We start from the raw sequence: 144,179 nt of genomic DNA on the forward strand, positions 1-144,179 counted from the left end.
CTGTGGCTCTAGCTCTGGAGGATGCTGCAGCTCTGGGGGATGCTGTGGGTCCAGCTCTGGGGGATGCTGCAGCTCAGGGGGTGGCTGCCACCTCTTTTCCCATCACAGGAGATCCCACAGAAGCAGGCGCCAGAGGTCTGACTGCTGTGACAGTGGCAGTGGGCGCAGCCAGCAGTCTGGGGGTTGCTGTGGGAGCTCTGGGGGCTGCTGCTGATCACCTGGTTCTCTCTACACCAAGAGTCAGCCATGTGGAAGCCAAGGCCAACAATGACCCTGCTTCAGTCTGCAGTTTCACCTACTTCTCCCTGCAATACCTTGTGTCAGCCCTGCTCTCCCCACCCTCATTGACTCCGTGCCTTGAATCTCCCTGGCCTTAGTGACACTCCTCACCCTTGACCACTGACCATTTACAACAATAAATCTACATTCACAGTGATCTTTGTCTGGGCATCATTTTCTTTCTGTGTTTTAAGTGTTTTGTTGTGTTGGGGAAGCAGTAACTCTGGCACTGCATGGAGGGGGAGTGGCTACAGATATGGTTCTCTACCAAGAAGCAGTGATAGGGGGCAGCTAGGTGGCACAGTGGATAAAGCACTGGCCCTGGATTCAGGAGGACCTGAGTTCAAATCTGGCCTCAGACACTTGACACTTACTGATTGTGTGAACCTGGGCAAGTCACTTAACCCCCATTGCTCCGCCAAAAAAACAAACAAACAAAAACAAACCAAGCAGCAATGATGCAGATGTAAAGGGCAGTGCCCCTGCCCCTGAGTTCAAATCTGGCCTCAGACACTTACTAGCTATATGATCCTGGTCAGTCACTTAACCCTATTTACCTCAGTTTCCTCATCTGTAAAATGAGCTGGAGAGGGAAATGGTGAACCACTCCAGGGAAACCAAATGATTTTCCTAAGATCCACTAATCAAATTAATGGCCAAGTTGGTCCTATGACTAAGTCTTCCTCATTCATAATCCAGTCCTATTTTCTCAATATTTGGAGAAATTTATAAAGCCAATCAATCATTCATTGAAATTGTCATTTTAAAATGCTGGCTTTGGAGGCTTTTAGTAGTCATCCTCAGTGTGGCAAAGTCACCATACCACCATGAATGACTGTGTGGAGGGCTCTTTTCAAAGCACAGCAGGCCGTTTGGCAGAATGTTATGTCTGGGGGACCCCCCAGCTGACCCACATCTTCACAGTGTACTCGACCTCTGCCCCTTTCTTCAACATCAGTGCTCAGTGCCACATACTGTACACATGTGGATGGGCCTCGCTTTATGAAACACAGCCTCGTCGTCAGGGAAGCCAATTTCTATACAGTTAGTCATACCTCCCCACCCACTGCAGGCATTGTGATATTGGGACATCAGTACTTTCTTACCAAGTCATGGTATATGTGGCAAGGTCAGAATAAGGACCCAGCTTCAGTTCTACCAGGAATGGTACCATAAGGTGGTACCAACTAACTGAGGTCAACCCATGGAGACTTTCCCCAAATGCAAGGATATAAATCAGCTTCTTTAAGACTTAATTTAATTCCACAAACACTTATTAAGTACCTACTATATTTAAGACAGAGGCAACCTAAAGAAGAGACAGGCTCCGAGTTTCTGGCTCAATTTCTGCCTTTGATATTTAACAAGCTGGGAATGTTTTTTTATCCAAGTTACTAACTTTTCTGTACCTCAAGCAACCCCCTAGCACTTAACTCCTGAGTTACAATTTGAATCTGTGATAGTGGAGTGAATTCCCATATCAGGAATTCTCAGACAGCTAGGTGGCACAGTGATGTCATCCTTGTGGGGAATTCCTGTGTGTTTGTTTTGTTTTGTTTTGTTTTTTTAAGTGAGGCAATGAGGGTTAAGTGACTTGCCCGGGGTCAGGCAGCTAGTAAGTGTCAAGTGTCTGAGGCCAGATTTGAACTCAGGTCCTCCTGACTCCAGGGCCGGTGCTTTATCCACTGTGCCACCTAGTTGCCCCTACATTTTTTATTAAAAGTTCCTAGATCTAGGGCAGCTAGGTGGTGCAGTGGATAAAGCACCGGCCCTGGAGTCAGGAGGACCTGAGTTCAAATCTGGCCTCAGACACTTGACACTTACTAGCTGCCTGACCCCGGGCAAGTCACTTAACCCTCATTGCCTCACTTAAAAAAACAAAACAAAATTTATATCTCTGTTCCATTAGGATTGGTTTCTTTGTAATCCTACATATTTTCCTTTATGCATTTTTAAACATTATTCTGAGGAGTCTGTAGTGGTCATTCACCAGCCTGCCAGAGAGGTCCAGGTGACACAAGAAAGGTTCAGAATCCCATTTGTGGTTCTTCCCTCTCTTAACCACCCCCTATCCTTCCTCCATTCAAACAACAAAGGGGACAGCTCATTTCCCAGAGCTTCACACAGAATCAGTCAGTCAGTCCCTCTCTTTCCCCTTTTAGAAGCTGCCAGGGAACATGTCCTCGCATTCATTTGGTGTTTCCACTTTCTAAGGCATTTGCCTGAGAAAGAGCATGACACCCGGCCCGAAGGAGCATCCCACGGACTTCTTGAGTCCGAGGGTGGGATCAAAGCTCTCACTCAGCTGGAAACTACTTTAACCAAGTAAAACCCAGGTGAAAGAGAGAAGCAAAACCTTCGTTTCCCGCCCCCCCCCCAGCTCCTTCTCACAAGGCCTTCCTTGGGACACTGTCCATCCCAACGCCACTGCCCCCAAACCCACCAGGAGGGGCAGGAGTCAAGGGGTCAAGAAGTTGTGACCAGGTTAGCAACATGGGGAACAGAAGGAAGGAACAAAAGAACAGAAAGTAGAAACAACAAGATGAATAAGGAAGCATGTTTCTTTGCTGAAAGAGAATGGTCAAGACATCGATTCATACTGAGAAAGAGGAGGCTGGAGGTGGAGAGAGAAAAGTTAATGGATGGGGTGGCCCAGCAGGGGTCAGAGGTCAGGAGGGCACTCAGGTGGACTAATTGGCCACTGATGCATATTCATTTTCTGACTTCAGGGGGCTGCTTGCTGGCCCAAAGGGGAAGGGAAATGGAAGGGGGAGGGAGGGAATCAGCCACAGGCTTTGACTTGTTCTCTGTCCAGCTTCTGACATGGGTTGTGACTGTGTTTCTCACTATCTCAAAGGAGGGGGAAAAAGTTAAAAAAAGAAAAGCAAAAATGACAACGAAAAATACAATCTTATCCTGAATATTCCAATAACTTTTTGGTGTATCTGTACTTAGCTGTGCAATAAATAATTGGCTTGTATGGATGATTAAAAGGCCAAAGAGACATTTCCTTTCCCCCCCCCTCTCTTTTCTGTCTATAGAGGTGGTGTTTTATAGTTTTGTTTTTGCTTTCTGTTTTGTTTTATTTAAAGAAAACTGTGGCAGCTAGGTGGTACAGTGGATAGACCACCAGCCCTGGAGTCAGGAGTACCTGAGTTCAAATCCGGCCTCAGACACTTACTAGCTGTGTGACCCTGGGCAAGTCACTTAACCCCAATTGCCTCACTAATAATAATAATAATAATAATAATAATAATAATAATAATAATATTTAAAGAAAACTTTTTGGCCTGTTTGATGTATGTGTGAAGCATGTTGTCCAACAACAAACCAGAATTTTATTTTGCTGGATTGTTCTAAAAAGAAAAAGGAGAGTAAGGAAATCTCAGCCTTTCCTGGGGATCTGTAGTCAGGGCTCCTCAAGGAAAGGAAAATACAAAATATTTAGGGAAATACATGATCATTTTCTTCCGATCCATCACCATCCCCATCCACAATGTTAATTGTTCCTAAGGAGTGTGGTGCTATTCTGGGCATTATTGGGAGTAACCTCAAGATGCTTACAATCATAATTGGTTCCAAGTAAAAATGTGAAGTAAGGGAAACAGTATCATTAGTGGACAGTTTTCAGAGTTAGAGGACCTGGGTTCAGGGCTTGGATTTTTTTTTTTTTTTTTTTTTTTGCTATTTATTGCCCATATCACCTTGGGCAAGTCAACTTTCCATCTTTAGGACTTAGTTTCATCATCTGTAAAATGGGCTTGGACAGTGGTTCTTAACCTTGGGTATGTGAAGGATTTGCTTTTAAAAATATTTTGATAACCAGGTGTGGTGGTAATGGATTCCTGTAATGCTTGCTGCAGGGAGGCTGAGGTTGATGGATTACTTGAGCTCATAAATTCTGAGTTGCTGTGAGCTAACCAGTATCCAAACTAAATCTAGCACCAATATAGTAAGCTCCTGAGAGTGGGAGGCCACTAGGCTGCCCGAGAAGAGGCAATCTGGCACATGTTGGAAATGGAGCAAGTCAAGACACTCCCCCAAAGACACACACACACACACACACACACACACACACACACACACACACACACACACACTGTGATCAGCAGGGGATCACATCTGTGAGAAATCTGTGCCCTTCTATATGGGGAAGATCTAGTTAATTATATTTCTTTTAAAAATTGTATCTTTATCTTTACTGTGATTTTTTTAAAGTTGTAACATCAAAATTATATGTAGCAAAACAATGACAATAATAATAGCTTGCATTGTTATATTGCTTTAAGGTTTTGCAAAGCAATTTACAAATATGATTTATTTTATCCTCACAACAATACTGGGAGGTAGATGCTCCCATACCCATTTTGCAGATGGGGAATCTGAGGCAGACCAAAGTTAAGTGGCTTACCCACTTACAGAGCTGGGAGTTGCCCGAATCTGGATTAATAATGATCAACCAATCATTTAACATGCAGAATATATTAACATTCAGAATAATTAAGCAATTGTAATCTGTAATTACAAGTTTCAAAGAAAACAGCAAAATGGAGGAAATTAATTTAACGAATCATCACCAACCCTTACAGAAATTCGGAATTTATGCTTCTAGGAGGATTACTGCATTTCAGTAGAATTGGTTTCCTTTGTAATTCCAACTATTTTATTTTACACATTTAAAAACATGGTTCAGAGAAGGGATCCATAGACTTCCTCAGAATGTGCCAAAGGAGTCTAGGACACACACACACACACACACACACACACACACACACACACACACAAGTTAAGGACACCTGGACCAGAGGATTTCCACTATTTCTTCCATTCTGAAATCCTATGAAGTGTATCTTTAGTGGTTCCCACTTTCTCTTGGTCCTCCCTAGCTATGTATGATATCCCTAACTTTTTCCTCGATTCCACATATCCAGTGACCTCAAACAATCATCTCTTTCCTAACTGCTCTACTTGCACCTGCCTCACCCTTCCCATCTCCTAGAAGGACCTCAAGCTCCTAACCTCTACTTCCTCTTCCTCCTGACCCCACTAAAACTTACCTGGAATATATGGTTACAAAGACAATGTACTCTTTTTTTTGTTGTTTTTTTTTTTTTTAGTAAGGCAATTGGGGTTAAGTGACTTGCCCAGGGTCACACAGCTAGTAAGTGTTAAGTGTCTGAGGCTGGATTTGAACTCAGGTACTCCTGAATCCAGGGCCAGTGCTCTATCCACTGCGCCATCTAGCTGCCCCTGACAATGTACTCTTTACAGAAATAAAAACAGACAAGTAACTGTAGAGAGCTAAACTATACATGATTCAGACTGTTGCCACTGTAATAAAAATTACAACATTACCTTAATTAATTTCCTTATTCGGCACCTTACCAATCAAAGTGCCAAAGATATAGATTTAGATCTATAGATCTAGAAAAAAATAATAGCACAACTCATCTTGGAAAAACAAAAGGTCAAAGAATTTCAAAGGAAATAAAGGGAACAGTGAGAAGGAAAGGGCCCTAGCAGTCAGTACCAGACCTCAAATTATACAAAGCAATAATAATGAAAACTATTTGGGGGCAGCTAGGTGGCACAGTGGATAAAGCACTGGACCTTAAATTCAGGAGTACCTGAGTTCAAATCCAGCCTCAGACACTGGACACTTACTAGCTGTGTGACCCTGGGCAAGTCACTTAACCCCTCATTGCCTTGCAAAAAAAAAAAAATTAACTCTTTGGTACTGGCTAAAAAACCAGAAAAGTTGATTAGTGGAGCAGATTAGCAACACAAGATATAGAAACAAATGAACACAGTAGCATTGTTTGAGAACTGGTGATGAGTCCTGTTTCCTACCTTTTGACAAAGAGATGATAGACCTAAATAATGACATATATGTTTCCAGACATGCCCAATGGTTGATTGGGACATTGGGAGTCGGGGGTGGAGCATTGGGAGTAGGAACTGGTGAACTAGAGATATAGACTCCGCCCCCCCCCATAAAAAGAAAAAGATAAAGTGTCAATGAAACTTTTTTCTCTTAATGCACTAAAGAGAATAGAAAGAAATCCACTAGGTCTGACAATCAAGATAGCTTTGTAACTAACATGTTTAATTTGTTATAACTATATGTGTTATATATATGTTTAATATTACATATGATATACACATATCATATGTAATACATTTATATACGTTTTCTGTTGTATGCTATATGTGAAGTATATTTACATATGTACATATGTATATTGCACATAAACATGTGTCCCCATACCTATATACATAATGATTCCTATGTAAACATGCATACATATGCACACACATATCACCAAACTCTTTGGAATAGAGATTTATGGCTGCGCTTCTTGTCTGTGTTTCCTTCTTCCCTGCCTTCTGTTATCTTTTGTGCATGTGTAAAACAATTGCTTCTATCATCCCTTTTTTGAAGGGGGGCAACCCATATTTAGTCCTCTCTTTTTTATCTCTTCTCCCTCCCATTAAAAAAAAGGGGAGAAGAGAAAAAAAACAAAGCTTTTGTCACAAATATGCTTGGTCGAGCAAAACAAATTCCATATTGACCAAATTTGAAAGTGTGTATAATTCACACCTTGAGTCTTTCAGCCCTCTCTCATGAGGTTGGTAGTGTACTTTATCATTGGTCCTCTGGAGTCCTGGTTAGTAATTGCACTGATCAGAATTCTTCAGTTTTTCAGAATTGCTTTTACTTAGAATGTTGTAGTCACTGTCTAAATCCTTCTCCTGGTTCTGTTCATTCTATTCATTCTCAGCTCATACAAATCTTTTCTTTGAATACATCCCTTTCATAATTTCTTATGGTGCAATAGTATTTTATTAACCCACGTGCCATACTTTGTTAAGTCATTTCCCAAATGATGAGGATGCCCTGAGTTTTTGGTTCTTTGCTATTGTAGCTGATGGGACCTCTTCTGGTTTTGATGGATCTCCCAAATTCACACGGTTTCCTCTGTGAAAAAAAGAGAGAGAAAGAAATTCTCTTTCTCCCTACTCCACATGATTTCCTTTCAGTGGTTTGGCTGGAGGTGTTCCATCACTAGACTTCCCCGCTGCTAGAATTCACTATTTCAAACTCCCTTGCTATGTTTTACACAGGTCGAAAGGCATTTAGCCAATCACAAGATATTTCCTGCATGACCAGCATCTGTCTTTATCCAGTTATTAAAACACTGTACCCCACAAAAATTTGATTATGGATTAGTTTATATAGTAGATTGATTGATTGATTTAATCTAGAAGCCTGAGCCTTTTGTGTTTACCTTCATTGTGGTTGGAGTAGAAAGCCTTACCTTTATGCTATAATGAAAAGCACTGCTATAAATATTTTCTTATATGATTCCTTTTCCCCATGTTTCAATCTCTTTAGGATAAAGGCCTGGCTGGTAGCATATCACTTTGTCAAAGGGTATGTATTATTTTATCATTTGTGGCTTTTGGATGTATTGCCAAATGGCTTAAGAAAAGTATTTTTAAACTGTGCAGCTAAATAAGCTCTAGAAAATTCTAATTATACTAATAACAGAACCATAAAGTTTTGTATTTGATTTCCCTTTTTTGTCAGTCTTCTTTCTCCACATAAATTGTAAACTACTTGAAACCAGGGACTTATGTAACCCATGGCCTAGAACTCTAATCTTTAATTTTATATGGACCAAGTTCCATATTGGGGGTTGTCCCCTCAGGTGATATCTTTAACTTCTTTTTCTCCAATCCAATGTTTCCTCTGGAACTTCATAATATAGCTCAGGTCTAGGTCTCCACTTATATGAATAAACAGGTTTCCAGTTCCTCTGCAAGCATTCAAGATAACAATACATACCATGTTTAATATATCTTTTATCTTTTTTTTTCTTTTTTTAGTGAGGCAATTGGGGTTAAGTGACTTGCCCAAGGTCACACAGCTAGTAAGTGTTAAGTGTCTGAGGCTGGATTTGAACTCAGGTCCTCCTGACTCCAGGGCTGGTGCTCTATCCAATGCGCCACCTAGCTGCCCCCTTTTATCTTACTATACAGAAAATGAAAAGCAATATAAAGGACTCAGAGATATAATTTTCTTCCCATTCTTATGAGTCGTACTTTCTACTCCAGGGGACTCTAGTATCTTATGATACTAATCTAAAGGTTTGAATGACTCTGTCCAAAGAGGCTATCTCCTTTCCCACTGGACCTCCATTGTCCAAAGAAGTAGTGGAGGACAAAGTCTAGAGTTTTTGTTCTTTTGCTCCTTGTCTGAGGCACTGGCTGCCCTTCTAGCCCTTCAAGGGGCTGGTACTTCCCAGGAAGCTCCCCATCTCTCTTTGGAAGGCTGGGTCTTGGAATCCTCTTTTTTCTAAGAACTCAACAATTTCAGGAAATCCCTAGTGAACCCCTTACCACTAGAAGAAAATCATTCTATTTTTGGATGGTTCCTTTATATCATGCCAAAATCTTCCTCTTTTCCTCTTCTAACCCTTGCTTCTAGCTTTGCCCTTGGAGCCAAGAAGAACAATTCTAATCCTTTGAATTACCCTCCCAGATTCCCTCAAGTGCTAAATCTGGCAGAGGTACATGGGGAGGAAGGCAGGATAACTAAGCATTGTTTTAAAGATAAACAGGGAAGCTCTTTGAGTTGGGAGCAAAGGCTAACAAAACACCACCTGATAAGTCCTGGGGTGGGTGATGGATTCGGGGACATTGAGATAGATGGAGCTTTATTGCTAAACTTTGGGACAATTAGACATGGGAGGTGTTTCCCCCAAAGTTAAAAATAGATTTCATCAATGTAGGAACTCCCAAGTTCCAAGAAACTCTCAGGGTTTAGGTGACTTGTCTACACCCCCACAGCTGGTTAAGAATCAGAGCCATTATTTGAACCCAAACCAACCAGACACCAAGTCTAGTACTCCATACTTTATACCAGTGATCTCCAAAGTGGTGTCTGTGATCCCCTGGGGGAACCAAAAGTAGGTCAAGAACTAACTGGAAGGTAGGAAGATGTCACATATATGAGTGTTCTGGTAAATGTTTAACAGTAGGCTCAATGAAGAATCTATATACAGCACACATTTCTAAGTTTAGTCTGTATTATTAATATTTTCATAAGTTTAGAATTCAACTAAACAATAAATCAAGCCCTGATTTGATAGCATTTGTCAGTTTCCAAGGCATAAATGCTCACACTGAAAATTTAGCCATTGGTTTTCTTGATCTGGCTCCATTACCACCATCACCACCACCACCACCCACCCACCCACACATATACACACACTACCACCACCACCATCCTCAGGATAGTCAATCATGGGGTTTGTTTCCAACCCAACTACATTTTCCCTTATTCCCATTCTACCCCTATTTGCTATACAATCTGCCATCTTCTGCAGTTCTGAGCCCTAAAGACAGTCTTAAACTATGTGGATACTTACAGCAGAAAGTCTTCAAGTACCATTCCCCACCTTCCCAGTATACTGACTCCCTGTCCCTTAGAGCACCTCACAGTTTCAACAGTTTCAGTAGCACCCTTCATAGGGTAGTCTCTGTACTCAGGAGCAATGAACAATGAGTAAGATTCTCTTCCCAGCTGCCCCCTTTTTTGTTCTGGATGGAACAGTGTGAGTAAGCAGGAATGGATGGGTTGTAATTTCCATCTCATGGTCTTTTCCCCAAAACCCACTCTTCTTCCAAATTCTCCCATTTCTGTTAAGAACACTGCCCCCCAGGCTCACAGCTTCAATATCATCTTCAACCCTTCACTTTCTCACCCCACATAATCCATGTCATTTGATTGTTTCTACTTGCATGTCTCTTAGATCTGACCCATTCTCTCTATTCACATAGTCATCATCCTAGTTTAGACTCTCTTCACTTATTAGACTATAGTAATAACTTCCCCATCTGTTTCCCCCATTAAGTCCTTCCCTTCTCTAATCCATCTTCCATACCACTGCCATATCAATTTTCCTATGTCTACCCAATAAACTCCAGTGGCTCCCAATTGACTATAGGATAAAATATCATTTCATTTTTACCTCATCCTTCAAAAATCCCTACTTTGTGTAAGTTTTATATTATACATAATTATTAGTGTTGTATTATTCATATATAATTTATAAATAATTAAATATAAACATATTGGGGGTAGACATTCCCATTATTTTTACTCGATCAAAAAAACTTGGGAAACAAAGCTCCAGACTAATTTTTCTCTCTAAAATTGGGTGGGGGTGGGGTGGGGGGATAGGTGACATCCTATTAAGGAATGGCTAAGCAAACTTTGAATGGAATGGAATATTATTGAACCCTAAGAAATAATGAAAGGCACTATTTCTGATGAAATTGGGAGATCTTAATGAACTGATGCAGAGTAACGTGAGAAGAACTAGAAGAATAATTTACATATAACAACAACATTATAAAGAAAAATCATTTTAAAAGACTTGAGAACTCATCAATACAATGACAACATATTGCATATGAAAGAAGCTACTCACCTTTTGTCCAAATGGTGATAACCTTAAAATGCAGAGTGGGAAATACATTTTGTAAAGTGGCCAAACATGGAAATTTTTGTTGAACTATGCGCATTTTATTAGAATGTATTTATCATTTTTCTATTATTCAATGGGGGTACAGTGGAAGGGAGAGATAAATGATGCTTGTAAAAGTAAATAAATTTTAAAAAACCTTAGACAAAAACAAATATTTAAGGGGGCAGCTAGGGTGCAGTGGGTAAAGCATCAGCCCTGGATTCAGGAGGACCTGAGTTCAAATCTGGCCTCAGACACTTGACACTTACTAGCTGTGTGACCCTGGGCAAGTCACTTAACCCTCATTGCCCCAACCCAAAACAAAAACAAACAAAAAACAACAAGTATTTATTATTTATTATGCACCTGCCAAGTGTCAGAATGAAGCAATCCCTAATCACAAGGACCTTTCATTCTAATGAGGGAATATGATTATATAGACACATATATAGATATAGATACAGCATAAATGTAACAGGAATAAAACAAAGTAGTAATATACATACAATTAGGTGAATAATGTCTACCTCTTAGGGTCCTTGTGAGGATTAAAGGTGATAATATTTGTAAAGTTCTTAGGGCAGTGCCTGGTATATAGTAGGTGCTTAATAAATGTTAGTGGTGATTATGATGTTGATAAAAAATCTTGGATGCTAACCTCATTCAGTCATCTGTGATATTAGAAGTTTTTAGGAGCTGTTAGCCTCAAACAGAGAAGTTCAAGTCTTACCCCTGGCATGAACTGGCTGCGTGAGGCTGGATAAATATCCCAGAATGCTCTTCCTCCTCACATCTATTTCCTCAGTTTCCTTCATGACCCAGCTCAAATCTCAGCAAAGGAACCATATATTTGCCTATTTTGGTATCCCCAGTGCTTAGCAAAGTGACTGGCATATAATAGGCACTTAATAAATTCTTGTAGGTTGACTGAATGACACCCTCCCATTGCCCCTAGTAACTCTCTAAAATTGTGTTTCAGAGTAGATTAGATGCTACCCTGCATTGGTAGAAGTTCCTTTATTCTAACAAAATCACAAGTTTCATCTAAAAGCAGAAACAAAAGACCTCTTTCATTATCTCTCCCCTCAAAGGGAAATGGAGCATGTGGCCCAGGAATATAGCAAACAGGACTCTAAATAGGAGTCAGGGGACTTGTAGGTCAATCCCATTTCTGCTATTTGCTACTTATGTGACTTGGGCACTCAATGCCTTAGTTTCCTCGTCTGTAAAATAAAGGCATTAGACTAGACATACCACTGCCAAATCAATTTTCCTAAAGCAGACTGTCTACCCAATAAACTCCAGTGGCCATATGGGCTCTCGTCTAACGCCTTCATTTTACAGACAAGGAAACTGAGGCATAGAGTGCCCAAGTCACATAAGTAGCAAATATCAGAAATGGGATTCACCTACAAGTCCCCCAACTCCCATTTAGTGTCGGTTTTTAGCTCTAGAATCTCTGATTTTTTTCTGTCTGCAGTTTCCCGGGAGGAGCAAGAAGCAATCATCTAGATCCTAAGATCCTTGGATGCTGCCTTCGCAGTGGCCCAACATCCCAGGGACTCTGTATCCACTCAACTTTGGGGAGACCCTTGAGACCTGTCCCCTATTCCTTAAAATCCTCCTTAATTGTATTCCTGAGCCAGGAGGACTGGCTGGGAGAAACAAAAACCTCCCTGTCAGCAGGAATCTGTTCTCAGCAGATCCACTGGGCAAACAGACCTCTTGCCACAGTATCAGAGACACTTTCTTAGATGGGTCAAAAGGGAAAGCGTTGTGATGTACTGTGAGCAAGCAAACAGACCCCAGCCTTTGAAGTCTCGGTGATGTTTTGTTCAGACTTCAGTTGGAGTTTGACTAAGAAAACTTGCCAGCCTCCCACAAGCCCACTTCTGTTTGTTAATGCCGCCTGCTGCCGTGGGTGTGTTTGATGTCTGAAAGAGGAGAGGAGGGTCACCTGGGGAGCGCTCTTATGGGGTGTCTTTCACTTCTAGATGAGCTCTAGCTACTGCTGAGAGCAGAGCAGAGAGATTCAGGCCGGGAGACTAAAGAGAGGTTCTCTTTTCTCCAGGACCCAGCGTAAATCCATCTTCCTGAGTTTCAGTATCCTAAAATGCAAAATGGGGATAATACTAGTACCAGCTTCAAAGGGTGATCAGGAGCATCAAGCATTTGAATGTAAAACCCTCTGCCAAGCTTAAAGCACTTCGAAATATGATTTATTGTAGGGGCAGCTAGGTGGCTCGGTGAATAAAGCACCAGCCCTGGATTCAGGAGGACCTGAATTCAAATCCAGCTTCAGACACCTGACACTTACCAGCTGTGTGACCCTGGACAAGTCACTTAACCCTCATTGCCCTGCAATAAATAAATAAATAGATAGATAGATAAATAAATAAATAAAAGGAAATATGATCTATTGATAGAATGATTACCCTACACTCAAAAGCAGGCTAAAATGAGCATGCAGGGCAACCTTAAAAATGGAAAAGAAGTCACAAACTCTGGAGTGGGGGAGTGACCTTTAAGGACACCTAGTCTGACTTTATTTTACATTTGAGGAAACTGAGGTCCAGGAAGTTAAAATGACTTGTGCCCAATCTCACACAGGAAATAAATGTTTATGGGGGGGGGGGGCACAGAGACATTTGAACCAAGGTCTTCTTATGCCAGAGCCACAAACCACACTGCCTCCCACATACCTTGTTCCCATAAAGGTTGGGGTTGGGGTTCTGGCACAGGGAGTTTTCAGAGGCCATATTGTTCAACTCTTACCTAAATGTGAATCCATGTTATGGCATCATGAGGATGACAACAGGATGATGATGATGGATAGCATTTATATAGCACCTACTACATGACAGCCTTAAGCACTTTACAAATATTCTCTGATTTGGGCATTCCTGATGAATGCTCGCTCACCCTTTTCTTGAAGATGTCCAATGAGGGGAAACCCACTACCATCAGAGATAGTCCCTTCTGCTTTTGAACAGCTCTTGACAAGTTTTTCTTATTATTATTATTTTGTGGGGCGATGAGGGTTAAGTGACTTGCCCAGAGTCTACTAAGTGTCAAGTGTCTGAGGTCAGATTTGAACTCAGGTCCTCCTGGATCCAGGGCCAGTGCTTTATCCACTGTACCACCTAGCTGCCCCTGACAAGTTTTTCTTGACACCAAGCCTAAATCTGCCTTTCTCCAATTTACCCCCACTGTTCTTAGTTCTTTGCCTCTGGGGCTAAGGAGAACAAGTGTAATCCTTCTTTTACATGACAATACTTCCAATAGTTTGACGCGTCTGTCCCCTCCACACTCCCTGCCCCAACTCTTCTCTAAGCTCAGTATCTGTAGTTCCTTCAATTGGTCCTCAGAGAAAGTCAAATCAAGTCAGCAAGTATTCATTAAATACCTACTATGTGCCAGGCACTTTGACTGGGGATATAAAGAAAGATCAAAGACATTCCTACCCTGGAGGAGCTCACAGCCTCACAGGAGGACAACACGCAAACAACTCTATACAAACTATGGATAAATTGGGGATAATCTCAGAGGGAAGGCACCAGCATTAAGGGATCCTGGGAAAGCATCTTTCAGAAGGTGGGATTCTAGGAAGCAGTCCCCATCCCAGGTTCCCTTCTATGGATGAGCTCCACTTTATCAACATCCATCCTAAAATAAGGTACCCAGAGCTAAAAAACCAGTTCTCTAGATGTGGTCTGTTCTGCACAGAGTACAAAGGGACCATTACCTTCCTTTACCTCACTTACTACCTTACAGACCTCTCTTAATATAACCTGCTTCCATTGTTATCTTCATGTGCATGGGGAAACAGGCCCCGGGAGGTTGTGACTTGCCCAAAGACCCATAAGAGAGGAGGAGGGATGACAGCTCGGGCTTCCTGACTCCCAGTTCTCTGCTCTTTCTGTTCCACCACCCTGTTACTCATCACTGCCCATGGTGAATTCCTAGAACCCAGTGGACTGAGATACTAGAAGACCCTTAGCAGCATTTCAGGTGAGAGATGCTATTTATGCTACCAAGCTCTTAGCAGCAACCACACCTTGAAAATTCAACCAAGAGCCTGGATCTCTCTTTCTCTCTGTCTCTCTATCTGACCATCTCTATCTCTCTCTGTCTCTCTATCTCTCTGTGTCTTTCTCTGTCTCTCTCCTCTCCTCTCTCTCCTCTCTCTCTCTCTCTCTCTCTCTCTCTCTCTCTCTCTCTCTCTCTCTCTCTCTCTCTCTCTCTCCTCTCTTCTCTCTCTCCTTCTCTGTCTCTCTTCTCTTTCTCCTCTGTCTTTCTCCTCTCTTCTCTCTTACCTTTTCTCTCTCTTCTCTCTCTCTCTCTCTCTCTCTCTCTCTCTCTCTCTCTCTCTCCCTCTCCCTCTCTTCTCTCTCTCCTTCTCTGTTTCTCTCTCCTTCTCTGTTTCTCTCTCTGTCTCTCTCCCCCTCTCTTCTCTCTCTCTTTCTCTGTCTCTCTCTCACTTTCTCCTTCTCTGTCTCTTTCTCCTCTCTTCTCTCTCTCTCTCTCTCTCTCCCTCACCCTCACCCCTTGAAGTTAGTTTGAGGAATATGTATAGATGTTGAGAAGGGTAGTGCCATTCAATTTTGCCTTGATATTATCTACTGGGGTCAACTCTCCTGCTCCGCCCATATCATTGTCTAGTCACCAGTGGGGTAGGATCCCTGCAATACACAGGGCCCTGGACAACTGCCACATCCTAGAGATGCCTATTCCTCCCATCATAAGATCATAGATCTAGAACTGGAAAGGTTCAAACTGAATCCAAAGCTGTCATCTTACAGATGAAGAAACTGAGGCCCAGGAGTGGGACTTGCCCAAGGAAATACTTTCCACATGACAAAGAGCCTTCTAAACCCTTGAAGACCAGTCACCGCATTCCCCCATATCACCCTTCTAGACCTTAGTTTTCTCATCTGCAACATGAAGGAACTCTGGACTCAGTGGTCTCTAAAGGTCTAAAGGTCCCTTTCATGTCCAAGTCTGTGAACCTGTAAATCCTACCTGAAGATAACTGGTCACTTGTTAGTTCTCTCTAGACCCAAATCTAAGCCTCCTTTCTACTATATCACACTATCCCCCAGAGAGATTCTCCCAACCCTCAGAGTGCTTTGCCTGACGCCATCCAGGTGCCAGTGAGAGGGCCAGGATTGGAAGTTGGGTCCTTTGCCTACAAAATCAACACTCCTTCTTTTTACTGTTTTCCTTCCCCTAAATAGGGATTCTTAACCTGCAGTCCACAGGCCCCCAGTGGGTCTATGAGTAGATTTCAGAGGGTCCACCCACTTGGATGGGGAAAAACTCCCATCTTCATTTTGACAGGCCATAATCATCCTTTGAATTTGATTTTGTATTTTACTTGATTTGGATCTTATTTTGGATTTAAAACCATGATTCTGAGGCAGAGTCCTTAGGCTTTGCCAGACTGATGCCAAAGTGTCTGTAGAAGGCCCGGTCTAATGATAGCTGTCATCAATAGTCAAGAACCATGGTTCCCTCCATAATCCAGCCCCACCCCAACATACATTTTGCAGGATCCAGGCTGTCAGGGCTGTCTCTTGAGCAGGCTTGGGATAACCCCAACACAGAGGATGAAGGATCCTTCTAATACAACCCAACCCTGAATGGAAATCTCCTTTATGAAATACTCAACAAGTGGCCAACCAACGTCCAGCTGAAGACCTACAGGAAGGGAGAACCCCAGTACCTCCTGAGGCTGCCCGCTCCACTCTTGGACAACTCTAGTGACGAGTAATTCCAGCATCCTCTGAGTGGATCTCATCAATGGATTAAGTAATATTTCAATATTAATCAATGATGCTTAGACAGTTTCACGCATGCTCCATCTCCACCGGGTTCAAATAATACATCACACTCCTCCTCCCCCAGCCCTAATCTTCCCCCCCCCCACCTCCAGCCCCTGCCCCCCTAGAGCCTTAGCATATTGCAATTCAGAAAAGAGCTTGTTTAAGATAAGTCCTTGAAATCCAGAGTTATAAATTCTCCCCAGGACTGGCTGCCCCTATCTCTGTGCTAATGCCCTGGTGCCGAGAGAAGGCTCACCTAGTTGTGACCCAGCCCCATACACTTTCTGGAGTTCTCAGATCTTCTTCTGCAAACACTAGACAATGGCTCAATGGGAGGTACCTGTCTCAGCAGGTGTCAGCTAGGCTGCACTTTCCTGAAGGGTGAGGGGGAGGTCAGTCTTCTGGCCCACCCACTTTGGGCATTCCTGTGGTTTCATAATCCCATTTCCAAAGGGTCTCCTCCTCCTCCCCCCCTCCCCAACACACACGCCCCTCTACTCCTGTCTCCCCTTTGTTGGCTCCAGCCAGGAGAGGCCTCCCTCTATCTACCTCGGTGGCTACAGGTAGTGCCATCCATCTTGATTTGACTTTGAAGTCAGCCAGCTGAAAACCAGACCACATTTGTACCACCTGGAAATGACATGGATTTTTTTTTCTTCTTCTCCTTCTCTTTCTGTTTCTCTTTCTTGTTCTCCTCTCCCTCCTTCACTTCCTTCTCTTCAGTCTCCTCTTCCTCTCCTTCTCCCCCTCCTCTGACACCTTATTCTCTTCCCAATTCTCTTCCTTCTCCTCCTCTTTCTCCTTTTGCTACCAGGTTTTCTTCGCACACACACGCACACATTAGAATGTAAACTTCTTGAGGGCAGGAACTGGTTTTGCCTCTCTTTGTATACTCGGGGCTTACACAATACTTGAGATATAATAATACTTTAATGAATACTTTTTTGGCGGGGAAGTGGGGGGGGAGGCAATTGGGGTTAAGTGACTTGCCCAGGGTCACACAGCTAGTAAGTGTTACATATCTGAGGTCGGATTTGAACTCAGGTCCATCCTGACTCCAGGGCCGGTGCTCAATAAATGCTTTTTGACTTGATTTCTCTTCTTTCTCATTCTCCTCTTATTCCTGATATTATTATTCCTGCTCCTCTTTATCCTCTCCCTCCCTAAAAACATGGATCTCAGTCTTTCCAATCATTAAATGGGAATACCAATATTTCCTAATCCCTCCCTTGGGAAGAAGGATCTCCTTAAACCACTAATCCTGGAAAAGATGAAAGCAAAATACCTACCGACATACCTACATGCCTACATACATACATATTTGTTTTCTCATCTAACTTGACTTTTTTGTGTTTTGGGGGGGCAGGGCAATGAGGGAATAAATTTGTTTGTTTTTGCAGAGTCACACAGTAAGTGTCAAGTGTCTGAGGTCGGATTTGAACTCAGGTCCTCCTGAATCTAGGGCCAGTGCTTTGTCCACTGTGCCACCTAGCTGCCCCCTAACTTGACTTTCAACAAAAAACTTCTCAGATTATTATAAATACCAAAAGTTCACATTTATATGATTCTTTAAAGCTTGTGAAGTTCTTTCCTTACAGTAATACTGTGAAGTATAGATAATACAACTATCATTATCCCCATTTTATAAATGAGAAAACTGGCTCAGAGAGATTAAATGATTTGGTCAATATCACAAAGCTAATAAGTTTTAAAGGCAGGCCACAAAATCTGGTTCAAAAACCTTCCTTTGGGACAGCTAGGTGGCACAGTGAATAAAGCACCAGCCTTGGATTCAGGAGGACCTGAGTTCAAATCCAGCCTCAGACACTTGACACTTATTAGCTGTGTGACCCTGGGCCAGTCACTTAACCCTTATTGCTTCCCAATAAAAAAATAAATACATACATACATACATAAATAGATAACTAACTAACTAAATAAAAGCCTTCCTTTGTGGCATCCAGCATAGTCAAGCCTGACAAATCCACACAACAACCCAGTCTGAAAACATATGTGTTATTCTGCACCCCTAGCTCACTTTTCTTTGTTAGGATGTGGGGAGAATGCTTTGTCATCAATCCTTTGGAGTCCTGACTGGGCATTGCATTAACTAAAATTCTTTAGTCTCAAAGTTGTTCTTCTTTCTAATTCCATAGTCATGATATAAATCGTTCTTCTGACTCTGCTCATTTAACTCTGCATCTCCAACCCCTCAATCTTTACACCAGATGTGCCTATCCCATGCTTGCCACAATTTCCTTCCTCATCCACACCTCTTAGAATCCTTAGCTGCCTTCAAGTCTCAGCTCCTGACAACTCCTAGGAGAGGCCTTGCCTGATTCCTCAATTGTTAGTGCCCCCTAAACAACTTTGTATATGGTTGTTATTTGCTTATCTAGTATAAGCTCATCGAGGGCAGGGACTATGTCATTTTCATCTTTCTCACTCAGCACAGAGCCTATCATTTAGTAAGTAGGTCCTTAGTAAGTTAAATTGAATTCTCTTCTTTTACTTTCTACTAGATAACTTGATAATAATATCGATATTCTGCCTTTCTTTGCTTTGAGATCTCCAGTGAGGGGAAATGTGCCCCCCAACACACACCATCTAGCCAGAGAATGCATTCCCTTAAGTCTTCCATTTATGAGATTCCCAACTTTAACATGGTGAGTTGAGGAGAAACATGTGATTTTCTGCACAGTCGTGAGGTTGTGGGCACAAGTTGGAAGGGTAGTTCTTCTACAGGCTTTGTTCCTGATAGAACTATTGCTGTTATTGTTGCTGATGCTGATGCTGCTCCATCCTTTTTTCTGGAAAAGGACCAATCATCCTGAGGGTGATATCTTGACTTGCAGGTGAATTGAATTTAAGTGAGGCAGTGCTCCACTCCCTTCACTCCCACACTGGCTCCTTTTGCATTGATGTCTGTAGCCTGTGATAACTGTGTATTTCAAACTCCAACCCCTTACATGGATCTTCCTTCTCAGTCACATGGTATTGCCTCCACTGGTTCACATTGTCCAGGGAGTCATAGTGGAGCCCAATCGGCATCTGACTGGCAAATTTTCATTGCAAGCATTTACATCTCAGAAATTGGCAAATGCTTCAAATTAGGGTTGGTTGATACTGTTTTGTTGCTTGTCTAGACTTAAGAAAGGAATGGTGAAAAAAAGAATGAAAGACTAAACTTAAGAGTGTGCTATGATGGAGGGGCAGCTAGGTGGTGCAGTGGATAAAGCACCGGCCCTCGATTCAGGACTCCCTGAGTTCAAATCCGGCCTCAGACACTTGACACTTAACTAGCTGTGTGACCCTGGGCAAGTCACTTAACCCTCATTGCCCTACAAAAAATAAATAAATAAATAAAAAAGAGTGTGCTATGATGATTGAATATGTATAAGCTATATCAAATTGCTTACTGTCTCTGGGAGGGGGAGGGGAAGGAAGTAAAGAAAAAATTTGGAACTCAAAAAAAAATTTTAATTAACAGTTAAGTTCTCAAACACATAGAAAACTGACTCAAATTTGATAAAAAGAGAGTCATTCCCCAATTGATAGATGATAAAAAACACGAAGTTTTCAGATGAAATAATCAAAGCCACCTATAGCCATATGAAAAAATGCTCTAACTCACTATTGACTGGAGAGATCCAGGTCAAAACAATTCTGGGTACTATCTCACACCTATTGGATTGGATAATAGGACAGCAGAGGAAAATGACAAATGTTGTGGGGGATATGGGGAAAAAGAGACATTAATACACTCTTTTTTTTTTTTTAAGTGAGGCAATTGGGGTTAAGTGACTTGCCCAGGGTCACACAGCTAGTAAGTGTTAAGTGTCTGAGGTCATATTTGAACTCAGGTCCTCCTGACTCCAGGGCCGGTGCTCTATCCATTGTACCACCTAGCTGCCCCATTAATACACTCTTGGTAAAGTTATAAACTGAGTCAAACATTCTGTACAGCAATTTGGAACTATGGCCAAAGGACTATAAAATCATGCAGACTCTTTGACCTAGCAATGCCACATTATGTTGGTACCCTAAAAGAGATTTTAAAGAAAATTAATGTTAAAGGGGAGCTTTAGCCCTGGAATCAGGAACCTGAGTTTAAATCTGGCCTCAGACACTTACTAGCTGTGTGACCCTCAGCAAGTCACTAAAATTATCCTTACATGGAACTGGGGAAAACATAAAATATTATTTTTAAAGAATAAATCAATCAATAAATAATAGGCATGTACTGTGGGTATATTTTTTCCCTAAAGAGCCTGTTGTTAAACATTTACCAAAATGCCACTGAGATAATTTAAATTTTCCAATTGTTTTCCACACTTTGGTGTTTTCTGTTTTTTTTTTTAATTATCCCAGGGAGTGTCAGCAGTCTCCATCTGGACCAATTTAAATTTTGAAAAATCTGTTATTTGAATAAGGTTTTACATCTCGAGTATTAAACTGTTTGTTCTCCTAATCCTTTCCTCTGGAGTTCTAATTTCATTTATGTTGTGATTTTTGAACTCTTACTTCTTTTCTTCCAGGAATTCCAATAGAGATTGTGACAAATTGGTGAGGTTTTTTTTTAAGGCTTTGCTTGTAGTTTATGTGTATTTATCCTCATCTTCTGGAGCCTCTCTGACTCCATAATATTTCTTTATTCTTTTTTGGTGGGGCAATGAGGGTTAAATGACTTGCTCAGGGTCACACAGCTAGTAATTGTCAAGTGTCTGATGCTGGATTTGAACTCAGGTCCTCCTGAAGCCAGGGCTGGTGCTTTATCCACTGCACCACCTAGCTGCCCCACTACATACTTTTAAGTTTAATTTGCATTTTATCTTTTATCTGTCACTTTCTTTTTTGTTTGTTTGTTTGTTGTGGGGCAATGAGGGTTAAGTGACTTGCCCAGGTCACACAGCTACCTAGCTGCCCCTATCTGTCACTTTCTTAAGTCTAAGCAATCAACAAATAAATGTAGCATGTGCCAATTTCTGAGGCATAAATGTTCACATTGAAAATTTAACAATCAGCTCTTGAGAGCTAGTTTGCTCTGGCTCCAATATACCCCTGGTTTGGTGCTGTGGTGCTTATAGGTGGACAGTTTATCTTACTTATTGTCCTATTCATGCAGCATTAAGACCATGGTGTCTCCTCCAAGCCAGAGATGTCTGCTAATCCTAATGCAAGTGAGGCAGGAATGTGTTTATTCTTTGAGAGGCAAAGATCTCCCATGGAAAGTGACCTTGCTATATTCTGTAACCAGGAACAGGGGTTGCTACTGACGTAAATAAGCACCAGGAAAATGGACCTTCCTTCCAGGAGCCTTATTTTCCTTTCTTTTTTCCCCCCCATTCCCAGGGGTGTTTCTGGTGAATGGTCCATGCTCCGTAAAGTAATTTCCTGCCTTCTAAACCAATGCCCAGCAAACCACATCTCCTATCTGTGGCAGTTTGGCTCTGACTCATAAAACAATTCCTGCAAGCCAATCAGAGCCAGATTAAGAGTCCTTGAGTAACAGGAAAATTACCTTCTACTCACAAACATAATGACACTTGGGAAGAGAAGGAGTTCGGCAGTTTCAGAATACAAATATCACATGCTCTACCCTGTCCCACCCCTATCTCATCTGGAACTTGGGGCCCTGCACATCTGAATTTTATGCTCAGTTCCAGTGACATCTTGATTGGGAAGTGACCTGTCCATCACCTAGACCTGAGGGTCCTGAGACCTAGACATCAAATGTTAGCATGTCCGGACATGATTTATGGAATGGTTTTAGAAGGACAGTCAGTGAGCCAGAGTATGTGGTGGGAAATAGACTAGAAAGTGTTAGTATTAAATACATCTAGAAACATTCATTCATTCATTCATTCAAGAATACTGAAACTGGAGGTGGGAAGACCTGAGTTCAAATCCAGCCTCAGACACTAACTAGCAGAGTGACCTTGGGAAAGTCATTTACCATTTGTTTGCCTCAGTTTCTTCATCTTTAAAATGGTGGTGATAATAATAGCACCTACCTCCCAGGGCTGTTGTGAGGATCAAATGAGATGATATTTACATAGTGCTTAGCACAGTGTCTGGCACATTGTTAAGTGCTATATAAATTCTATCAATTATTATTATTATTCATTCAATATACATTGACTGAACACCTAGTATGTGCAAGAAATAATGTGGGTTGGGGCAGCTAGGTGTCACGGTAGATAAAGCACCGGCACTGAATTCAGGAAGGTCTGGCCTCAGACACTTGACACTTACTAGCTGTGTGACCCTGGCAAGTCACTTAACTTTCATTGTCCTGCACAGAAATAAATAAATAAACAAACAAACAAAAAAACAAGAAATAATGTGGGTACTATTGTAAATATGAATATGTTTGTGAGATGGCCCCTGCCACCCAGCAACTTGCAATCTGGTCATCTTTGTGGTGTGGACTCCAGAAATGTCTGTGGTTAGGTGTGGGGGGCCAAGTGTGTGCATGACAAAGGTGGAGAGAGTCAGTCTCTCCTTAATGAAGAAGGATTGCCAGGCTTACCCAGTTCATGGACCTTAATTGCTTGAGTTTCAGGGGATGGCCAATCATTTCTGAAGCTCGATCTATTCTTTGGATTCTTTCAGGATAATGCTCAGTCAGCAACCACCCCAGGATCCCAATCCCTATCCCTCCATTTCTCCTTTCTACTGCAGCTAAATCTTCCACATATCAACCTTTTGATCTTTCTTAGCTACAAAGAATAGTGCAGCCAAGCACTTGTCCCTTCTATCTTTCACCTTTCCTGTAACCACAAATACAGCTAGGTGGCAGGCACCATAGTGCATAGAGCGCCAGGCTTGGAGTCAGGAAGACCTGAGTTCAAATCTGCCCTCAGACCCTTTCCAGCCACATGACCCTGGACAAGACACTTGACTTTGGTTTGCCTGTTTCATCATCTATAAAATGGGGATAAATATAGCACTAGAACTGTTGCAAAGATCAAATAAATAATTGTAAAGTGCTTAGCCCAGTGCCTGGCACATAGCAAGTGATATCTATCACTTTTATTACCCAACCACTTCTTTTTTTTTTTTTTTAGTGAGGCAATTGGGGTTAAGTGACTTGCCTAGGGTCACACAGCTAGTAAGTGTTAAGTGTCTGAGGCTAGATTTGAACTCAGGTACTCCTGACTCCAGGGCCAGTGCTCTATCCACTGTACCACCTAGCTGCCCCCCAACCACTTCTTAAATGACTTCTGAGAATTGAAAAGAGTCCTCCTCATTTATGCCATTTTCTGCCCCTAGAAGATGTTTGGGACTCTTGCCTTGGTTAGAGTGAACCCTGGGAGGGGCAGCTAGATGGCGCAGTGGATATAGAGCACTGGCCCTGGAGTCAGGAGGACCTGAGTTCAAATCCGGCCTCAGACACTTAACACTTACTAGCTGTGTGACCCTGGGCAAGTCACTTAACCCCAATTGCCTTACCAAAAAAAAAAAAAAAACTCCACAGGAGTGGGGACAAAGCTCCTCTTAACTCCCATAATGCCCCTTGCTTTGTATACAAATAAACTTGGGAAAAATAATAAAAAAGCTAGGTGAAGTCAGTCCTTTTTTAATACCTAGTCACTAAATCAGTAGTTATCCTGCATTCTAGTGCTGGTTTCCATATACCATGAGTGACTTGAACACAAATACATTATTCCTGTACCGTAGCTTCTCTGACATGTTGCTCCTAATGAGAGTAGGCCACACAATGAACAAAAGGATTTCACAGCCCTCTTTTTTGCCATTTAAGTTTGCTGGTGGTGCCCATCTCAGAACAAATAAAACAGTGAGAATGTTTTTGAGAAAGCAAATTCAGGCTTTGAGACTGGATAGTATAGGCTGCTGGCAGACACACATACACAAAGAGAAAGGGCTTTGATTTCTCTCTCATTTAATGCTCTTCTCCCTACTTTAATTTTACTCTCCGCTTTAGAAAACTTTATGTAATATAGACCCACATTTTACACATACCCAGGGAACACAAAGACTTGTTTGTATGTTTGCAAAAAGGTCTCCACCTAAAACACAGGAACCTGTGATTAATGACCACAGTTAATTTGGTTTCCACCTCCCCCCCTCAGGAAAGACAATTTCTGCCTTTGCTTATGTTGTACGATGGGCCCCCATAGGTCAAGAATGTTGAGGATTCCTATAGTTTGACACGGTTGAGAATTAAGCACCAATTATGGAAGAGACATAGACTCTAAAAGGCAAAATGTGTTTTGATGAACAAGGAATATAAGAACCAGGGTCAAGGATTTTTTTTTTTAATTCCCTAGAGCAAATCAGGATGTGTCTTTTTGGAATAATTTCTGGTCTACAGAGGCAGCAATGGCCCCTGATTATTTCTTTCAATAGACATTGGGCCCCAGCCTTCACTGGCTTTTTCCTTTTGCCCCTTGTTCCCTTTTAAGAAGGAAAATAATGCTACTCTGGGTCTTCTTAAGAGCTTCTATCTGTGGGTTTACATAGTCACATATCATCATTTCATCTTGTTTTTTATCTCAGTTTAAGGTACTTGCCCATCAATCAGTTCTTTCCCTTTCTTGCTTAATCTCTGTCCCCCACTCCCGATTTTCCTTCTCACTGGGATGAAATGAAACCACATGATCTGCTGCAAATCACAGCAATAAATGGGACCCTCTTTAGAAAGCACTAAAATTAGAGGCGAGGTGGTACGGGGGAGAGCATTTGATTTAGAATCCAAGATTATGAGTTTGATTCTTGCCTCTGATCCTAGACAAATGGTTTCCCCACTCTGGGCCTCCATTTCCTTATCTGTAAAACAAAGACTGACTATATGACTCTCTACCCACTCACCCCCACTCCCCAAGGCCCCTTCCAACTCTAAATCTCTGTGTTAAATGCTACAAAAATACCAATCAAAAAACACAAAGGAAAACTATTTGTATGAGACAATATACATCTTGGGTACACAGTTGCCACAGGCCTGCACACCAACAGGGGGACTTTAGAATCACAGAATGGTTCAAACTGCTTCTCTACATTCTGGTGTCTGAAACAAAGGGAATTGACTCCCAATTATCTATGCTAATGGAAGGGAAAATCCAAAAAAGCCTCTCTGTTTGGCTTTGGATTGCATTATATGATTTTTTTAAAGCTGATTTGCTTTCCTGATTCTGGTTGGCGCCCTCTGATATTCAAATGAGTCAGCAGCATTCTCTGAGATTCCAGACAATGGCAGGGGGTGGTGGCCCATAAAGGTTGCAGCAGGGAGGGATTGAGAGGCCAGGGGAAAATCAACCAGGGCTTTAAAATTGTTCCAGAAAATCCAAGAAGTAGATCTTCCACACAGAGATAAGTGAGGGCTGACTGTGCAGTAGGCATGAGCACAAACAGAAGAGCTCTGCTCTCCCTACTCATGGGTTTGGATCCACCCCTCCTCCTACCCCGTGACTTGAAGTGAGAAAACTTTTGTGGAGTCTTGTCAGTTTCCTTCTCTCCATTTCCCAATCAGTTTCCTTCTTTTCATTTCCCTGTCAGTTTCCTTCTATTTCCCTGTCAGTTTCCTCTTCTCCATTTCCTAGTCAGTTTCTATCTCTCCATTTCTCTGTTAGTTTCCTCCTCTCCATTTCCCTATTAGCTTTCTTCGCTCCCATTTTCTCATCAGTTTCCTCCTCTCCATTTTCTCACCAGTTTTCTCCTCTCAGTTTCCTGGTTTAAGCTGGGACTTGGCCAATGAGTCACAGGACCTAGGTTCAAATATCAGACACTCTACCACTTACTACCTGTGTGACCTTGGGCAAATCACTCAGCCTCTCTGGGCCTTGGTTACCTTATCTGTAAAATCAGAGTGTTTGGGCTAGATGACCTTGAAGGTCCCTTCCAGCTTGATGATTGTCTGATTGATAATCTTATGAAATGATGGAATTCCTTCCCTGCTTCTTCCAACAAGATGCATGGCTGAACTTGTTCAGAAGCCAGGAGTCCCAGGAAAGGGAAATGAAAGAAAGGTAGGCAGGTTATAATAAAAAGAGCACTCCAGCCCCAGTAAAAGGAGACTGTTCTCTTGAAGCTTAGGTGATGCCTAGGACAGCTATACCCAAGTGACATTCCCATCAGGAGGTGACAAGCCCTTCAAGCTTCCTTCCCATGGAGGCACATACAACTCTAAACAGCTAAAAATCAACTAAAAGTTGATAGTTACTGTTCTAAAAATATAGGTCATACCTAAGGATTACCCCACCCCCAAAGGCTGGGAAGCTCCTCATTTTAAACACAAAGAAACTGAGGCCCAGAGGTTACACAAGTTACACAACTTATAAGTGTCAGAGATGGATCTTAGGGTTAAAAATTTAGAGCCAAAAAGATCCTCAGAAACCACCTTCTAGTCCAACCCTCCCATTTAGCAGATAAGAAAACTGAGCCTTTCAGGTTAAATGACTTGCCCAAGATTACACAGCTTGTAAGTATCAGAGGTCTATTTGAACCCAGGTCTACTGACTCCAGTGCCAATGGTCTTTCTACTATACAATGGTTCTTTTCAGAGCCTACCACATTTATTAAGTACTTCTCATGTACCAGGTCACTGGGAGTCACAATGTGTCATCATGAGTCACATGTGTGAGACTGGGTCACAGTGGATAGACAGCCAGGAAAACAGGATTCAAATCCTACTTTTAACATATACTGCCTATCTGAAAGCAGAAAAGTCCCTTAACCTCTGTCTCTCTCCAGGCAATTCCCTAAAGCATTCCCCTATGTGGTGACAGGGAAAAGAGGCCAACAGACTTTTTGTTCCCTAGGTATTGGGCTGTATGTATACTTGGAGGCATTGGTAAATATTTCACTTTGCCTATATTGTCCATAAGAAAAGCTGCTGCTTACCAAGCAGAAGTTATCAATGCAAGTTATCATGTGGACTGCGCATTACGGATAGAGAAAAAAAAAAGAGCTCAGTAAGAGAGGCCTGTTTCATCATCTTTCTCTACCTTCATTGATCCCTGATTATCTGTGGAGCTAAGTCTCCTGGTGGTGGAATATCAAGGCCTTGCCCTTTTCTTTCTCTGATTGTCTCTTGGTCTGTTTACTGTGTGTTAGCATTCCCACCAGGGCGGGCCCAAAGGAAGGACAAGAAACACAAATAAACTCATTTTCCTCCTCATTAGTAACTCTGGGTAAAGCTCGATGGGCCAGTCAGACAAGACATTGGAACAAATGGTTCAGGTGAAGTTTTTCAGACAATTATGGAATCATAAATCTAGACCCAGAAAGGACCTCTGAGGCTAACTAGTCACAATTCCTCATCTTACAAATGATGAATCTTGGGCCCAGGGAAATTTTAGCAACCTGTAAAAAGTTGCCCAATTAGTGCAAGAGGCAAGATTTGAATCCGGGTCTCAAGAACCACTGGTTTTCTATCATCCCAAACTGGCTTACTCGGTTTTGATTTTTGTTTTGTTTTCCCGTGTTCCTGTGAACTCAAGTCACAAAAATTGGTTCTGTTTGCTTTGGAAGCCACCTGGCTTATTTCCTGCCTTTCACTTGTGTGAAAAGATACTGTGGAAAAAGAAGAGGAGTTAGCTTAGGCACCCCTGCTAGGGACTCTTGGCAATGCCTCATTGCCCTGGTCATACCCCCCTCAGAGCCGTAGCCTGAGCTCTACTGTGGGAACAAAATCTTCATTTGCTGTAAGGCCAGTGGCTAACACAATGTAAACATGAGTTGGAGCGCCAGTCCCTAGAGAATGAACAACATGGAGAACCCAACCCCGCTCCCAATCCCACCCCCTACAGCTCCATGGGGCACACCAAGGAGCTCACATCCACGATTCTAAAATTCCCAGGGGAGATCAGGGCAGGGAAACAGAAAGAGGAAGCTAGGTACCAAGTGGCACCAGGACCAGGGTGTGTCAAGGCCAGAATCAGAGGCTATTTGGGCAAGGAATCATTAAGATAAAATGTTTTAATGGGAGGCTTTGAAAGGTCAGCTTTTGCTTCTGAGATCCAACATCCAGTTTCTCCACCCTTCTGTTTCTTGGGGTTCAATGGCTCAAATCCCCAATCCCTGCAAGGAGCTGTATTTTGTACTCTGACCCTAGGCCCAGCCCTTCCTGGGACCTGGGTATGTGACTTCCAATCAGGTGACTTGTCACCTGCAGTTACACAAAGAATAACTCAATCACCAGTAGGTTTCTTGGCTCTGGGGGGGATCAAAGGGAGGAAAGAGGGAGAATCCTCTGGAATGTCATAGCACCCCTAAGTCCAGATTTGGGCTATTTTCTGAGGAGAGTGACTTTTTTTAAAAACCTTGGTTCTGACCTTAACAAAGAAAATTAAAATGGTATCCAGTATTATGTACAAGGGAAGGAGTGTGGGGAGGGGGAGCCCTAAGGGAATTGCACTTGATTACAGTGGTTTATAGTTTACAACCATTGGACACATTTACTTCTTTAAAAGAAATCTCGGAATCATTTGGGGGTGCGATAGGGAGAGAGTCTGCTGATATTTACACTGTGTTTGGCTCAGTTCAACAGCACATGCTTCTTCCTCTTGAAACCTCAGTAACAGATTCAAGTTTTTGTTTTTGTTTTTTTCCATCAGTTTGTTCGATGAAGGACCATAACTTAAAAGACAGCGGGGAAAATTCATCTTCCTCTTCTGTGGCTCTGAGCAAGCAGCTCTTCCTGCCTTGTTCCTCTTTCCATGAATTCGAATACTTAACATCTTTGCGATGCATGGACACAATACTGCCGGGAACCAAAGCAAAATCCCAGCTGCTGGCGGGGGACAGTCTCTGGTCAGAGTCCCCACCCCCGTGCTCTCCCCAAAGACCCCCACACCAAGGGATCAGGTGGACTGGGCCACGGGCCAAGCCCCGGAAAGAGAAAAAGAGAGAGAAATTGGTCCGAGAGACATGGAATGTCCTTTTGGTGCCACCCATCGCCTCACTGTGCTTCTCCATAACAACTGCCCTGATGTCGTGGTTAGCTGGGTGATTGATGGTGTGGGAATAGGGTCCTTGTTGCTGTGCACAGAGCGTGTGAAATGTGGGCATCACCAGGCTTGCAGAGGACACTGGAGAGAGAAGAAAGAGGAAATAAAATCAACAAGGGACATGGGTCGCATTAGACCAAAGTTTTCCAATGCACTCTTGGAAAACTAACCTTGTATTCCTAGAATCAAGGGACCTCAGGGGGCCAGTTGGTCCATCATTATACAGATGAAGAAATTGAAGCTCAGGGAAGAGTTTAAGTAATTTGTTCAAGTTCACACAGGGAATGAGCATCAGAGAAGGAATCTGAACCCAAATACTCTATCAGCAAACATTTATTAAGTGCCTGCTATATGCCAGGTTTCTTTAAAACAGTTAAATAGGGGGCAGCTCGGTGGCACAGCGGATAAAGCACTGGCCCTGGATTCAGGAAGACCTGAGTTCAAATCAGGCCTCAGACACTTGACACTTACTAGCTGTGTGACCCTGGACAAGTCACTTAACCCTCATTGCCCCCCCAAAAAAACCCAGCTATATAATTGCTGACAGGGATGTCAGGAAAAGCTGTGAGAAAATAAATCTTGGAATATCAATGCAAGAGGCATCAAGTCATGGTGGAAAGAGAACCATCCTCAAAAACAGGAAGCTCTGGGATCAAATCCATAAGATCTGGGCACTTTGTTTGACTTCGGTGCTTGAGGTAATTCTCTAAGGCCTTGGGTTACAGAGAAGGTGCTGACCTCCAGTGATAGGACCCACCTCCATATCAAGGAAATTACCAACCCAGTTCCTCTGCCTTTGTGTTAGGCACAGATAAAAAGACAAAAATAAATAAATAAAAACCCCAGTTCTTGTCCTCAGGGAGCATACATTCTACTTGGATCAATCAACCATCAAGGATTTATGGAAGGCCTTCCATCCATGCCAACCGGTCTTCTGGGAAGCAAGGGGACAAGATGGAAAGTCAGCAGCCAGCCAGCTCTCCTGGCCATTTTCAGGCAGGACACTTTAAGACACCCATCAGCCAGCTGCCATGAGGTTCAGCTTCTCTTCCATGTATAGTACGTCCTCAGAACATCAAGGGGTTCAAGGTGAGGGCTGAGTGTGGGTTGGCCCACAGTAGGGCTCTTGTTGCCCCCCTTCCTATTTGAGTTTTGTCTCAGGGGCAGCTAGGTGGCACAGTAGAGCACCAGCCCTGGATTCAGGAGGACCTGAGTTCAAATTCGGCCTCAGACACTTGATACTTACTAGCTCTGTGACCCTGGGCAAGTCACTTAACCCTCATTGCCCCACAAAAAAAAAAAAAAAAGAAGAAGAAGAGAAAAAGAGTTTTGTCCCAGTCCTTTCAGGAAGCCTCAGCATGGGTACAGGGGAGGCCCCTTAAGCCAGAATCTCTCTTGAAGAAAAATTTTTGGAGTCAACCAGGAAGGGCCAAGAAGGAATGGAAGACGTGGCTTCTGCAACTCTGGTTGTCCAGTTAGCAATCAAAGGCTGAGGAAGCCCTCTGGGTAGATCAGAATCATGGGTGATAACCACCATCAAGGCCACCATCTCTGGCATCATCCTAGGAAGCAGCAGTCTCCACTGCCCAGGGAGGCCCGCGTTAGAAGATTTTGAACCTGGGCATCCCCTCTTCTTCCTTTCTTTGCCTATTGCTATTTCATCATTCAAAAAAGCAGCAGAGCACAGCACATATTTAGCTAACTGCAGAGTCAGGAAGACCCAGGGGTCGACCCACTTGACTTCTCAGTGTCCTAGACAACTCTGTAAGTTACAGAACAAATGCTATCTGCATTAGTGGAGAGAGTTTCATCAGTGGAGTCTCCCTACATTTATAAAATCCTAGGTATGGATTTAAAAAAAAAAACTGATTGCTGGTCTGTCTCCATCTTCCTCTTCCTCACTTGGGCTCCTCCCAAAGGTACTGTTAGGTTTGAGGCCTAATGGCCTTTTTTTCTCAAGAGTTCATGGAGGCCTCCTGACAGGGATTAATAATCTTCACAGGGCAAATTCCATCTCCCCTCAGTTCCAAACACTGTTGAGGAGGAAGCAAGTCTCTTGTCTCATTTTTCTCTCTTAAAAAAAAAATCTTATTTTTATAGATATCTTTTTTTGGGGGGGGGGCGGGGTAGTGAGGGAACAAGCCTTTATTAGGTTCCAGGCACCACACTAAGCATTTTGCAAATATTATCTGATTTGATCTTCACAGCTGCTCTGCATTATTATCCTCATTTACAGTTGAGGAAACAGAGACAGAAAGAGGTTAGGTGATTTGCCCAGGATTGCACAGCTGGTAAGTGTTGGAGCCTGGATTTTAACTCACATTCCTGACCCCAGGCCCAATGCCATCTAGCTGCTAATCATTTTACTTCTCAAATATATCCTTCCTACCCTTGAGGGTCACCCCTTATATCTGATAAAGATAAAAATAATTCAGAAAAATCAACCGACACACCAAACCTGTCTGCAATAATCTACACCCTTAGTAACCTACTTCTGCTAAGAAGGAAGGGATGACTTCACTTCTTATGGAAAGTGAGATAGGATGCACAACTATGGAAAAAGTTGGGTTCCAGAGTCCTTTCAAATTCCTTAGACCTTAGCCCTGGTCCTCTGGAATGCCCCTTGTGTCTTCTTTTTCCCTTTCTGTCTTCCCTCCTCCATACTCCATTCTCCCCTAGGAATTTATCAGGATTTTTTTTTCTTCTCCAATTTTCAGATTTTAGGTGTAGGGGAGGAAAATGGCTTGTGACCTTGCAGGTTTCAATAGGAGAGCAAACACCAGGGGTAGATAAGGAGACGCCAGCAAGATTCTATGACCTGTCATTAAGGATGGGCCTCCCAGCTATCAAATGTTTGCTGACATAATAAAATGGCGGCAGGGCCCTAAATGTTGTCAAAGGAACTGAAGTTATTTGCCTCCCCTCCAAGTCTAAACAAAAACATCTGATAAGGGACACACTGTATTCCCAGGAAAATTGAAGGTCCGACCCCAAAAGATCCTTGGTGGGTTCTAGAAGGAAAATTTCAGGCCTGGCTAGAGAGGGAATCCATTTTCTCCCTGCATAAGGACCAACATGGAGAAGGAGTAGCTAAGGAAATTCTAATCCTAGAGCTCTGTCATATGTCCTTTGGAGGACAAAGAAGAGGAATTTAAGAACCTTATGGCTAAATATGCCTCCTTCTGCCTTTTCAGAACAACATATGAAAACCAGCTGGAAGCTAGCAGGGCTGAGAGTACAGCAGAAATAGCCTGGGCTCTTGAATCAAAGAGGACAGATTCAAATTCCTTCTCTGAGATTTATTTTTGTGACCTTGGACAAATCACTTAACCTTTCTGGGGCTCAGAGTGTGTGTGTGTGTGTGTGTGACTGTAAAATGCCAGAGATTTATGAGGTAGACTTTCCTGGTCTGTTTTAAGCATCCTTGATGAGTGACTTGTTCCTATAGACACTCTCTTGACCTCCCCATAAACTGGGAAGTTAAGTGGATTCAGGCAACAGCAGCAGCAGCAGCAACTGGATAAAAATCCAAAGACAAACCAAGAAGCCAACTTGTGGCCTGCCCATACTTGTTGGCTCAGGTCACCACTTGCTGAATGAGGTCTATTTGCAGTCTGACAGGAGGCTGTTTCCCAGGAACCTGAGTGGGAAACTGTTCTGAGCGTAACTCATGGACAACCGTGTGTGTGTGTGTGTGTGTGTGTGTGTGTGTGTGTGTGTGTGTGTGTGTGTATCCGTCTGTCCTGAGCTGCCTTCTGAAGGCTAAGAATAATGAAGGCTAATATAAAAGGAAGATTCCCTTTGACCATCCATGTGACTTCAGGTAAGTCACTTTTTCTTCTGACCCTCAGTTTCCTCATCTGTAAAATGAGGGGTTTGGGCTAGATGCCCCCAAGCTCCCTTCTAGATCTGTATCTATGAGTCTATTATCAGAACAATACAATTCACATTCAAGGTCCCTAACCACTGGCCCTCTAGGCCTGGGGGAAAATGTCTTTTTTCCATGCAGGAGCTAGGTTTGAGCCAGTGGGGTGGTGGTGCTGGCAATCACAGATTTATAGTTTTAGAGTGGGAAGGAACCTTCGAGGTTACCTGGGCTAATGATCCATCGCAAAGATGAGGAGACAGAGGCCTGAGAGGTGAGATAACTTGGCCAAGGTCACCCAGATTGTAAAGTATCAAGGTGGGGCTCAGACTCAGTTTCTCCTTGAACACAAGTTCTCTTTCTACTGCACCATGTTGCCTATTGACTAATGGAGTACATAATTATTCTTAGCCTTCAGAAGGCCCACTGAACGTCCCTCATATGTGCCCCCTCTACCATTCTGGGTCCCCACCTCAAGTTGGGGGGATGGATCTGGATTAGGTTGGAAGAGGTAGGAGTGGGGGGAGGGGACCAGTGGATGAGGCTGTCCTAGCTACAAATGCCAAGAACTGAGAGGTTCCATGGAATCTAGAAATGGGTGGTGGCAATTTGCAGGTCCCTCTCCCCAGGCACTCTATCTTCTGGCCTCCCTCAAAGGACAATGGGGTCTGGGCCTAGGCCTTTGAAGAGTGACCTAAATTCTTTGTTCTCTCTAGAGAGCCTGGGAGGAGAAGGAGGAGGAGGAGGAGAAGAGAGGTGTTCTGGACCATTGTAAATTGTGAAATGGCCTGGCACCCTGGGAATATGCCAGGCTGGTTTTAGAGAGGGCCGTGCTAGCCCAAACCCAAATTGACCACATTCTGCTCCATATTATATATGTTAAATGGACTAGGGGTGTCAAGCACGTGGCCCACCATCTGTACCCACAACACTTCTGACCTGAATCGGATTAAAATGTGATTAGGAAATATCTCACAAAATAAATAAAAATACAATAAAACATAGATAACATTACATTTTCAAACTAAATCAATATGAATCAGATTAAAACATAATTAAGAGGGGCAGCTAGGTGGCACAATGGATAGAGTACTGGCCCTGGATTCAGGAGGACCTGAGTTCAAATCTGGCCTCAGACACTTAACACTTACTAGCTGTGTGACCCTGAGCAAGTCACTTAACCCCAATTGCCTCACTAAAAAAAAATAAACTAAAGTAGTTAGATTTTTTAAAAAACATAATTAAGAAATCCTTTTTAAAAATAAAAATATAATAAGACATAGATAACATTACATTTTAAACTAAGGCAATATGCTGCCCACAGAGACTCTTATGTATAGATATGTTGCCCCAGTTTTTACTTGAGCTTGACACCATTGTCCTAGTCTATACATAAAGGGAAACTGAGGCCCAGAGAGGATCGACATCTAATCCAGGATTATAGAGAATGGAACCAAGTTCTCTTAGCTTTTTTCATGCTATTTCCCTACTAGACTATAAGCTACCTGAAGGGAGGGCCTGTGTCCTATTTACTTATGGGTCTCCCTTAGTGACCAACAAAAGACCTTGCACACCATAAGCATTCCACAAATGCTAAATGAGCGAATGGCTTCGTGAGCATGCAAGTTGATATTCTGAGAAGTTTTAAGAGAAAAATGTTATTTGGACCAACCGTAGCCCAAATATCTCTTCCAGAGTCAGCAGTCTGCTGTCTAATTAGATCTCAGGTGTTATATTTAGAAAGAGATCTTGGGTCATCTATTTAGAATTGGAAGAGTTCTCAAAGGATCATCTGGATGTTGAACCATCTAGACTAACTCCCCCATTTTACAGATGAGGAAACTGGAACCCAGAGAAATTAAGAGATCTGTCCAAAGTTCCATAGACGATATGGCTCAGATGCCATATAGTCCAACCCCCTCCCCGACCAGTTTATAATTGAGGCCAAGAAAGGTTAAGTAGCCTGCCCAGCATCACATGAAGAGTAAGTATCCAAGGCAGGATATGAAGCCAGTTCTCTCAGACTCTAAACCACTCTACCACAATGCCTTCTAGTCAGTCTGTAGAGAAATCTCTCTCTAAAATAGAGAGGATGGGTGGCGCAGTGGATAAAGCACTGGCCTTGGATTCAGGAGTTCAAATACGGCCTCAGACACTTGGCACTTACTAGCTTAGCTGTGTGACCCTGGGCAAGTCACTTAATCCCCACTGCCCCACAAAAAAAATAAAAATAAAATAGAGAGGATGTCAGAGTGACTAGACCATCGACTTACCCCAGGAGACCTGGGTTTCATTACCACACTGAATGGCTATATGACCCTGGGCAAGTCACTTGAGCCTCAATTTTCCCATCTGTTAAATCACAATAATTTTAACTTACAGGATGACTGAGAAGGAAAATCATTTTCAGAATCCTTATGTACTATTTAAACATGAATTATTATTCAAAAGGAGTATAGTCACTAGGAATAGCAGTAAAAATAAAAAAGCAGAATTGATATACAGGCTTTTTATGAAATTAAAGAACATTGCATTTGGAGTCAGAGAATATGAATTTGGTTTTAAAGACTCTTCACAACCAGGCATCCATCCATTTTCCTATCATCTATCTACCTGTCTGCCTTCTTTCTATCTCCTCTCTCTTCACTTTCCTTCTTCTTTTCCTCCATCCCCTCCTTTTTTCCTTCCTCCCTCATTTCTTTCCTTCCTTCCCTTCCTCTCTTCCTTCCTTCCCTTCTTTCCTCCCTCCCTCCATTTCTATATTCTCCCTCCTTCCTTCCCTTCCCTTTTTTCCTCCCTCCCTCCATTTCTATCTTCCTTCTCCTTCCTTTCCTTCCTTCTTTTTTTCCTCCCTCCCTCCCTCCCTTCCTTCTATCCACTGGGTCTCCCTCCCTTACCCATGCTACACACCCTGCAGCCACTTGCCAGCCCAACTCCAAGACAGGCCAGCACAGGAGTTTGGACGTGCTCCATTTCCTAAGCCAGTCTGCCCCCATGGCAACCTTATGGCCCCCTGCTCCCAGGGCTTTCCCAAAATGGTGCCAGACGTTGCAGTTACCCAGTCAGCTTTAGCCCTACATGCAGTCTACCAGCCTTCCCCTCCCCAGTACCAGGGATTATAGGAATGACCAACCACGCCCAGGTCCCAAGGAGGGCAGAGGGATTTAGCTATTCTATGACAGTTTCTTCACTCTATCTCTTCCCAATGGCTCAGGAAGACTTCCTTAGAGAAGGGACCACTGAAGAAAGACTAGATCATAACTTCTTCCATCATCTTGGGGGGAAAAAGGAAAGTGAGTTGAGGAGCTGCCATCAATAACTATCATGATTTGGCTCATTTAGAAATTCAGATGAAAGCATTCATTCCAGGGGGAAAAAAAAACTCCTGAGAACAATGACAACCCAACAGTTCCGGGGACTTCTTGGCTTACACAGTGACCAGACTGGATAAAACCAATGTCCTAGAGTTTCTTTAAGAATCATCTTATCTGTATAATTATAATAGCCGGAATTTCCATAGTGCTTTAAGATTTACCTAGTGCTTTAGAAATATTTCATTTTACTGTTTATTATTATTATTGATATGATTATTAGATATTAAACATTGCACCTATGCCCAGTAGAAAGTAAACTTCTTGCTCACTTTGTTTTTGTCTCCCCAGCATTCTCCCCAGCTTGCCTTGCATGACTGGACTTCTAATTTCATTCACTGACATAGGGAATACTAGTATTACCTTTACTTGTATCAGTTACCTCTTCCTTGGCAACTTATAGTCGAAGAGAATTTCTTGGGGCAGTGAAAAGTGACTTACCCAGGGTCACACAGGGGAATAAAGGGAAAGGGAGGAGAGAGGAGAGGAGAGGAAGGGAATGGAGGGGAAGGGAGGGAAGGGGACGGGAGAGGAGAAGAGACAAATGCTAGTGTTCACAATCCAATGAGATACTGAGTTGGAACAAAATAGGTAGATTATTTATCTTGAGGATTTTTCTCACTGATTACGTTTACTCTGACTCTAGGTGGTCAGAACTCAGGATTCTGCTGTCCCCTCCTCCATCACCCATTGGTCTGTCCAAATCCTTGCTCCTATCCATAAAGGAAGATGGCAGCAGAACAGAGGACAATGCTAAGGAGAAGGCTATTCCTTTTCTGTTTTCCAAAGAGATAATGTATATAAAGTGCTTTGTACTCCTTTCAATATTATGCAAGTTTCAACCATTATTATTATTACTACTATAACTGTTATCTCCTCACTTTTTTCTGGGAAACAGATAGAAAGTCTGAGGACAAGCTACTACCCAGCTATTATTCTTTTATAGGTAGGGGGAAATTGACTTCTTTTTGTAACTAAGTAAGAATACTGGGATGTAAACTCATATTCTGTAGACTCACTGAAAGCATCTTTGGAAAAGTAGGAAGGACACCTCATCCAGTTCCCACACAGTTTAATTTCTTCCAAACTTGTTCAATAAATCTCTGGTAATAAATATTAGGTAAGGTATAAAACAGGGAGATGCATTCTTCCAAAAGTCTTCTCTGTTGTGACATGGGAGGTATGTTGAGGTCCTCTACATGTTCCAGTTTGTGTTTGACATTGTGTTGACTATATCAAGCCCCAACATACTGCAGAGTTTCCTCTAAGAGACCCATAATCTCTCAAGAGTTTGACCTGACCATCCACATAAGAAAAACCAAATGGATGAAAAATGTCTAGATTTCAATACATGCATCTGAATAAACAGTCAGTAGAGCATAACCAACAGACAGTACAGATGAACAATGAGTTCAGGCCAGAGTTGAAAAGGAGGAGAAAAGTGGGCTAAATAGCTTTTGGAAAATTTTTACTGACCCCAAGTTTCCCATACCAACCAAGATTCATCTTTTTAATACAAACATCTTATCATCATTGCTATTTAGCAACAAGACTTGGAATACCAATACCACCTAAGAACTAAAACTGAGCAACACACAGAGGGCAATGGAAGGGCTCATGCATCCCTTAAGGAATTCCAAAGAAGAGGAGTAATGGAATGTCATCGAAGATTTGTAAGATGAGAAGTGAAGATGGCTTTGTCATGCAGTGAGAGAGCCAGAGTATTTCACTCATGGTGTAGGCAGAAAAGGAGGACCTACTTCAGCATGTTGGATGTACTTCATACAGTGACATTTTCAGAGGACATGGACAAAAGGATGCACCCAAGAGGAGACAGCTGTGCATTGGTTTCAGTATGCATCACTGGAGGGAAGTCCTGACTCTATGAGATCACTAATCCATTGGAATATTTCAGCGAATGTTCTGCATATTATTAGAGGTAGATAAAATGGTGGCTTTTGTGATGGAATAAGTGGATTGGCATATTGGCTCATCTTCTGTAGACTCTAAAAGGATCTTCTAGATGACTCCAATAACAGACAGGATGACATTGATGCAGTGGACCTCATTCTGTTCCCATATGTTGGGTTTTTTGTTTGTTTTTGTGGGACAATAAGGGTTAAGTGACTTGTCCAAGGTCACACAGCTAGTAAGTGTCAAATGTCTGAGGCAGGATTTGAACTCAGGTCCTCCTGAATCCAGGGCCTGTGCTTTATCCACTGCGCCACCTAGCTGCCCCTCCCACATGGTTTTAATTTCTTCTCTATTTCAACAGCTCTTTATCCCAAGTCTGGTATGGCAATATCTATTAAAAACATTTTTAATTTTTTACAATCCAGGGTGGTTGTGGACAACTCTTCTGTCTACAATGACACTCTGACTCCAATAAGTTTTATTTGCTGGATTCTCAAGAATATTCAGGGGTTTGTATCTGTAGTAAGGGACAATGTCATCTGTTATTCTATAAAGGAAAGGGAACTTTTGGTGTATGATTTCAACCAATTGAGTATCTGATAGATGCTGAATTTTTACTACCTACAGAGATGTGTTACTGTTTCCATCATGGCATCATCTGCATTACTCAATAAGTGTGGACAACTTAAGAAAAGTTATTGGGGCAGCTAGGTGGTACAGCGGATAAAGCACCGGCCCTGGATTCAGGAGGATCTGAGTTCAAATCTGGCCTCAGACACTTGACACTTACTAGCTGTGTGACCCTGGGCAAGTCACTTCATCTCCCCAGGCCTCAGTTTCCTCATCTGAAAATGAGAGACTAGGACCAGTTGGTCCCTAAGCTCCCCATCCAGCTCTAGGCGTAGGATCCTGTTATCATGACACAAAGTCACTTCAAGATGGAGATGACACTCACTGGGGCAAAGGAGAGTCAGGAAAGGCCCCGTGTAGGAGGCAGAACCTAAGCTAGGTTTTGGAGGGAGCTAGAGATTCTCTAAGGAGGTGAGAAAGAAATGTATTCTAGACTCAGAAGTCACAGGCAGCAAACAGCTGCAGGACTAGAGTGCAGTAGAGAGTGGGTGAAAGGGTATGTGTGCAGTAGGCCTGGAAAGGAAGGTGGCAACCAGATTGTGGAAGGATCTAAATGCTAACCCAAGGTTATTGCGTTTTACTTCAGAGGCACAAGGGAGCCTCTGAAGATCCTTGAAGGAGGCTTCCCAAAGACAATATGCTCTATGGATTCTATGTGCATCACTGATCTTGACTCTAAAACCTACCATGGTAATGATGATGACATTAATAATCATATTGGGAGGTGGTTTTAAAATGGTCAGTGAAGACAGCTAGGTGGTGTGCTGGAAAGAATGCCGGCCCACAGTCAGGAAGTCCTGACTTGAAATCCAGTCTCAAACACCTACTAGATATGTGTCCCTGGGCAAGTCACTTTAACCCCAGTTGCCTTCAAACAAATAAATAAATAAACAGCCAAATAAATGAATGGATGGATGGAGGGATGGAGGGATGGATAGACAGATAGACAGACAGACAGATAGATAGAGGGTTTTCCTATTCTTTCAGAGACACTTGTTCTCTCTTTGTTAACCTCTAATATATTTTAATAAATGTTTAATATACAAACTGTTAAACTGTTGTCCTAATCAGCTTTGCCCACACAGGGGACAGGTAGGGTGACCACACACATCTAGTTTTACCTGTCACAGATAGATAGATAGATAGATAGATAGATAGATAGATAGATAGATCGATAGATGGACAAACAGGATAATAAATAAATGGGTGGCTGGCTGGCTGGCTGGCTGAATCAATAAATAAATGGGTGAGAGGATGAATAAATAAGTAAATAGATAGATAAATGGATAAATAAATGAGCGAACTACTAAATAAATAAATAGGGAGGGAGATAAATAAATAGAGAGCTAAATGAATCAATCAATCAAATGGGCAATGGAAGGCAATCGTGAAGAGAAAGCATTTGGGATGACTGGGGCAGGAGGCAGTCTACAGAATCCCAACAGGGAAAATTAGTGCATTGCTGTTGGACCAGCTCAGCCCTTCAAGGTCGGCTGATCACCTTGTCCAGAAGAGGGGAGAAGCCATTGTGGGGACTGATGACCATCTCTCCCAGGGAACATCTCCGTGTATTTTGATTAAGAGAACATTTCCTGGATTTGGAGGGCATGTTTCAACAAGCAAGCATCAAAGTCAACTGGGGAAGACAGAATAATTAATCACAGGCCAGGACAGGGCTGACCAACTGGCAGATGGACTGATAAGGCCTTTCAAAGGAAGTGGTATACGGGGGATCATGGCTGCGCCTGGCTGCTCCTTGGATTGAGATTTGTGAGCAGAGATAAATGTTTTCCCTACACACTACAAAGGGTAGGGGATCGTCTAGGAGTTAGAGGGCAGGGGAATTGAGAGGGGGTGCTTTCAATTTCTGTAAGGTGAGAGCAGAGTGGTAACTCAGTGCTCTGTCTCTGTGTATGTGTGTCTCTCTGTCTCTGTCACACACACACACACACACACACACACACACACACACACACACACACACCCCTCCTATTTTGGCACATGTGATTTACAATATACTTTCTGTGCCCATAAGGGGTGTGGCTTCTTCATCTTCCCCAAGCCATGCCAGCATTCAGCAAGGTAGGGAATGGGAATGTGTAGGAAGTGAGGTATAGGATATGTGATTGTGGGTCCCAGGGGTGGGGCAGAATGATAGCTCTGGCCACAGCAGCAGCTCCACTCTGAGACTTTACTTTAAAAAGTGGACATCTGTCCTACCATCTTAGAGACTTTGAGTTGGGGGGAAGGGAGACTTTCAAGACAAACTAGCCCAACCCCATCAATTGACAGATGAAAATACTGAGATGCAGAGAGGTTAGGTAAGGCTGCTTGGTATAGCGGGAAGAGCCCTGCACGTGTAGCCAGCAGACATCTCGTTCAAAATTTTTGCCTCTGATACTTCCTAGCTATGTAACCATAGATAAAATGTCTCGGGCAGTTCAGTGGTGCAGTAGATAAAGCACCGGCCCTGGATTCAGGAGGACCTGAGTTCAAATCTGGCCTCAGACACTTGACACTTACTAGCTGTGTGACCCTGGGCAAGTCACCTAACCCTCATTGCTCTGCAAAAAAAAAAAAAAAGTCTCAACCTGTTCTTATCTGTAAAATGGAGATAACTTGGAAGGCACACTCTTTGAAGCCATGCACTGTTTTGCCTTTGTCTTTGTATCATTCCTGATGCTTCCTTGGCACAGAACAAGAGCTTAAAAAATGTTTGGTGAATTGTTGCTTAATTGAGCATTTATTAAATGCCTACTGCATACCAAGAACTATACTATGTATAGGCAATTACAAAGGTAGAAATGAAACAGTCATAGCCTTTATCCTATTTATAGGAACTATCTCACGAACTTCTGGTTATTATAAAATAAGTGAAAGGAGCTTTGTAAACCTTAATGAACTGTGTAGAAGTTGTTATTGTTTTAAGTGACTTATCCAAGGTCACACAGCTAACAAAGAGCAGGCACAGGGGCTCATAGCCAGGTCCTCTGCTTCCACAGGATCATGGATCTGGAACCATCCATCTAGTCCAAGCTACTCCTTTTACAAATGAGAAAACTGAGTCCCAGTGAGGTTAAGCAACTTGCTCAAGATCCTTCTGAGGCTGGATTTGAACCCAGGTCCTCAGATTCCAAAGCCAGTGTTCTCTCCCCGTGCTGCCTCCTGTGTTCTATTACATCATATGATATGCTTTCTGGAGTTCAAATGGAGGGAAAAAACAAACAAGTTAGCTAAGTGTTACCATAACCTGACAGAAAGTTCAAGGTCGCCTTCTTTTTAACTCATAATCAATAAGGGTCAAACAGTTCCCACACTGCATGGACCCAGCTCCTCAAAAGGGCCCATTGACTGTTTTGGAACCACAGTCCCTGTCCAGATAGGTCTATGTCTCTTTTGTCTGACATTTAGTTTCCTAAATAAATGTCCCTTCTACAGTTACAGTCCCACATGTCTTTGCTCCCCTGTCTTTGCCCTCTGTTCCTCTCCTCTCCTCTCTGCCATGGAGGCAGGAAATCAGTCATAAGCCTAGACTGTGCAGCCTTCCCTCTCTCTTCCCACTCAAGGATGTTGCTAGAGTTCTTTCTCATGAAAGCACTCTTAGAAATGTTTCTATGTAACCCCCTGAAAAGGTCAGGCAGGCAGACAGAAAAGCAATCCCCCACCGTAAGTGGCATCTGGGGCCCTCCCCTCAAACTGGGGCATCCCGCTCAAGCACTCAGGATAGCTCAGACCCACCTGGACCCAGGTGAGCTCGGCCCATTCTTGGACCTCTTGGCTGTGGGGAAGGGACTGCATTGAGCCCTCTCTACGTTGCGCCCTTGAATGACTGAGATTGACTTGAGGGAAATCCTAAGGAATTCTTCCACAAAGGAAGGAAAGTGAACAATCTTCAATCATTGATTGTAGATATAGAGCAGGAAGGGACCTTCAAGATAATTAAGCCCAGGGGCAGCTAGGTGGCACAGTGGATAGAGCACTGGCCCTGGAGTCAGGAGGACCTGAGTTCAAATCCGACCTCAGACACTTGACATTTACTAGCTGTATGACCCTGGGCAAGTCACTTAACCCCAACTGCCTCACCAAAAAAAAGATAATTAAGCCCATCCCCCTCATTTGACAAAGAGGAGACTAACAGCCAAAGTTATATGACTTGCCCAAGGTCACTCAGGTAGTAACAGAACTGGGCTATGAACACACAGAAATATAGAGAGATGGGACTAGTTAGCCTTACATAAAAACCTTACATAATCAACTGTCCAGTCCTCTAAGAAAATTTCATTATCCACCACCTGGGAGGCAGGGAGACCTGTGCAGATCTAAGCCCTTTCAACTTGTTCTTCACTCTGTTGTTCTGTTTATGGAGACAGCTTGGCATCTTGGATCGGTCACTGACCTTGGGGTTTAAAAGACCTGGATTCAAATCCTGCCTTAGATATTTACTACTTGTGTGGCCCTGGACAAATCACCTAACCTGTATGCCTCTGTTTCCTCATCTGAAAAATGAAAGAGCTGGACTCGATGACCTCTAAAGTCCCTTCTAATTCTGAATCTATCATTCTATGATATGGCTCGGATTTCTGTAACAGTATCTGAAATACAGCAAGTGCTTAATAAGTGCTTTTTCATTCATTCTTTCTCCTGAGACCCCAGGGAGACCCTGATATTAGGTCTTATTTACATCAAGCTTTACAGAGCCAGTGAGGCAGGCAATAAAAATATCACTATCCCCATTTTTACAAATGAAGCAAAAAAAAAAAAAAAGCTCAAAGAAACTTGGTCATAGATCTAGTTAGAGACAGACCTGGAACTTAAATCCAATTCGTCAGATTCCAAACCTAGTGTTCTTTCTTCTAGCAACTTGGGATCAGGGCAGTAAGCTTATGGTGAAGTCTACATCTGACAATAAAACAATAATAATAGCTAGCATTTACATAACTCCTCCAGGTTTGGGTTTGCAAAGCACTTTATATCCATTTTACATCTGGCAGTCCCTCTCCATGCAAGGCCTTGCTCCATCCTAACCCTCTTCCCAAATCCCAACCAGCCCCTGACATACCAGAATTACCTGTTTACTGGAAGACATGTTGGTGAGTGTACTAATACTACTGGTGTCTGTGACCACCATGGCAGATGGAAACCGGGAGGTGTGGGAATACTGGGGGGGTTCCTGCTTGTGCGAGTACACTAGAGAGAAAGAGGGTGAAGAAAGTCAGCAAGCAGACAGTGATATGTCAACAGTAGCCACCCTGCAGAAAGAAGACCCAGTCAGTCAGTGCTACCTGGATAAGTTATCCCCAGGTGGGGCATGGAGGTGGTACCTATGAAATAACTTACTAAAACCACTTCTCTTTCCTTATTACGATTGGAAAGCCAGGGTCATGGAGAGTGCTTCCATTGTTCTAGTTTTCTACCTAAATTACCAAGGAAAAGACAAGGTATCAAATGGGCTTAGAATATAGAACCCCAAGTAAAAAATAGGGCTTATGAAACCTCAGCTAATGCCAGTTGAATCCAACAAACATCTATTAAATACCTACTGTGTATAAGGTAGTGTGCTATGGTACTTTTGTATGGACTATGGAAAAAACCAAAACCAAAACCACAATACCCTGCTTTCTGGGACATTCCATTCTACTAAACTGACTTGGGGGGGGGGGCAATGAGGGTTAAGTGACTTGCCCAGGGTCACACAACTAGTGTCAAGTATCTGAGTCTAGATTTGAACTTGGGTCCTCCTGAATCCAGGGATGGTGCTTTATCTACTGTGCCACCTAGCTGCCCCCTAAACTGACTTATTTTTTATTAGACTTTTGACTTCATTGGTATAGAAAATTAAGAAAATCCCTCTTCTTTTTTTTGTTTGTTTTTGTTTTTGAATTTTGTTTTTGTTTTTTGGGGGTTTTTGGAAATCTCTCTTCTTAAAACAAGTCAGAACCTGTTCTGCACTTTAGGGTTAGAGATGCCTTGAGGCCCTAAGAGGTTAAGTGGCTTGTTCCGGGTCATATGGTAGGCTATTACAGAGGTTGGGAACTCTAGGGATGGTACATTAAAAAACACAGTCAACTTGGCTACAATGGATGTTACTTTTACTTTCTCTCTCTCCCTTTCTCCCTCTCTCCCTCTCTCTCTCTCTCTCTCTCTCTCTCTCTCTCTCTCTCTCTCTCTCTCTCTCTCTCTCTCTCCTATGTGGGTAGATGAGTAATACATTCAGATGGGAAGGTGGTATAAAAATAAAAGATTATCAATAAAAATTAAATTTTTTAAATATATGAGCTGGGGCAGCTAGGTGGCGCTGCAGTGGATAAAGCACCGGCCCTGGATTCAGGAGGACCTGAGTTCAAATCTGGCCTCAGACATTTAACACTTACTGGCTGTGTGACCCTGGGCAAGTCACTTAACCCCAATCGCCTCACCCCCCCCCAAAAAAAGTATGAGCTAAACACTGAGAAACTTGGGAAACAATAGAGAATCCTACCTCCCTCTTATGGCAAAGGGGTAGGGCACTACTGGGGCAGAGTGTGTCATACTTTATTGGATGTGGTCACTGTATTGGGTATGGATGCTTAATTGTTTTTCTGTTACAAGGGAGGGTCTAATCTGGATGAGAGAAGAGGGTTGGGTTTTTTTTTTTTTTTTTGGTTGTTGTTTTTCTTTCCCTTCAGAAGTAACCATAGTTATGAAAGGCATTCGTGGGACATTTTTTTTTAATGTGTATGCTAGTTTGTACTTGAAAAGGGCCTCATGGGATGACTCTTTGTGTCCAGTAAGGACATTCTAGAGATAGCTGATGGTTATATCCCCGTTCCTTGGACCCGGTCACCTGGGAGTTCAGCCTCAGGCTCAGACCAGAGGGGGGAGAGAATAAGGGAAGAGCCACGTGAGTAGGGGGCAGAAGGAAGGAAGAGTCCTGAGGATTGAGGCTTAGGGCTCAGATTCAGGCTGTGGCAGACTCTGAGAAGTCATAAAAATGCGATTGGAATGTGAGATGGGGATCACAAACCTGCTCCACAGATCTCAACAGAGACCAGGAGCCACGGGGACAGAGGCAGCTGAACTTGGCTTTGTTCCCTCAGACCCCCATGGCCCTGCCCCCAAACTGCCCAGAGAAGTCAGAGAAAATCCCTGGTTCTAATTCCTGCACTTAACTTACACTTGCTAGTTGGGTGACCCTGGGCAAGTCACTTAACCTTCTTCGCCTCAGTTTACTTATTTATAAAATAAGCTGGAGAAGGAAATGACAAACCACTCCAGCATCTTTGCCAAGTAAAATCCCATATGGGGTCATGAAGAGTCAGACGAGACTGAGAAATGACTGAACAAAAATGAATTCCTGCAAAGTGGCCGGTTCCCAATTTCTCCGAGGTGGGCTGTTTATGCCCCCTTTTTGGAGATGCTTTATCTAAACCAGGGAAATCAGCCTTCCCCTGGGACCTAAGTCTGGAACCTGAGTCTGGAATTGAACCTGGAGCTGCTGGAGAATCATTCCAGGGATGCTGCCTGAAGCCGGAGTTAGCCGCCTGATGAGATGCGTAATGGTAGTTACAGGAGGGAGAGGAAGAATGGAAACTCCTCCTTGAAGCAGGAGGGCGACTTGCTCCTGCTAGTCCTCTCCCTCCAAGACTCATCCTGTTACCAGGAGAAATAGGAAGGTGGGGAAGAGAGGGTTCTGGAGGCCTCATGAAATAAATCTTCCCAGGCCCCTGTAACCACTCGTGACGGCCCTCCCAAATTACCTTGGCTCTACTCACATCCATCCACTATATATTCTACATGTGCTCATGGATGGACTTACAGGCCACCCCACTGGAATAAAAGTTCCTTGTGGGTGGGGATTGTTTCGTTCTTTCTACTTGTACCCTCAGTGGCTAACACATTTGGTACCTGCTATAAAAATGCTTATTGATTGCCGGCCTGCCCAGAAGCAGAAAACTTAGAGCTGGACAGAACTTTAGAGACTGTTGGGGTGTTAATATGCTGATAATTGTATTGCAATAAAATGGGTTTCCTTAACAATCCTACGTATTTTAATTTTTGCATTTAAAAATATTATTCTGAGGATTCTATAGGCTTCACTGGTCACTAAAGGGGTCATGACACAAAAAAGGTTAAGAAACTCTGGTCTGGTCTACCCCCTCCATATTTTCATTCTCCCAGTCCTTAGGGTTTTCAACACCTTCCTGGGATTACCTTATGTGTGTACATACATACATACATACATACACACACAGACAAACACATGTATATGTGTGCATATGAATGCATTGCACACCCACATGTATGTAGTTGTTTGTATATACAAGTGTGTATATCATCATAATATACATGTATATGTATACAATATACATGTGCATATATTCATGGAGACAGACTTTTCTCTCCACCCTTTCAGTAGAATGTAAGTTTGATGAAGGCAGGGATTGTTTTGTTTTTGCCTATTTTGCTCCCAGTGACCAATGCCCAAGTATACAGTAGTAGGCTTCTGCCAGTCGCAGATGACCTAGTACACAGTAGGTGCTTATTAAATGCTTATTGAATGGAATTCAACTAGATGGAGAAATGAAGTAGAACAGGCTCAGAGATTTAGGGTTGGAAGCCTTAGAGACTGAGTCTAACCCCTTTGTTTTACAGATAAAGGAAACTGAAGCACAGAGAGGCTGAATGCCTTGTATCCAGTTTGAGGTGGGATTTGAATCCATGTCTTCCTAACTTGGAACTTAGTGTCCTCCCCATTAAACCTCAAGACTCACTCTGCTCTGCCCAGTGGCTCAGAACTGTATTCAATAAATCCTCTTTGGTCATAATCTCCTTTGGTAACATCAGGAACGGGCTAGGGACCAGAAGCTGGGGTAGAAGAGACTAGGGAACCTCACCAGAGTCCGCCCCCCCCCCCCCGCCCCGCCCTCGCCTCACCAGGCTCCTTACTGTGGGAGTTCTGGAGCTGAGTTACGGCCGCCATGAAAGGCTGTTGGACCATGGGGTTTCCGGGGGGCTGCTGCAGGAGCGGCTGCTGATGAGGACTGTGCAGCTGTGTGGGGAACTGGGCTGGCTGCAGGGCGGCCAAGCTGCCCGCCACACTGTTGATGACAGGGACGCTCTGGCCTTGGGATGTGTTGAGGCCTGTGGGAGCAAGAGAAGACAGTGGAGAAGCCTTCGGACACAGGGACCCCAGGCTCAGCAGCAGCTCCCTCCCACTCACCAGGGCCTGGCAGGCACCACTGGGAAAACTGTGCTTGGAGAAAAGGGGCTGGGGGCTGGGGAGAGACACAGAAATGGAGAAAAAGAAGAGGGGGGACACAGAGAGAGAGAAGGGAAGAGAGAGACAGAGATAGAAACAGGACAGAGAGAAACAGAGAGACAGAGTGAGAGACAGAGGAGAGACAGAAAGACAGAGAGATGGACAGAGAAGGGAAGAGCTAGACAGAGCTAGAAATAGAGATAGAGAAAAAGAGACAAATACAGGAAGAAGAAACAGAGTGAGACGGAGAGAGAGAAGGGCAGAAAGAGAGAAAAAGAGAAAGATGGAAAAGAGATACAGAGACACAGACAGACAGACAGGAGACAGAGAGAGACAGAGAGAGACAGAGGAGAGACAGACAGAGAGAGACAGAAGGGAAGAGCTAGAGAAATAGAAATAGAAACAGAGAGAAAAAGACAGAGACAGAGAGAAAGAAGGGAAGAAAGAGATAGATAGAAACAGAGAGACAGAAACAAAGAGAAAGATGGAAAAGAGAAACAGCGAGACAGAGAGGTAGTATTGCTGGGTTAAAAAAAATCTGCTCAGTTTAGTAATCTTTAGAGAATAACATATTACAAAGGTTTTATTTTTGTTTTGTTTTGTTTTTTTCTGGATGGGAAGGAGAGAAATAAATGCTTGTTAATTGAGTAAAATTTTAATTTAAAAAAGAGAGAAAGAAAGCCAATGCTCCCCATCAGTCCAGAGTGAGTAGATCAACCTGGGAATCCAAGCAATGTGATGTCTCTGCTAGTCTGCATCCAACCAGCAGAGGGCAGGAATGTGAAGGAGCCCAAGCCTGGCTAAAAGCCGTTCTTATATGGGGAGAATATTCCTATCTGGTGTGATGTGTTAACTGGGTAGGTCTACCTTCCATATACAGAAGGAGCTAGTATTAAATTAGAGTCGGTCCTTGAAAGTGGTTATACTGGGCATTCCCATGTTCCCATCCTCTGGGTGTTCCCTTGACACTAAGATGGTGGCACCAGGTTCTGGCTCTAGTAGCTGGATCCTATTACATCAAGGTCCTTTTGTGCTTTGGAATCTGGGCTCAGGCCTCTGCACAGACATTCCCAGAATTCTCCCCCAAGGATGTGCACTAACCTTCAAAAGCAATAACTCAAGAGCTCTGATTACTGTGTATGACTTGGCGGGGGCGGGGGGAGAGGGGGGGTTGCAGGGGTTTAGAATGGAGACAGGTGAGAAATTAGGAAGACGGGAAGGAGGGCTATGGATACCAGAGCAATGTCTGCACATTGTCAGGTATGGTCACAATACCAAGTGTATTTGCTTAATTGTTTTCTTTGTTACAAGAGAGGAGTCATTCTCAAGGGGGACAAGGTTTGTCTCCCCCATAAATAACTGTGATGTGATGAAACCTCATCTTCACTCCCCCACACACACCAGTCATGTCATAAAGTCATAGAATCACAGATTTACAGCTTGAAGGGAAAGGAGAGATGGTCATGTCCAACCCCCTAGTTTTCTAAGTGAGGAAACAGTCCCAGAGAAGCTACATCACTTGACCACATTGGCAGGAAGTGGGATCTGAACCCCAATCTGATTCCAAATCTATTGTCCTTTCCACTGAGCCACATAGACAATGATTCTGCTTCCTTAAGGCAGAAAGGGAGTAAAAAGAGGGAGAACCAGAAAATAAAAGGTCTCTTCTCAGGGATCCCAAGGGAAGCAAGACAGGCAAAGTACATTAGATATGCCCAAGGGGCCTGGAGCTTCCAAGTGGGTGAAGACGTTGTTCCCCCTGCCCATCCCCACCCCCCTCCATCCAACCCAAGATAATGCAAAGCCCTGGACAATTGCACATAGGGAGCTTTAGCTGATATTGTTATCAGCGGCCCAGAAGGCTGGAGCCTTTGGCAGAATTACAAGTGCTAAAAAGCTCTTCTTGGTTGGCTGAGGGTGGGGGACTCAAGAGAGTCTTGGCCTTCTGATCTTCCTCAAAGCTACTCAGTGCTCTCCTCCCCCAATAGCCCAGCCTCTCCGCAGCTCTTTACTGTTCCATCTGATACCTTTTTCTTTGTTCCCTCTTTCCACTTATTCCCCAAAGATTTTAGCTCCAGTGAAGCCCCACCGATCTAGTGTTTGTATTAGAGTTGACAAGTAGTCTCCTCAGTCTGTGCCCTCTGGTCCAACCCCTTCATTCTGCAGATGAGGGAAACTGATGCCCAGAAAAACAATGTGGAATTTGAACCTAGATTGTCATTCCATTGTACCATACTGACAGCTCAATCATGTGAAATAGGACTGGACTTATAATGTTATTAACAAAAGAACTCCCAGATGAAGAGAGTCTATCAATGTAGATTGACCTGAAAATTACCTGAAATTGATAGTCTTAAAGAGTTCCCTAGCCCAGGGCTTCTTAAGCTTTTTCCATTCTCAATCCCGTTTGACCAGATAAATTTTTATGTGACCTGGGCATATAGGTATATAAAATAGGTATACATAACCTTTTACTGTTTCCAAATTTTTCATGGCCCCTACATTCAGTTATGTGACCCCATATGGGGTCTTGACCCAGAGTTTAAGAAGCTAAGCCCTAGAGCAGTGGGAGATTATGACTTGTTCAAGGGTCACACAACACAGTGGCATGGCAAAGACAGGATCCTAACCCAGGACTTCCTGGCTGTGGGACAAGTTATTTCTCTACTTCAAGACTGTCTGAGAACAGACTGAAGTTAGTGTTGGGCAGTGCTTAAATCAAGAGAAGAAAACAATGAATTGGGAGAGTTTATCTATAAGCAGAAATCCTCTAGGGAAGTCTAAAAAACTACAGAATGGCTTCAGGCCCTGGCGCCTGCCCCTGACCCCCCAAACACCCAGTGTTGACATATGCAAACACTTTCATGCCTCCAATTGCTTCATAATTCAGGAGATGGCCCATGGGAAAACCCTGCACGATTACAGCCTTTTACCTGGTGAGTTCCTTAAAGGTTCCTGTAATTCTCACTTCTAGTTTAAAAAAAAAGGCATTCATTTCCAGGCAGCTGAGGAAAAGGGGTATGGTAACATCCTTTGAATCAACCATTTCAGGACCATTTGAGTTCTTATCTTAGATACTGCTGGGCCTGGAGTGAAGAATATCTAAATCCAAATCTAACCTCAGACATTTATAAATTGTGTGACCCTGGGCAAGTCATTTAACTTATTTGCCTCTGTTGACTCAAATGCAAAACCAGGAAAATAACAGCACCTACCCAGGGTTGTTGTGAGGATCAAGTGAGCTAATATTTGGAAAATGCTTAGCATAATGCCTGTCACATAATAGGTGCTATATAAATGCATATTCCTACTTCTCCCTCTTCCCCCAACTTATCTGAGCTCTATAAGGTACATGTGAAGACAGTGGAGGGAATAGACAAGTGAGATATGCTTGGAGAGAAAAGACAGACAAAGCTACCTGGAGAGAAGGGAGAGAAAAGATAGGGCAGGGAAAAACATTACGAAATTGAGCATAACCTCTGACCTAGTGATAGATACCACTACTTAGGACTATAGCCCAAAGAGACCAAATAAAAACCTTAAATGATTTGGCCACTGTCACACAGGTAGCAAGCAATAGAGCCAGTATCTGAATGTAGATACCTTCATTCCAAATCCAAGGTGCTTATGCAAATGCTTTTAAAAATATGCATTAAAATCTACAAAAATGTACAAAGATATTTGTAGCAGCCCTTTTTGTGGTGGCAAAAAAACTCAAAATTAACTGGGTGTCCATGAACTGAGAAATGACTGAGCAAATTATGGTCTGTGAGTGTAATAGATATGGTCCATGATGTAATGAATTACATATCATTGCCCTGTAAGAAATGAAGAAAGAGATGGATTCAGAGAAACCTGGGAAGACTTTTATGAACAGATGCTAAATAAAGTGAGCAGAACAAGGAGAATATGTTAATAACATTTTCAAGACAAACAACTTTTATAAACTTAAGAACTCTGATTAGTAGAACAACTAACCATGAGTTCAGGGGACCAATGTTGAACCATGCAAACCTCCCCCCAACCCCAACAGAAAGGTGACAGACTCAAGATGTAGAATCATTTTTGGACAGAATCAATGCAGGAATTTGCTCTGCTTGACTACGCATATTTGCTACAAGGACTTTGTTTTATTTTCTTTTTTGCAATGGTGAAGAGGGGTGGGAGGGAGAAAAATTAAATGCTTGTTAACTGGGGTCAAAAACCAACTAAGGATAAAATATAAATAAACAAAAGGAAAGTTAAAATGAAATCCAGAACAGAGGGGGCAAAGGCAGTAACTACTGTTGCTGGTAAGTCATTTCAGTCATGTTGGACTCTGTTACTCCATTTGGAGTTTTCTTGGCAAAGATATTGGAGTGGTTGGCCATTTCCTTCTCCAGCTCATTTTACAGATGAGAAAACTGAGGCAAGTGGGGTTAAGTGATTTGCCCAGAATCATAACACTAATGAGTGTCTGAGGCCATATCTGAACTCAGGTCTCCTGACTGGCCACTCCAGTGCTTACCACTTTATTCACTGTACCACCTAGCAAGAACAAAATTATGCTGGGGACAAGGTGGGGCAGAATGTTCAGGTAGACCCCAACTAATATCACTAATTGGTTCTCCAAAGCATGGTGTTGACCAAAGCAGTATTAGAGAAGGATTTCTTTCAGTTTCCAAGAAACAATATTATAAATGGATGATCAGCTGAGAGTTCTTAGAGAGGGATTTTGCAACTTTTCAGTAGAATTTGGACACTTGGCTTAAGGATGTCATTGTGAAATGAGGTGCTTTCATGCCTGAACAGGGTATGGTGATGGAGGAGATGCAAGGAGAGTTGGATTGTGGTAACAAAATGGATGGAATGGGGTTATCACAGATCACTAGAGGTAAAAGGTCCTTAGAGATCATTTATTTCAAGTTCTTCATTCTTCAGAGGAGAAAACTGATCCCTCCCGCCAAAAAAGGGAAGTAACTTGACTAAGATCCCATAGCTTGTTGGTGACAAACCTGGGACTAGAACCCAGATCCAGGGCCCCAGATGGTGTCTGGCACATATAGCACCGAGACCTGGATCTCTGATGTCATTGGTATAGGAAACACAAGTGGGGAAGCTGCCAATGCCAACGTAGCTGGCAGAATCCCGGGTCTCCAGTGTACAAGCGCACACTCAGATCTTCTGAACTTGGAGGCCAAATTGCTGGTCATGAAGACACCACCCATATCAGGTACTGAGTCAATGCTTAGAGACCGGCTGATTAATGAATCTCCTGACCCCCTAACCCAGAGCCTTTTCCACCGCATCACACCACAAGTAGCTCTGATCTTTCCTGCATCTCCTTTAAAAGGCTCCATTTCCAGGCTGGGGAGCACGGTCAACCTAATCTGTCCTTAAGAAGCTTGAGATGTGGGCACATACAAACGTTTAGAAGGAGGCATAAAGCATGAGCGTGAAAAGCCACATGCATCATATTTGCCTGAGGGATACATATGTACACCCAGCCTGCTTCAACATTTCATTGGCTCCCTCTCAGGTAGCAGAAAAGGCAAGTTCTAAACCAGGGATTCTTAATCTGGAGTCCACAGGCTTTTAAAAAATGTTTTGTTGACTATATCTAGTTTCCTTTGTCATCCTGCATACTAGCTATGTGACCCTGGGCAAGTCTTTGCCCCTCTATTTGCTTCAGTTTCTTCATCTATAAAATGGGAATCGTACTAGTACCTACCTCACAGGGTTGTTGTGAGGATTCAGTGAGATGATATTTATAAGGTGCTTTGCAAAGTTTAAAGTGCTCGATAAATAAATGCTGGTTATTATTAATTTTATGCATCTAAACACATGATTCTGAGAAGAGGTTCATAGACTTCGATGGATTGAACTGCTGAAGTATCCAGGACACCCACAAAGGTTAAGAAACTTCTGCTCTTGAGTCTCAGAATCACAGAACCTGAAAATACCCCAGTCATCAGTTCTCTTCTTTCAAGGATGGATGGATGTACACAGACATTTGTTTTCTCCTTAAAGTTCTCCAGATGGGAAAATGTTACAGTCTCCCCTTTTGTCCCCTGCAGTAGTCTATCACTGACAATCAGACCCTTAGGTCTGAGCAATATATTTTCTGTTTCAATCTGGGCCTCATGTCACCTTGCGTTATGTATAAATAAGAAGGACAACATGTACAAAAATACGTATAGTAGCTCTCTTTGTGGTGGCAAAGAATTGGAAATTGAGGGAATGCCCATCAACTGGGGAATGGCTGAACAAGTTGTGGTATATGAATGTCATGGAATACTATTGTGCCGTAAGAAATGATGAGCAGGCAGACTCCTAATGCCCTCGAAAGACTTAAGTGGACTGATGCCAAGTGAAGTGAGCAGAACCAGGACAACATTCTACACAGTAACAGCAACATTGTGTGATGATCAACTGTGATAGACTTGGCTCTTCTCAGCAGTGCAATGATCCAAGATACTTCCAAGAATCTCATGATGAGAAAATGTTCTCCACATCCAGAAAAAAAAGAACTGTGGATTCTTTTTTTTTTTTTTTTTTGGTGAGGCAATTGGGGTTAAGTGACTTGCCCAGGGTCACACAGCTAGTAAGTGTCAAGGGTCTGAGGCGGGATTTGAACTCAGGTCCTCCTGAATCCCAGGCCAGTGCTCTATCCACTGCGCCACCTAGCTGCCCCGAACTGTGGATTCTGAATGTAGATCTAACCATACTGTTTCTACTTTTTGGTTGTTTTTCTTTTCTTTTTTGAGGTTTTTCTCTTGTGTTCTCATTCTTCTTTCACAATATGACTAATGCAGAAATATGTTTAATGTGATTGTACATATATAACCCATATCAGGTTGCTTTCTGTCTTGGGGAGAAGGAGGGAAGGGAAGGAGGGAGAAAAATTTGGAACTAAAAATCTTATGAAAACAAATGTTGAAAACTATCTTTACATTTAACTGGAAAATAAAAATACTTTTGTAATAGATAGATAGATAGATAGATAGATAGATAGATAGACAGACAGACAGACAGACAGACAGACAGACAGACAGATAGATAGATAGATAGATAGATAGATAGATAGATAGATAGATAGATAGATAGATAGATGAACAAACGATTGGATGAATGAATGAATGAATAGGAAGGACAAATGTTAGTATCTCCTGATGAAAATATTTCACACATCTGTCAGCATGACACAATGGAAAGAATCGAGGCTTTTGAGCCTGAGGACCTTGCTTCAAATTCCACCAACTTATTGCCTGTGTGACTTTGGGCAAGTCACTTAATTTTCCCCGGACATCAGTTTCCTCATATTAAAACCAATGTGTTTCACTCAATCATTGGTTCACAAACCCCCAAGGGGGTTGCTCTAAAAATTCTTTAATAGCATAATAATCAATAAATAATTGCAAAATATTATATATATTACATTAAATTATCTGGGGCGGGGTGGGGTATCACAACAAATTTTTGATGTTGAAAGGAGATCATAGAACAAAATCACTGGGAACCACAAGATTAAATGGTCTCTGTGCTCTCTTCCAGTTCTAAATGTTTGATCCAAAGTCACTTTACCTCCCTAGGCCTCAGTTTCTTTATCTGTAAAAGATGACCCTGGAGGTCCCTTCCCGGCCCTAAATCTATCCTCCTCCTTAAAGACAATAAATTGTCACTTCTTAGTCTTTTCCAGCTTGAACAACTCCACTTCCTCCCGACGAAAAGAAGCTAAGAAGGTAAGGCATCTCAACCCCAATAGGTCAGTGATAAATGATACATGGTGGTGGTGGTGGGAGGAAGGTACATTAGTGTTGCTCATGACTGTGTGCTGACCCATCTCTCCACAACCCAAGGATTGAGAATGGAGCTTACTTTGTGCAATGGCCATGACTCCCGACAGGGGTGCCATGATGAGGTTCTGAGATTGCTGGGGGTTGTGGTGGGAAAGGTTGTGGATGTTCGTCAAGGTGCTGACTGGAGGCAAGCCCCCTCCTGAGACTGAGATCTGCCGAAAGAAAGAAAAGAACAGTGTGACCCAAGGAGGAAGAGGATGCAAAACGACAACAGAGCAAAATTCAACTTTATGCTTCCCCTCAGTACCCTTCACTCTCCATAAGACTGCCCAAAAGTCCTTGTTCCTGCTGCAAATGGTAGGAATCCCATGTATTTGAAGAAATGGGATGTTGTGAAATGGCCAAAATAATGAAATGAAGAAACTGACTACACTGTGATTGGGGGTGGGGTGAGAAGGGGAGGAGCAGAATGGCCACTGGAATGAATGCAAAGGTATTAAATACATGCTAACTGTGTTCCAATCATTGTTCCAAAGGCTGAGAATGAAAATACAGTCCCTATCCCCCAATATGGTATCGAAAGGGGATCCCTAGCTTGGGCTGCTGCACAGGGTAGGGCAAGAGGGACAACTTGCTGGGCATTTACAGTTCCCAGCTAGAGTCTCCCACTAGCGATCATTGCCACTTCCTAAAAATTTTGCCCCTAACTATAATAAAATCCCTTTTTATTTACTCTGTAAAAACAAACAAACGATAGCCTACCTAGAGTGGGGGTGGGGAGGGGAGGAGAATACCAAAATTCAAGAGGTTTATAGCTACAGTTAAAATTACAGAATTATTTCCACATTAAATTCTACAAATATTTATTAAGCACCTCCTGTGTGCAAAGCAACACGGCCTAATGGATAGGGGCATAGCCTTAATTTGGAAGACCTGAGTTATGGTTTCACTTCTGATATATATTGTTTGTGTGACCACCTGGGCAGGCATTTAACCTCTTAAAAAGGGGAAAGAGAACAAGCATTTATTAAGCACCTACTATGTGCAATACACTGTGCTAAGTATTTAAAAATATCTCATTGGATTCTAAAACTGGGAAGTAGGTGCTATTATTATCCTCATTTTATAGATAAGGAAATGGAGGCCAAGACAGCTTAAATGACTTGCCCAGAGTCATACATTTAGTAAGTCTCTGAGGAAGATTCAGATTTAAGTCTATGCCAGCTCTGTGTCCAGAGCTTTATTCAGTATATGGCCTAAGTTCCCTCTTGTGTCTCCAGGGACCTGTCTAAGGTTGTAAGTTTTAGAATAGAATTGCCCATTTGCATGGGTAGATGGTGTTTCCTCAAATCACAAATAAAAAAAAAACACTTAGCTTTGGGGATGTTTTTTTTTTTTTGGCAAGAAGCTTACATTCCACTATATTCTACTTCCCTTAAAGTTTGGTTCTATAAACTTGGTGAATTGGGTGAAAGAACAACACACAGTTTCACTTCTAACCCTCAGGTTAGTGGATAGGAATAAGAACCTATGAGACATCTCCCACAATCTTCACATATCTTTTAGTTTCCTCATATTTTGCTACCTTTATCTCAAATTCTTCAGCCCATTCTCACTTCCACCTCAGCAATATAACCATACTGGTTTTGTTGTTGTTGTTGTTTATTGGAAAGTGGCATTAGCGATGGAAAACAAAAACAAAAACGAAAAACGAGCAAATCCTTTTTTTTTTCCTTTTGTATTCTTATATCCCTATGGATTAAGTTGGCCCATTTGCTCTTTTTTTTTTTTTGTGAGGCAGTTGGGTTTAAGTGACTTGCCCAGGGTCACACAACTAGTAAGTGTTAAGTGTCTGAGGTCGGATTTGAACTCAGGTCCTCCTGACTTCAGGGCCAGTGCTCTATCCACTGCACCACCTAGCTGTCCCTCCGTATACTCTTTTAAAAAAAAAAAGCACCACAACAATCTTTGTATTTTATATCTATTTACATATACACACATATGCATATGTGTGTATATAAATACACCTAAAACAACACACAGTAGGTATGTCTATACATATATGCATACATTTATGAACACATGCACACATGCTGCTTTCCTTAAAGGAATATAAATGAAGAACTGCTTCATTTTTTATTCTGTGTCCCCATCACCATAACAGAGCACCTGGCATATAAGGGAGGGACCTATGATTTCATTGATAAAGGAAGCGGCTCCCTCTAGCAATGAAGGTAAATATATTTGCTTCAAATTTTATTCTTAGAGAGGCTGACTGAAGCACAAAGAGGTTGATTTATTTTTGCCCAGGTTCACACAGCCAGTATGTGTCAAAGGAAAAACTCAAACTCTGGTCTTCAAGGCTCCAAGGTTAGCTTTCTATCCATTAGACCACATGACCTCTTAAATAAATGCTTATTGATTGATTGATTGGGTTTCCCCAAGATGATGTGAAGAAACCAAGACTCCTAGCTAGCATTTAACTGGATGGAGAATGTGACGAGAAGTCAGCCAGCATCCTTTCTGGGCACTCCTGTTACAGAGAGTTCTTAAAGTTCCAAAGTTGTACACCATTTGTATCAAGTAAGCTACTGTATGCCAATGCTGCCATTCCAGCCAAGCCAGTGGTTTCCAAGGTTAAATTAAGAAAATGGAAAAAAAATCGAAACAGGTTTGTTTGTGTTTTTAAATTGAGCATCAAGAAATGAGCTTGTGGCCACATGACCCAGAAAGAATTCTGACCACATCAAACAAGAGAGAACCAGCCTATTTGCCAGACTTGTTTTTGAAATGGCAGAGTCGTAAAACACACACACACACACACACACACACACACCCCCCCCAAATAACCAGTTCCAGGACTGGGTCATTTAAGTAGCATAGTCCCTTTGGGAAAGTCAAGGAAGGAGCAAAAGAGTTCCTGGGTTTGTTCTTTTTCCTGGTTTGAATTTAAATTGTGGGGGCAAATATATGTGTGTATACTATATATGTATATGCATATTTATGTGTGTGGAAATATATATGTGTATACTATTATAATATATGTATATACATATTTATGTGTGTGTACACACACACACACACATGCATGTCTTGTGGAAAGGATACTGAGTCTGAGGGCTAGAGCACCCTGACAGTTCTGTTGCCCCTGTTTCTGCTAATGTAAAAATATAATCTCCCTTCCCTATTTCCATTTGTTGACAGGAGTCCAGTAAAGTGCTGAAGAAAACAATTAGGCTTTGGGGGGGTACTTGGAGATCCTCAGCATGAAAGTCTGTGTTCTCCTATGTCTTACAATCCCCAGAGGACAACCTCTGGCTCATCCTGGCCAGCTGCCTTACCACAGGTCACAAGGAGGTCTGAATAACAGAGTATACATGGCTGGATCAACACAGAGCAGTGTTCCCTTTGAGAATGCACAAAGGATCTGTGCTTTTTGTCAGCATGGGGAGCTCCTTCCTCCAGTGCAAATCCTCTAATGATTTAAGTAGACAACTGCTCGGGAGCTGCCTGGGGTACAGAGGTTAAGTGACTTGCTTGGAGTCACATAACTAGTGTCAGAGATGGGATATGAAAGGGCAGGAGGAAGCAACCAAGGTTACAGATTGGGCCTAGAGCCAGTGAGGCCCTATTGTACTGTGGCTATCTTCTTGGGCTAGAAGCTGAGATTCGGGAGACATTGGCAAACCCCAAGGTAAAATGTCTATGGCGCTCTCAGAGACTCAGAAAAGTCACCTCAACTGAGAAATTAAACCTCTCCCATGAGACCTCAAGCAGACCAAACTGGGTCTTAGCTAGTGGGAGTTTGGATCACAAAGTGACCTCAAAGAAATTCCAAGGATTGGATTGTGTGTCACTTCCAGGACGGTTTGGATTCCCTGGGAAGGGTCTTTTACAAGAGCTGAATTACATTCGTGACATGGGTTAGAAGACCAGAGGAAAAGAAGGGTGTGGGGAGGGTGGGGCAGGAAGCACCTTTGTATTTTCCTTGAAGAGCACTCAGCTGGGGAAAGCAGCCTTTGGTTCCCTGAAACTAGTGCGGGCCAAGCCTGCTCAAGCCAACAGAAACCACATGCTGTTTTTCCTTCAGGAAGCCAGGCAGCCAATCACCTGTGACTGCCCTTCCTCTATGTTGCCTACACAACCTAAGCGTCAAGGTCTGGGGTGGCATATGAACTTGGATGCCCCTCCCATTCTTGTCAGGTGCTCAGAGCAGCAGCTTTGGGGAGCATGCTCCAGCCCCGCCTCCACTGTGGAAATTAGCAGCCTATGCATGATCTCTACCTCTCTGAAAACACAAGCAGAGCATGACCCAAAGAATAAATTTTCCATTTCCGACCAAGTGTCATAATGCTATTCATTCTTCCTTGCTCTCTGGGACTTGTGTAGATTCTTAGTCACCCAGAAATTCAAACTTGTTTCATCTCAGCCAGAAGAAAGGACTGGAATGACCTATCTGAGTGCGTGTTATAGCCTTCCCCCTCTCCAAGTAGGATGTAAGCCTCTTGGGGTCAGGGACACATTTATTTACTGTTTTTATATCTCCAGCACCTACTACAATTTCCAGTACATAGTAGGAACTCCAAAAAAAAAAATATTCTTTGAATTGAATTAAATGGGTATCTCTGGTGTGGACCTTTGAAACTATAGACAAGAAGGTTGGCTTGAAGAGGAAACTAACAACATCACATCCCTCTGTCCATTTTGTTTCAGGAGGCCAACTGAACCCCTTGGTGGCAGAGTTCACTGAAAACTCCAACCAAAAGCTCAATTCTAGAAGGGTCTTCTCACCACCATCTGTGGCCTAGCTCTAAATCTAAGGAGGAAGCAAACAGTGGAAGGGGGTGGGAGGAAAGCAGTAGAGATATGTTTCAGGATGAAATGCTTTCTGGGTACAAACTCCTGACTTTGGAGAATTCAAAAAAAAAGAAAGAAAGAAAGAAAAAAAAAAAAGAAGCTAACCACCCCATGAACGAGTTTTATCAATGTGAATGTCATCAGCAGCAAAAGACAAACAGTGTCCCACCCGCTCCGTTCCTTTATGAGGCATTCAATCAATAAAATGAGAGCAGCTCTCTGTCAGATTTATTGGCTGGGTTCAAACCGAACACCCCTTCCACCAGCCAAAGACAGGGTCACACAGCACTGCCTTTCCGTTCCAACTGTGAACAGCCCCTGATTTTTTTTGCTGGGGCTACAATGCTTCATTGTTTAAGGTAGGCCTTGTGAGAAGTCCTGTTTGTTTTGCCTCTTATCTTATCAGCTCCTAGTGCTACAATGGCCCAGGTGTACTCACCAATTTACCATCAGGTGAGAGGAGACTGTGGCCAGGGTCCAGGCCTGCTGGAGAAACCTGCTGGAGAACCGACTGGCTGGTCACCATGGCGTTGTTACCATGGTGGTTGATGGTGGAGGAGGAAGTGACCTCATTGTTCCCTGGCTGGTTGTATCTCACTCCTGCAAGACAACATGAGCCCCAGTGATGGGCCATTAGAATGACCTCTAGAAAGGGCAGAATTCTTGAGTCAATGGCCTCTTGCCTTGTTTCAATGAGAAGAAAACAAAGCTAATACACTCCTTCCATCCCAAAACTTTGGGTGACCTTTCCAGGTCAGGGAGGTAGAGTGGTAACCTCCCCTTGGGCTCTGTTCCTTGTTGCATCTGTGCGCTTTCCTTAGGCTGGAGAAGGTTTGGAGATAACCCTTTGGTATCTTCCTAAGTAAGGGGGGGGGGGTGTGCATTTCTCTGTGGCTTTCTAACACTTAGCACTTCCTAGTGCTTTCCCTCTGAGATTACCTCCAAATTAGAGGTGTGCCACTAAATATTTAACAACAGGCTCTAGCGGGGGTGGGGTTGGGGGACAGTATTGTACATATAACACACTTTTAAGTTTAATTTGTATTATTAACATTTTCTCCACAATTTTCTTAAGTCTAGGCAAGCAAAAAAAAAAATCAATAAATCAAGCCCCTGATTTGTAGTGTTTACTGATTTCCAAGGTGTACATGTTGAAAATTTAACAATCAGCTTTTGAATCAGTTCAAGCTAGCTCCCGTGCATCCCTACTTCCATTTACCCTGTGTATTTTTTGTAGGTAGATACTTGTTTATACATTGTCCCACCCTTTAAAAAGTGAGTTCCTTGAGGGCAAGACCTTTATTTTTATCCCCAGAACTTAGCAGAGTACCAGGCACATAGTAGGCATTTAATAAATGCTTATTGACTTGCTTTGTTGATTGGCAACCTCTTTTTTGAGTTCTCAGCTCTGAGAAGCATCTTAGTTATATTTTGGTGGGAGAGGAGATAAGGGATCCATTTTACTGATAGAGAAAAGAAAACTCAGTGAGAAGTAAGGTCTAGGGCCCAGGCAGACATGGTAAATCATAGCCATGTCGAAGTACCCCATCTCCACTCCAGGCTCTTTCTTAGTCCTGGTCACCCTCTGGCTGGGTCAAAGGGGAAGGACAACTGCATAGGAATGAGGCTACAGCTGTTTCTTTAACTCTGGAACTTACATTCCCTGATGAGGGTCCCTAATGTGCTGACTTCTGGGTCACAAGGGAAGACCCATCTGGCTGAAAGGAAGGAGAGCCACTCAGGCTATGGATGTTTAGTTATCCACTATGCTTGAATCCAAGTGCTCAGAAGTTCTTCTAGAGGAGGGATAAACCACAGACTATTCACCACCTCCCTACTTTAATCATTGTTCAAGGAAACCCAAGTTAAGGATGGTCTCCAGGGAAGGGAAAGGGCTACCCATAGGGTGGAGAACTAGCTGCCGGAGAATCAGACCTGTATTCAGGTTATGGGAGCCAAGACCTACCTGAAAAAGGAAGAAGAGCAGAGCTGAAGGCAGAAGTAGGCCAAGGACTGACCTCACTAAGGGCACAGAGGACACAGTAAGAAGCAGACCTGACATTGCCCATTCGAGATTTGACAGGGGATTAGGAAATAACACCTTAGGGGAGGGTTTCTTATCCTAGGACCTTCAAACTTGGTTTGTGTGTTGTTGTTTTTTAATAACTGTTAAAATCTCAGTAGTTTTTTTTATAATCCTATGTGGTTTTTATTTTGTGTATTTCAAAATATTCTTAAAAGGGATCCATGGGTTTTTACCAGACTATTATCATTCTAAAACGAGGACCATGAAACAAAAAAGATTAAGAACCTTTGAACCATATCCACTAATGAGAGCTTGACTTAACTATCCATACCAGAAAAACCAAGTGGATGAAGAATTCCTATGAATCTGACTATACTATGCCGTTGGATAGACAAGCTATATATCTACATCTATCTATATTTTACTTCAATACTGCAAATGAACAGACAGACAGAAAGAGGGCTGAATTGAACTGCAAAATTCTTTTCATGAATCCATATTTCTTCCTAAAACAAGGACACATCTTGCTACATTCTTTTTTTTTTTTTTTTTTTAGTGAGGCAATTGGGGTTAAGTGACTTGCCCAGGGTCACACAGCTAGTAAGTGTTAAGTGTCTGAGGCCGGATTTGAACTCAGGTACTCCTGACTCCAGGGCCGGTGCTCTATCCACTGTGCCACCTAGCCGCCCCCATCTTGCTACATTCTGATGTGGTTTTCCCATGGTGTTCAGGCAAGTTACTTGAATTAGGGACTCAGTTTCTTTGCCTGTAAAATGAGGGGTCTAGACTAGATGACTTCAAAGGTCCCTTCCAGCTCTAAGTCTGGCCTGCGTGCCTTTGGATCAGTCACTTAACTTCTCTAAACCTCGATTTCCTTGTCCACAGAATTAGGAAACTGGATCAGATCAGGGGCTCAGCTTGTGATCTGTAAACTAATTTTAAAGAATATTTTGATAGCTGTGTTACAATAGAATTGGTTTCCTTTGTAATCCCAAAGACTTTGTTTTATGGAATAAAAAGCATTACTATGAGAAAGGATCGATAGGCTTCGCCCAACTGTCAAAGGTAAGAACCGAACCCAGGTCTTCCTGATTTCAAGTCCAATCAAGGCACTACACCAAACTACCAAGCCACCAAAGGGGTCCATGACACAAAAGAGGTTGAGGCCTGGATCAGATGATCTCCAAAGTCCTTTTTAGCCCTAAATCCTCTAGCTATGATACCAGTTCTAGTTTTGAATTTCCAGCTTAGTTATTAGCCACGATAGTTGCCCAACTGAAGTGAGCAAAATAGTGGTAACCAGAAGGCTATTGCCATGCCAAACTGCATACAGCTTTTTGTAGTGGATAGGGCCTCGGGTTTTAAATCAGGAAGGCCTGAGTTCAAATCCCATCTCAGATACTCACTAGCTGTCAGACCTCAGGCAACTCAACTTTTCTCTGTGCCTCAGTTTCCTCAAATAATGAAAAGTTGGACTCCATGGCTTCTGTGGTCCCTTGTCGCTCTAAATCTCTATAATCCTTTCTGCAAAAAGGTCTTCCTTGGTATGGCAAGCATAGGAAAGTAACAAAAAATGACCACTATATGGGAAAGCAGTGAGCTGTAGAAAGAGCCCTTAAACTGGAAGTCAAAAGACCTGGGTTCAATTTCTGGTTCTGTCAGTTACTCCCTGTGAAATCTTGGACAAGTCACTTGACTTCCCTAGGTCTCAGTTTCCTTATCTGTAAGATGACAGTTCCCTCTCCGCTCTAAATCTGCGATCTTATTAAATTGTATGGGACAGTGGCTCCCCAAAGGACCCTGAGAAGTTCTGCCACTTGGTCCCCTGACATCCCTGCTACTCCTCATCTACCCTTTCCATTTTCAGAAATATCCTTCCTTCTGTTCTTCTCTCCCTCACCCTTTACCTCCCCCACTTCTGTTGCTCTGACAAGCTATTTACCTCCCCAAGATGCTTTGCTCTGTAGTGAGTGGTGACAGCACTGGGAGCCAGGCGTGTTTCCACCTCCCAGCCTGTCTGCATCATCGATTCAGACTCAAGTCAAACACAGTGTCTCAATTTAACCTATTTAGTTTGGCTGAAAGAAGAGGGCCAGCCCTTCCCCGATCAAATATGGGTCATGGGTAGGCTTCTCCCCTGTCACAGGCTACATAATTATTTATTTTAAAATAATTAACTCAGGGTATCCACAGGAAACAAAAGCCTTCTTTACAAGGGATCCCTGGAGAGACACACACAAGTACCATTTATTAGAAACAAAGCAACTGGCCTGAGGGACAAAGTACCAACAACAACAATCACAAAACCCTCAGCTCCCTTTCATCAAGAGCTTCAAGATTTACAAAAGTGCTTTCTGGACTGACGGCCAGCGCACTTAGGTTGTGATCCCGATTCAGCCATGCACTTGCTGGGTAACCTCTGATGAATGACTAAGCCACCCTGGGCTCTTTTCTAGAAATCAAGGTGGTGACCAGGTGGTCCTATAGCTCCTGACCCCAAAGGAGGACCTTCAAGGGAGTGTGTGATTGGCACCGCAGGAGTGTGGGAGGTAGGCAGAGCATGGAAGAGGTGATAGGGAGAAGACTGCTCATCTTCCAGGTCTGTGTTTATTTCCAACCTCCAGTCAGTCAATAAACATTTATTAAGCTGCTGCTATGTGGTAAGCACTCTAGAGAAGCTTCCTTCACAAACTCTCCATTAAGCAGTCCAGGGCCCTGAAGGATCCTTGCCATTACTGACATAGAGTAGTATTTGTGTATAGCAAAGGTTGGCCAAGAAAGGCCACACATGGAACAGGGAGTATTTGTGGTAACAAAGAGAGGGTGGAGAGAACTATTGGTTAGAGATAGATAAAACAAAACTATCTGGCACTCCACAGACAGAAAGCATTTGAAGTGAGGGCAATACAGAAACATAATGGTTTAATCCACAAGAATAATCCTTTAAGGCAAAGCCACCACACTCTGGTACTGGGGGAAAAAAGAAATAGGACAACCTCCTTCCTTCTCCCTCCAAGCAATGCAATTCTTTACTCAATTCAATTCAATAAACATTTATTAAGGCCTTACAAGGTGCTAGGCACTGTGCTAAGCACCTCAGGGTATGAACTAGAAAAAGACAGGGAGTGTGATGTGAATAAATGAATGGATGAATGAATGAATGAATGAAAGCTTGGATTAATATTGCTGGTATTATAAGATCTGGAGGTGAAAGAGACCTGAGAGGTCATCTAGTCCACTCCCCTCTACTTCTCCTGGCTATTTACAAACAAGGAAACAGGCCAAGAGCTGAAGTGGCCTGTGGCCACACAGGTAATAAAATAACACAGGCAGAATTTGAAGCCAAATTCAGCTCCAAACCCATCGGGCTTTTCTGCTGTACTTTGCTGCTTCTTAGGGAGGAGAACCCTGCTACCGTCTAGGGCAGATGTGAACTTGGGGAGGCAGACGAGACTTCACGATGCCCACAACAGGAGCCCATGACACTTTCTACTCCCAACCTTGTGACCACTATAATAATAACTTGGTTTCTCTTGGGTACTATATAGCAAAGCTTCAATCCCATATGGGGTCATGTAACTGAATGTGGTGGTCACGAAAAATGTGACAGTCAATGTTTGCTCTATATAAGCAGGGTCAAATTCCTCGAGAGAAAAGTGGTCGCAAGTGGCAAAAGTTTAAGAAGCCCTGCTATTAAGGTTGTGTACAAGGCATCAAAGTTTGCAAAGGGCTCTGTCCACCTTTGAAGAATCTCTTGCTCTTTTCAACTCTCAATTCATGTGCTTTTTTCTAAGGGAAACCTTCCCAATTCCCCTAGTTGTTAGGGGGGCTCTCCTCCCTCCTCAAATGATCATATACATACACATGCACATTCACATATGCATTTACCTGCTTACATGTTTCGGTCCCTTTCCCTCAGTGCAGTAGGGTGCAAACTCCTTGGCAGCAGGGAGTATTTTTCATTTTTTGTATCCCCAGCACTTAGGACAGTGCCTTGGATGCAGGAGGTACTCAATGAATGCTTGTCCAAATAGACTGAATCCTCACAACAACTATGTAAGGTAGGGAGTAGAGTTACTATTCCCCCCTTTATAGATAAGGAACTAAGACTCCTAGAGTCTAAGTGTCTTGCCTGTGGTCAGACAGCTGGTAAGCACGTATCAGAGGCAAAATTTGAATCCAGGACTTCCCCTTCTACATCCAATACTCTTTCCGATATACCAACACTGCTTCTCACGAAACAGCAGTTCCTTACTGAGATCACTCTCCATTTCCTGTCCTGACAAGTCATGGCTACTACAGTCCATTCTAAAATACTCACCTGGCCCCTGGAAAACGAATTATAATTTCTTTCTGTGGTTACAGAGATTCTGGAGAAGATGACAGTCTGCTTGGTGACCAACATTTGAGGCAAAGTAACCCTAAAATAACCTGTGTTTTTAAATTAGAAGGGACAAGAGGCACATCGATGGGGGTACTGGAACCCAGTGGATATTCTGGCAGAGCTGATCATTAAATTTTCAGTATGAGCATTTTTAAGCCTCTGGAAATTGTTAAATGCTAGAAATCAAGACTTGGTTGTTTAGAGTCTAGACTTAAAAAACTGATTAAGAAAATGTTAATAATGCAGATTAAACTTTGCAATGTGGACTTTTTTTCTCTCAGGAAGCTGGTTGTTAAATATTTGCCAGCATGCCCCCACATGTGGTTCAGAGAAGCTAATACTCCTAGGAGCTTTGAACCTCCATTTCCCAATTCAATTCAATCCAATTCAAGGGAAAAAAAATGTGTCAGGCATCTCCTGCCTAAGGTCTTGTGCTATATAAGACCCATCCTCTTAATTCTCTCTCTCTTCCTCTCCCCTAATTCCTCAGTATTTACCACAATTGTATTTTATTTTACTTCTCTGCTGATATCAATTTGTCATTTCTCCCCCGTTTTTACAAGATCCAAGGGTTTTGTTTTTGTCGTTGGGTCCTCAGAACCTAAGACAGCGTCTGGGATAGGGAAAGTATTTTGAGAGATGCCTGTCAAATGAAACTGGGCTGGTATTCAAAACCAAGCCTAACTACAGCCTAATCAGCCCCTGTATTAGAGCAAGGGAGACACCACCCCAAGAAAGGAGGAAGCCCCTCTTCATTGGAGAGTCACTTATCTTTCCATTAATAAAAGGCAAGGAAAGCTTTCTGAAGTGTTTGCTCAGGACTCAGAATTGTACAATTTTGTAAAAAAAAATGAGGCATGGTATTGAGTCCCCGGAATCCTCCTTCTCAATGTCCTGGGAAGACGAAGAAAGCAGCTGCAGAGTCCCTTGTCCCAGAAAAGACCCAGGGCCACAGACTGACAAGAGAGCAAGCTTGCTAAACAATTCTGATCCCATCTCTGCCCTGACTCGTCTCCTCATCTATAAAATGAAGGTTTTACTCATAATGATTCGTATTTCCCTCCAGGAACTTTCTGTGCCCTGGCCTTTTCTTTGCTCTGTAAAATTGAGTATAACGACCCATCCATCCATCCTTTCTCCAGCAGTCAGGAAGTAAGAGGATGCTTGAACGACAGGGCCCAAGTCCTGGTATTTACATACAGGGACAACAAGCATAGGACTAGAGATTGAGAGCTGGGAAAGACCTTATAAATCATCACATCCAATTTTACAGATGATGAAACCAAGACGCAGAGAGGTTCCACAGCTCTGGGTCACACAGCTAATAAATGCCTCCAGCAGGATTCAAACCCAAGTCTTCCTGATTCCAAGCCCAGCAATCTATTCATTACTCTCCACGGCCTCTCAATGAAGGTATGTCTAGAACCCTACTTGGGCTAGGAAAAAAGGGAAGAACAGTTCAGGAACTCCTGGGGCTTAGCCCCAATAATTCAATAATCACATGGCCCAGGGAGCCCAGGTTTCTCCCTAGAATTCACATACACACACAACCACACACACAACCACACATACTACCTCCCCACCCCCCAACTGACCTAGGGTCTGAAGGCTGCTTTCGGAATCTCCCTGGGATGCCTTTTGCCCCTTGTCATTTCAAAACCAATCTCCCATCCCTGATAATGCAGGAATGTTCCTGGGGCAGGTGGACCTTTGCCAGTTCAAGTGAGCGTCCCAACCACGAAGAGAGTAAACATTACTCAACAGGCCGGGACACTGTCACACACATTTTTTTTTCTGTGTTCCTAACCTCATGCAGAGTGCAGCCCAGCCAGTGCAGAGTCAGAAAATCGGGGAATTCAAACCCTGACAGTTGAGGGGATGGCCTGAAATGCTTTTCCAAAAATGAAATAACAGAGCCCATAAATTATGGCCAGCTTGTATTTTCTTTCTTGTAGAGTCAAAATATAGTGTATATGGGGGGGGAGGGAGAGGCGGTTTCCTCCTCCTGGCTTGTCTTTGACCAGCCTAGAGAGAAAACAATACACACAGCAAACTCTTCACACATTTCATGGGAACCACTTTCCTTTGGGAGGTCAAGAGAGAAACAGAGCCAGAGCCAGAAACAGAGACAGAAAGAATGAGACAAAAACAGAGAGACAGAGAGATTGAGACAAAAAAAAAAAAAAAAAAGACAGAGAGAAACAGAGACACAGACACAGACACGGACACAGAGATAGAGAATAAGAGAGAAACACCAGGTGTGTCAGGTGAGACTGTGGCTTAGGAATGCATGAGCAGCATGCAAACCCCTTGAGGGCAGGTGCTGTTTCTGTCTTTGTACCCCAGTGCCTGCCTGGAACACAGCCTTGACTCTGGTAATTATTTAATGAATGGAGTAGGGCCACCTTTATTTCTATATGGCAGTTCTGAGAAGGAAAAAAAAACCACAAGGAACTATGTCTTTGTACTTCATGCCCTTAGCACCTCTTTTCTTTAATTTAGCATGGATCCCCTAATTGGTCTCCTTGCCCCCTCTATCTTTCCAATCGATTATTCACATGCTACAGCCAACAAATCTGAACATGTCACTCCCTTACTGGTCAAATCTGCATGGGTCCCTCTTGCCACAGGATAAACCACAAGGTTCTCAGATCAGCATTTAAAGCCTGGAACAATCTGACTCCCAGCCACCTTCTCGATCTTATTTCCTATTACCCCCTTTCACACATTCCCCATTCCAGTCAAACTAGCCTTCTAGCTGTTCCCCACTCAAAATGTTCCATCTCCCTCCTCCAGGCCTTTTCCATAGGCGGTCCCCTATTCTTGGAATTCCTTCCCTCTTCATCTCTGTCTCTTAGAACCCTGGGCTTCCTTTAAGCAAGACCTTCTCTCTCTCTCTCTCTCTCTCTCTCTCTCTCTCTCTCTCTCTCTCTCTCTCTCACACACACACACACACACACACACACACACACACACACACACACACACACACCCCATCATGTTCTCTCCTTTCTCAAATTTCCTTTCTATTAGCTTTGCATTTTCTCATCTTTCTCCATGCTGAACTCTCACTCTCCTCACGAAAGCTATTTTTCAGTTGTCTCCCTAGTGCTTTGTACATAGTGGGTGAACACAAGCATTTGTTAGAGAAATGCTTGTTGGATTGTATTGGCACTTGGTTTTCTCAGTTTCTCGTCTGTAAAATTAGGATATTCCTTGCAGTTATGAATATTTCCTTCCCTTCAGGGACAAGAATGATTGCATGTTTGCAAAAGGTTTGGAAGATTAAAAATCTCCTAGCCTTGGGAGCAAAAGCTGTCTGAAAGATAAAAGCAGTTCAAACACTGGGCCGGTTCCAGTTCCCAAACCCTTTTCTAACTGCGGTGGCATGGTGAGGGAGCAGAGAGCCAGCTCCTAAGAGGGGAAGCATATACGGACCTGCTAAGACTTTAAACATTCTTGACTCAAGGGCAAAAGTTGAATGATACTTAAGGAAGCACACAAACTGGTTTTCTCATAAAAATCAAAGCAAATGTTACCAGTGAGAGAGGAGAAAGAGTCTCCCATCAACAGTGTCTTGGCTGTGAACAGAAGCCAGTGTGCACCGTGCACCTGGGGAATAAAAATCTCTTATTCATGACAGTTAAGGGAGGCTCCCCCTCCCTTCTCCCCCAACACACTTTGTCCCCAACAGACTCTCTTGTTTCTCTAGTACTATATGACAACACAGAATTGTTGCAAATGAACACCTCTACCTAGCAAAAGAATAAGCCAGAAAATGTAAATGAAAACACTGCTAAAAAGAGGTTGGAAGCTGATGGACTGTAGTGGCCAATTTCAGGACCAGAAGACAAATGGCACACATTTCTTTGTTGTCAATGGAAAGATATGGGGAATTACAAATGAAGAGTGTGGTATGTGCTCTCTGATGATGTTTCTGGGCCAGTGGATTTTGCTGAACTGCTTTCCTTTGTAACAAGAGATGTGATGTTGTAATTGTCATTGCATGGGTTGTCACAAGCAAAAGGCTTCATCACCAAGTACTTAACGAATATATTTAATTTCTATCATATTGCTTGCCTTCTCAAGGGGTCAGGGAGGGATGAGAGGGAGGGAGACAATCTGGAGCACAACTCTGTAAATCTAAAGTGCTACCAAATGAGTATCATAACTAATAATAAAAAGGATACTAATATCTGGCTTGTATGTAGTGGTTTTAGTTTCAAAAGTACTTTACAATTTTCTTATTTGATCCTCACAACAACCCCAGAAGGCAGGTGCTATTATTATCCTCATTTTACAAATGAAGAAAGTGAAGCAGACACCAGTTAAGTGACTTGCCCAGGGTCACACAGCTAGCAAATGTCTGTGATCATATGGGGAATCCCCGAATGCAGGTTCGGCACTTTCTCCAATGAGCCCTCTAGACATCATATCTATTGTAAAGCTATTGTAAAGCTTTGGCCAATGTTTAAATATGTTCAAGGGTCTTTGAAAATGCAAGTGTCTGACCCAGATGTAAGGGATCATTACTGGCTCCCTGCCTCCATGATTTTTGTATCCATGCCATGGTGGTCAAGTTAAGTCCAAGGCATCAAAATGTTTAAAGGAACTCACAAGCACCAGCTACATCCCTCTGCCATGTACCCACTAAGGGATCCCGGGGATCCCTACTTCTGGAGTCCTCAGCTCTTCATCTGTAAAATGAAGGGACTGAGGGGGTGGCTAGGTGGCACAGTGGATAAAGCACCGGCCCTGGATTCAGGAGGACCTGAGTTCAAATCCAGACTCAGACACTTGACACTTACTAGCTGTGTGACTCTGGGCAAGTCACTTAACCCCCATTGCCCCACAAAAAAGAAATGAGGGGACTGGGTCAGATGGCATCTAAGGCCCCTTTCAGCTCCAAGTGTAAGAGCCCATGGCCAAAGGCAATGATTCCATTTAGCAATTTGTGGATCCCTGGGATTGGTCCAAGGGGTTCACACTAAAGCAGTAAATAGAGGGCAACTAGGTTGCGCAGTGGATAGAACAGCGGGGCCTCAAGTGAGGAAGACTTGTCTTCCTGAGTTCAAATCTTGACCTCAGACACTTATTAGCTGTACGACCCTGGGCAAGTCACTTAACACTGTTTTTCTCAGTTCCCTCATGTGTCAAATGAGCGGGAGAAGGAAATGGCAAACCACTCTAGTACCTCTGCCAAGAAAACCCCAAATGGGGTCATGAAGAGTCAGACACAACTGAACAACAACAACGATAACAAGCAGTAAATAACTGCCCAGCCATGTTATAAACCCATTATTCCTCTGTGGCAATAAGCAAGTACATGATTATAGCACTTTAGGTCTGTTTCTTCAGTGATTCAAAACCACCATCATCATGTACACTATGATTTTGATGTTCATTCAGTGAATATTAAATTAGCATAGGGGTTCACAGCACCATTTTTTATTGTTATTAGAAGGGATTTGTAGTGCAAAAATTCTTCAAGGAACCACCAACCTGGGCTCAGATCCCACCTGTGTGACTTGAGAAGTCATTTAATCTCCCTAAGACTCAGTTTCCTCACCTACAAATGAGAGTAGCTAGGCTCCGAGGTCCCATTGAGCTCCAATTCTATAGTCCTGAGATCCTCCAGTCTGGGTGGCCCTGTAGGGGCTGGTGCCCACAGGAGCAGAGGTTCCTGCAAGGCCCATGGGCTGCTATATACAGACTCAAAAGGGCCCTTGAAGGTCTTCTGATCCCTTCATAAGTGGTCAAATGCTTTCCTCGAGGTCAAGCAGCTGGTAAGCCGCAGAACCAGGACACAAACTCGAATCCTCCAACTCTAGATTCAATGCTCTTTTTCATTGTGAGTTTATAAAGAAGACTTTCTTCAAAGCAACAGGAGAAGGTAAGGAGTAAGTGCACATTTGCAGAAGCTGGCTTTGGGGATCTGAAATTCACATGTGCACCATAGGGACCAAAAGGCAAAATTGAACGATGAAAAGGACATGGGATTTGGAGTCATTTGGCCTGAGTTCTAATCTCAGCTCTGCTGAGGCCTGTGTGACCTTGGGTTAGTCACTAGACTTCTAAAAGCTTCAGTTTCCTCCTTTATAAAATAAAGGATTTAGACTTGGGTCTCTTCCATATCTAAATTTAGTAGCCTATGGGGTTGGGGGTGGGGGTTGTGCTAAGACTATCTCTGGAGATCAGTATGGCTGAAGCAGGGGAAGAGTGAGGAAGAAGCAATCAATGAACTGGGAGTGGCCCAGACAGGCGCAGAGAACAGCCCAAATGCCTTCTTTTCAGGGAATGGCTGGCAAAGAATGAGAAGAGGAAAACAGTGGAGTTTGTCCGCTGAGAGGGCTATAGAGAGAGCACAGTGCAGCCCAATAAACCACAGTCTGGCCCCCAGCATCCCTGCCTTCACGGCATGCTGGCCTGGCCTTTTGAAAGGGCTCCCGGACAGCCCTGCCGCCTGACCCCAGGCTAGGGACAAAAGTGACTGTGCTTGGCTGGAACACAGAATAATGATGGTGCTCCCAGTTTGTCTAGGAAAAAGAGCGAAGACCATAAAGTTTCATGAAGACTGATCTGAGAGGTGCCCAAACAAGAGTCAGGTCCAATATAAACAGACATCTATATTGTGACAGAAGAGCTAATAAAATCCTCTTAGAAAAGGGAAGGTTTCCATCTCTGCGGCCTATTCATGGTGATCTCTGGGCTCGAACGCATCGGGAGACAATGCTTCAAGAAGAGTGTCTTAAACCAGAGCCCCTAGAAGGCAGCAGAGACACCCCACGGGGAGATTGTCCAGTCAACCTAGGGCCTCTTTAAAAGGTTCCCTGAGGGCTGTTCCTCCTCCACTCCCACCCCCGATCATCATCATCATCAATCGTTATTTATTGGCTGGCCACTGAGGTTTAGGATTGGGGGCAATCTGAGAGCAGGAAAGCTGGACCGTGGAAGTGTATGGCATTATAAGGCCTTAGAACCCTTGATGCAGTCAGGGGACTACTCTAAAGGCTTTCTAAAGAAGGGTCTTACTGGCAAGTTATAAGATCACAGCAACCTCGATTTGGAGTAGCTTGGTATTGTAATGGATAGAGCGCTGGACCTTGAGTAAGGAAGATCTGAGTTCAAATCCTGGCTCAGAGATTTACTAGCTTTGAGACCCCTAGGTAAATCACAATCTCTCCCAGATTTAGGTACTTTAGCTATAAAATGAAGCTGATAATAGTACCTACCTCACACGGTTGTTGTGAGGATCAAATGAGACATGTCAAGTACTTTGCAAACCTTAAAATCCGAGCTATTATTTAGGACTGGAAGGCATCTTCCAAAGGCATAGGGCATAGTTGGCATAGGGTCATAGGAGGGCCAGAAGAGCTTCAAGGGACCTCAGAAGCCACCTAGTCCAACCCCTACATCTTACAGATGAGGAAACTGAGGTCTGGAGAAGAGAAATCATTTTTTTTCAAGGACATAACAAATAATAAGTAACAGAGCTACGTTCAAAGCCAGGTCCTCTGACTCCAGATCCAGAATTCCTCCCTTCCACCTAACATCTCCACTTTGATATACTAAGAATCAGCATTCCTGGAGAAGGCATGGGGATGGTCTTTTGTTTAAGTCCTTAAAGATGGAAGAAGAGGAGGAGAAGGAGAAGGAGAAGGAGAAGGAGAAGGAGAAGGAGAAGGAGAAGGAGAAGGAGAAGGAGAAGGAGGAGGAGGAGAAGGAGAAGAAAGAGAAGGAGAAGGAGAAGAAGAAGGAAGAGAAGAAGAAGGAAGAGGAGGAGGAGGAGGAGGAGGAGGAGGAGGAGGAGGAGGAGGAGAAGGAGGAGGAGAAGGAGAAGGAAGAGGAGGAGGAGAAGGAGGAGAAGGAGAAGGAGAAGAAAGAGAAGGAGAAGGAGAAGAAGAAGGAAGAGAAGAAGGAAGAGGAGGAGGAGGAGGAGAAGGAGAAGGAGAAGGAGAAGGAGAAGGAGAAGGAGAAGGAGAAGGAGAAGGAGAAGGAGAAGGAGAAGGAGAAGGAGAAGGAGAAGGAGAAGGAGGAGGAGGAGAAGGAGAAGAAAGAGAAGGAGAAGGAGAAGAAGAAGGAAGAGAAGAAGAAGGAAGAGGAGGAGGAGGAGAAGGAGGAGGAGGAGGAGGAGGAGGAGGAGGAGGAGAAGGAGAAGGAGAAGGAGAAGGAAGAGGAGGAGGAGAAGGAGGAGAAGGAGAAGGAGAAGAAAGAGAAGGAGAAGGAGAAGAAGAAGGAAGAGAAGAAGGAAGAGGAGGAGGAGGAGGAGGAGGAGGAGGAGGAGGAGGAGAAGGAGAAGGAGAAGGAAGAGGAGGAGGAGAAGGAGGAGAAGGAGAAGGAGAAGGAGAAGGAGAAGGAGAAGGAGAAGGAGAAGGAGAAGGAGAAGGAGAAGGAGAAGGAGAAGGAGAAGGAGAAGGAGAAGGAGAAGGAGAAGGAGAAGGAGAAGGAGAAGGAGAAGGAGGAGAGGGAAGAGGAAGAGGAGGAGGAGAAGGAGAAGGAGAAGAAGAGGAGGAGAAGGAGATGACATCAGAACTCCTAAGAGCTGTCCTAAGAGATGAACCTCCTTGCTCTTCCTCACCCAAGACTTCCCATTTCCAGTCTCCATGCCTTTGCCATTCCCCCTGCCTAGAATGCCCTCCCTCTTCACCTTTTTCACATAGAATCATTAACTTACTCCAGAGTTCTGCTCAAGTAAGAATCCTCAATGATGTCTCTTCCAATCCCCTTAGCTGTCAGTGCCTCCTCCCATTCCCAAATACTGGCTTACACTTAACATCGTATATTGTTTCTCCCAAATAGAATACAATCTTCCTGAGAGCAGAGGCTTTTTTTTTAAACTTTGTGTCCCCCTGCCCCCAGCACCTAATACAGTGTTTGTTTGGGGCACAGTAGAAGATGAATCCATGCTTATTGACTAAAGTGAAACTCAGAGTACATAGTCCCAGCCCCTTAATTGCCCATGATTGGTTTGTTGAGAAATACAAGGACCCAAAAGGGGCATTAAAGCATCTGGGAGAAGGATAAGATGCCTTGGGAAAAGTCTGTATTGGCTACAATCCTGCCATGATTTGATGATGAGGTCATGGGGTGGGGGGTGTCTCCAAGGTACTAGTCAGCCCTGCCCTTCTGTGACTTCCACTGCTATAATAATATTTAGAAACTTGCAAATTTTAAATTGCATTTACACAGCAATTTATAAATAGGGTCTCCCTGGTTCCTCACAACCACCCTTGGAATTCAGCACTGTTATCATCTTCATTTTATAGAAGGGGAAACTGAAGCAGATATAAAATGACTTACCCCAGGTAATATAACTAGCAAATGTCTGGGTCTGGATTTGAACCCAGGGCTTCCTGACTTAAGTCTTATGTTCTAACTACTAGGTACTATATACCTAGCTACTGTCCCCAAAAGACTATCTGAAATGTATTTAATATCTTATTTTTATATCCCAGGCATGTGGACTGGATTGACACAACTTGGAAGTTTCCTTAGGAGAAGATGCTTGGCATAGGGTGTTGGAACTTGAAGCCAAGAAGAGCCCTAGGTTCAAATCCTACCTCAGATGCCTGCTAGCTGTGTGACCCTCACTAGGTCATTTTACTTAAGAGTCGGTTTCTTCCTTTGTAAAATGGTACCCTACCTCACAGACTTGTTTTTTAGAGACTTAAAAGAGGTAATGTAAGTAAAATGATCATTTATACCCTAATAGTAATACACCCACAGGTTCACAGAATTATAGAACTTAAAAGGGCCTTTGCAGCCTCTAATCTCAGCCACACCTGAAAGGAATTCCCACCACAGCCTACCTGACAAGCAGTCATCTAACCTGTGCATAAAGACTTCCAAGCAAGGGGAGCCTACTACCTCCCAAGGCAGCCCTTTCACACTGGGACAGCTCCAATTAGTAGGAATTTTCCCCTGATATCAAGCCCAAATCTGCTTCTTTTAACTTCCACTCATTGTCCCCCACTGAGTGTTCTCTTCTCCAGGCTACACATGCCCAGTTCCTTTAACTGATTCCCGTAGGACATAGACTCAAGGTCCTTAGCCATACTTGTTGGCCTCCTTAAGAGGATCTGATTATCAATATCCTTTTTAAACTGTAGGACCCAGCTTGGTACACAACACGCCAGACGTTGACTGACTAGGGCAGAGTACAGAGGCACTATCACTTCCTCATTCCTGTAACCTTTCTTTCTCTAGATGCAGCCTGGATTGCATTCACTTTGGGGGCTGCCAGTTCAGCTTGCTGACTCCTGTTGGTTCTGAAGTCCATTAAAAACACCCTAGAGATCTTTTTCAGACAAATAACTACTTAACCATTCTTCCTCTACACCGAATTTCTGAACCCCTGTTAGACTTTATTTTTACCTATGTGGAATTTCATCTTCTGGGATCCTACCCAACACTCTAGCCTATAGTTTCTCAAAATGTTGTCCACACTTTAAGGGGTCCCTAATACCCTTTCAGAGCATCTTCCAGGTCAAAACTATTTTTGCAATAATACTAAGAAGTTATTTGCCTAGAAAAACACTCCTCCCTTTTCAAACTACATAGCTGTGTAAGGCCATACTTTCTTCATATATTCCAAAAAAACAAAAACCCTAAAAGGAAAAAAACAAAAACAAACCATATTGCAATAGATTGAATGCAGAAGCAGACATGAGAATCCAGTTGTCTATTATTAAGCCTGACATTAAAGAGATTTCCAAAAATATGCAAAAACAATGCCACTCTTCTCACTGAATTTTTTTTTTTAGTTTTGGAAAATATTTTTCATTATGGTGATTATGTTAATGTATAATCAGTTTGTTGTCATTTTACATGAATTAATATTTTAAAATTTTATCTGGTTTAATTTCTAACATGGAAAATATCGGTAGGCATAACCAATATAAGCGAAAACTCTTTGGGGTCTCCAATAATTTTTAAGAGTGACGAAGAGTCCTAAGACCCCCTCAAAAAGTTTACGAACAACTTCTCAAAAGCTGTTGCAGTCTTCCTGGGTTCTGACTCTGACTTCCAGTAAGTAGATTTGCCATCCCTCCTCACACTTTGTGTCACCTGCAAATTGGATGAGAACACCATCTACACTTTCATACAAATCACTGATCAAAATGTTCCTCAGAGAAAGACCAAGCATAGATTCCTGGGGTATGTCAGCCAAACACAGGCTGAGTTTCAGCCCCCATCACTTCTTAAACTCATCCCTACAGTGGACAGCCAAACTCTTGGCTGCCACTCAAAGTCTTGAAAGTCCTGAGTTATAAGGTGTCTAGTTTATATCCATTGTAAATCTGTTTATTGTGACTGGCTCCTCCCAATCTGCTGCTGTTGTAAAGCTCTGATGACCCCCAATAAAGCCGGAAGACTTCTAACAGCACATAGTCCCTGACTAGGGAGGGAAGGGAACAGGGAGGGAGAGACAATGATTGTAGCTGTAAAATCATACGATAGCACATACCCCAACTGGGTATTCAGCTTTTGGAGCCAAACCCAGAGGTACCCAAGGCTCTCAGAGCTATTGTTGTAATTATCTTAATATAATTAAGAATTCCCCCACCCCATTCTACACACAAAAGGATTTATCTCATTTTTAATCCAACTCCCTAATTTGTCATAGATCACCAGAGGCTGACCAGACTCCTATCTTCTTGGAAGAGGAGGAACGCTGTTCCTCTGTGCTTCCAGTGCCCTTCCTCCCTAACCACCTCATATTTATTCTCTATTTAATAGCATGAGGTATTTAGGATCATAGATCAAGAATTGGAAGGGGCTTCAGAAGCCAACTGATCCAACCCCCCTCATTTGATGGATGAGAAAAGGGAGACCCAGAAAGCTTGTCACCCGGAATGAGATAATATTTGTAAAACACTTAGCACACTGCCTGGTCTGCAGTAAGTGCTTAATAAATGCTTGTTCTCTTTCTCCCGGGCAAGCTCAAACAGGTAGTAAGCACCATAAGAAGGATTTGAACCCAAGCCATATATGGTTTGGTTCAAATTCTGTATACCTTTATTTGGTATAAGCTTATATATGTATGTTTTCTACTCCAAAAGAATGAGAGCTCCGCAAGATTAGGGAGAGTTTCACTTTGGAGGGGAGGGGTATCCCTAACACCAAACACATAACAGGTACTTAATTATGTTTGCTAAATGATTGATTGGAAAAGAAGCTGGATCCAGGAACAAACTAGGTGATATTCAATCTTTAAAGTCATTATTTAGATTATGTAAATAAATGAAATCCATGGAGATACATCACTGTAAAGGAAACTATATTGCCTTAGAGTAGCAATAAAGTAATTCATAAGTCAAAAGGGGGAAAAAAAAAAGAAAAGAAAAAAAGTGATATTGTTCCCAGGAAGGACACAGATCACAGATTGAGCACTGGGAGGGACCTTTAGAGGTCATCTCTAAATGGTTGGATAGAAGGGGCCTCAGAGGCCATCTGGTCAGCTCCCTTCACTGTACACATGAGGAAACTGAGGTCCAGGTCCCTTATTTGAAAGCTAAGGAAAGCAAAGCCCAAAGAGATTCTGTGAGGTTGACGAAGCCCAGTAACTTGCCCAAGGTCATTCAGGTAGTAAGCGAAGCTAAGACCTCACACTCTTCTGACACTCCACACCAGCCTCCTTCTGCTCCATCGTCCCAGCTCATGTGGCCACAGACTGCCTTCCTCCTCCTCCTCCCCGAATTCATAGATGCTTCCAGAGGCTCCTCAGTCCGGGGAGTGATACGCTCAGGGGCCAAGCTAAAACTGTCCCAAAGAATCATAAATCTGGCGCGGCTCTGTGACCCAAAAGAAGGTTGCTGACTTTTCCCTTTAAAAGTAATTAAAAGCCAAAGATCATCTGTTCTATGTTATTCTCTAACTCTGGGGGAGTGGATGAGGTGGGTGCCCTGAGAAAGCCCGTGCTAAGGTTTACTCTGTGGGATTAGAAATCATTAAAATGATTGAGTCCTTTCCTTGTTAACTCCTGACCCCCCAAGGGCTGGCCTAATAAAAAACATTGCTTCTGAGGAAATTTCTTCATGTCAGATCCTAGGGCTATGCCCCCGAAGTGGAATATCCACCTAAGGGAGCAAAGAAAGGCATCGGTAGTTACGAATTGCGGGGGTTGCAGTCTACTCTGAAGGCTTCATCTATCAATTGGACAATTGGATTCAGGAAGCATTTATTCAGGGGCCTATCATGTGCCAGGCACTGAGATGAGCACAGGGAACATCCTTAAGCTGTTCCCAGATATGCTCATTCATTGTCCTTTCTCTTTCCGACTCTTCTTTGTCTGCCCTCCCCCTTCATTTTCTCAGCTCCCCCCATTAAAAAAAAACACATTGAGGGACTAGCATAGGGGAGAACAAAGTCCTGGTCTCCTGTATGGCGGGCCCCTCCCGACTGGCAGGTTGGGGGACCCATCACCAACAGGCTTTGCAAAAGGAGGGTGTTTACGGCACCTTTTAATGGAAAGACAAAAATGCCTGGTTGGGGACAGGGAAGTTCAGGGTCAGCTCTGACTCCCAGCTTGTGAACCTGACCTCCCATTATTCTCAGGGACGTGGGGAGCCTCTCCACCCCATCCCACCCCACCCCACCCAGTATTTATTTCCTGATTGACCATAACTTGGCAGCAGGTGAAATGAACTGTATTTGGGAGCCTTTTGTCAATACTGCCCAGCAGAATGCCTGCTGTGAAATGTTTCTAACATTCAAAAAAAATGAGGAGCACAGAAGAAGGGGGACATTTAGGGGAACATGTTTATGTAACACTTTAGAGTTGTCAGCATTTTCACAGAAATCATCTCAGCGGATCCTCCTAGCAGTCTGAGTCTTTGATCCTTCCAACAACCCAGCGTAGGTGTTATTTACTATCCTCATCTTACAGTTGAAGAAACTGAGGCAGGCAGAGGTTAAGTGACTTGCCCAAAGATTCATAGCTAGTGTCTGAGTCAAGATTTGAACTCAGGTCTATCTTGACTCAAGATCCAGTGCTCTATCCATTATGATATTATCTAGCTGCCTCATTACTTTTTTTTTTAACCAAACCAGGGATTGGTCTAGGGTGCAGCCAGTGAGGGAGTGATTTGCACCCACATTGCAATTTAAATCTTAAAGAATTGCTTGGGAGCACTGAAAGGTTAAGTGGAGTAACTGTGGTCATATAATCAGAGCTAGGGCTTGAAACTGGACCTTCCTAAATTTGAGGAATCCATTATTGCATACTACCTCTCATCTCCATAATGCAAATGAGAAAACTGATGCTCAGATTAGTTAAACAACTTCTTTCCTCTCTCCCTCCAAATACTTCTCCCCTCCCCTAAAAGGACTCAGCTAGTAAGCAACAGAAGAGGGGCAGAATCTCAGGTGTTTTGTTTTGCTTTTTAACCACACCTTGCTACCCTTCCATCAAAAATACTCATAGGCTTCTGGTTAAGATGTAGATATGAAAGGTCACAGAAGGACCTAGATCTCCCACTTGCACTCTAGCAATGATTTTTTAAAGGTACCAGATTGAATAATGATGAAAAAAATTCAGAGAGAAAGATCCATAAATCTCTACTACCCACCCCACCTCTCACAGTGGCACAAAAAAAGATATCCAGAAGCCAAGAGTAGTTGAAAAGGCATACCAGCAGGAAAGCCAGCATGGGTTCAAGTGAACATGCTAGAAGTCCAAACCAGCCCCCCACCAGAAACAGCTGGCCACAGAGTTCTGACAGAGAACACCAAAGCCTGGCATGGAGAGAGGTGGAAGCCAAAGGTAGGGAGGCCAGGAAACACAGGTCAGAAACAGAGTCTGATCACCCCATGCAAGAGGGAAGAAGCAAGCAGAGACTGGCTCTAGTACAAAAACCTAAATCAGGAACTGAAGTTGGAGATAGGAGTAAACATCACATGGCACTGAATGCTATGAAGAAATATTGGTCAAGAGATCCCCAAGAGGGAAACTCAGAAGAGGCTAACTCGGCAACAAATGGAGCCTCCAAGGAAGAAAAGAAATGGCTCAGACATAGGGACTACAAGATTACCAGGAAGAAATGAAGCAAGAGATTTAAAGAGAACAGATGAAACAGAACACAATGGGACAAGATGAAATATTAGAACAAAATTAAAAAGATTTTTTAAATTTAAAAATGTAAGGAATTTACTATCAACAAAAAAAATGACCTGGTCAAAGGGAGATAATTTAAGAACTATCAGACCTTCTGAAAAATATGACCCCCTTCAAAGTTCTGGATACCATATTTCAATAAATTACAAATGAAAACTGCCCAGATTTACTAGAACCAGAAAGAAAGTGAAAATAAATAGATTCTACTAGTCATTTCCTGAAAGAAATGACAAAAACAAAAATTCCCAAGAATGTCATGGCCATTACACAGGCTTATAATCAAGAATGATTTATTCTATAAAAGTGTATAGTCATACTGGGAAGAAATGAACTTAAATGGAATAGAGCACTTCTAAGCATTCCTGATAAAAATACTAGAGCTGAATAGAAACCTCTAAGTGAAAACACAGGAATAAAGAGAAACCAATAAAAGTAGATATTTCTGAACAATTGGAGGGGGCAAAACAATGATGAAGTCCTTAGATTCTATTGTTCCGTCTTATCTAACTCCTCATGATCCCCTTTGGGGTTTTCTTAGCAATCATACTGGAATGGTTTGCCATTTCCTTTTCCAACTTATTTTACAGATGAAAAAAAACTGAGGCAAACAGGGTTAAATGATTTGCCCAGGGTCATGCACATAGCTAGTGTCTGGGACCAGATTTGAACTCACAAAATGCCTGATTCCAGGCACAGCACTCTATCCACTGTGCCACCTAGCTGGCCTTACATTCTATTAGGAGAGAAGAAATATGTTCCTTCAAATTCCTATCTTCAAGGATCACACAGGGAATTGAAACTAATAGAGGGCATAGGGATGATTTTGTCTAAGACAGGAAAGAAAAGGGAGGGGGAAGAGAATATACTCAGGGAAAAAAAGGAGGAAGAAGGTGGTAGAACTTACTATGTCTCATAACTAGGGTATGTGGAAAGAACAGCATATGAACAAGGAAGAAAGAATTGGAAGAATGGGTATCTCATGAAACTCATTCTTATTTGAACCAGATAAAGAACACACACACACACACACACACACACAAGGATTTTGGCAGAGTAATCCGTTAAACTCAAAAGAGAAAGGAAGGAGGGGCTTAAGAGGGAAAATAAAGTCATGGAGAAAGCAAAACAACTCCAACTTAAGAGGGTACAAATATAAAGGGAGGATTAAAAAGAAAGTGTAAGAACCAATTATTGGGATCTGGGTGAGAGGATGATGAGGCCACGGGCAGTGCAGTAGAAAAATAATAGAACTAGATAGGGCTAAAGAAATAAACAAGGAGACTATATCAGGACTAAAAGCATCATAGACACTGAAATAATATCAGTATTTTATATAAAAGTTGATACTTAATATAAAAGTTAATTGGATTTTAAGGAAAAATAGATAGCAAAACTATAATAGCTGGATCTCAATCTTCTCCCTCTCAGACCTAGGCAAATCGAACAAAATGATGAAAAGAAAGAAGTTTTAAAAGGACATGAATAGAATTCTAGAAAAGTTTTATAAGAATAGATCTCTGGAAATTACTGAATAGGAAAAAAGAATATACACATTTCTTAGTTTTGCATAATACCCTTATAAAAATTTATCAAGTTATAGGGCATAAAAACTTCACAAAGAAATGTAGAAGAGTAGAAATAGTAAATATACTCTTCACTGACCATGTAGCACAATAAAAATTATTATCAATAAAAAACTTTTAAAGAAAAGATTAAAACTTAAATGGAGAATAATTTAATCCTAAAGATAATGGGCCAAAGAATAAATATTAGAAGTGAGAGATAATTTTATTTTTAAAAGATGGAACAATATACCAGAACTTTTGAATTCTTGCCAAAGTAGTCCTTAGAGTAGGGGGTTTTTCAGGAACTTTATAAACTTGAATGTGAAAAAAATTACATTTTTATTTTAATATCACAATATCATTTCCTTTATAATCCTATGCATTTCATTTTATGCATTTAAAAACATTATTCTGAGAAAGATCAGCTTCACTAAACTGCCAAAGGTTAAGAATCCCTGCTTTAGAGAAAAATGTGTATGCTAAATGCTTTTATCACCAAAAGAGTGAGAGAACAGGGCAATGAACTGCACATGAAATTAAAAGAAATAAAAATATAACAAATTTTAAAATGCAACTAAACACAGGCATAGAAATCCTGAAAATAATCAAAGAAAATATTAACAAAATTAAAAGTAAAAAACTTCAATTTAATTAAAAATAATAGAACTGGGGGCAGCTAGCTTTACACCTATGTTCCAATTACTGGTAGGATTTAGGCCTAAAAGAAGCCTTTCCTACCCTCTTGTTTGAGTTTGTTTGTTTTTTCAGATAAAGGAAAATGAGGACTTCAGAAGGGGAAGTGACCTACCCATGTTCAAGCAGGTAGTAAGAAGTAGAGTCTGGATTCAAACACAAGACCTTTGATTCTCTAGCCTACATCCCTTTTGTTGTTGTTCAGTTGTGTTTGACATTTTGTGACCCCATTTGGGGTTTTCTTGGCAAAGATACTGGAGTGGTTTGTCATTTCCTTCTCCAGTCGATTTTTTTTTTTAATTTTTAAATTTTTTTTTAGTGAGGCAATTGGGGTTAAGTGACTTGCCCAGGGTCACACAGCTAGTAAGTGTTAAGTGTTAAGCTGGATTTGAACTCAGGTACTCCGGACTCCAAGGCCAGTGCTCTATCCACTGCATCACCTAGCTGCCTCCAGTCCATTTTTATGGATGAGAAAACTGAAGTAAATAGAGTTAAGTGACTTAACCAGGCTCACATAGCTAGTAGGTGTCTAAGGACAGATTTGAACTCAGGAAGATGAGCCTTCCTGACTCCAGATAAGGTGCTCTATCCCCTGCACCACCTAGCTACCCTTTACTACAATGAAAAAAGATGCTGGAGGATCCGGCAGCTAACCAGCCCAATAGATACAGCACCAGCCCTGGAGTCAATAAGACCTATGTTCAAATATGGCCTCGAACACTTACTAGCTGTGACCCTGGGCAAGTCACTTCATCCTGTTTGCTTCAGTTTCCTCACCTATAAAATGGGCTGGAGAAGGAAATGGCAAACCACTCCAGTCTGTTTGCTAAGAAAACCCCAAAAAGGGTAGGGAAGAGTTGGACACTACCGAACAACAACCACAAAATTTGAGGACCTTGATTCAATCTCAGCCCTGTCATTTACTCCCTCTATGACTTTGGGCAGATGCTTTCACTTCTGTGCCTCAGTTTCCCCACCTGTAAAATGAGAGGGTTTAACTAGACTCAAAGGTCCCTCTAAGACAGAGCTCCTATGTCCATGCAGAATGTATCGGTTCATATGATTCCCTTTTTTGTTCCTATTTTGAACGTAAGGCCCCCATGAGATAACATACATAGGAATCTGTAGATTCCTGAAGGTCCCTGACACCCTTTCAGGGGCTATATAAGGTCAAAACTATTTTTAGAGTAATGCTTCTACTTACTAGCTGTGTCACCCTGGGCAAGTCACTTAACCCTCATTGCCCCACCACACCCCCCAAAAATAAAGTAATGCCTTGTTAATCCCCATCTGTAGCTAAGGCCTGATAGGCAATGATATAAATGTTAACCATCATTTTTGGTGTTATCATTATTATTATTCTGATGTATGCTTATATTGTTTCAGCCAGGAACACCCCAAGAGATGAGACTCAAATGTCCTCCCACTACATCCATCTAGATTTCACTTCATGGCTTGGATTATCCAACCGGAAACTTTCACCAAGGACATGGAAAGGGTTCTTCTCCTAGGAATAGCCAGTGCCTGTGCTCTGAGCCTCCACGAGGCCTTATTTTCCTCTCTAACACCGGTGACATTTGTAGTCAGAGTCCTCAGATCTTTGAAGGCTCCTTCAGGAAGATAGGCCTGTTCACTAGGGCAGCCTGTTACAATAGACTCCCCTATCTCTCTCCCCAGTCCTCTTTGTGAGCAAATGAAGCCCTCCCGGTTTGGTGGGCTGAGTTTCTTTGTATGCAGACCCCAGAATCTAGCTGGTTGGCTATCAGGAGGTGGGGGTACAGCAGACAGCTCCGGAGGGTTGGCTTGGTTAATCTGATTAATATCCTGATTGTCTTCCTGGGCTAAATGATGACCTACGGGGTGGTGCCCTGAGATAATGTGACCTTCAAATCCAACAGATAATGGGATTGCCAGACAAAGTCCCATGGCAGAGGGGCAAGGGGACAATGCCTTTACAGTAACGTCACTGTCTAAACAAAGTGTCCACCTCCAACAGAAGCTGGGGTTTTGAAGAAGAAGAGCTCAGATTTCCTGCTTTTTCTGAACTGAAATGATCAGTGCTTTGGAGACAACTGCTATTATTTACTTGGGGTGCTGCTAAGATGAATATTTTTATGACTGCCCTCATAAACCGCTCCCCATTGTCTCCTGGCCAGGGGAAGGAGGAGCTCCCGGGGGTGAGCAAAGGGTCCTTGGGTCCCGTCTGGGGGCCCCATTAAGTTGTTAAGGCATTTAGTACCCGCAGGCATTCAGATTGCAAGGGCAGTTCAAATCCCAGCAAGGCTAGGAGTGGGGGTGGTGAAAGGAAGCTTTCATCTGTGCCCCCCTCCAGCTCAAGGGACAAGTCTGTCTTAGAAGCAAGAGCTGGGGAGAAAGCAGTAAAGTGACCAGACAGCCCAGACTCCCCCCCACCCCAACATAGCCATGCTCTTTCCCAAGTCTCTCAAAAAAGAGCTCTGGAAATACGGGGTCCAAAAGGAGCTGGGGGAAGGGAATGTCATTTTGGTGGCTTGCTGACTTCACAGCAGACATATATGCCATGATTCGGCCACAGCCTCTCTCCCTCCTGCTCAGTTTGGGGACGTCAGCTCTTAGGAAGGACAGAGCTTCTCTGGGCTAGGCATGGGCTTCCTTTTCCTGCAAGACAGAACCTGACTGCTAGGAGGGGAAGATGAGTGTGGTATCATGCTGAGGATCCTGGGGGAAGAGCACAGACACATAGGATCACAGACTGAGAGCTTGAAAGGACCTCAGAAGCCCTCTAGTCCAGATGCTTCATTTTATAGATGAGGAAACTGAGGAAATACAATAACTTGCCCAGGGTCATACAGCTAGCATGGGGAAGAACTAGAATTCAAATCCAGGTGCTTTGAATCCAAGTCAAGTGGCCTTTCCACTACACCAGTGGTTCTCAAAGTGAAGTCTGTAGATTCCTGAAGGTCCCTGATACCCTTTCGGGGGTACCTGAGGTCAAAACTATTTTTAGAGCAATGCTTCCACTTACTAGCTGTGTGACCCGGGGCAAGTCACTTAACCCTCATTACCCCACCCCCCAAAATAGAGTAATGCCTCGTTAATCTCCATCTGTAGCTAAGGCCTGATAGGCAATGATATAAAATCTAATGGGTATAGACAGGGAGGAGACATGGTTGCAGGGAGGAAAGGATGTCAGGAGAACTATTTCTTTTGTGAGGGTCTCTTGGGTTCCACATTCTGGTAGAAAGAGAAATGGATTGGGACCCAAGATACCAGAAAGTCCTAGAACATCTTACACATGTAATCATGGGCAGACCACTTTCCTTATATATCATGAAGTTTCCTTAAGACTCCAGATTCTAACTCGGTTCCTGAGCAAGTCACGTCAATTCTCTGTCCCTCAGTTTCCTAATCTGTAAAATGAAGAGGTTGAATTCAATAGCCTCTGAGACTGCTTCTGACTCTAAATCTATGATTCCTCTTTCTAAAGCAGAGGATAATCCCTGCCAATATCTTACTGCAGAGGTGGCAAACACTCAGCCAAGTGCTCCCAAAACAAATTCAAATGTAATTGGGAAATTCTTAACAAAATAAATTAAAATACAATAAACATAGAAAACATAGCATTTTAAAACTAAGTCACAGGGGCAGCTAGGTGGCACAGTGGATAAAGCACCGGCCCTGGAGTCAGGAGGACCTGAATTCAAATCCAGCCTCAGACGCTTGACACTAGCTGTGTGACCCTGGGCAAGTCACTTAACCTTCATTGCCCTGGGGGGGGAAAACCTAAGTCACTAACAGCCCACAGGTATCTTTAGGTACAGATCGATGGCCCCGTTTCTATTTGAGTTTGACAACACTGCTCTACAGGGAAGAATGAAAGAGATTAGGGAGAGGAAAGATGAATGATAGCTGACTTTTAGAGGTGATTTTAAGACTTGAAATGCTTCATACCTATTATTACATGTGATACTTACCACAACACTGCAAGGTGAGTACTGCAAGTATCATTATCCCTATTTTAAGATGAGGGAAATGAAGCACAGGGAGGAATTGCCCAGGATTACACAACTAGCAGCGATCAGAGGCAGGATCTGAACCCAGGTTTCTCTTGATTCCATCCAGAATGCTCACCATTATTCCATCTCCTTTTAGACCTTGTGCCTGTTCTTTTCAGTGGGGCACCCAGATGAAGTCCTTGCTCTCAAGGCCAAAGGGTATGATGAACAAATCCACCCGTAGGTCTCATGAAAGCAGAAATCCTGGCTCGTGCCAAGGCTGGCCATACTGTCATCCCATGCCAACTTCCTCCTCTTCCTCCTCCTCCTCCTCTTGCTCCTGCTCCTTCAGAGCAATCAATACAAACACCAGTCTCTAACCAGTCCGATCAATTCCCTCTGCCTTCCCCTCTGACCTCTGCGGAGCCTCCTTTTCTCTAGATTCAGCTCCAGAATCAAGGCGGAGGCCATCACTCCAACTCTGCTCAAAAGGAGGTTCAGAATGGCCTGTCACTGGGGCCTATAACCAGGGACAGCTCCTGCTGACTGGAGCTGGGATGGGGAAGACAAAGGCCATCCAGGCCGAAGATAAATGAACCCCTCACCACTGCTACAGTCACTGGGGTACCCTAATAGAGGGAAACAAAGGATTGTCCCTGTGACACTTGCTGGAAGAGATGCAGGCACATCAAAGGAAGCCAGGCTCGTTCAAAGCCCCAACTTAATTGTCAATTAAGCGTGCATAAGGGAGCAAACGCCATGACAACCCTGGGCCGCATGCTGGTGTATTATTGTCGAGCCCAGGGAGAACACTGAAAACAGCTGATTTTGCTGACAATGTGTTTGTAGGGCACCTTGTAAGCAATCAGCACATGACAGAAGCAAAGCTTGCCTTCTCCTCCCCACCGACCCTATTGTAGAAGACATTCCAGGACTAGGGTCACCCCGTGGTCATCGGGGACTTGCAGAAGGTGGATGTTCCTTGAAGAGATGCACAGCTCAAAGTGAGCCAGCACTCTCAATTCGGTTGGTGAGAAAGGGACTGTGCTTGGACGCAGAAAGAAAGGAAACTTCACTACATAGAAGGAAAGTAGCTTCTCTTTTTTTTTTTTTTTTAGGCAATGGGGGTTAAGTGACTTGCCCAGGGTCACACAGCTAGTAAGTGTCAAGTGTCTGAGGCCAGATTTGAACTCAGGTACTCCTGAATCCAGGGCCGGTGCTTTAACCACTGCACCATCTAGCTGCCCCAAAGTAGCTTCTCCATGATTACATGCACAGTTCTGCCATCTTGGATCCTAATCCATTTCTCTTTCCACCAGAATGTGGAACACAAGAGACCCTCACAAAAGAAATAGTTCTCCTGTCACCCTCTCCTCCCTATAGCCACATCCTTTTCCTGCCTATGCCCACTAGATTTTATATCACTGTTTATCAGGTCTTAGCTACAGAAAGGGATTAATAAGGCGACATGATAGGAGAGCAGTTCTCAAAAGACACCTCCCTCCCTTCCTCACAGAGGCTGTGGGTATGGAATACTACAGATCGTAACACACCTCAGTGGATTACTTTTGTCAATTTTTTCTATTTTTTATTATTTATTTTTAGAGACAGAGAAAGGAAATGTAGGTGGTATTAAAAAAAAAAAAAGATATCACAATGATCCAAGACAATTCCAAAGGACTCATGATGGAAAATGTTCTCCACATCCAGAAAAAAAAGAACTGTGGATTCTGAATGCAGATTGAACCATACTGTTTCTACTTTTGTTTTTATTATTTGAGATTTTTCCCTTTTCTTCTGATTCTTCCTTCCCAACGTGATTAATGCAGAAATATGTTTAATGTGACTGTACATATATAACCTATATCACATTGTTTTCTGTCTTGGGGAGGGTGGAGGGAAGGAAGGAGGGAGAAAAATTTGCTACTCAAAATCTTACGAAAATAAATGTTGAAAACTATCTTTATGGATTTCAGAAAAACCTGGAAAGTGAAAATGAGCAGAACCAAGAGAACATTGTACACAGTATCAACAACATTTTGTGATGATCAACTGTGATAGACAACTTTTCTCAGCAATACAATGATCCAAGGCAATGCCAAAAGGCTTATTATGGTGGGAAATGCTCTCCACATTCAGAAAAAAAGAGCTATGGAGTCTGAATGCAGACTGAAACATACTATTTTCACTTTTGTTGTTGCTTTTTTGTATTGTTCTTGTTTATTCTTTCTTTTTTTTTCCTTTTATTCTGATTAATATGGAAATATGTTTAACATGATTGTAATGTATAGCCTATATCAAATTGGTTGCTGGCCTTGGGATGGGGGAGGGAAGGGAGAGTGGGAGAAAAATTTGGAACTCAAAAAATATCTTTACATATAATTGAGAAAAATTCAAGATAAAAATAAAAGAAAACCAGAAAAAAAGAAAGAAAACTATCTTTATATGTAACTGGAAAAAATAAAATACTTTTAAGATTGAAAAAAGATATCAATTTTTTTAAAGCAATCAAAAATAATTTTTAAAACATTTTAAAAATGTTTTTTAATTTTTGTTTTTGTTTTTGCAGGGCAATCCAAGGGTTAAGCAACTTGCCCAGAGTCACACAGCTAAGCTAGTAAGTGTCAAGTGTCTGAGGTCACATTTGAACTCAGGTCCTCCTGAATCCAGGGCTGGTGCTTTATCCACTGTACCACCTGGCTGCCCCCCCCCAAATTTTTTAAAATAAAAAAGTTTAAAAAGCAATCAACAGAACCCCACTGACTGTTCATTTTGTAATGTCTTGTGCTGCATCTCTCATTAATTTTTTTTTTGAGGCAGTTGCGATTAAGTAACTTGCCCAGGGTCACACAGCTAGTAAGTGCTAAGTGTCTGAGGCCAGATTTGAACTCAGGTACTCCTGACTCCAGGGCCGGTGCTCTATCCACTGCGCCATCTAGCTGCCCCTCTCATTAATTTTTAATTTAGGCTCCAAATATTATCTATGGCTCTCTTTCATAGTTCTAGCCACCAACAAACAAAATGGGCATATCATTTAGGATTTGAAGATAGAAGCCAACACTTTAATGTCCTATTCAGTTCCTGTTTCCCTTTCTCTCCTGTCTCTCTACTTACCATTTATTGAGGCATAGTAGGAAGAGGCCTGGTTTAGGAGAAAGAGGACAAGTTCAAATCCCATCTCTGATGCTTTTGCTTGAGTGACCTTGGGCTAAGTCATTTTTCCCTTTGCCCCAGTTTCTTCATCTTTAAAGTGAGAGGGCTGGACAAGATAGCTGCTGATGGACTCTACACATCCAAATGAATAAATAATCTTTGTGTGACTCTGATTAAATCATTTTACCTCATTCCCATCCCTTGAAGGCAAGGGGTAGTTTCAATTTTGCCCTTGTATCCCCAGGATATCTTACTACTGATATATAGTGCTTAATAAATGTTTATAGAATCAAAGTAAAATTCCCCTCGTTGGACCTCGATGTTCCCATCTGTAAAATGAGAGGGTTGCATTAGATGAGTTCTTAGATCCCTTTGTCAAATCTAAATCCTACATTTCCACCACTCTCATTCATAGAGACATTCCCAAGGTGCCGTGCTGTAAGACGCTGGGTCTCTTTGAGGAGGAGGGAGTGAGAAAGGAAAGAGAGAGCATGAAGGCTGCCAAGGTTGGCTGAAGCAAGACCATGCAGAGAACAGCAACAAAACAATTAAAACTGAAATTATCCTGACTAAGTTTGGCCCCAAAGAAGAGATAAGAGAAGGTGCCGCCCTCCCTTCCTTGCAGAGGTGGGGGACTATGGGTGTGGAGCACTGTAGATTGATTGTCAGGCTGTCTTAATGTACTTATTTTGCTGAACTAATTTTTTTTCCTATTTTTTTATTCTTTGTCATATGGGACAGAAGGGAGAAAGGAGGATATATTGAGAAATGTGATTGATGTAAAAAAAATAGAGGGGTTATTGGCTGACTAACTAATCCAGGGGTGTCCCAAAGAAATAAGGAAGAAATATACATATAAGAAAAACCTTTCGGGGCAGCTAGATGGCGCAGTGGATGGAGCACCGGCCCTGGAGTCAGGAGGACCTGAGGACACAACTGAAAAATGACTAAGCAACAACAACATGGGAAGTGGGGCAGCCAATTCTGGAAATTGACAAAAAGATGTTCTATGCTTCCAAACCCAAGGTCTAGATGTCACTATTTCATTCTCAGGATTCAGAGGACCTAGATTCAAACCATGGCTCTGCCCCTTACTTAGTACACGGGTGATCTTAACCCACTTAACCTCTTTGGTCTTCAAGTCTTCTCAATGAAGGGACTTGACCAGGTGGTCTCCAACCCTTTAATCACACGTCCATAACTCAGATGGGGATACTGAAAAGGAACATGGGACCCAATTATTCTATTACCTCTGCCTCCTCAAACCCCTCACTCTTTCCAAGGCTCAACTCAGGAAGTCTCCTTCCTCGGGTCTTTCCCACCCTTGCTTTGTCTTTTCTTATCCTGTATACAGATGTTTCTCTCAGTAGAAGATAAGCCACATGAAGGCAAGAATTGTCTCTCTTCCTATCATCTGGCACATTAGGAACTCAACCAATTCTTGTCTAATCAAATTGAATTGCATTTATCTATGTTTTGTTGGTGGTGGTCATTTTCATGGCCCCACTTGGGGTTTTCTTTGTAAAGATACTGGAGTGGTTTGTCATGTCTTTCTATGGCCCATTTAACAGATGAGGAAACTCAAGCAAAAAGGGTCAAGCAACTTACCCAGGATCACACAGCTAGTAGGTGTCTGAGGCTGGGTTTGAACTCAGGAAAATAAATCTGACGCACTGTATCCACAGTACCACCTTGGTCTGGGCTGAGCCCAGGAGCAAGTAAACCTGGAACCTGTATGTGCGTCTACTATGGATATACTCCATAAAGGGAGTCAAGTTGACACAATCCTGGCCTTTGGAAGTGGTAATGAGAAGAGAGGGAACTCCAAGCGAGTGTCTTCGACAAATACTGTCTGCCACTAGCTACCTTTGTCTTCTAGGAAGGAAAGCACTAGATCCGTGGGACTCCCGTGCATCAACAAGGTCCCAGTGATTTGGCAACAGAACCGTAGGTTGGCTTGGGCACATTCTCCCTCTTAATCCTATCTCCCTAGTTAAGTTAGCTAAAGATCAAAGGAGCCCTGTTCCCAGCACATAATAAATTCTATAAATGCTACTATTATTATTAGCATATTGGAAAGAAACTGAAACTGGAAGTCAAGAGGCCTGACTTTGCCCCCAGTAGCTATGGGATGTCTGACAAATCACTTTACCTCAATATGACTCATTTTCTCCAATGAGGAAGCTGGCCTACAGAGTTTTTAAGGTCAAATTATACCTCCCTTGAGTAAGTAATAGTTCTCCTCTTTCCATTCCCAAATTACCTATAGATATCTTTTTTTTTTTTTTTTTGGTGAGGCAACTGGGGTTAAGTGACTTGCCCAGGGTCACACAGCTAGTAAGTGCTAAGTGTCTGAGTCCAGATTTGAACACAGGTCCTCCTGAATCCAGGGCAGGTGCTCTATCCACTGCGCCACCTAGCTGCCCCTAGATATCTTATTTTTATTCATCCATATACATGTGTGTTTTTACCCCTCCAGTAGAATGTAAAATCCTTGAGGGCAGTCGGAGACTATTTTATTTCTGTCTCTCTTTCCCCTACCAGATTCTAGCACAGTGCCTCATCTACCCTAGGCGTTCAATAAATGCTTCTTGAATTAGTATCATAGGATCTTTGATCTTTAACTGGAAGGGATCATATTGTTCAATTCCTCCCCTCCCATTTTACGGATGAGGAAACTGAGGCACAGGGAAGTTAAGAGACTTGTCCAAGATCACACAGATAATAAGAGGCAGAGGCAGAATTTGCACTCCAGTAATAGGATTATAGATTTAGGCCTGGACCTCAGGGGCCATCTAGTCCAACTCCCCCATTTTACACATAAGGAAACTGAGGCACAGGGAAGTTAAGTGATGTGTCCAAGGTCACACAGGTAGTAAGCGTCAGAAGGTGGGACTTAAAGCCAGATTCTATGACTCTGGAGCCAGGATGGAAGGTCTTTTAGAACCCCATCATATTTTCAGGTTCTATGGGGCCCTGGGAAGGGCCTGAGGGTTCCAGGTTTCCTCTGGGCCCAACCATTCTCGGCCTTCTAGCACTCCACCCCGGTGCTGCTGCTTCTCAGGGCCTGCCTGCCTGCCTGCCTGCCTGCCCTGCCAGACTCTACCATCAGCCTGAGGAGGGAAGAGAGCGGTCTAAGCCAGTGACCCCACGGTGACCTCCACACGAGTTCAGCTTGTCAGAGAGCTGCTGGGCTTTTGTTTGCAGCCCGGCTCCCTGACTTTGGTGTGGAGATCACAGGTAACGGCACAATGCACATTGTATTCCCAAGAATGCCCCTTGGCCCCACCCCTCCTTCCCAGCTTCCCCATTGAGTCCTTTTGCTTACTCCACACTGTTTTCTCCCAGCCCAGCTCAGCACCAGCCACCCCACAGATGCGGATTGCTGCTTTCCTCTGAAGCGCTTTGTCTTTCCCCAGAGGAGCCGAGTTACCCTGGAACTCACCCCGGCCTGCTCCCAGGGGCTCCCCAGGCTCTCAGCAAGCCACCGCCTCTGCCTAGCCAGCAGCAAGAATGACAATAATAACCGACATTGACAGAGCACTTTGAAATTTCCCAAGCACTTGGCACACATTCTCATTCAAGCCTCATGACAGCTTGGGCACCAGGGATGTTGCTTTCCCCATGGTCCAGAAGCAAAGTTGAGGGACCTACCCAGGGTCATGTGTCGGAGATGGCATCTGAACCCCTCACCTCTGCCTCTTCATTTCCCTCTCTTTCCTTAAGGCCTCAGCCCAAATCCCACCCTCTGCAGACCTTTCCCCAACCTCTTTCCATCTATTCTGTATGTAACGTTATTTCCATGCTGCTTCTCCCATTAGACTGCAAGCTCCTTGAGGGGAGGGGACTGTTCTTACCTTTCTTTGTATCCTCAGAGCAGGCACATACAAAGCACTCGATAAATCCTTGCTAACTGACCAACTGACTAACTCGACCACATTGATTCCCTGACTCCCGGCTCTCCAATGCTAAGTACAAAAGGCAGAGACTCCCAAGGGGAGCATAAAGACATAGGTTTAGACGGTAAACTCTCTAAGGGCAAAAACAATCTCAAAAAAGATCAAGGTCTTTTTTCTGCCAGTGGGCACTTAGTAAGTGCTTGTTCATTGATCGAGTGATTGGCTGATGTTTGTTACCTCAGCCCCTGGCCACAGCATCTGAACACTTTCCCTGGTATTCTGGCCTCCTGTCATGAGCCCAACCTGCATCAATAGCACTGATATTTGGTGCCGGTGGAGTCATCTTGACAACTTGCATTGACCCTGGGAAGTTCGTCCCTTTCTGGTCTCAGTCCAATTTTAGTTTTTTCGATCAAAGATCTAGTACTGGAAAGTATCTCAGAGGCCATCTTGTCCAATCCCCTTCATTTTACAGATGAAGAAACTGAGGCACGGGAAGATTTTTTGAGGGAGGTTGTGCAATATCACACTGGTAGTAAAGATGCAGATGTGGGTCCTCTGACTTCAAAGCCCCTATTCTGAGCTGCATCAGGGTGACCCAGCAGAGTGTCCCGGGGCAAAGATTCCATTTAGGCTAATCTACTAACAAGGAATGTCCAGCTTATACTCAATCCTAATGCTGGCTGGAGAGTAGGCACCATGCCAGGCCTGTACTCTCCTGATCACTGGGGACACCACTGATCCCTCAGACATACTTTAAGAATCCAAAAGTCATCTTCACACAAAAAATGCTTCTGAATGCACACGTCTTAACACTCATGAACTCCGTTAAGGTTTACACACATACATCACCTCATCTGGATCTCATGATTCCTTGTGTGTTTGATACTGTAATGTGTGATTATCCCCAATTTACAGGTAAGACTAAGACTCAGAGGGATTAAGAGATATACCCACAGTCAGACAGCCAGTGTCAGCAGCAGAATTCAAACCTAGCACTTCCTGACTCTGGGTCCAGACCCTAGTCACTAGCCCCAGACTATGTTTCATGGTGTGTGTTATCTAGCTTGCATTTTTTTCAAAGAAAAAAAAAATCAGAATGAGCACAGTAGCATCGTACTAGGCACGAATGAGGGATGTGGCCAGTGTCTTCAGCACCATAAAGCCCCCAGGAGATCACACTACCAGTGTGATGTTGGGCAACCTCACTTGATATCTCCCTGTGCTTCAGTTTCCTCATCTGGAAAATGACAGGGATTGGACAAGACAATTACTGAAATACCTTCCAGTGCTTTGATCCAAAGAATTAGAATTGGACTGAGACCAGAAAGGGACCGACTTTCCAGGGCTGTTTGGCTACGCAGGAAGCAAAGAAATGGATGGGTGATGCCCTACTATGTGGTATTGATAACAGCTAGCATTTATAAAGCCCTTTAAGGTATACGAAGCATTTTACATATCATCTTAACTTGACCTTTGGGAGAGAGGAGCAATTCTTATTAACCCCACTTTATAGATAAGGAAACTGAGGTCTAGGAGGTTCAGTGACTTGCCCAAGGTCATAGAGGGAGTAAGCACCAGAGGAAACTGAGGCTAAGAGATGGTAATGACTCACCAAGGGTTACACTTCTACTAAGTGTCTGAGTCAGAACTCAGGTCCTCCTGACTCCAAGACCGGTACCCTAGCCACTGTGCCACCTACCTGCCTCCTGCAGAGACCTGTGGCCTCTATCTGGATGCCCCCCCGCAGCTGCCAGGTCCCTGAAGCCAGAACCAGTGCCTTTCACCACTTCCCCCATCTCTAGAGCTTAGCACAGTGGCTAGCACGCAGTAGCCATTTAATAACTGTTGATTGATCGATGTCCCCCCTGAATCAACAGACACCCAGAGACAAGGACACAAAGAAAGAGGGCCCTCCAGGGAAGGTTACCTCATTGGAAGAGGCAAATGGGCAGAAGTCTCTATCCTTGAATGTCCCTGTACAAAACCACTTTCTCTAGTCCTACAATTCTCCTTAGAAAAACATCCTGGCTCAGAGCTGTTGCCAGCACCTTCCTGAGGAATCACCCGAAGCATCCTTTTACTAAAAAGAAGGAACAAGAAACCCTCAACGGGAGCACCAGGCCCCAGTCCCTTCAGTGGCCCTTTTGCCGAGGTGTCCGGGCGAGCTCCTTACCTGATAGCTTACTTGGAGGGGAGGCACTAGGCTGCGTGTGGTGGGGGGAGCCATGGGACAGCATTGGGTTGAGGCCATGCGGCTGGTTTGTGCTGTAGGCATCCATGGCCAGCTTCTGGCGGAAGGCCTCTTCCTTCCTGCGGTTGGCAAACCAATTGTAGACACGGACCTCAGTAACCAGGTTGGATCCCAGACCGTGAGCTTTGGAAGGGGAGACTCCTCGTTGCAGACATTCTGCCCTGTGAGCAAACAAAAGGGAGATGTGGCAAGGTAGCATGGTGCAGAGAGGGCTCTTGGGGCTTTAATATCAAGCAACAGTCCTGGCTAGGAATGTCATGAGGCTAAAGTTAGGGTGCTGGAAGTGGGGCAATTGCTCTCTAGAACTGAGCCCTGGGTCATCAGTTAAAGACAGGTTAAGAAGAACCTGTACATTAAGTCACAGCCCTTCCTTCCCCCTAAATTCCCCAAAACAAAAGGGTCCCCAAAGAACTCCTGACTATATACTCTACAGCAAGACTTCTTCCTTCCTTCCTTCCTTTTTTTCTCTCCTCTTTCTCTGTCTCTGTCTCTCTACCTCCCTCCCTCCCTCCTCATGTGGCATTCAGAAAAGGATTTTCTTGTATCTCAGTATCCTGTCCCCAGCCAGATCTCACTGCTTCTATCAGGGTCTACATCCAAATAGCCCATGCCACTCAAATTGAGTTTTGGAAGCCACACAAATCTTTATTGGGTCTTGCATTGGTAGAAAGCAATAAAAAAGTGAATCGCATTTACAGGAAAACAAAGATGTTCAGATCCCATCTCTGACACCCCCTGTATAACTTTGAGCAAATCACTTAATCTCTATGGGCCTCCGTTTCCCCATCTGTAAAATGGGAGGTTGGGTTGAATGGCTTCTCTAGATCTAGATCTTATGATGCAATTAGTACCTGCATGACCCTGGCAAGTTATTTAATTTCACTGGGCTTCGGTTTCCTCCTCCATAAAATGAGAGGGTTAAACTAGATAGCCCCTAAATTCTCTCACAGATCAAAATCTATGACCCTCTAAGTCTATGTATGGGATGGCACAATAATACAGTGGAAAGCCTGCTGGATTTTATATCAAAGGACCCAGGTTTGAATCTTGGCTCCGCCTGGCATTTCTTACCTGTGTGACCTCAGGCAAACCCCTCTGGGCCTTAGTTTTCTCATCTGTAAAATGAGAAGGTTGGGGTCGTTTTCTTCTAAGAACCATTCCTACTTTTATGGACCTATAGCAGGTCCACAGCTTCTGACACAGAAAGCATTTAATAAAACCTTGTTGACTAAACAAAAATACCTCTTGACCTAAGAATCTGGATGAAGAAGGCAAAGATGAAACATACACGCAATGGTCCCAGAGCTGCTGACAATCACCTCAATTAAAATAAGTCTTCCAAGCCCCAGGCATATAATAATTATCATCTATTCATGATTTAAAATGATTGTCTAATGTAGTATATATTATTTATTATACTGCAGCAATAATATGTTATACATTAATATGATATAGTAATATCAATACTATTCATATCATATATGATGTCATGATAATGTAAAGTAATATTATAACTTAATTATACTAGATTTTATAATAATCACAATAATATTATAATGCCACTGAGAGCGTAGTATGTACTATTTATTACCCATAGGATGTAAACTCCTTGAGGGCAGAGATTTGTTTGTCTTTATATCCCCCAATACTGAGGGTTATATGTTGTTTCAGTCTTGTTTGACTCTTTGTGACCCCATTTGAGGTTTTTCTTGACAGAGATACTGGAGTGGTTTGCCATTCCTTTCTCTAGCTCATTTTATAGATAAAGAAACTGAGGCAAACAGGGTTAAACAACTTGCCCAAGGTCACATAGCTAGTAAGTATCTGAAGCCTGATTGGAACTCAGGTTTGCTTGACTCTAGGCCCAGCACTCTATCCTCTGTATCACATAGCCACCCCCCAAATGCTATATAGTAATTGCTTGTTGAATTGAATTTATTGAATGAATGCTTGTTGAATTAAATTTAAATGATAAATTTAACTTAATTTTCTGAACTGAGGCAGATTTCAGTGGATCTGATCTCTCCATTCTCTTTTGCCTACTTCCTCAGACCATATTCAGAACCAGGAGGAACCAAGGCCAAAAAAAGCCTCACCCAACATCACACAGTTGGTAAATATCTCAGGTGAGATATGAAGACTCAGGTCTTCATGACTTCCAATCTAGCATTTTACCCACTGTTCCATTCTGTCTCTCACAGTACCCACCTTGAAACCAGCAATGGGAAAGCTGGCTGACCAAGGTTAAAGCCTATGACCAAAGGACAGCTTTATTTCTATGGCTAATTAATCTCTGTGGGACCACACTCATGCGTCTGGACTCACTGAAAGCATATGAATGCATTTCATCTGACCACCAATAACTTCCTCTTAGATTGCATTTGCCTCTTGATGCATCGCAGACGACCTGAATTGTTTCCCATGGGAATGGTCCCTAAGCAGTCTAGAAGGGGTGTGACCAGCACAGCCATTTTCCCCAGGTTTAATTTGCTGACAGTGTGGATGCACCTAAATGTGGCTGGAATGAAACACAGCATCTGGATCATGGTACACACTTCATAAATGTTTATAAATTGAGCTGATCATGTCATTACCTGTTGCACTCCTCCACTAGGGCTTCCCTCTCCTCCTTACTGGGGTTCTTTTGCCGGTCGTAGGCCTGGTACAAGATTTGCTGGGACGCGGGCCCCCACTTGAAGCGGTTTCGGCGCATCTTTTTGTTGGCAGGCTCAGAGCAGGCATCGTCCGGCTGCCCAGCCCCCTGGCTCTGCTGGCTGAACTCTGGAAAGAGAAACAGCAGCTGATCCTGACTGCTTTTGTCTGTCATATTTCCAGAACTTTGGACTGTCTGGTTGAATTCTGAAAAGAGAAAGGAGTAGATTTGATAGGGTCTGTAGCCTCCACCCAGAAGACAGACAGACAAATAAACACCTACATTCCCTTCTCCTCGTTTTCCACTCCAGCTCTGATCTATTTTATCTGTATGACCTTGGGCAAACAATGTTATGTCTGTATGCCTCAGTTTCCTCATCCATAAAATGAAGGGATTTGACTGGATGGCTCCCACAGTCCCTTTCAGATGTACACCTATGATTGTATCAGCCAATCTGATTTCTTTTTTTCTTTCCCAAGGAGTTCCAATCCCAAGGGCCATTGTTTCAGAGCTCATTTGTTTTGAATTGACCCTCAGACATGAAGCAATACTCCAAAACCAAAGACCACTTTGCTCTCTCTTGTTTTGTTTATTCTAGCATGTTACAGAAAGAATTCTTGGCTGGGTTAGACTAGCTGGCTTCTGTGGCCCTAGCACCAAAACCCTTTAAGTTAAAGCTTTGAGGCAAACATTGTAAATATCGCTTTGAGTCACAGTCTTTCAAAGAAACATTTTTGGGGCAATTTGAATAGTTAGATCCCTCGTGTCTCTAGTTGTTTGTACCTTGGAAGTATTTTTATAAGAAATCACTTAACCCCTTTCTATAACCACCTTGGATGGGACTCTTTATCTATATAAGCACACACACACAAACACTGACATCTCTCCCACAATTCTATAGCATAGAATTTGACAGGAATAGGAGAAGTTTTACTTAGCTAACTCACTTAACCCCCAATGAGTTTAGTTTATGAGAAAGGCAGATTAATGACAGTAAGCACTTTCCATAGCATTTAAGAGTTCTCTTCCCTCCCAACAATCTTGTGAGATAGGGAATATAAGCATTATTATTAACCTTATTGTGCAGATGGGAAAAATGAGGTTCAGAGAGAAGTGATTTGCTTAAGGCTCACACAGCCTGTATGTAATGGATCAGAAGTTCAAATCCCAGACCAGGGAGGTGTTGGGATACAGTAGAAAGTCCTCTGAAGTTAGAGGACTTGGGTTCAAATCCTTAGTTCTGCTATTCCCTACCTGTGTGGCCTTGGGCAAGTCATCTGACTTCTCTGAGCCTCAGTTTTTATTTTAATCAATAAAATGAGGTCCCTTCCACTTCTAAAACTGTGATCCTTTCAGCTGAGTTTAAATCCTATCTCTGCCCATTCACTAGCTTTCCTTTCTTGGATCTTTTGAATGCGACCTAAGCATAGGAGCCCTGAAGAGCACTACCTTCAGTTACAACTGTCTATGACGGTCAAAGCCTCAGACATGCTACATAGTCACTCGGACAGGAAGCTGGATACTTTCCATCCTATCTTCCCAGTCCCTTTGATGGCTGCCCATTTCTATTAGTGGATCACAGGATATAAAGCTTCCTTTTTTTTTTCTTCAAAATCTTGGTTATAAGAAATGGTTCACTGGGTAAGGGACAGGAAAGGGATATTTTCAGAAATGAATGTGATGCAACAAAAGATATCAATAAAAACAAGGGAATTCTTAAAATGAAAAAGAAGTTAATTTTTTAAAAATTAGAGCTGGAAGGAAACCGTATACATGAGGACATTAACACCCAAGGACATGAAATAATTTGTCCAAAGTCACCCAGACACAGGTGCCCTTGGGAGAACATCAAGAACAAACTTAAGATTGGAATTCATGTTCTCTGCCAGCAAATCCAGTGATCACTATTCCCCATCAGTGTGCTGAAATGGGAAGAGCACTGAATTTGGAGCCAGAGGACCCCAGATCACCTCTGCCACTTGCTACCTACATGACCATGGGCAATTTACTGAATGTCTCATGGCCTCTGCCACATCTGCAAAAATGAGAGGGTTGGGTTAAGTTGCCTCTAAGGTCTTTTCCAGCTCTAGACCCCTGCTATTATTATGAGTTCAGATTTACTAGCAGGGAGGGACATTGACTAAACTGGAGAATCCAGGACTCCCATATAGCTCACTCAGTTTCTCTATCTGTAAAAGGGGTTCAGTAGCAACCTAAAGAACATTCTGATAGTCTTTGTCATATTTTAGAATGTAGTCAGAACCTAAATGAGGTGAATAAAGCAGCAGAAATAGCAATATTATTATGAATTTGTATTGTATTTTGTACTCTTCAAACCACTTTCTAATCTGTTATCACATAGGGTCCTCCCAATAGCCCTGAATAACAATAATTCATGTGTGCTTTTCCTATAAGTCTACAGAGTGCTCTCTAGAGTCCCACATGTCGATGGAGGTTCATTTTTTCGTTTGCTCTACTTTCTGTGCCAGGCTAACCACTTAGAATAAAAGCAACCAACATTTATTAGTTGCTTGAAAATTTGCAAAGCCCTTTATATTATCTCATTTAAGCCTCATAACAACCCTTCCAGGTAAGTATTACAGGTATTAGCATCTCCATTTTATAGATGGGAAAACTGATGCTTAAGAGTGGTTAAGCAACTAACTTGCCCTTTGGTCATAAAGCTAGCAAGTGTCTGGGGTAGGATTTGAACTCCAGTCTTCCCAATTCCAAGTCTAGGGTTTTATTCATCATGGCACATTGCCTTTCATAGAGAATCACTGAATAATAACTGGTGTTGAAATTGATATTGCCAAGGACCTAGAGCGTTAGGATATTTGGCTTGAACAAACATTATGTAAAAGGAAACTCAAATTTGACTTAGTCTAAAAACAAAACAATCCTCAAGAATAGAAAAGACTGTGAGTGATAATGATGGAAAAGATCACTGGCTTTCGAATTGGAGGAGCTGGCTTCAAATCTTGCCTCTGACACCTACTACTTATATGACCTTGGACAAATCGGTTAATTTCATCTGCCTCAGTTTGCTGATCTTTAAACTACTAGATGACCACTAAGGTCCCATTCTGAGCCTACAATTCTATGAACTATAGTTCTTTCCAGCTATGAGAGGTGAATAGCATCCTCCAGTGGAACCTTTGCTTTGTAGCTTGTGGTGGGAGGGGGTGGAGGAAGACTCCCAGATTACAGACTACTCCTTATAGAAGTATTATTACATCCTTGCTGTGTGTCCAGCCCTGAGCCAACCGCACAGGTCCAGTAATATCCATACCCTGACAACTTCAAAGTCTCTCTGGCCTTTCCCCATTTTAAAGAATTCAGCCTCCCCCACCATCCTCACTGCTCATGTTCCCCTTCACTTAGCTTCCTTTCTCATTTTGTGCCAACTGGGGAAGGTGAAAAATGTAAACTGTCCATAAAGATGGATTTGCAAGAAGTCAACTTCTTTTTCATTCCTAAAGGGACCCAGAAGAGTAAGTCCTGCTGATTGTTGTTCTACGGTCCTTTTAGGAGACCAGAGTCAAGACTGATGGATGGCTCATTTTATTTTCTATAGTTCTATAAGGAAATGTTGTGTGTGTGTGTGTGTGTGTGTGTGTGTGTGTGTATGTGTGTGTGCGCGCGCGCATCTGTCTTTCTCTTTATGTCTCCCTGTTTCTCTCTCTGACCTTGTCTTTTTCTGTCTCTTTCTGTCTCTGTTTCTCTCTATCTCTGTCTCTCTCTCTCTCTGTCTCTGTCTCTCTCTGTCTCTCTCTCTCTCTCCCACACACACACACACATATCCTTCTGTACTCATTAGCTCTCTTCTCCATCTTTCCTCCTACTTCCTCCCTTTGTCTCCTTTCTTCTCCTTCCTTCTAATGCCTTCATTTAAAAAATCTAATACTTAAAAAGGGGGAGGAAAGGCACCTACTTATTAATTACTCTATAATAAAGGTCCCAGGATCCTAGATCTAGAGCTGAGAGGAAGCCCAGAAGCCATCTAGTCTAACCCTCCAACCCACTCATTTTGTGGAGGAAGAAACTGAAACTCCAATTAAATAACTTGGTCAAAGTCATGCAAGTAGTAAGGATGGAGTGAGGATTTGAATCCAGGTCCTCTTGACTTTAAATACAGCATTTTTTCCACTACACAGAGGAAGCAATACATATTTGGGGGGGGGGGGCAATGAGGGTTAAGTGACTAGCGAGGGTCACACAGCTAGTAAATGTCAAGTGTCTGAGGCTGGATTTGAACTCAGGTCCTCCTGAATTCAGGGACATTGCTCTATCCACTGCTCCATCTAGCTGCCCCAGGGAAGCAATATTCTTTTTTTGTGTGTGTGTGAGGCAATTGGGGTTAAGTGACTTGCCTAGGGTCACACAGGGGAAGCAATATTCTTAATCCCCAATGGGATTTCCTGAATTCTTACAGTAAAAGAAGTAGGAGTATGAATGTCTTCATTATCTTAAGAGTTTCATTTCCTAGCCCTAGGGGGAATAAAAGCTAGATGTGTCATCAAGTAGCTTTATACCTAGAAAGGAGAAACAATTGGCCAGAGGGTCCTCAAAGGAAGGAACTGGAAAAACAAGCATTTTATATGTGTATGTATGCATGTATACACATTCATACACACGTACGTATATGCATATATACGTACATGTGTACATATATACATACAAAATATATGTATGTATAAAAACATGTATATCTGTGTGTGTGTGTGTCCATGTGTGGGGCATCTATAAACTATTTTTTTTAAACCAAGCAAAGAACCAGACCCAAGTAATTGAAGCACAAAGTGGGGGAAATGTTTTCTTAAAGTAAAACAATTTGTCCTTCATGCTCCTGTCACTCATCCATAACTCAATTATTTTCAAACTCCCCAAACTTAAAAAAGTAGAGAGAAACAACCTCCTTAGTGCCAAGACTGAACAGGAAAAGTCTTGAGGTGGGGGCAGAGGGAAGAGTCTGGACTGGGGTGTGTGGGGGGAAGGGAAATTCAGATCAACCAACAGCAACAACTAGGAAACTTCAGCAAGTCCTCCCCGGCTGCCCACTGACCCAGCATGCTATTCAAATTTGGACAGAAGAAGGGACACTAAGGACAGATTCAGGGTTCTGTTCTAATTGGAATTCTTCCACTGATTCATTCAGTTGTTGAACATCTACTTAACCCTCAGTATCCCCTTTGAGAAGTGAAGATTTCAATATTAAACTGTCCTCTCTCCCTGACCCCTAAAACATGCCAGATTTTCCCAAGAAGGGACATTGGGACCATACCTGGTGACCTGTGGCTTGAGAAGGGGTCATCTATATATTTTATGTTTTTTCCGAAAGGGGGCAGAGTGTGCAAATAGCTTATCTCTCTTGGAAACTGGAATCAGCAGCCTGGCATCGTGCTGAAGTGCCCAGTCTAGTGTATATGGGGGATAGGGGACAGATAGGAGAAGAAAAGTAGGGGGTTCCCCCTCAATCTACTTGGGAATGGGATGTAAAGTCACTTTAGTTGCATATTTTAATATTAATTCTAATAGAAATTAGAGCAGTATCTTTTGCAGATATTAAGAATCAACCTCTTGGCAAGTGAGCAGTCAAAGGCTTGCCAGAGAAAAACTTGCTTCCATCCCTATACTCCAACTCCAGTCTGTCAGTTCTATAAGTGAGACTGGGGCTGACTCATTGCCCTACCTGGCCCCTACATTTCTTCTTGAAATTAACCAGTTGCTCTATTAAGTGCCCTTAATGATGGAAAAACCAAGATAGTGTACAGAAGTCAGTGACAGAGAAAAGGTCCTTCAACAAGCCAGATCCAGGATGAAAACACTTACGTCTCAAGATCTCTCTCTGCTTCCGGACATACCAAGTGTACAGTGCTGCCCGCTTCTGGGTCTTCATCGGCGTCCCCTTGTTGAGGTGCTGGGAGAGGTGAGACTGGTTCAGACCTGTAACATCCACCACCTCCCTCTGGGGGATGTTATGCTGCTGCATATATCCCTTGATCATTTTGGCTGCCCTCCAGGGGTCCTCACTAAACAAAAAAGCACACAGTTAGGATGCTGCTTGGAGAAACCCTAATCCAGCAATGTCCCAGGATGGTAGAATTTTCAGGTTGGAAAGAGCTTGAGAGATAGCCCTGTCCTGTTGGACCTTCATTTCACAAAGGAGGAAACTGAATCCTAGAGAGGTGAAGTGCTTTATGGAAAGTCACTCAGGAAGTGACAGAGCTGGGATTCTTTTTGCTCCAAATTCACAGCTCTTTCTACTGACATTCTCCATGCAATGAAACAAAACAAATCCTAATCAAAAGATAGAAATTCAACTTTTTGTGGCTCCAGGTTAATAGTCCAGTTTCCCCATACAACCTATTCCATCCCAGGAAGCTGGCAGCAATGGAACAAATGTGAAGTTTAAAACTATCCAGAGAAACGGAGATGAAGGCCCTGTCGATGAACTGGTGAATACTGTGCACTTCCTTTCTTCCAAGAAAGTTGGGAAAGGAATTAGGAGACTTTCTAGGCGTGTTTCCTAATATCAGTGCCACAGAGACCCATACTTGAAAACTGAGCAAAACTGAAAAGCTTTCCGATGGGTTTTTGCTTAGTCTTTCCCTAAGTAAATAGGAACACAAAGGAAATTTGAGAGAGAGAGAGACAGAGACACAGAGAGAGAGGTAGAGAGACAGAAAAAGAGAGAGACACAGAGACAGAGGGAGGTGGATGCAAATATCATTATCTTCTGCTGGGGTTGATCCCAAAATGATAGGAAATAGAAAGGAAGTGAGCATGCGCTTCTGTGGTCACCTAATTCCATCCTGAACCTTGATTAAATTACTTCCTTTGGAGTTCCTTCGTTTTCTGATCGGTAAAATAGGACTAGCTTATGCGCATCTACCTCGAGAGAGTCAGAAAACGGACATTGTTTCCCTTTTGTTGGTTTGTAAAAATGGATTTTCGGATATCGTAGAAAAATATCAAGAAACTGCCACTGGTTTAATTCTTCCCCCTTTGAAAGTAACACAAAATGTTTGTTTGTTTGTTTAAATATGGACTCTAAGTTCCCTACCCCTGGAGAAGAACAATGAAGGACAACACGGGATTTTACAATTCTGAATAATACATAAGAAATTTCTGCGTGGTCAAGGTTAAAAAAAAAAAAGCTATTGTTTCTTAGTGTGGCGAGATTTCCCCTCCGTTGTGGTGGGAGTGACGGAGAACACATTTTACCCATTAGCTTCGATTTAGAGACCTGAACATAATAATGCTTTTCAATTCTGTTAAACTAAATTGGGGCCTGGAAGGGGGTCCGGGGGCGGCGACGACTACGATCAAAAAGCCAAACCAAAACAAAACAAAACAAAACCCAACTCTTCAGAGCTTGGGAAGAAAAATGTCGGGGCTAGCTACTGCCTCCTTTGCAATAACCTTCAAATTCCTTCTGTTCTTTAGGATTTTTTCCCATTGTTTCCCAATGTTGTATCTGGTGACTTGAATTGACAAGATTTTTTTCTAAAACAAAAGTTTATACTATAATGTGTCTGTGGGGAGTGGGCATCTCCCCTACTTGAATGTCAACATGCATATAAAAATTCTTTTGGGTGTGTGTGAATCCATTAAAAATTATTTGAAACCATCATTACATCTCATGATGTCACAACATAATAAGCAATTTCATTGTAAATTATGTCATTCATAGAATCATTTTCCTAGTACTTTTATGAATCAAATAAAAACGCCCTACTAAATAATTAGGCTACCGTATTTAAAAAATATGTTCTCTAACTGCAGCGATTCCTTTCGCAAATTCTTAGTAATGAATTAATGAGGGGGGGGGGAATGGTGTTAGATCCCCGAGTTTGGGGAGCTGCCAGGAAGGGGAATTCGGAGAGTATCAAAGGAGCCACTCATCGCCAATATTTATAAACTACCTCTAAATCAGACATTTCTTTTAATCAGTGTCAAAGGCAAAATGATGGAAGAGAAAACAGCTTCAAACACAGAAAATTTACCTGGAATCTCTCTTGAAATGAACGGTTGGTATTTTGGACATTGGCATTTATTTAAATATCAGAAATTGCTCAGAAAATGTGTCGAGCCAAATGTTTACTAGATTTCCTTAGAGAGAAGGGAGAAAAAATAAGACTTTGCGGTGAGAGGAAAGGAGAAAAATAATTTTAAAAGCCGAGAAGGGCATTCGGTTAACTTTTTTGTTTATGTTAACACGTTCTGACGATTTGGGATTTAATTTTTAGCCTGATTTTATTTTAGCGTTTCAGAAACACTGGGTGCTGGGGCTGGTCAAAACGGTCGTGGAGCTGTGAAGTAGTTCCAGCGGGGAAAAATCGTGGAATAAATGAATTGAACGAAAGCTCAAGACCCAGAGACCATAACGGAGCAGCTTCAAAACACACCAAGAAAAACAGTGGAGCCTAACTTGAAAAACCAAAACAAAAAAACCTACCCAGAAAAAGGCCTCAAATCTTTAGATAATGTGGGCTAGTTAAAAATTTCTCTCAGAATTCAGGGGTAAAACGAGCCTATTGACCCAACTCTATTTTTTAAATACTATTTTTAAAAGGGAAGGAAAGAAGGAGAGAGAGAGAGAAAACAAATCTTTCAGGTGGCATTCACTCCGAACAAACATACGGGACAAAAGCTCAGGCCACATTGCATTGAGAAGGCAGGTGTCAAACGCCCTTATCTCCCGGCTCCGGGCCCAGCGCCGAGCGCCCTACTCGGCAATGTCCATCCACCTCACTCGAATTTTCAAAACAATTCCCCATTAGCCCTCGCGCGTCAATTTCCTGGCCCCCGGGAAAGTCGCTGCGCCTTAGGTGTAAGAGCCTTTATCCTGGTCTTTCTGAGGGAGGGAAAAGTGCTGTCCCATTACAGGCCTCCTGGAGCCCTACACTGAACTGAGCTCAGCGAAGCCTCGGCCCCAGGGGGAGACCAGGAAAATTGAAAGAAAGAAGGTGTCTTTCCCCCTCTAAGTGAAAAGAAAATGCACGCGGGTTCTCTTACAAGTGGGAGCTCTGGCTGTGTGTGCGCACTTCAAGGGAATGAGGCTCACGCGGCGAGACAGCCCCTCAAATTTGTCCCGGGAAAAAGTCTGCCTGTCCTAGGAGAAGTTGTAGCCGAGTTACAGTTCGGGACCCAGGGAGGGAAGGAAGCGCCCGCCGCCTGTCCCCGGGGAAAGCGAGGAGAACTTGGGACCTAACCCTTCTACTGGGGAGTTGGGGAGTGCATTCCAAGCCCTGCGAATGGCCGGAGTAGAGCGCTGACTGTCGGAGGGCGAAAAGGGAGGCGGGAACGTAAAGGTAAGAAGACCCGGTTTCGGGCCTGAATCGGGCTTACAAAGCAACCCCTGGGGCGCTTTAGGCTGCCCCCGCCCGCCCCGGGAGATCCGGCCCCAGCCCAGCTTCTGCTAAGTGGTGAGCCCCTCCTCGGGGTGCTAAGTGGGCCCGAGGGAGGGGCCAGGCCCAGGTGTGCGCGACAATGGTCCCGCGTGTGTGTTTGTGTAGCAGCTGGGAGCGTGCCCGTGCCCGGTGTGTGTTTATTTCCTTCCCCCTTTTAAGCGCAGTTTACAACTTCACCAATGAATAACCCGCCTCTCTATTCAAGCCTAATCACAGCCCTTTGTGTATCTTTCTGTTGATGATTTATAGAAATAAATTAATAACACCCCAACTCCACGTGCTGCAGTGTAGTTTCATCCCGGCTGCATCTAGAGCTGAGAGAAGGCCAGGCGGAGCCGGGGGTACACACAGGCAGGACCCCGGGGAATTGAGGAGACCCCGCTGAAACCCTCTCCGGTCTCCAAAGGGCAGCGGCGTACGGTCCCGGAGAAAAGTTACAACTCCCATGGCCCCTGCAGCCGCCCGGGCCTCCGACTGCCCTGGGAGTGAGTCTATGGGTCGCCGGCCTCCATCCGCCGGGTCCCGGGAGAGCGCCGGCCCTATCACCCCTCCAGAGTCCCGTCACCCCCAGACAACATAGAGCCACCCGGGGGCGGAGATCGCACTAGCAGCTTAGGCCTCCCACCTCTAGCTCCCAAATCTCCGGGATTCTCGAATCCTAACCCGCGAAGGTGGACGAGCAATCGCCTGCCTCCCTCCAACTCCATTTATTTAGGGAAGGGGAATAAAAAGCCGAAATGGATCTAGCAATCTTTTTGAATATTATCCACAAGTGTTTCACTGAATTGGGAATTGGAGGCAGCCTGTGGAAAAAGAGCTAGGGGTCCGGGAACCAACTTCAAATGCAAGTTCACATCCTACCCCTAGACAGCCAGTTTCCGGGGCCCTGGGCCGACCCAGCCACCTAAACAGGCCCCGACATCAGCTAGTAAGCTTTATGAACTGAGTTGCTGCCGGGTGCTGGGGCTGGTCAAAACGGTCGTGGAGCTGTGGACTGAGGGCCGGCCCAGACTGCCGCAGTGGGGCGAGTTACCCCTTTGGGATAATTAGTAACCAGCTGTCAAAGCTTCTCTGGTGTCCTGAAAGACAGCTAGTAGACCCCGAGCTGCGCACACTGACTGCGGACTGGAGGGAAAGCCCTCCAAAGCAAGCCCGAGGGAGTCTCTCCCAACTCACCACACCCCAGGCCGAGCGCTAATGCCTCGGGAAACCGTAAATGTCTGTTCTCGGCTATTAACGCCTGAAGAACTGTAAATAAGGTGTGGATGGATGCAGGATCTATTCAGGCCGTGTATCCCGTCTGACAGCGGCACTCATAATCTCCTCTGGGAATCCCGGATCCCTCAATGAGTTCTGGAGGGTCCAAACGCCGCTCCAAATGAATCAACCCGCTGTGGAAGCTCGAAGTCTGTTCCCTCCCCCTCCCCAATAATTTGTGGCTCGGGGTCCGGGTGGGTCTTCCCTAGGATCCTAGCAAGAACAGGGCCCAAGGCCGGTGGACTGGATCAATACGGAGAGTGGGAGCAAGTGGATGCCCGCTGCCCGCTCAGGGCTAGGTTCTCGGATTTGGGACCCTGAGCTGGAGTCAGGCCTCCACTCCGAGTGCGATCGCCTGCTGGGGTTTGCTGCTTTCCATCTGCCCGGTGCCTTGGGTAAAAGATAAAACTACTCAACTCTGGCACCGGCCGGCTTTAGGAGGCCAGGTCTCTTTCTCTCCGACCTAGAGAACTAGACCTAGAATCAGGGTGTTCCAAGGTAAGCCACAGAGAAAGGAGGACTGGCCGGGCCCTAATCCCGGCTGGAGGGAGGGCACGGGTTTAAGTGAGTCTGGGGATGGCCCAGCAGGGTGTCTGGGACCCAGGCACCTCAAGAGCGGGAGGGAGGAGAGAACCAACCTTGGAGGGTCGAGCCGGAGAGAGCTGCCCTGCCAAGCCGGCACAGGACAGGAGAGAAGAGCGAAGGCCAGGGCTCACCCAGCGCGCCCACTGGGCGCTCCCCGTACCTGAGCATGCGGTCCACTTCAGCCCTCTGCTCCACAGCCTCCTCGGTGTTGAGGGCCTGCAACTCCTTGAGGATGGGAGGGGTGTCATAGTCGTCTCCGTCCTCTGACCCCTCGTCCCCTGACAGGCGACCCTTGGCATGTCCGTTGGTAAGGGTGTGAAACACCGGTTTGGTGTCAGGCTCAGCCCCGCTCCCCGGAGACAGAGGCAAAGTCTCCAGCTTCACCCCGAAAGTCGGGGCTGGCAGCAGTTCCTCTAAAGCCTGGGCCAGCACTTCCTTGGTGACCCCGGAGCTCAGCAGAGCGCTCAGGAGTTCTTGCTGGAGAGACGTGAGCTTGGACACCATTTTCCACGGACTGGAGAAGAGGGGGGCTCGGGTTGGGTGGGGAGGGGTTGGTGTGTGAGAGGAGGGCGGAGGGGAGCTTCACGAGCAAACCCCAAGTCTAGGAGCCCCCCCGGAGCCTCCGCACACCTGTTACTCCCCGGTCCCGGAGTCTCCTCCGAGAGGAGTCAGCAAACTTCTAACTTTCCATGATCGCCTCCATTAGCCAATATAAGATATGCAAATCAGTGGGAAGGGACGGGCATTTCGGCCAGATGCAAATGGAGGTGGGGAGGGGGAAAGTCAGCGAGAGGGAGAGAGAGGGGGAGAGAGCGAGCGAGGCTCAAGGAAAAAGAGAGAGCTCACGGCTGGAGAGCCGGGTCTGCTCAAGCCCACGGTGTTTACACTGGGGGCCGGGGACCTTCTTTATTGGTTCTGTTTATCAGCCAAACTTTAGCTGAACTTTGGACTTGTTAAGCAAGAAGTCGGCAGCCAAGTGCGGCTGCCGGGAGAACCCTTCCACCCAGCGGCTCACCGGGCCCCAGCCCCAGCCCCTGTCCCTACTCGGACTAAGGGAGAAACTGGCATCTCTCCGGGGGTAAGGTGAGAGAAGGAGGATACTGAGTCGGGGGACGGTGGGAAGGAAAGGGGGATCCTTTGGAGAGAGAAAGGGCCAACCCAAGTTACCAATCCAACACGTGGACTGAAAGAAGAGGTACAGTCAGGTCAAACCGTGGGCGCAGATGCGCGGGAGTGGCGATTGGAGGGGGGAAGGACTCCTTCCGAGAGCGGATAGGGCTTTGGAGTGGGGGTGGGGATTCCACCTGGTACTAACTCAGATCTCATTTCAAGGGATCTTACTTACAGTGTCCTTTCTACCGGACACTGTAAGTAAGTAAGAGCTGGCTTGAATTTACAGAACTCCTAGGGTCGGTCAAGGGGTGTGTAGCCGAGGGAATGAGGGGTGGGGATGCTCCTAAGACACCGGGATGGAGACTACAATAGACTGCCTAAATAGGCTAAGCTTAGAGCCCTGGAGACACTAAATGGACAGAGTGAAGGGAGGCGATAATTCTAGTTTAATAATAATAATAATAACAACAATAAATGGACAGAGGGCGGAGCTGGGGAGTGGTTTGAAAAATACCTCTGGAAAAAAGCAGCAGAAGTCCATCAGACCAAAATTGCTCTCCTCTCTCTTATGCCTCTGGTTCTTTTGATTCCCCCATCCCTATTTTCCAGATCATTTTCCCATAGCTCTCTAGAGCAGAGTTAACATTTCCCTTGTCTCCACTGACCTCCTGTTTCATTCCCAATTCACAAGAGACAAGTTCCTTGGGCAGATAACCACCACTACTACCGCAGGAGAATTACACTCCGAGAGGCCTTCAATCAAACATTATATATGGATGAAAGGGTCAAGGCAGATAAGCTTCCCCCCACCCCCCCAAACCATTCAAAAAGAAAACTAGCTGACTTGATTCAACCCCACAGGATTTCCAGCCTCACCTGCCCTTAGGTAAGGAAGAAGAGGAAGAATGCAAGGACTTAAGAGCAAAAGAAAAGACAGGGGCAGCTGGGAGTTGTTATCCTCCACCTCGTCTCCAGAGGACATAAAGTCGTTTTACTTTAGGATGAATTAGGATGAGTTACTCAGGCCTGAATAAAAGTTCACAGGAGCCAGATCCCTAGCAGCCAAGAGAAAGAGGATCCCTCTCATTTCAGGACCTCTCCACCTTGGTCTTGACCAACAGGGAGAATCTGAGGACACTACCCCATGTGTACCTCATCTCTGTTCTCAATCACATTGTATTTATGTTTTAACAGACTTGATTGATATCTTTTGCTTCTGCATTCCCTAGATTTCTCCCAATATTCCTCCCCATTCTCTCCTAGAGAGCCATCCCTTATAACAAAGGATTTTTTCCAAAAGGAAACAAACAAAAAAAAAACAGGAAGAAGAGGGGAGATATCAGCAAAAATCAAACAGTCAGGGGCAGCTAGGTGGTGCAGTAGATGAAGCACCAGCTCTGGGTTCAGGAGAACCTGAGTTCATATCCAGCCTCAGATATTTGACACTTACTAGTTGAGTGACCCTGGGCAAGTCACTTAACCCTCATTGCCCCACCAAAAAAAAAAAATCAATCAATCAATACATGGGAAAATATGCATATTCAATTCTCCATGGCCAGAGACCTCCTTCCATCCCTGCAAAATAGTTGAGGGGAGATATCTTCTCATGGCTCTTCTTTGGGATCAAGAGAGTTCTTTGTAATTTTGCAACATCCATTTCCATTGAACTCATGCCTTAACATGGAAGAATGTAAGCTCTTAAGGGCAGGGACTGTTTTGTGTTTTGTCTGTGAATTCTTGGCACTGCAACAAGTCTGGTGCCTTGTTTATAGTAGGTATATAAATGAACGAATGAATAATGGATGGATGGATGAATGAATGAATGAATGAATAAACGGCAGGTACTCTGGTTGGAAGTATCTTCCTCCTACTTTAATTATTTATATTAACATTTGTCCCATGGCTACTTCTGGAGCTTCTCCACAGCCTTTTGGTGACAAGTTACTGAATATCTTCCTGTTAATGTTAGTATTGAATACTCATTAGGGTAGCCAGGGAGCCCAGTCCATGGGATAAATACAGAAGCCCAAAAGATTGGATTGTGCTGGGTTACATTATCCAGGCATACAGAGATGCACACATGTGGATGGTGGGTAGCTGGCCCTTCAGGGTGGAACTCTGAGAGTGTCCTGGGGATCTAGTGATAGGCAGCCGTACAAACTGTGGATGGGGGATATTGACAGGAGAAAAAAGAGGAAAATTTTCAAAAGCTGTCTTTGAGTTTCCACTTGGCAAACATGGTTCTCCCAGCATCTCCCAGCATCTCCCACCATCATTGTCACCAGTGAAGCAGGGGAATGGCTGGAGAAGAGTCCTGCAGAGAAAGGGGAAGGGATAGAGCCCAGAACATTAGATTACCTTCCCTTTATCCACCTTGGTCTCCTTAGAGTGCTGAGCAGAGGAAGCTTTTTTAGAGTTGAAAAGGTCCTCAGAGATCATCTCATCCAACTCCTTCATTTTATTTCTCTCTCTTTTTTGGGGGGGGAGGGGGGGTTGGAGGAGGGGGATAGGCAATGAGGATTAAGTGACTTGCCCAGGGTCATACAGCTAGTAAGTGTCAAGTGTCTAAGACCAGATTTGAACTCAGGTCCTTCTGAATCCAGGCCTGGTGCTTTATCTACTGCACCACCTAGTTCACCTCCCCCCACTCCTTCATTTTACAAGTGAGCAAACAGGTTTGAGAGGGAGAGTGACTTGCCCAAAGTTTTTTTCATTTTTTTCCATCATTTCAGTCATGTCCAACTATTCAAGACCTATTTTGTGGTTTTCATGGCAAATATACTGGAGTGGTTTGCCATTTCTTTTTCCAACTCACTTTACAGATAAGGAAACTAAGGCAAACAGGGTTAAGTGACTTGCCTAGGGTCACATAGTATCTCTCTCTCTCTCTCTCTCTCTCTCTCTCTCTCTCTCTCTCTCTCTCAGGGCAATGAGGGTTAAGTGATTTGGCCAGGGTCACAAAGCCAGTAAGTGTCAAGTGTCTGAGGCTGTATTTGAATTCAAGTCCTCCTGAATCCAGGGCTGGTGCTTTATCCACTTTGCCATCTAGCTGCCCCCATACTACATTCTCTTAAAGGGAAAATATGATTTCTCCTTCTGGGATTTGGACACAGGACCAGTCACATGCAAAACAAGAAGGGTATCCCTAGACCAATAGGACAAAATACAGGGTGGGGTTTCTAGGAGTGAGACTTATGGGGAGTATCTCGAACCTTCCTTTCTTTGTACATTTTAGTCCATGAGTTTAGCACTCATCTGGGTTGGCCAACAGAATGCTGGTGTTCAAGGAGTTCTAGATACCAAAGAGATGGGGAATTAGATGTATCCTGAGGTTTTACACATGTTCCGACTGCCCCCACAACCACTACCTCAAAAAAGGTGGAGGGAAGAAACTATCGTTTGAAGTTAAGGATCTAGTTTAGTCATCATCATTGCTTCCTTGTTTGGCATCAGTTGACTGTCTGCCCTCTTGCTTCAGCAGTAGTAATGAGAAAATTTCTCTCTGGGGCAAGGAAAACTGTCTCCCCCTTCCTCACCCAATGATGCTGAAGGGATAATTAATGTAGACTGAATGAAAGGCTCTGTTTGGGGGCAGCTAGGTGGCACAGTGGATAAAGTACCTGCTCTAGATTCAAGAGGACCTGAGTTCAAATTCGGCCTCAGACATTTGACACTTACTAGCTCTGTCACTCTGGGCAAGTCTCAACCCTCATTGCCCCGTGTCAAAAAAAAAAAAAAGGCTCTGTTGAAAAAAAATAAAGCCCTGGTTACTGAAATGGAGATGGGATTCAGAAAACTTGGTTCTAGTCTTAGCTCTGTCACTAAATAAATCACTTCAATTCCCTGGACCTCATTTCTTCATCGGTAAAGTAAGGGGTTAGATTATTTATTGTAGAAAACAGACTAGATTTAGAGTTGTAGGCCCTGGGTTCAAATTCCACCTCTCACATTTATTCCCTATGTGACCTTGAACATCAAGGGGCAGCTAAGTGACATAGTGGATAGAGTGCTGGCCCTGGAGTCAAGAAGACATCTTTCTGAGTTCAAACCTGACCTCAGACATTTACTAGCAGTGTGGCCCTGGGCAAGTCACTTAACTCTGCCTCAGTTCCCTTAACTGTATAAATGAACTGGAGAAGGAAATAATAAATCACTCCAATGTCTTTGTCAAGAAAACCCAAATGGGTCACGAAGAGTCAGACATGACTGAAATGACTAAACATGAATTATAGGTGACCTTGGGCAAGTCTCAACTTCTCCGGGCTTGAGTTCCTTCTCTGTATTACTGGAGTGGACTAGATGGCCTCTGAAGTTCTAAATCTAAGATACCATCATCTCAAAGGTTCTTTATAGGTTCTAAGGTTCCTTACTGACATGGGGTCCCATCCTAAAATGAAAGAGTAATTATACTAATGAGAATTGTTCTCTGTGTATTTATTTGACTTAGAAAACCATTTCTTTTTTTCTTTTCTTTTTTTTTGGGGGGGGGGCAGGGCAATGAGGGTTAAGTGACTTGCCCAGGGTGACACCACTAGTAAGTGTCAATTGTCTGAGGGTGGATGTGAATTCAGGTCCTCTTGAATCCAGGGCTGGTGTTTTAGCCACTGCACCACCTAACTGCCCCCAAGAAGACCAATTCTAAACCAATTGTTATTCCCTGTGTAAAAACTGCCCTCCAGTTCACAGCTCCAGTAACAGTTACCCAAGCTCCACCCCACCCCACCCCAATTTAAAGTTTGTTAACTCTTCAAATCAAAAATCAGTTGAACTTCCTCTTCCCCCACCCATTCACCCAGCCCTGAATCCATTCCTGATGAGACAATAATGTCACCAATGCTTTGGAAAACTCATATAAAACACAAAGTACTTGTAACAGTTGGTATCCTATGTAGGGGTCACCATAAACGTGTTAAAATAAAGTCTTATTAATGTCTTATTTTCTTTACACAATTCACTCCGTAAATTTACCATATAAATCTCCTTTGTAATAAAGAAAAACAGATTTGAAAAACCATCCATGACTATGCCTGATGGGATATACCACATTCTACCTCCATAGTCTTCCACCTCTCTAACCAGGTAAGTTTTTCAGGGACTTAGCTCCATTTCATTGTCACTGTTACTCATTGATTATATTTTTAATCATAATTTTCTCACAATTCCTAACTTTCAGATATCCAATTTACATAAAGTGACTGGTATACATACCATAAGGGGGAGAGGTAGCATGATATGAAAGATCAATTGTTGGGGCAGCTAGGTGGCGCAGTGGATAGAGCACCGGCCCTGGAGTCAGGAGTACCTGAGTTCAAATCCGGCCTCAGACACTTAACACTTACTAGCTGTGTGACCCTGGGCAAGTCACTTAACCCCCATTGCCTCACTAAAAAAAAAAAAAAAAAAAGATCAATTGTTGGATTTGTTTTGATATTTGCTATCTGTCATTTAACCATCTCTGAACTTCATAGGATAATAGATTTATAGTGAGAAGAGATCTTTGATGCCATCTAAGCCAATTCTCTCTTTCTATCAAGGAGAACCTGAGGCCCAAAGGTGTTCAGTAACTTGCTTGAAGTCATGCAGGTGGTAAGCAGATGAGTCAGGAATCAAATTGAGATCTGCTCCCTCCCCATTCCTCTGATTCCAAATTCAGTATTCTAGCCATTATAGACCACATTGCCACCATTTACTTTCTTCCTTTGTAAGATGAGAATAATAAGAAATTCAGGAAATCTGAATTATTTTCTCCAGTCATAATCTCCTATCCTTCCAGTTGTCCCTATGCCTTATTCCCCCTAAACCTAGTCTCTGCCCTCACTGTAGCCTCCAATCTCTCTGGCTCTGAGTACTATACCACCCCTGTTCTGGCCACCCTCTCCTCCTTTTCCAGTCTTGACTTCTTGGGGAAGTAGCTCAACCTTACCCACATTATCTTCTCTCCAATCCCTTCCTCCCTGTCCTATCACCAATCACACCTTTCCAAACACCAAGCCTTGATACTCCTTTATTCCTAATCATATCTTTCTAAATGGAACTAGAATAATTATTTCCACTACAAATTTATACTCTCTGATCTCAACTGGGCCTTCAGTGAAGCAAAACAAGTTTGTCTCTTCACCCAAGATCATTCATTATTCCATTTACCACAGTAGTTGTTCCAGAACTTCTTATCTCTTCTCCCCAACCAAATACTCCCTTCATCCTCCCAGCTGATTGCCAAAGCTATTTGAAAAGAGCTCACTATTGGCTCCTTCATCACAATTCATATACCATTCACACACACACCCCTACCACTGTTTCCTCCTTCACTTCAGTCTATGATGAAGGGAGGGCTCTTTACCTTGTCAAGGCATGCAACCTCAACCCCCTCCTGTCTTCTCTTACTATCTTTTTCAAGGATAACAAATCTCTTAATGCAGGGGGTCTAAACTCTTTGTGTGTCATAGAAGCCTTTACCAGTCTGGTGAAGCCTATGGACTCTTGTCTCAGAATGATGTTTGTGCCAATGTTCATAATTTGTAGAAATGTTGCATTTCAGTTAAAGGGAATTGGAAATGAAAATATTTCCCATCCAAGTTCATGAACCCCTTATATATTAACTAGGTTAAGAATCCCTACCTAATCTTCAGTCTCTCCCTATCTACTTGTTTCTTTCCTGCTACCTACAAATACACCTAGATCTTCCCCCATCCAAGAAAAGAAGGAAGGAAGGAAGGAAGGAAGGAAGGAAGGAAGGAAGGAAGGAGAGGAGAGGAGAGGAGAGGAGAGGAGAGGAGAGGAGAGGAGAGGAGAGGAGGGAGGAAGGAAGAAAAGAAAGAAAGAAGAAAAAGAAAAGGAAAAGAAAGAAAGAACCTTCACCAGATCCTACCATGTCAACTAGCTATCCTATAGCTATTTTCCTTTTCTTCGGTAGACTTCTTGAATTTTTTTTTTGTATTTGGAAAGATGCTTCCCTTTCCTCTCATTCTCATCTAAAGCAGTCCAGCCATCTTTATTTAGTTTCTTTTCCTTACACAAGTTATTCCCATATCTCACTTCTTTTCCTTTACACTAGATGTTCTTCATGCCTGGGATGCTTTCTCTCCTAAATTCTTGAAAATCCCTGATTTCATTTAAGAGTCAGCTCAACTAGGGAAGCTAGGTGGTGCAGTGGATAAAACACCAGGCCTAGATTCAGGAGGACCTGAGTTCAAATCCAGCCTCAGACACTTGACACTAGCTGTATGACCCTGGGCAAGTCACTTAACCCTCATTGCCTGGCCAAAACAAAACAAAAAAAGAATCAGCTCATGGGGGGCAGCTAGGTGGCACAGTGGATAGAGCACTGGCCTTGGAATCAGGAGTACCTGAGTTCAAATCCAGCCTCAGACACTTAACACTTACTAGCTGTGTGACCTTGGGCAAGTCACAACCCCAATTGTCTTACTAAAAAAAAAAAAAAAGAATCAGCTCAACCATCTCCTCAAAAGGGCCTTTTCTGGTCCCCCTAGCTGCTAGTGACTTCCCCACCACCACCATCAAGGCACCTTCCATATATTCTGTATTTATCTTGTATGTACCAATTTCTATACATGTTGTTTCCCTCATCAAAATGTAAGCTCCTTGAAGGCAGGAACTTTTTTACCTTTTTTTGTATCCCCAGTTTAAGCCAATATCTCAAATGTTGTAAATGCTTAATAAATGCTTTTTGATTGATTGACTAATAATAATTTTTCTCATAGGCTTGTTATGAGGTTCAAATAAAATAAAGTATGTAAAACACTTTGTACACCTCAAACCACAACATAAATTTGAGTTATTACATAAATTTGCGATATAACAATAAATATCTATGCATACAGGAAATTTTACATTAATAAATTATACTTTTTTTCAATCTTAGTGATTTGACTATAGTCACAAAAGAGCCCACATAAGGATGATGTAAGTATATACAATGACCATCACTTAGAACTTCAAACTTTATAGCAGTGGTTCTCAAAGTGTGGTCTGGGGACCCCTGGGGGTCCCTGAGACCCTTTCAGGGGGTCTGTGAAGTTAAAACTATTCTCATTAAAATTTTTAAATGTTTTGATTTATAATATGATAACCCACATAAAGGCTCTTTGGGAGGGATAGTCCTCAAAGTTTCTGAAACTACTGACCATCAATTTATTGATTGCTGGCTAGTATAATTAATAAATCTGCTATTAATTACCCAGAAAAAGTATAAATAGGTCTTGAGATCAATAACCACTGCTTTATAGCAATTCCTCTCAAATGGAAATTAAAAAAATTTAAAATCACACCACAGGCTTCAAGACCTCTGTCGTATAATTCTGTGGTGAAACTTTATACCAAAGAAGAAAAGGTAATAAGGAACATGTTGATTTGGAACCTCAGGCTTAAAGCTGAGTCCTGAGTGGTGGTTACTTATGGAGAATGAATGGAACTGAGGCAGTATGGTAAGAAGACGGACTGGAGTCAGTCAGGACATGGGTTAAAGTTCTACCTCTGACAATAAGTGGGTGACCTTGGGGGAGTCATTTAGCCCCATTAGGCCTCAGTTTCCTCCATAAAATAAGGGCATTGGACTAGATGGTGTTAGGGTTCTTTTTGTTTGTTATCTATGCTATGAACTATAAAGGAAATGTACGGCCCATCCCTCCACAAAAAATCTTATTCCGATGCTCTGTAGCAAAGTCAGACCCTGGATTCTTGAGGACCATGCTCGTGGAACATCAGCTCTGTGACGTTCTACAAAGTTGGATGATATTCAAGTACGGGAAAAATGATGACCTACTTGTCACTTGAGCAACATGAGAAGCAAATCTAGGTAAATTTAGAAAACCTTATTCCTAGGTTAACCGCAGATGTGTAGGAAGCATAGCGGTGGACCACATCCTCAAAACTTTAAGGGATGTATCCTTTAGGAGAATGCTTTTCTTAACAGATCCAAGAGATTCACTCATTAAAGAGAGAACGGGAACTAGTTTTAGTTAACTGAGGTGGGACAACAGCCAGGCTTAAGAAGAAACAGAGCAAGCTTTACCAGGTCCCATGAAGGTCATTTACAGTACTCTTGTGGGCACAGAGCATCTCTAGACATATAAATCTTTAATACTTAAATGCTATTAAGCATTTTCATAACAGAGCCCTTTTATAGTCCTTAAAACAACAACAACAACAAACTAGATTGTAAACTCTCTGAGGGCAGAGACTCTGACCTATCTAAACCACTTTGTATCTCGCAGTACCTAGGACAGTTCTCCACACATACTACCTATGTCTGTTGAAGCAATCAATGAATAAATAAGTAAATTCATGTGTCCAGCCTCCTTATTAGGTAGAAATGTCCCCTGGTCTCTACTCACACGATTCACCCTCCTAATTCAAGCTTTTCTTACCCCTTACCAGCTCTGTTATATACTACTTATGTGATTTTGGGCAAGTTCTTCAGCATTCTCTGGCCTTACATTTTCTTATCTGTAAAATGAGAGATGTCTGTCTCTTTAAACTCTAACCAACTATAAAGCCTGCTTAGGAGTGAGGAGTCTAATTAAAAATACCAAAAGAATAGGAGCCTTCATCTCCTTTGACTCCTCTACCTCAAACACTAATTTTAATTTAAGCAGAAATACTATAAAGTTTTTTATTTCCCATTTTTGTTTTTACATAGCCTTCATTTTGTTTTATTTTTTTAAAAATTCAATTGTTTTTTGTTTCAACTTTAAAGTCTCTTCTTCCCATGTCCCTTTCCCTCACTAATTAAAAAAGCAAAAGACAAACCAAAAAACCCCCAACAACAAAACCCATTATTTTGGGGCAACTAGGTGGCACAGTGGATAAAACACCAGTCCTGGATTCAGGAGGAACTGAGTTCAAATCTGATCTCAGGCACTTGACACTTACTAGCTATGTGACCCTGATCAAGTCACTTAACCCTCTGCCCCACAAAAAAACCCAAACAAACAAAATGCAGAGGCAGCTAGGTGGCGCAGTGGATGGAACACTGGCCCTGGATTCAGGATGACCTGAGTTCAAATTCAGCCTCAGACACTTGACAGTTACTAGCTGTGTGACCCTGGGCAAGTTACTTAACCCTCATTGCCCCATCCTACCCCCCAAAATGTTATCTAATTCTGTTTCTTGAAATCACAAGGACAGGATGCCTTAGAGTCTTTTTTTTTTGAGGGGGGAGACTGATTTTTAGAGGATGCTAACAACACTTTCAACCCTTTAGAAGGGTAGAATCAATTGTACTTTGGCATCTAGTTTGAATAATTGACTAAAATAAGTTGCTAAATGCTTCCTACCCTGGCCCCAATAACCTCAGCTGAGCATTTCCCCAGCCCAGTCCCAATCTGTAAACCCAGTAGCATCTTGACAGTGTTCTGGGTTTTCCCCTACTCCTTTGGACTGAATGTATCTAAAATGTTATTTTGATTGCTCGATTCTGGTCTCTTGCCTGAAGCACAAAAAGTCCTGGTTATGGTATTGTCTCCAAGTGTCAAGGAAACCTCAAGATAAACAATTTTAATCCACTCTGGTTTTAGAAAAGAAAAAAGAAACAAACATAAGCCACAAAACAGGTCTGGGTAAGGTGTGATGTAATCAGACAAAGATAGGGTGTCTCACCGTGTGTGGGATAATGGAATCATAAACCACCGAGTCTGGAGAACTGGATTCTGAGCTGTGAGTCCTTAGGCAAGCTACAATTTCTCTAGGCCTGTTTCATCCTCTTCAAAATGTGGCGGTTGTACACAATCAATAAGCATTTCTTAAATACTTAATGCCAATGCCAAGCACTGGGCTAAGGCATTGAGAATACAAAACCAAAAATGTCCTTCAGGGACATTATATTCTATAGTTAGAGATAACTTATGTACATTGTACAAAATTAAAATGAAATACTTGAAGGAGATGCTAATACCTGAGGGGAGGGGGGAGAAGGAAAGAAGCCTTGCAATAAATGTTGTTTAAGCTAAATTTTGAAGGAAAACAGGCATTCTAAGAGGCAGGAGTGGAGATGAGATGTTTTCCTAGGCATAGAGGACTGTCATAGAGAGAAGATATTGAATGTCATATTTGAGCAGTAAGAAGGCCAGATTGACTAGATCAAAGACTGTGAAGAGGACTAATGTAGAATTTGATTGGAAAGGTAGGCTGGAGCCAAATCCTGCTACACAGAGGAGCTTATATTTTATCCTAGAAGTAATATGGAACCACCAAAGTAGGCAGTTGGTTTTGTGGCACTGAAGCTCAGAAGAAAGGTTATGGCTGGATATGCATATGTGGGAATCATCTGCATAGGGATGATAATCAAGCCCAAGAGAACTGATGAGATAACCTAGAGAGAGTGAGGGAAGGGAAAGGAAGGAAAGGAAAGGGAGAGGGGAGAAGAAAGGGCAGGGCAGGGCAGGGGGACTAGGAAAGAAACTTGGACAGACACAATGGGTGTAGTATAATCATTTAGCAAAGGAAATGAGTTGGTTAGATAGGTGAACAAAGAGAGAAAAACCCGAAGAAGGGAGTGTATACAGAAGGAGAGGGTGGTTATCTGTGTCAAATGATGCAGAAAGGTCAAGAAGTATAAGGTTTAAGGAAAAGTCATCAGCCTTAGGAAATTAATTCATAACTTTGGAAAGGAATTTGGCTGAGAAAAGAAGAAGAGATGGGTTGATAGCTTGAGGCAGTAGTAAAGTTTAGTGACTGAGGTTGTTTTGGGGGTTTGGGAAGGTTGAAGAAGGGGTTATTTGGGTATGCTTGTGCAAAGCAGGGAAGGAACCAGAAGAGAGGGAAGAATAGAGATGGGGATGATTGTGGAGGCAATCTACCTGAAGAAATTAAAGGAAATGTGATAGGGAAAAAAAATTCAAGTAGAGGAGTTGGCCTTGGCAAGAATAATTATTTCTTCAGAGGCTAGAGTAAAGAATGAAAGAATGAAGGATGGTGTGAAGACGTTTTGAGGTGTATAGTGAGGAAAAATAGAGAATTTATTTTCTCAGTAAAGTATGAAGCAAGGTCTTTTTCTGAGCAAGTGAGGGGAGGAGGTGGTTTGGGAAGCTTGTGGAAAGAAGAAAAGGTTGAGAGAAGCCTCTGAGCAAAAGCAATAGAAAATCAATTAGGTAAGGATAAAAAGAAAGGAAAGAATAAAAATTCTTGCTGGATTGAGGATCCAGTTGAGACTAGACAACCTAAATTTGCATCATACCCATTTGGCATTATTCCATAACTACCATTCAGTAGTATATGCATGACAATGGAGGATATGGATGATCCTGGGCTGGCATTTGATGAGGCCAGAGCCTAGACAGGACAAGGAACCAAGGGACTTTGGAGTGGAGGACAGAATCAAACAGAACTAACTATAGATTTAAGAAGTGAAGAAAAGTGAAGACAGAGTAGGGGTCCTGGGAAATTCCAGTCGGGGGTAAAAGGACTGCAGATGAAGTTGAATAGCAGGTTTGGGAGCAGTGATTGTATGTATGTATGCATGCATGCACGAATGTATGTATGCATTCATGTGTTTGTGTGTATTTGCCTATGTGTGCATGTGCACATATGTGTACCTGTGTGTGTTTATAAACAGTTTTTATCTGATTCTACCTTATCATTCTCTCTCTATGTGTGTGTATGGATGTGTGGGTGGATGTGTATACATATATACATGTGAGTGTATGTGTTTGTATACACACATATACGTGTATATATTCTGTTTTATCTGATTCTAACCTATCATTCTGTTTATGTGTGCATGGATGGATGTGTGTATACATATATATACATATATACACACATATATGTGTGTATCCAGTTTTTATCTGATTCTAACCTATCATTCTGTATGTGCATGTGTGTATGTGTGTATATGTGTGTATGTATGTGTGTATATATGTATACGTGTGTGTATCCAGGTTTGGGGTTTTTTGGGTGAGGCAATTGGGGTTAAGTGACTTGCCCAGGGTCACACAGACAGTAAGTGTTAAGTGTCTGAGGCTAGATTTGAACTCAGGTCCTCCTGACTCCAGGGCCGGTGCTCTATCCACTGCGCCACCGAGCGGCCCTGTGTATCCAGTTTTTATCTGATTCTAACCTATCATTCTGTGGATGACCATTACAATCTTTCCCATTTATAAAATTTTACTATTTCAGAATTCTATGCTTCTCAAGCTTGAAAAGTGTAGGATGACTGTTTAGGTAGAGTGGGGTAAAGAATAATCCAGGTCACTGGTCAAGGGTTAAATGGTGCTATTTCCCACCCACCTCCACCCACCCTCCCAGCTTTAAAGCATAAACTGTTAGTTTCCCTAGCTCCCCCAAGGACATGTGCATAATTATAGAAGGACTTTAATAAATGTTTGTTGACTGATTATTGACATTCTCTGATATCCCAACTGGGTACCAGCAAGGAACAAGTTTCACCATGTAGATCACCAGACCTGCCTTTCACCAGGAGTGATCCTTGTGAGGCCTCTCCCCAATTATCAGGATTTGTCATCCCTCCAGAAATACCTCCCATCAGTTTCTCCTTGGTTTTTCCTCCTTTGAGAAGCACTTCCCTTTATATCTTTCTCAGGTTAACTGCCTCAAGCTCACAATGAGCCCCTCCCCCAAGATTTCCCTGCATGAGAGGACTGATTGCTAAGTATTTCCAGCAACTCAGGGACAACATCATAAAAATTCAACTGATTCCTATCATTTTTATCTTTCTCTTTTGGGTTCACATCATTTCAAGTGGGAAGAGAAGCTTCATTTGATGTCCTTGTCCTGGGACCTAAATAAAATCCCTAAGAACCTGCCACCAAGTCCTGGCCAATCAACAAAAGCTGACCTCTTTCCCTTCTGTGTAAAAGAAATAAATGGAGGCAGGTCCCAGGCTGCTTCCACAATGTTTTATTCATCTGTGTTCTGGGCAGCTGACCATGGAGTTGCTCTGAAGCCTACAGCCTTTCTGTGGGGTTAATGGGGCAGCTCGGGGCTTGGTGCCTCCTTCACAAGCACTCTGGGGCCTTAGTAAATTTGTCCTGGCTTCACTGAGACAGAGCCTGTGGTAGTACAATAGCAGATGGTGGGATGGGCTGTGATGTGAGAAGCACTGAGATGGAATGGCTGGTGCGGTGTCTTTGGAATCAGAATAAACCCAGGCTTAAGTCTCGTCTTTGAAATAGAATAGATGTATGACTATATGTTACTGTTGAACTGCCAATCTACAGCTTACATTACACACCATGCCCTAAAATTTAGAGCCTGGAAGGCCCAAGCAGCAAACATTGGATGGAAATTTTTTTTTCTTTTTTTTGCGGGGCAATGAGGGTTAAGTGACTTACCCAGGGTCACACAGCTAGTAAGTGTTAAGTGTCTGAGGTCGGATTTGAACTCAGGTCCTCCTGAATCCAGGGCTGGTGCTCTAACCACTGCACCACCTAGCTGCCCCCATGGCAAATTTTTAAAGGAAAAGAGCCATTTTATGGCACCATTTTTAGAAATTAACTTTCTGAAGAATTGCATAATATTATTTTTATATACTTATGTACATATGTCAATGTGTATATATACATGCATGTACATATATGTCCATCGCTTTAAATAGGGTGAAGCAAATGATTTATTGATGCAATTGACCCCCACCCTTACCCATAAACACATGTGGAAGGGTATATACTTCACACTTACAGTATAGCTAAGATGCTAAGCCTTGATACCTCTGTCAGGAGAGAACCATCCATCAGAGGTGTGAACAAGGCACAGACTTCTCTACTAAATCAATCAATAAATCATAGACTTCAGATTAAGTTTCAAAAGTCCTTGATCAATTTAGAAGTCTTTGAAAGCCATTGGATGAAAGGGCATAATATTGGACAGGAGTATTTTGTTATTGGCTATAGAAACTCGGCCATACCCTGTGGGCCATTTATAATATAGTAAGGAGAGGAGAGAGCTATCCCAGCCAAATCCTGGCCTTCCTCATCACCTTGGTTCCCTGTTTCCCATTCCAGCCTTGACTAGAGGAGGGCCTTAGGGACTTCAGAATCATATGAACACTCTGCCGATTCTGGTACTTGTTTATACAAGTTAATAAATTAGAAAGACAGTCATTCATTTGACTAGCCTGTTATTAAAAACCTAGATGCCTGGCTGTGGAGGAGAGAGTGAGGCTGGTTACTTTGCACAGCCCTCCCTCATTTAAACCCAATGCACTGCAAGTCATGACATCACCTCCCGATGTCATGATCCTCTTTGAAAACAAAGGACAAACAACAATTGCATCTAGGGAAATACAAAATCCTTCCTTTTCTGGGACTTAGAAACTAGTCCCAGTCTGGCTCCAGCTTGCCTTTCCAGATTCATTTCACATCACTCCTCTTCACATAATTGTGGTAAGGTTATTGGAATTTGGCTGACTGATTGGGATGAGTCACACCTGGCCTGCCCTGAGTGACGTGTGCTGCTGATGTCAGCAGGAGAAACCACTCTCCACAGGCAGTTTTGAAGGACCTCCCCTTTTGGGGGAGGAAGAGTAAATGCTCACTGAGGGGAACTCAGGCTCTTCCTGAGTGACTTTCTTTCTGGTGGTGTGAGCAGCAGGAGCAAGATGAGTGAGTCCTGTGGGCCCTGGCTGCAAAGCTGGTTTTCCATTGAAGCTACGGACCCCAGGTGGTGAGTTAACATACGAGCCCAGCTCTTTTGAATTAGCTGAACTGGAAGTGAGTTTGGGGATTGTATAGACTTAGGTTAGAGTTAGGAGGATTGTCTGTATTTCTTTTTCCCTATTCCCTTGTCTTTGATTTTATTAATTTCACCTTTGCTGTTTATTTCATTCCGATTGATAAAACCTGCTTTGTTTGTGGAAAAGAGGCTGTTAGGCTCCTTTCTTATTGGACTGGGAGAAATATCTAAAAAGGCAGTTCAGAGGGGAGGGAGCTTTGGACCTAGAGATCCCTCATTATTTTCGGGACCCCAATATTATGGTGAGCCACTCAATTAACTCTCTATATATTAAATTTGGCCCTCACACAGTCAAACTGAACTACTAGCTGTTCCCTGAATTCACATTTCATTTCCAGCCTCTATGCATTTGCCCAAGCTGTTCCTCATGCCTTTAATAGACTACCTCATCTCTATCACTCAGAATCCTGTCTTCTTCCAAAGCTCAGCTCAGTCACCACTTCATCCAAAAAGAAGCCTCTACTAAGTTCTCTTGTTATTAGACCCCCCCCCTCTCTCTCCCACATTATATTTACTTATGGTAAACATGTGATCCCTACAGTAGAGTAAAAGCTCCTTGACAACAGGCATTATTATGCTGGGTGTCTTTTTCTTTCAGGGGGAGGGTTGTCATTGCATGCCCAGTACCTGGCACATTTCCTTCTTTATACTGGATCTCAACATATCCTGGTTGAATGAATAAACAACTAGCTACAAATAGCAACATAGTGCTTTCAAGGATTGCAAAGTGCCTTATTTCATTTTATCTTCACAACAAGGTAGCAAGGTAGGCACTGTTATTATCTCCATTTTACAGAGGAGGAAACTGAGGCTGAAATAGGTTAAGTGATTTGCCCAGGGTTAAACAAATAGGGTCTGAGACAGGACTAGAACTCATATCTTCCAGAATCCAGGTCCAATGCTCTGTGCACTATGGTGCCCCCTAGCTACCAAAACAAAGCTAGTGAATCTGTATGCTCTAGTATACAGCACCCATAAAAGTAGAAGTTTGTACTTTTGGGAGAGTATAGGGACAATGGAAAGAGTATGGGCTTTGGAATTAGAGGGTACAGGGGCAGCTATGTGGTACAGTGGATAAAGCACTGGTCCTGGATTCAGGAGGACCTGAGTTCAAATTAGGCCTCAAACACTTGACACTTACTAGCTATGTGACCCTGGGCAAATCACTTAACCCTCATTGGCCTGCAAAAAAAAAAGGAATTAGAGGGTGTATATTTAAACCTCTACTCAGCAATTTACCTATGGTACAAACTGGAGCAAGTTCCTTTACCTTTCTGGGCCTTGGTTTTGTCCTTTGTAAAATGAGAATGTTAAACTAAATGTACTCTAAGGTTCATTCTTGCTCAAAGGTTACTGGATACTGAGTTCAGTACAAAGTGCTTTATGGGACCACAGGGCTGATGAGAACAAGTTCTTCTCATAGCCTGTATCAATGTCACTTCCAGAGATCCTGTCTAGCTCTCTGTCCTTCTTAAAACATGGTACAATCAGATTATCTTTGCTAGGGAAGCTACTGAAGAGTCTATTTGTTTTATCATTTTTATTCAACCACCCACGACTTTCTCCCAGAACATTTTTAGAAATAAGGTGTTCCAAGTACCTTACAGGATCTTTTCCTAGTAAAAGATTAAATTAAAAACGAGTAACCTAGTATGATATTAAGCTAATACTACACCCTGGCTCAGAATGCCTTCAGGACAATGAGTTATTCCTCTCCCCCTCCACAATACCTGAGGCTCTCTTGAAGGAAAGCGATATTTCCATACAGACAATTTTTGTTTTATATAAATTTGCATTATGCAAATTTTACTTTACATAAAGAATCAAAACCCCAAGCAATTGGAGAGTCATTGATTATTTATGGAAGGGCTAGATTTCTATAATAAAAATTATAATAATCCTCAAATAAATATATGGATTTAATGAGGTTACAATCCAAAAGCCAAGAAGTTTCTACACAGAACTGGAAAAAAACATAACAAAATTCATATGGAAAAACAAAAAGGAGAATGACTATCATGGAGTCATGCTAAAGAAAAGCCAACTCAGACATTATTGTATTTGGAGATTTTAAAACATGACGTGTTTACAAAACAATCTGGTGCTGGGAAGAGCGGAGGATAGAGAAATAAATTAAGAGGATGTAAGTTCAGATGATGAAATGTCTACCAGAAATCAATGTTTGGTAAACCTATAGAAATAAACTGGGGAAAGGATTCATTTATTTAATAAATATAACTGAGAAATTAAATAACAATTTTCCAGAAAATACCTCTAGGTTTGTATCTTACACCATATACCCCAGTGAATTCCAACTGGTTAATGCACGTAAACATTTTATTTAAAAAAATATATATTAAGGGGGCAGCTAGGTGGCACAGTGGATAAAGCACCTGAATTCAGGAGGACCTGAGTTCAAATCTGGCCTCAGACACTTGACACTTACTAGCTGTGTGACCCTGGACAAGTCACTTAACCCTCATTGCCCCACTAAGAAAAAGAACTATTAAAAGATGAAAGAGAATAGGAATAATTTGTTTATCTCAGTAGTAGAAGGGAGATAAATTTTATTGAAAAAAAGAATAAATTATTAAGGAAGAGAACTGCTCTTAATATCAAAAGTTTAAATTTTTGATATAAGGAAAATAATATAACAAAAAAGATTTGAAAAATAATTATGGTGAGTATGACATATTAAAAACTTGATATCTACAATATAGAAGGAATGGTTCAAATTTACAAATGTCTCTATGATTCCACAATAAATGGTCAAAAGATGTTTTGGGTTTTTTTTTGGGGGGGCGGTAAGGCAGGGAAATAAGGGTTAAGTGACTTGCCCAGGGTTACACAGCTACTAAGTGTCAAGTGTCTGAGTCCAGATTTGAACTCAGGTCCTCCTGAACCCAGGGCCAGTGCCTTATCCACTGCACCATCTGGCTGCCCCTTCAAAAGATGTTTAAAAGAAGAAACACACATTGTTAATAATCACTTGATTTTTTCCCTATAATGAAAATTTTTTATTTTATTTCTAAAATAATTAACAGTTTTATAGTTTTGAGTTCCAATTGTTAACCCTCCTTCCTTCCCTCGCCTCCCACCTGCCTTTGGCTTAAGCAATAAGATATGGGTTATACATGTGTGATTATGTAAAACATTACCATATTAGTCATTTTGTACAAGAAAACTTGAATTAAAGGGAAAAAAATGAAAGAGTGAAAAATAGCATGCTTCAGTCTGTGTTCAATCAATATCACTTCTTTCTTTGGAGCTGGATAGTATGCTTCCTTATTAATCCTTTGAGATTGTCCTGGATCATTGTATTGCTGAGAATAGTTAAGTCATTGACAATTCTTCATCCAACAAAATTGCTGTCTCTGTGCACAATGTTTTTTTGGTTCTGCTCTCTTCACTACACATCAGTTCATACAGGTCTTTTTCGACCTTTCTGAAATCACACTGTTTGTCATTTCTTATAGCGCAATAATATTCTATCACTATCATATACAGCTTGTTTAGCCATTCCCCAATGGATAGGCATTCCTTTGATTTCCAATTCTTGGCCACCACAAAAAGAGCTGCTATAAATATTTTTGTACAAATAGGTCTTTTTCTCTTTGGGGGGATGTCTTTGAAATATAAACCTAGCAGCGGTATTGCTGGATCAAAGGGTATGTACAGTTCTATAGCCCTTTGGTCATAGCTCCAAATTAATCACTTGATTACTATAATCAAAGTGGTGAAAATCAAGACAACTGTGAGGTACTACCTCACACCCATCAATTTGGAAATAATAATAAAAAAGCAATACAATTCCATGCTGTTGGGGTTGTGGAGAAATAAATAAAATAATCATTATTTTCTTTGATCCAATCATTCCTTTTGGGGCAATATGCCCTGAAAGTATTACTTTAAAAAAAACTTTTCAAAGATTTATTTATAATTGCAACAAGAACAACAAAGAAGCAACCTAATGTTCAACAGTAGAAGAAGGAAGATGTTACCATAACAAGCAGACAAGAGGTCACCTGTGGCTGAGTAGGAGCATATGCATGTACCGTGTCCAGAATGAAACTGTATTGTGAAGACCTTCTGCAACTGAACTCTGAGACCAGCGAATTTGATTCCCCCTTCTGCTTTTGATTCTTCTCTCTGGAGAGGAAAAATGCACTCCTTTTGAACTCAGTTCTTCCCTTGGAGCTTGGAAATATTTACCGTTGTGTGTTTAAAAGCTTACTTTGTGGGGCAGCTAGGTGGCGCAGTGGATAAAGCACTGGCCCTGGATTCAGGAGTATCTGAGTTCAAATCTAGCCTCTGGCACTTTACACTTACTAGCTGTGTGACCCTGGGCAAGTCACTTAACCCTCATTGCCTCATCAAAAAAAAAAAAAGCTTACTTTGTTCCTCAAGTGGGAAAATGTGATAAAAGCTATTGATCAACAGGATTACTAAATAGCATATGCTATTGTTTGAATGCAGTGTTGAAAGGGATGATTAGGAATGACTTGGAAGGATTGCCTGAATGAGATTTCTGGCTGGGGGCTCATACTCAAAGGAGATATTACTTATTTTAACAACTTCTCAGGGAAGACAGAATAGATTCACCAGGGATTTCTCTGGCCATTAAAATGAGTCAGTAGCACTAATAAGGAATAGTGCTGTGGGAAGCTGACTAGCTGGTGTAGGTTGTTATTGGTCACAAAGTATTGCCATAGGAGGCACCACCACCACCACCACCACCACCACCATCTTTACCATTACTGCCACTAGTAGTAATGACCAACATTTAGATAGTGTTTTCAAGTTTGCAAAGCACATTATCTCATTAGAACTGGAAATGTGAGGATCATAGTTCCACCTAGCCTTAGTTCCCAACTCTGATATTAGGGAAACTTACTCTCCTTAGTTTAGTCTCTGATCACTTCTCACCTGCACTATTTCCATAGCCTGTAATTGGCCTCTTGGCCTCCAGATTGTCTCTACTGTAATCATCCCTCATAATAGCCACCATGTTACTCCACTATTTGATAAAACTCCCATCACTTCCTATTGCCTCTGGGATAAAATAGACAGTCCTCTGTTTGGCTTTTTATGCCTCTGTAGCCTCATTATAAATTCCTTCACTTCTTGTGCTCTATAGCCCAGCCCAAAGGCTTACTGTCTTCCCCCCATGACACTTCATCTTCCATCTCGTTGCCTTTGTTCTGGCCACACATCATGCCTAGAATGTCCTCCTCCTCCTCTGCCCCAAAGAGATCCTTGTCTTCATTCAAGATGCAGATGAAGTGCTGCCTTCTAGACAAAACTTTCCTCTTTATCTGATGTTCTCCCTCCCAAAGTACCTCATATTGAACCATTTTGTATTATTTTCTGTATTTATTCTGTAGGCAGTTTGAGAGAAACCTATTGTTTCTCCTCATAGAATTTAATCTCCTTGAAGGTAGGGGTTCTGTTAGCCTTCACATCTCCAGGGCCAAGCACAGTGCAAGGCACAGAGTATGATGAATATTTAATTGCTGATTGAATCCTGACCCCCAGTACTCTCAGGGACGTCAGCACATTCTCACCTGTTTCATTTTGTCTCTCTTATTGTCCTCAAGATCAGAGAAGCTCCACCTGGAAAGGCTCCAGGTTGATGTCACATGATATGAAATATATTCTTCTCCTCAGCTCCTAACACTAGCCTCCTCTTTTCTGGAGTTGTGCTATTACTCTATGTGTGGCAGATGCACTATGATGCTGAGATGATACTAGTATGAAAAAAAATATGTGGTACTGCTCTGGACCCAAGGAGAGACCCACTCAATCCCTTCCACCAAATAGCACCTGCTCAAGTCCCTGGGAAACCGAAAGATCCATGAGCAATTATGCCACCAGTGCATATAATTGTATGGAATTGTCCAAGGTGTAATCCTAGAACATGCACCTTGTGCATGGTGACAGATGTGATCACTCTACCCCACAGGAAGGACTCCTAAAGTATCCAGTCATGCCCTGATGCACATTCACCCTGGCATTGGTCCTGTGGGGGTGGAGATTCTGGCTCGTTATTATGCAGTGCTGATTTAGCACTTCTCACTTAAGATATTCACAGAGCTTTTTGGAGTGGTGAAGACAGATTGCATTCTTGTCCCCATTTCACAGATGGTAATAACAACCCCAATATGAACACCTTCTCTTTTTCCATCTCTACCTCACATTTATATGATGGTTTTAGGTTTACAAAGCTTGATTCACAGCTGCCCTGCGAGGTGAGTTGTGCCAACATCGTTTCCATTTTAAAGAAGAGGAAAACTGAGGCCTAGGTTAAATGACTTGCTTCTGATCACAGCTAGTTAAGTCTCAGAGGAGAGGGATTTGAAACCAGGCCTCCTAATTCTAAATCCTAACACTTTTTCTACTTCTACCCTTAGAGATCCAGTAACTTACCAGATATTCACAGCGCATAGAAATGAGTCACTGGTCCCAGGATTATTACTTTCTTTTAGCCCTGGGTCATAATTTGCTTCCAACTGAAAGCCTTCCTCATTAGTTTGATTCATCTGATCATTCCCATTTTTCTACATCTCTGTCCCATGAATGTGTTCCAATTTTTGTTTATTTATATAGATTTTAACTTTTCTCGAGGCATTCAGTGGTTACATACTTTCCTTCACCCAACTAGATCATAATGCCATTGAGGGAAGGAAGCATGCATGTCCCTCCATGGAACCTAGTATGGTGTTCTTCACATGGTGAGATCTCCAGGAATTCTTGGTTAACTGAAACACCAAGGTCTATGGGTGCTCGACAAGACAAACTGCTTTGTCCACAGCTGAAATGTTCAACCAACCTCTGGCTGAACAGCAATTTAGGAGGTGAGAAGGATCTTAGAGTTCATCTGGTATAATACACTCATTTCCTATTTGAGGAATCTTATCACAGAGAGGGAAGAAACTCAATCAGTATCAAAAGGTTAGTGGCAGACCTGGGATGAATGATCAGGAAGAAAGAAAAGTAACAAGGATCCCATTTTTTAAGAGAAAACACTGCCTTAAGATGCTCATTTCAAGTTTCCTTTGGCTCCATTGCTCAGTTCTCTCTGGCTGTTAGTTGAAAATCAACCTCAAAAGAGTCATCCATTTTTGTCAGCCTCTTGGTTTGCTGGCATTTCATAGGATCTGGAGCCATTCAGATGCAATGCTCTGGCCCTGGCCTCTGCAGGAGCTGAGGAATCTCACTTGAGCTCTGGTCAATGAAGCTGTTAACACTGGTGAGTTATAAGCAAAGTGTTACTTTCTTAAAAACAAAAGCACTTAGAAAAGGTTTTTTCTTCTTCTTGACAACCAGAGACTTTTCCAGAGGTCACCTGGCACCTACTTTTTGAGAGTAGTGTGTTTTTTTTGAGTGAGGGTGAAGAGACAGGGAAGAGAAGGGAGCCAGAGGATAGAAAAAAAAAAACAAAGTATAGAGTTGACAAAGGAAGAAGAGAAAGGAAAAAAGAGAATAGAAAAGAGAAATAGAGTGCATACAAAGGGAAGGAGAGAAAGATAAAGAAGAGTCAAGTAGAAGAGAGAAGGAAAAGACAGGAGAGAATCAAGCCTCAGAAAAGAGAATTAGAGAAGACCCACAGAGGACAGAGAAGGAAGGAAAGAGACAGACACACATAGAAGACAGAGAAGAGTAGAGATATGAGAGAAGAGTAGGAAAAGAAGAAGAGAGAATGTTAACAGAAAAGGAAAAGAAAAGGAAAGGAGGAAAGAGACAGAGGGAAAGAAGAGAGAAGAGGCATAAGAAAGAAAAGAAAGAGAAAGGGGAAGAAAAAGGAAGAAAGAGAAGAGATAGAGAAGGTGAGAGAGGAGAGGAGAGGAGAAAAAGGAAAGAAGACATGGAAGAAAGAGTAGAAACAAAGAGGGGGATACAAAGAGACAGAAAAAGAAAGAAGAAAGAGAAATAAGAGAGAAAGAACATGGAAAAAAGAAAACAGAGAGAAGGAGAGAGAAGAGACAGGAGAAAGAAAAAGACAGAAGAGTAGAGATATGGGGCGATACAGAGAGAAAAAAGAGAGGAAAGAAAGAGGAGAGAAAGAAACTGGAAGAGAGAGAAGGAGAGAAAGGAAGAGACAGAAGAGGGAGGTGAGACACAGAGGGGATACCGAGAGACAAAAAAAAAGAGAAGAGAAAGAAGAGAGAAAGAAAATGGAAGAGAGAGAAGAGAGGAGAGAAAAGAAGGAAGAGACAGAAGAGAGAATAGAGATAGAGAGGGGAGAGAGAAGAGACAGAGAGAAATAAAACAAAAAGAAGAAACACAGTGAAGGCAAACCAGAGATGGAGGGAAGAGACACAGAGAAAACAGATAAGAGAGAGAATAGATACAGAGGAGAGAAAGAAAAGATGAAAGAAAAAAGAAAGGAAGTAGGGAGAGAAGGGAGAGGGAAACACAGAGACAGAGTCAGAGAAAGGATTTTCCACAGAGATAGAAAAAGGAAAGTGAGGCCTTCTCAGGGCTCTGGCCTTTGCCCGGGATTCATGGCACTTCCTTAGAATCATGTTCTGTTACAGTCTGTACGCTGGACCTTGGCCTCTTTCCACACATTTAGAATCATCTAGCTAATTAAGTGGATATTGTTTTCTGGTCCATCTCTCTTCCCCGATTGCCATCTCCCCCCTTTGTCCCCCTCACTTAGCAGTAGTGTCAGAAGTAAGATTGAGACTGACCTTTTCCCATCAGTGTCCCACACACCTCATTAACTCCTCTCTGCAAAGGAAGGCGACCTTTATGGATTGGAAGTGCTGACAGGTTTGTCAGAAAGCCGAGGAGTGCATAATTTCCCAGAAGTTCCTCACCCAGGAATTTTCTCTTGAAGGACATGGGAGAAGGCCCCATAAGGCTTCCTCCCCTACAAGGCCTTTCCTGACCCTCCTCCTCCCCACAACTGGTCAAGGATCTCTCCCTCTTGAAATTAGTTTTTCTTGTTTACATGTTATATGTCCCCCATAGAATATAAGCTCCCAGAGGCCAGGCACTGTTTGATATTTATGTTTACCTCCCACCCCACCAACTTAGCTCAGTTCTGCCTAGCACATAGTAGGTGTCTTATTAAGCAACAGTAGGAGATACCTTGTTATCTTTGTCAAATTGAATTGCCAGGCTGAGAACGGAACATACACAGTTATTTGTTATTGTCTTCCCCCATTAGACTGTGAGCTCCTTTAAGGAAGGGACTATGTATTTTCCTTTCTTTGTATTCCCAGCATTTAGCACAGTGCCCAGCACATAGTAGGCCCTTAAATACTTGTTAACTGATATCAAATTAATTTCTGAATGTATCCCTCCCCTGCCCTGCAAGCCATCCCTTGTAATGAAGGTTTAAAAAAAATAAAGAGAAAAAAATATAGCTCAGCAAAACCACCCAATACATTGACTGTGTCTCATGGTACCTAGCATGTGAAGACTTCCCCCAGTGAAATAGGTGAATGAGAACATTTTGTCCCAGTGGCCATGAAGGAGACTAAAGCAGATGCTATGGAACATCCTGACTTTTGTCGTCACCGGACTTGGATGACTCTGGAAGAGAGAGTGAGGCTGATGACTTTGGGCAACTCTGCCCCACTTCAATCCAATTTGTATGTGAGCCAAAAGACATCATGCCATGATGTCATCAGTCCTCTTTGAAACAAAGGGAGGACAGGGGCAGCTAGGGGGCGCAGTGGATAGAACGCCAGCCCTGGATTCAGGAGGACCTGAGTTCAAATCCAGCCTCAGACACTTGACACTTAACTAGCTGTGTGACTTAACCCTCATTGCCCTGCAAAAAACAAACAAACAAACAAAAGCTAAAAAACTGAAAACAAACCCCCCAAAAAAAGCATTTATTAAGTTCATACTATGGACAGGACGCTGTTCTGATTGCTGTCTCTCCAAGCAGAAATATTCCTCCTAACTAATATTTCTATAACTCATTGAAAAAAAGGCATATAAGGAATAAAGGACAAGTATTATTATCTCCATTGGTTTTTTTTCCTAGCCAAACATGATTTCATTGACATAGGGAACTCCAAATATGGAAATTTTATCTACTGGTTTAAATTGTAGCACTTCTATAACTCATCGTATCAGGGAGTTGACTGGAGCACAGGAAAGCCAAAGTGTCCATGGTTAACCATCTCTTATGAATCTGATGCAATACTTGGATCTAGATCTTCCTGATTTTAAGGTCAGCACATTCTCCACTATCCCTAAACTGCCTGTCCTTTTTTTGGTGGGGAGGGCAGGGCAATGAGGGTTAAGTGACTTGCCCAGGGTCACATAGCTAGTAAGTGTCAAGTGTCTGAGGCTGGATTTGAACTCAGGTCCTCCTGAGTCTTGGGCTGATGCGTTATCCGCTATGCCACCTAGCTGTCCCACCTTACTCTGCCCCATCCCTGTCCTTTTACTGCTGAGAAAAATGAGGCTCAGGAAATCCTAGTGGGTTGCCTAGGACCACATAGCTAACATGGGTCAGAGCAAGGATTCAAATCCAGGTCTCCTGACTCCCAAATTAATTTCTCTTTCTACTGCACCACAGCGGCACCTATTAAAACAGTTACCAGGGGCAGCCAGGTGGTGCAGTGGGTAGAGCACCAGCCCTGGATTCAGGAGGACCTAAGTTCAAATCTAGCCTCAGACACTTGACACTTACTAGCTGTGTGACCCTGGGCAAATCATTTAACCCCAATTGCCTCACCCAAAAAGAAAGAAAGGAAGGAAGGAAGGAAGGAAGGAAGGAAGGAAGGAAGGAAGGAAGGAAGGAAGGAAGGAAGGAAGGAAGGAAGGAAGGAAGGAAGGAAGGAAGGAAGGAAGGAAGGAAGAAAATGAATAAACAAACAAATAAATAAATGAATGAATAAATAAACTAGTTACCAGCTAGTACTAGTTTTGTCTTGACTGTGGGAAACTGAAAGAATGAATCAATTTAATAGCTCTAAGAGGTAATAACAAAATGCTGTGCTATTTATTTTTCATTGCTTCTCATCTCCTTCAGCCAGTAGAGCAGGAGAATCAGTAATGTTCTCATTGCTGTTAGCAATGAAACCAGGGAGTAAATTATTTAAGAGGTTAAAAAAATGGACTCTTCAAACATCTGCTGTTCTAATATATTCCTTGTTGAGCCTGAGGTTACTAAGACCATGGCTCTTACAACTCTTCTGATATTGTTATTGTTCAGTCATTTCAGTCATGTCCAACTCTTAGTGACCCCATTTGGGGTTCTCCTGGAAAAGACATTGGAACGATTTGCCTTTTCCTTTCCCCAGCTCATTTTACAGATGAGGCAAATAGGGATAAGTGACTTGCCCAGGGTCACACAGCTAGTAAGTTTCTGAGACTGGATTAGAACTCAGGTCTTTCTGACTTCAAGCCTGGCTCTCTTTCTACTGTATGCACCACCTAGCTGCCCCTGGTATTAGAGGCAGCTATCTCAATGCCTCAAGTATAGGACCTGAGTTCAGGAAGACCTGGGTTCCAGTCTTGCCTCAGATCCTTTTTAGCTGTGTGGTCTGAACAAGTTACTTAATTTCTTTGCCCCCCCCCATTTTCCTAATCTATAAAATAGGGATGATAAAGACTGCTTTCCTGGGACTGTTGTGAGGATCAAATGAAGCAAAATGTTATACAAATGAGAACCATTGTTATCTCAGACCATGGAAATTATCAGAGTGACAGGTGGAGTGGATCCAGAAAGACTTGAGTAAGAATTCTGCCTCTGACACTGACTGTAGGACCTTAGGTAAATCACCTTGCCTTTCTAGGCTTTGGATTCCTCTTCTTTACAAAGGGAATAATATAGCAGCTCCCTCCCAGGGTGGTTATAAGGATCGAATGAGATAATGTATGTAATGCATTTGGGCAAAATGCTAGATAAATGTTGGCTCTTATTAGTTCAATGCTACTTGTGTGACCTTGAACAAGACCCCGTTCATATATAAAATGAGGGGGATGCACTAGTTGGCCTGTGGGGTCCCCTCCATGACCCTGTGATTCTACGTCACTTCACTGATCTGGCCCTAAGTTTCCACATATGTAAAAGGAAAAGGTTGCATGAAATCATGCCCAAGGGTCCTTCCAACTCTAAATCTGAGATCCCAAATGACTACTGGGGGATCTCACTAACACCATAAATCTGGTCCTCCTTAGCTATCATTGACATTTCCCTTTAAAAATGTTTTGGAAGCAGTCCTGGTGAAGAGCTCCATGCATGAATCTATTGTTCCGGACTTCCAACTGTTTACAGGGAAGGGGCTTTTGAGCTGTTTATTTGCTTGGAATTGTAGCAAGGTCCTCAAATATTTGTCAGGAGGTTTGGTTGAAAATGTCTAGATCCATGCAAGTCCCACAGGCTCCAAGGAAAATCCAGGAGGCTGATGGGAACAATTCAAAATGCCCTACTTTATCCTCATTTTCCTAGAAGGAACTCTGAATTTTCCCCAGGTGGAAAGATCTCAGAGGGGTCTCAAATAGGCCAAAGCAAATGAAATACTCGGGTGTTCACTACTGAGTTCAAAAGACCATAGGAACATAGCTTTAGAGACAGAAGGGCTAATGGATAGAGAGCTGGACCAAGAATCGGGAAGACTTGAGTTTGAATCCTGCCTCAGGCACTTAGTAGCTGTGTAACACTGGGCAAATCCCAGTCTGTCTCTGCCTCAGTTTCTTCATCTGTAAAAGGGAGATGATAATAGTATTTAACAATCAATACACATATATTAAGTGCTTACTATGTGCTAGGCACTATGCCAAGTGCTGATTGGCTCTTGTTCTTCATACATGAAGAGGACCAAAATGGCATCACTATGTCAGGGGCAATGTACAGTATGTTGGACTATGGCTGGGACAGGGAGGTGGCACAGTAGATAGATCACTGGTCCTGAACCTGGGAGGACCTGAGTTCAAATCTCACCTCAGACATTTACTGCCTGTGGACCCTGGGCAAGACACTTAACACCAATTGCCTAAAAAAAAAAATTCTGCAGAGGATGGCGTGGTCCTCTTCAAGAATGAAGGACAGGGGCGGCTAGATGGTGCAGTAGATAGAGCACCGGCCCTGGATTCAGGAGTACCTGAGTTCAAATCCGGCCTCAGACACTTAACACTTACTAGCTGTGTGACCCTGAGCAAGTCACTTAACCCCAATTGCCCCCCCCAAAAAAAGAATGAAGGACAAAGAACAAGAGTTGGACTGGCTAACCAGACCAATATGAGCTCTCTACCACAAGTTGGGCACAAATCATCCATAATTTGCCTAAGGTCACAGAGGTAGCAAGATGACACTTGATCAATGAATATCACTACTCTTGGAGATAAGTGGGAATGGGGGGAAGGGACACACAGTGGGGTCAGGGACAAGTAGAAGTATAGCTTGATAAGTGATAAGATGAGCTTTTCAACTGCATAAAATTGGGACACAGTTAAGACTGAGTAGAATAAAGGCAACAATGGACTGATTAAAAGAACCCTTATTGATTGGGTATTTTAGATTTTTACTGGGGATCATCCCGGACAGTATTATTTGAGACTCTTCAAATGTATCCTTAAGCCTTTTTTTTTTTTCTAATCCATACAAATGCAAGTATTTTTTCCCCTTTAAGATTTGATTGATATCTTAGGATTATATGTCACCTGCATTTCCAACCATTATAGGATTTAGGAATCTTAGAAGTAGTCAGATCTCATTATTCTATAGATAAGAAGACTGAGCTGAAAGAGGTTAATTGACTTGTTCAACTGACTACTAAAATTCTGAGGTTAGGATTTGAACTTCCTGATTGTAAGCCCAGCACCATGCCACCTAACTTCCTCTTCCTGTTTCCCACCCTCACCATCCCTTATAACAAAGAATTTTTAAATGAAGACAAATCAGTTCAGCAAAACTAATGAATATATAAATCAATTGGACATTATATGTGGTATTCTGCATCCATAGTCTCCCACCTCTGAAAAGAAGAGAAGGGGGTTCCATAACAATATTTTCTATTTCTCCTTTTAAGTTCCCTATAGGGGCAGTTAGGTGGTGCAGTGGATAGAGCACCAGCCCTGGATTCAGGAGGACCTGAGTTCAAATCTAGCCTCAGACACTTGACATTTACTAGCTGTGTGACCCTGGGCAAGTCACTTACCCCAATTGCCTCACCCCCCCAAAAAAAAAGTTCTATACAATCCCGTGTCCCCAGAGGATTTCTTGTATTTACCCCTTAGTTCAATTGACTCTCTCCTCAAGTGTTCTGTCTTGGAGAGAATATAATATAACCCTGGGTGCATCTACATAAAGGACAGCTAGGTGGTGCAGTGGATAGAGTGCTGACCTGAAGTCAGGAAGACTCTTCTTCCAGATCTGGCCTCAGACACTTACCATCTGTGTGAGACTGCGCAAGTCACTTAACCCTGTTTGCCTCAGTTCCTCTTCTATAAAATTAGCTGGAGAAGGAAATGGCCAGCCATCCCAGTCTCTCTACCAGGAAAACCCCAAATGGGGTCACAAAGAGTCAGACATGACTGAAAACGACTGAACAACAACATATACATACGGACACTTAAGTGCACACAAGTCCACTCTGAAGTGGGTATTTTATGTAAATACAGAGCTTTATGGAGCCTTGGATAAAAGATCCATAACATATTAAAGTCTATCTGTAGGAAAGGGATTATACTAACAGTCTAGGTACTCTGACCTCTGGGACTATTCCTTTTGAATCATTTAGCTCTGGGCCCCCAAATCTACTGAGGATCAATTGGTAACTTTTTGGCAAACGACAGTAGTAAACAAGGGTCACATGCTTTAGAAAAGTCTGAACCTGTGGTTGTTTGACCCTCATGATAAGAAATCATTTGTACTTCAATCCAGACAGGCAATGGATGCAGACACTGATAATAATAACTGACATTCATATAATACTATACATATTTTATCTCATTCGATCCTCACAATAAACCTATGAGCTAAAGGTTGCAGGTATTATTATACAGATAAGGAAACTGACTCTCAGATAAGTGACTTGTTGAGAGTCACTCAGTTCATAGGTGTCAGATGTGGTATTTGAATCCAGTTCTACCTGACTTCTGGTCTAGCAGTCTATTTACTACCTGAGTCATAGTCTAGTCTGGCCAAGCT

The 144,179-nt window shown here is 43.0% G+C and overlaps 1 protein-coding gene across 1 annotated transcript; it reads right to left on the reverse strand.

Moving 5' to 3' along the window:
- Positions 1-29,549: 29,549 nt before the first annotated feature.
- HNF1B (HNF1 homeobox B) lies at positions 29,550-112,850 on the reverse strand. Its single transcript, XM_044005426.1, has 9 exons — positions 112,398-112,850; positions 106,812-107,011; positions 100,921-101,185; positions 98,249-98,487; positions 61,703-61,863; positions 56,486-56,618; positions 48,316-48,510; positions 44,459-44,577; positions 29,550-29,691 (listed from the first exon to the last, which is right to left on the reverse strand). The coding sequence occupies exons 1-9, from the start codon at positions 112,739-112,741 to the stop codon at positions 29,671-29,673; spliced, it is 1,677 nt and encodes a 558-aa protein (XP_043861361.1). The 5' UTR covers positions 112,742-112,850; the 3' UTR covers positions 29,550-29,670.
- Positions 112,851-144,179: the final 31,329 nt, after the last annotated feature.

This window comes from Dromiciops gliroides, chromosome 4 (genome assembly GCF_019393635.1).
Source record: "Dromiciops gliroides isolate mDroGli1 chromosome 4, mDroGli1.pri, whole genome shotgun sequence".
Classification (NCBI taxonomy): Eukaryota; Metazoa; Chordata; class Mammalia; order Microbiotheria; family Microbiotheriidae; genus Dromiciops; species Dromiciops gliroides.

Bases quoted from the DNA above. Each gene is read 5' to 3' on its own strand.
- HNF1B (XM_044005426.1), bottom strand. From the start codon at position 112,741: ATGGTGTCCAAGCTCACGTCTCTCCAGCAAGAACTCCTGAGCGCTCTG. The intron at 107,012-112,397 runs GTACGGGGAGCG...TTTTTTGTTTAG, and splicing joins GAAGTGGACCGCATGCTCAG to TGAGGACCCCTGGAGGGCAG. The intron at 61,864-98,248 runs GTAAGGAGCTCG...GTTGTCTTGCAG, and splicing joins CCCTCCAAGTAAGCTATCAG to GAGTGAGATACAACCAGCCA.